At 40.9% G+C, this 125,878-nt stretch overlaps 1 protein-coding gene across 1 annotated transcript; it reads right to left on the minus strand.

The window, feature by feature from the left end:
- Window positions 1-67,864: 67,864 nt before the first annotated feature.
- Window positions 67,865-117,081, minus strand: SIM1 (SIM bHLH transcription factor 1). The gene is made up of 11 exons (XM_068936446.1): window positions 116,907-117,081; window positions 106,211-106,293; window positions 105,077-105,166; window positions 104,836-104,944; window positions 104,635-104,720; window positions 103,137-103,336; window positions 102,921-103,027; window positions 101,960-102,107; window positions 79,950-80,115; window positions 72,203-72,608; window positions 67,865-68,762 (listed from the first exon to the last, which is right to left on the minus strand). The coding sequence occupies exons 1-11, from the start codon at window positions 117,079-117,081 to the stop codon at window positions 68,032-68,034; spliced, it is 2,301 nt and encodes a 766-aa protein (XP_068792547.1). The 3' UTR covers window positions 67,865-68,031.
- Between the last annotated feature and the right edge of the window lie 8,797 nt (window positions 117,082-125,878).

Genomic DNA, 125,878 nt, shown 5'->3' on the forward strand with positions numbered 1-125,878 from the left:
TTGCTTTTGTTGCCTAGTAAGCTCATGTATTGAAAGTTAAATGTAACCAATGTTTCTGTTGTGTATTTCCACTAAAACCAATACTGGGATAATTTAGGATTTTTTTTCCTTCAATAAATCAAAACCTTTTGTTTTCATCATAAGAAATGGCAACATGACACACAGCAGGTAACAATTTAAAATAGGGGAAAATCAGATATTTAAAATGTTGTGAGCAGCACAAATATCTGCTCTACAATAACTTTTTTTTTGTTTCTTTAAGCCCTGTTTTTCATTAGTTTCATTCTCATTTTCTGTTGAACTTCAAGTCAAAGAAAGCCAAAAGAGACTGACTCAAGCCAATAGCTCACTCTGGCTTCTTGCTCCTCGACTTCATGTAGAAATTTGAGAAAACTTTGATGCCAACTTTGCTCAAATGATGGAAAGACTGACAGCAGCTCCTTTCCCTTGTAAAAACCCTCAGCCAGCATGAAGCCTACTTAGTACAATAAACAACACAGTGTGAACTATTTTTGCAGGTGAGATATCCTGCTGGTGGCCCACCCATAAATCAAGGACACTGGCTAACAGCAAGGGAAACAGCCAGAGCTAAAAGAAGGGGAAATGAAGTGTTGCACATAACCCCCTACTGATTGAAGGTCACAGACCCGTTGAGACTGACAATTTATTATAATTTATTAGTGTTGCATTTCTTCTTTAAACCAGCAGGAGCATCAGAATCCAAGCATATCTATGCTGAAAACCTGAAGAAGAATAAAAGGCCTTTAGACGATGTGCAGTAGATGTATGAAGAAAAGGGGAATAGGGTAAAGGAGCCAATTTGCCAAAAATCAGCCCATTTGCTTTTGACAAAAGTCAAGTTTGAATGATGGGTGCAAAACAATATTAGTAAACATCACAAGAGGGCCATAAAATATGCCTAAAATATGACAGAGATTATTAGCCACATAGTGATTAATAGAAATGTGCCAAAATGTGCCTCTCAGCGATGCCTGGTGCTTTGTCCAACCTTTATAAAAGATCTACTGGAATTTTTACCGTAAGCAGTAATTAAATCAAACCACCCTCTTGTTGCTATTAGGCAAGAGATTAACTCCATATGAGGTCAGCAGCAGCTACATTTTTAAAAGGCTGTTTGGACCTGATTCTGAAGACCTTCATCAGGGAAGGGCTTGAAATCCAGAAATGACTGAACTTCTCTGATCACTTAGATTTCAGCTGATCACATCAGATTTCAGCTGATGTAAGTTTGCATAGCTCCACAGAAACGGTTCACCTACTGCACAAGGAGCTATCTTATGAGCCTCAGGGCATAAACATTGTTTCTGTAATAGACGAGTGGAAAAAAATATATTAGCTTTTATATATGAAAAAAAAGTTCCTAATGCAAAAAGGAAACTGTTTTCCTTCTTTCTTTCTTTCTTTCTTTCTTTCTTTCTTTCTTTCTTTCTTTCTTTCTTTCTTTCTCTTACATTAACTAGTAAGAACTGCTGCACATGTGGCATTTAAAAGTATGAATTGCCACATTTCTGACCCAAAAATTTTAACTGAGTGACTTTTGCAGTTAAGGTAGATTCTGTGTAGTCACAGAATTATTCCAAATAAATTAACAAAATTAGCCAAGTGAAAATTCACTAGCTTCATGGAGCTGGACTGATAAATCCTAAAGATTTCCTGGGAAAGAAAGATGAATATCAAAGTCATGTGTTGGGGAGCATTTTTTTAATCAGTCATACTGTTTAAAAAACTCCTAAACCAGAACAATACACTGCCCCTCAGGAAAAAGAATGATCAAAAGAACAAACCCCTCTGGCAGATATAAATCACCCCGCTTAACGCATTATTGGATGTTTCTTATATTAGGGTGATGAGGGCAGTTTAAAAATGCAGTTTGACCATATGGTACAGTGTCTCATAATTTGAATGCCAAGATGCCAGCTTGGTTTCTTTGACTGCAAATCCCAAATTCAGTTTGTTCCCCCTCCCACCAAGGGTCAAATGACCTTTTGTTCTAACTTAAATGGCTTAGGGAGTGAACTGCCACTTTCTATCTCTCTGCTCTGTCCTACTGAAATTTGGATCAGCATCAGCTCTTTCCCTGTTATGTTTTTATCAAGTGCTCTCTTACCCTACTTTTTTCCCACTTCAGGTGATCAGTTCTGAACTTGGAAATGCCATTTCTTACAGCATGCTGGTGAAAGCATGCTCCTTTAAGAACCAGACACAGATGGCAAGTCCATCAGCTAAGTTCAAACCAGAGGTCAAGAGAGGAAAAGGAAATTACCCCTAGTACTCATCTCAGATTCTGCCCTCTTCCACTGTCTCCTCTGACTGCTGGTAGATTTAGCTCATCATTCCCCCGACCGGCACCCAGCTTAGTCGGTGACAGTGGGGAATCAATATATCCACCACATTTGACCTCGTAACCTTTAAGCCAATATCTTACAAATCACTCAGGATAAACAGTTGTGATCACAGAGTTAGTAGGGAGGTCACCCAGTCTAAAGGCAGAATCAGCTATAACTAAACCATTCCTGACAGATGTTTGTGTAATGTTTTCTTAAAAACTTCCAGCATTTGCGACTCCTTAGCTCCCCGCAGAAATCTCTGCCACTGTGTAATTATCCTTACTGATAGAAAATCTTTTCTCGTGTCTAGCCTAAATCTTCCTTGCTGCATTTTAGCATGTTATTTCTTGCCCTGAAGATCGATGTCCTAAATAACGCCTGGAGAACATTTTGTAAATCTCTTCTTTGCAGCAGTCTCTTACATATTTGAAGACCTACCACTCAGTTTTCCTTTCCTTGTACCTCACCATTGCAATTCTTTCTTTAAAGCCACGTTTTCCAGATTTGGGATCAATCTCCTTACTCTGCTTTGCCCTCCCTACTGTTGGTCTGCAACTTTCTGGAAGCATGGTGCCTCTAATTGGATGCAGTAACGCTCCAGCAGCAGCTGGATTACATATAATACTCATGTTTATACATCCTGATACAGCATTTGCTTTTTTAAAAATATTTTTGGCAGAAGTATAACACTGACAATTCATGCTCAGTTGGGGTCTATTCTAGTTCCATGGCTCTTCTCTGCCGTCCTGATGAAGATTCATCTTAGTGAAACTTCATTAATTCAAAAGAGCTATCCCGCCTGTGAGAGGGGACTGTGGTGTGAGGAAATGCTGGGCTGGTTTGACAATTTATGTTAGTTGTTACTTAACAGCTTGTTATAGGTGCTCACAAGCAACCTGTGTGATTCTTTGTTCTCTGGGAACTGAAGTTATGCCAGCTCTTCAATAACTCTTTCCTCTAGCTAAAAGAAGACAGAATTAGTTTCTTTGCCAGTCCTACGCTAGGACTGTTTTATGCCTTATGTGGGCATGTCTCTTTCGTAAAAACAAAAGAAAAACCAAAAACACAACTTAACTTTAGGATGGAAGATAATTACCTTTCTCTCGCAACTAGACACAGAGGAAGGTATTTTCAGAAAGAGATCTAGGTGGCTTAGGAAATCAGGTCCTACTAATTATTTCTCACAGGGCCCAGCAGTAAGTCCTTGTCCAAGTAACCTCACCAATTTCAACCAGTTTTCGGGTAGAACTGAAGCAAGAGGCCCAGAGATGTTTTATATGTAAATAATATACAGTCTGCCATGGTAATCTAAAAAAAAAATACTCGGGGATGTCCCCAAACAGAAACAAATTTTGAAGCTGTTTCTGATGAACCAAGAAGAGTTTTAACTTTTAGATACACGAAGGAATGTTGTTTTATTGTTTTCATAGTTTACACATAGTTTACAGCATCGGGGACAATAACAAACCCCATGCATAGCATGCAGAGCACAGAAAACAAAGAAAAAACACACAGTTTCACAGCTGAGCTATGGAGCACCTGCATTTACACAGAACTCTGCCTTCAAATGCTTTTCTACTTCATATTCTGGTACTTGGACCCGTCTTCATCCTGTCCAGCTTTTAGTCATTCAAATTGACCTGTTCAAATTAGGTACTTATACCCTAAATTCCTTCTAGGGTCGACACAGATGTGGCAAAAGAACTATTCAACGTCTCTGGGATCTAAATCAAGCCTTGGAGGTATCAATCTCTATTAATAATGCAGGTAGCTTATGAATTAGCAGTCTTTGTGCTACAGATCTCACTGATCTGTTAGTATTGGCTTTCCCAATTCTCAGGGATCTCAAGTGTAGATAGGTAGGTAAATATCAGAATGTACAAAATGTGAAAAACAACTTATTATGGATGAAAAAACAACAGGCTTTTCCCCCAAATTTGACCCAGCAGCTAAATTTCTTTCCTCACGAAAGTTGTGCGTGGTAACAGAAAAGAAAAAGCTATCACATAGCTCCCTAATAGCTCCTCGGTTTTAGTAGCCGACTGCATTCCCCATGTGACAGCTACTAGGCTGTGCCAATAGAGTTACTTTCTTATAAATCTCATGCTACAGTGACTAGGAAAGTAAGGGAGTTCTGCCCCATCCAAATGTCCCTGTGTCAGCAGGTCAGGAATGTTATAACTACACAACATTTTTGGAGGTTAAAAAACGTTAATCAAACTATTTTGATCAGATGGGCAATTCTTTTGAATCAGATAGTTTTGCAGAAAAAAAGATGGGTTTGACTTGATTTAAGTTTTGAAGTTGCCAAAAAGTTTCCTTTTACAGATATCTAAATAAAAGCTTTGCTTTTCATATGGAAAACTCTCTCGTATTGAAGTATCAAGGCATATTTTAAAGGATTTTAATGCTTAGATTGTATTAGATTTCTCTCTTTTTCTAATCAGTTTACAGAAGTTTTAAAGCTTGGTATATATTTCATCAAGATTCAAAAATGGGAAGGTCTGAGTATTGTCATAAGGATTTTAAAAAGTCACAAATCCTACCCAGACTTGCTTCTGAGCACTTCTGATAAGTTTATTTTATATTCTTATGTCCATTTGTATTGTTTTATACTTCTTTTCTGATACCAGCTTATTTTTACAGAACTTACTTCCATTATTTCAGCATGTCCATTCAGTACTTCAACAGCAATAAATATTGCTTTGAGGGTACTATTAAATCAGGAACATGGCTTAATTAGCAAATGGGGAGAAGGTCCTTAGCGCAATTTGCACCACTCATCAGTGTTTAACACCTAGTGAACTCCCATAATAAAATTCTCAGGCATTCAGCATTGGTCTGCTTTTTTTACCACTAATTCAAGGATGAGCATAGCTAGCACAGCACTGAGTGTTTTTGAGAATTATCCTTACCAGAAATGTTTCCAGTAAAATGCATTGTACTCTGCAGTCTTAGGCAGCCAATGGAAATGGAAATATTTACATTTATGCTTGGCCCCAATTCAGGGAAAGACAATTATGAGTAAATTACTCATATTCACTTCTGTATTTGTGAGGCTCTAACCTTACAAACCCACAGAAACGGGGATACTTTCAGATAAATTCAACCTCCCTGAAAATGTCACTCAGAAATAGGAACAAGTCTGTTTGACTCCCAGTGTGAAAATCCAACCAGCAAACGTTCAGTGCAGTAAACTTAGTTTTCGTTCATACCACAGCAAACAAACCATGTATTGTAATGACTTTTGATCCCATAATCCACACAAGAGCTCAGAGGTGAGCTAGCAATTTGCAGAGCTTTCTCTCTGAGCCTTGCTGGAACTTTTCTGCTATTCAAGTATACACTGCTTTGGTGGCTGATCCAAATTACAGACACGGTAGAAAGCAAATGAAACAAAGAGACTCTCTAAAAAGTACAGAGCATACTGACTCTGAAGACTTCCATCAGTATAATTTTTCACCAATTTTGTTAACTTATTTTTTTCTCCTCAGGTAAATTTCTCATCTGACTTGGAAAATTGTCATATGCTTCAGCATTATATTATGCCTATCAACAAAACAGCATAAAAGCAGAACAAAAAAGCAGGACAGAGTCCAAATTTTTATCTATCTGAAAAGCACCTCTTTCACATGCCTTTTTTACTTCATTTCACAAAAAGCAGTTTCTTTTCTTCTAGTAGAATCTCCAGTTTCCAAAATCTCGGCATCTTCATTATAACACAAGACAAAACAAACTCTTAAATTACAGCAAATCTGAACATGTGCTTTTATATAAATCTATTTTCAGGCATTTGTTTACAATATTCATTAAAAGCTTCAATATTATTTGCTTTTCATATTTTCCTTAAGTTGGTTACAATAAGAAAGTATCTATTACGAAAACTTAATTTTTAAAGAGAGCATTTTTGCTCTGATTGATTTCCTGGCTTTACTGCAAAAGAATCCCTAAAAAGTGGATTAAGATTTGAAACAAGAAGAATCCTGTCAAAGATGCTAAATGCAGGAGGGAAAACATGATCCCTCAGAGAGGCTTATGAAAGTTCCTGCTTGGATTATCCAGCACAATTGAAAATAAAAATAAAAGTCATTGGGAATATGGTGAGAGGGTTAAAAAAAAAAAGCTGAAATTATCCAGATTAGTTAACAATTTGCCTGAAATAGAAGGAAAAAAATACTCATTACATATTCCTTTCCTATAAGACTATTCTGAGTCCAGTTGATGGTATTTGGAAAATGAGATTAAAAGTAACATAGGACAAAGCGTTTCATATTTCCCGGAATCATGGAGCAAGTTACTTAACAATTAGGAAAGTTACATTCGGGTGCTAAGCCTAAGCTACCTGCTACGAAGCTAAATCTAGTGGGCAGGGCAGCAGATGAGAACACAGGAGACCTTTGCTCAGTCACAGAAAGCAAATGACTTGTTTTACTTTTTGTCTCAGTCCCTTGCGAGTGGAATAAGAAATAATATTCCTTCAATTCCCTATAGTGTACATGAATCCTGTATATCTGGTAATTCAGAGTAGTATAGGCTTTCCTTTCCAAGGGAAAAAAATAATAACCTCCTGCCCTACAGACACACACTCCCACTGTCCGAGAGTTTTGGAGAGGTATCGAAAATGACATTACAAAATTTGTAGATGAGAAGGGTAAAGCTTTACAAAGGATTTTTGATCCTCCATTCTGCATGCCACTGTGGCAAAGATGATGACTTGATACCTGTTTGGAAACAAAATTAGCAGGAGTATGTGGCACCCAGTTTCCAAGAAAAATAAGCCACTACTGTCTGTGCCATTAATGCCTGTGCGCTTTTTCTGTGCTGTTATGCCTTGTATTCTCACAGAATGGTTGAGGTTGGAAGGGACCTCTGAAGATCATCTAGTCCAACTCCCCTGCTCAACCAGGGTCCTCTAGAGCACATTGCACAGGATCGCGTCCAGGCGGGTTTTGAATATCTCCAGCGAAGGAGACTCCACTACCTCTCTGGGCAACCTGTGCCAGTGCTCTCTCACCCTCACAAGAAAGACGTTTTTCCTCATGTTCAGATGCCTGTGTTTCAGGTTGTGCCCGTTGCCTCTTGTCCTGTCCCTGGGCACCAGTGAGAAGAGTCTGGCCTCATCCTCTTGACACCCTCCCTTCCGATACTCGTACACACTGATGAGATCGCCTCTCAGTCTTCTCTTCTCCAGGCTGAACAGGCCCAGCTCTCGCAGCCTTTCCTCATAGGAGAGATGTTCCAGCCCTTTAATTAGCTCAGGAGCCCTTTGCTGATGTTGCTCCAGGAGCTCCCTGTCTCTCTTGTACTGTGGAGCCCCGAACTGGACCCAGCGCTCCAGATGTGGTCTCACCAGGGCTGAGTGGAAGGGAAGGATCACCTCCCTCCACCTGCTGCCAGCACTCTTCCAGCGCACCCCAGGAGACCATTGGCCTTCTTGGCCACCAGGGCACATTGCTGGCTCATGCTTAACTTGTTGTCCCAGGTCCCCAGGACACCCAGGTCCTTCTCTGCAGAACTTCTTTCCAACAGGTCAAACCCCTTTCTCCATGTGAATTTAGACACAAATCAGGCATACATAGAGACTATCCTCAAAATGTGTCAAAATTTTAAAATATCATATTGGACAGTGCCATTAAGAGTATAATCCTCATTTAGGAATGTAGAAATTGTGACTGGGTTAATTTTAAGATTCAGTATCCCAATTCAACTGTGATCAGTGCCAGTTATTCCACAGAAAGACAAAAGATGTTTTCAAGTGTGCAAAAAAGGGTTAATAAAAGGAGAAAATACCTCTTAACTGTTTAGATACATTCCAACACAGAATTCTCATACTTGATCTCAGTCTCTTTTCTTTAGTTCTATTTCTTATTGTCCAAATAAATATAAACCTCTTAAAAATTATACTGTGATCTTGCAAGCAAAGGTATTTTGTAGTAATTAATCCCAGAAAGAGATCATATATTTTATAATGTTTTTATTTTCCTTTTAATTTTTCTACCTTTAAAAATTTGTAAATAATCCCTCCTCTAATAAACAGAAACATGTAATTTATATTCTTTATTTTCTCAATTTTGTGTTCACTAGTCTCTTCAAAGTCTCACCATTCCTTTAATAATTTTCTTTCTCCAACTACCAAAATTGTGATATATGTATCAAAACATTTGATATATATTAGAAATATTTTTAATAGGATCTCATATCCCAAATGGAACGCATATGAGGGCACACTGCCAGTTGCTGCTTTTGGCACTGCCATAACATTGCGACATTTTCAGTATCCCATTCTTTTTTGCAACATTTTGTTTACTGTTTTCACTGTTACAGCACACTGAGATGAGATTTTCATTAAGACAGCCTCAGTAATGCCAAGGTTTACTTTCCTGAATGCCAGCACTGAATTTAAAATGCTATAAATTAGCAGAAGTTGTTCAGACTGTTCATTCCTAGCAATTAGAAACATTTAAATCAGCACTGTGCTATCCTTTCCCTATACTTTATACAATTCGGATCTAATCTTAGTTAATCTCATTCAATTTTTTCTATTAGCCTGAGGTGGGTCACTAGCCACCTGCTTGGGATTAAAAAAAAAAAAAAAAAAAGGAAAACTCACAGATAAGGGGGGATAAGGAGGGAATGGAACCAGAACAGATTCCATACATAAGACAGTCACTTATGCAGCCTTGTCACTGTTGCCCTTCGGTCTACCTAGTGCCTGTCCCCAGAGTTCTAGTTCTGAGATGCAGCAGGGTTTTACATCCTGGTGCAAATGCAGGCACACTCGTTACACCACTTCTTCATGAGAAGTGCTAGGTACGCGTGCTAGGTACAGGTTCTTGCCTGTAGCATTTTTCGCTTCCCAGAATATCAGTTTGCTTGCCCTTTGATCACTTTTCAAGTGCAGGAATACATGAACATTATACAGGGAATCATCACAAATGTTTAGGTTTCTGTTGGGACTGTCCCCACCAGAGTTAGATTCCAGGGCTTCCTGAAGCAGATCCTAGACATGCAATGATGAAAGATATTCTAGTGAGATGGTGGCTCTCAATCTATCTGAACTCCACTCATTCTGACTTTATCCAGAAAACACCTTCAAGCACCAGTCCAAATCCAAATGACTACACAAGAAACCTGCATGGCCTCTTAGTCATATCCTGGACTCCTACTTTCCCACAGGGGGATTTGCATCTCTCAGGTTCACCCCAGAAGCCCTTTTTCCACTGAGGGAGGGCTACCCCAACTGCCTCATCCTTCCTGGATCTGAACTACAGTGAACTGTGCTACGTGGAAAAGCTAGGAGTTGGAGCAAGTCAATACACTGGCAACAGATACTTTGTTGTGGTAGGGACCACCAAAGTGAGCAAGTCATCGGGGAAAAAGAGAAGAATGATGAGTTTCCTGTGGGGTCCGTAGCCCTTAGAGTTGGCAAGGACTTGCTAGAATAACCCTGTCTGCTCTGAAGCGGTTCAAGATGCGTGTTTCCTGACCAAACTGTATGAGCCCTGGACACCTCTCCAGCCGCAGAGCATGGAACAGAGAAATGGGCAAGTTGAGATGGGTTCATTACTGCAAATACCTTTTTTTTTTTTAACCACAAATAAAGCTTTTATCTGTTTTCCTGCCTGTTCGCATGCATTAGAGAAGGAAAGCATTGGTGCCTATTGAAAATGATTTTACTAGCTGTTGCAGGGAGGAACTAGTATTCCACTGCAGGGAAGGCAATGGCCAGGATATCAAGGGACACAATTCTTATTAAGTAGCTTGTGATTAGCTCATGTCATGCAGATATATGATGCAGATTTGGAAAGTATAATCTGTGCATACCAACAGGCCTAGGGAGAGTACCCGAGCAGGGGAGTATTTTAGGATACCTGAAACAGCATGGGCTTTGTGGTGAGCCCACATTTCTCATTTTTCAAATGAGAAATTTGAGGTGGGAGAGAGGGTGAGTCTGCATGAAGTTGCATGTAGGAGGGTGCTGCAAGGCCAGATCTGAGGTTCCCACCTTCCCAGGATTCCCAACACCCTACCCGTAAGACACATGGGTCAAAGCCATGACAGAAGGCCAGGGATCCTGCCCCTGAGGAGACCATGTGGGGCTTATTAACAAGACAATGTAGATGCAGGCTAGAAGAAAAGAGCAAGAGGCATCACCATTGCAGTACTTGTGAGTGTTATGGGGGAGCACACACAACATATTGATCCCTTATGGATGGTTTGGGAACACTTAGCTGACGAAGCCCCTCAGGAATGAATGCTGTGAATCACAGTGGGGTTTGGCTAGGAATGAAGCTCCAAGCTGCTCAGTGCTATTGAGACTACGATACTTCAAGGTCCGCAGAGAAACAAAACATGAGGGCCTACAAAACTCTAAAAGCACAGCCTCATTTTCATTTTACACTGCCTCCCACATTGGGCAGTGGTTGAATAGGAGTTTTGCTCTCCATGGTGGTAATCAAGCAGCCAAATTTTCTGTGCCTTTGTAGATTTTTTAATGGCTTTTGAATAATATCATCTGGTTCCACTAAAAAGCCAGCCTATGAAACATCACAACGTTCTAGCACCTTTTTGTGTTTCAGCCTTTTTTAAAAAGTCTTTACTTTTCTTTTATTATTATTAAAAGAATCGTCTGATGTTCTTTGCATCCCTACACCAGAAGAAGAAAACAGGACCTGTGAGTGTACTCTTGGCTATGTCCAGCACTTTCTTCAGTGGGAGTGATCAGAAATCAGAGGAACCCAGAAGAAAGGAAAAGGCCTTGAAACACGTTTCTGAGCAATGACATAAAAAGTCAGTAACTCTGGAGCCAATTTTAATTCTGAGCACTGAACATTTTCTCATGCTACTCCCACATCCCTAAAACTAGAGCAAGCAGTTTGCAGACTCTACAGGCTTACTCGAGAAGCCAAACCTTCTTATCCAAATGTTGCAATATTTTATTGGGATCTCTGTTAGCTAGGAGCAGAGCAGACATAACGTTTGAACGTCAGACATAACACTGCATCATCAATAACTGCCATGCTCGTTTTGCCAGAGATGGTGTCTTCAGAAAGGTAAATGGGATCAGATCCCCAATACTGCTTAATGGGAATCTTAAAAAAGAAAGTTTTTCCATTTGAATTTCTGGGCTTTTTATGTTCTCTCTTACTGATATGTCTTGTATTACTGGCCTGCGCTGTTAACTGGATAATTTCATTCCTAATGCTAATTGCTCAGTTATTTATTTAAAATCAAGTTTGTGACATCTACACTAAGTTTTGAACCAAACCTTCCCAGCACTTTTATGGTGCTTGGTATTCAGTTGAAATTCCCCTAACTTTATTTTGTCTACTACTGTAACACTTCATAAATCAAGTCCCATTTTTCCTTCCTCATTGAGGGCTCAGGAAAAGTAATATTTTTGTCTCTGAGAGGATTTCTAAGCGCACATCATACTTTCTATCTTAAGAATGCCAGATGAAATATTATAAAACTAATCCTAATAACTGACATTTTGCCAATCTTATTTTGTTGCTTTTGAAACAGGAAAATATAAAATAGAATAACAGGAATACAGTAACCAATACTATAAATGCTTTTTAATCAACAAATAAAGTATAAAAATAGATAGCTGATTTTGTATGTTCAGTTTGCTCTATTGCAAACTGCAGCAGCATGCTCCAATAAACTATTATTCCAGTCAGGTCTTTTGTAATATTAATTGGCTATATTTCTATAGCTTTAAATCAATAAACTGATTGAAGTTAGCTGGATTAGCTTTCAAACTTTTATTCACCTAGTAACTCCTCATCAACAATATCACTACTGTCAATAACACTAAGGCTTTTAACGAAGATAAGCCCCAGCCATAACAGATTGCTAAAGAAGTTTGGGTGTGAATGCCGGAACTGGACCCTCTTAAACCAGAGTCTGCCTTGGAATAAATATGATGATTTTTAACTTAAATTGCAGACAATTTTTTCTTTAGACCTTGAAACACTTCAAGACCTTAATTCTCACTTACTGCTGGAGCAACATAAAATGGTTTGAGCAGGAATGAGAATCAGGTCCTTAGCTATTTCTGTATTTGCTACCTTATAGCTATAGTTTTCTTAAAATAAGTCAAAATGTGAAATCAAATCTCCATTTTGGACAGTGCTTTTTTTTCCATACCAAAATGTTTTTATGTATGCTGTAAAAATCATCAACTCAAAGCTTTAGTCCAGCTAGTTCTAGACAGACTTTGTAAGGAAATAAATCTTTTCATATTTTCACAGAAAAAAAATCATATGCCGTTGACAGACCATTGCTAGAAAAAGTAACATACACATTTTTGTGTTTACATTAAAAGGATTTCTGCTAAAAAAATCAGTCCTTTGTGTAATATTAAACCAGTGAGAGTCATATTGATTTTCATATTTTTCCTATGCTGTCAACCTGCCATTCCCATTGTTGCTTGTAGTACTCTTATAATAGAAAATATCCAAGAAGTGCTGCATTGCTGTGCTGAATCCATATGTTTAAAGCACACCAGCAACTGCTGGTATTGTTCTTGTGTTTCTTTGCTAAAGCTCCCGTATCTATTACTCTTATTTCAGAGCCAGCATTTGCTGCAGGAAAGGAAGTGGAAATACTTACTGCATACTAGATCTGTGAGCTGAACGTTCAAAAAGATAATTGATATTACTCCAAAATGGGAACTACTTATAGGTTAGAGCCTTTTTTCCTTTTAAATATTTATGACTTTTACTTCGTGAACGTTGCCATTTACCTAAGAGTGCCAGTTCATCTAATGGAGTTAGGGTTTGCGCCTGACCCCCTTCTAATACACATTAGAAGACTTCCTGACATGCCAAAACATATGGAGGTCGAACAGCAGTTGCACAGCGTTCAATTTATTGTCAGCTCTCGCATACATACACGCGTCCTAAAGGAGCTCACACAGCTACAGAACGAGGTGAAACAAGCTTTGCTGCTCGCAGTTCTGCAGCCATCACATTATTAATGCTCGGGCTGCTGCTCGGAAAGGTTCATTTCCACAGTTCACAAGATCACCGTCTGGTGAAATTACTCTTCCGTGTGCTATTCTAGTAGCTCATACGCTGGCCCTAATGGGGCAAAGTTAAAAAGTCATACAAGGCTTCCCCTTGTAAACACCTGTGTGTGGGGAAGTGAGTACGTGCAGGGAAGTGGGGTAGCGAGGGAGGGAGAGTCATCCTGAGTCTTACCTACTCACATCTGTCTGCAAGGCGTGTGACTTCTCAGGGCGGAAGACCTGAGCCCCACGATTGGTAAAAGCTAAAGAAGCCACCCTAATAACTGCCAGGAAAAAATAGCTAGCAAGAAAATAGATGGCTGTACGTAAGAGTTTTCTCCCAAAAGTTCTACTTTAAGGCTTTTTGTTTTGTTTTGTTTTCATAGCAAAATGGAAAAATGTGAATGCATACAGAAAAAGGCTCAGATTTATTTGCTGATTTTGGTCACAATATTCTATAAAAATGAAAACCTTACGGATCTGGAAACCATCTTACTGTCACAGAGCTAATTTCAACAAAGGACTTTAGACTCTAAAATGACTGTGCAATTTCCCACAAATGCGTCCGTGTGCGCAAACTGTAAGATTTTACGGGAACTCCATTTACTTGTGCAAAATCATGTGGTTACCTAGTGATGCATATTTGTAGGCAGGAAATAAAATCATAACTTCTGCATATAGAAAGCAGTTGCAAAAACTCCGTATAGACACTAGCTACAGTTTGACGCAGGGCTTCTAAAGCATCTCCTGAATAAAAATAACAAAAAAAAATTTTTTAAATTCAAGTTAGTGGAAAAAATGTCCCAGTCCACATTCACAGATATGTAACCATTGGCTTACTGACCACAAACCATACAGAGTGCACGGTTCAGGGAAATTACTTATATAGTATAATACCTCTGTACTGGTTAGTTTCTCTTCATCCTGCGCCGACATAAGGCAAACGTGGTGTGTGACAACTGCCCTGAGCTGGGGGAAGGGAGCGAGCAGGGAACTTAAAACTGACATGATTAATACAGCTGCCTCAATTTGTTTACCAGAAAGACTTTGATGAACGTGTACTTCTTAAAGACTGTGAGTTCACTGCCATTTGTCTGTTGATTCACATTAAGGGTAAAATCAGGCCACCAAACTGTCTGAAAAAAATCCCACCCTAGCAAGCTCGCTGGGGCAGCCAAAGATATTACAGAAATATTCACATGCTCAGCGATCGCTGTGTGGTGTGTTTGAGTAATCTTGGTATGCAAAAATATGGGCAAAACACTTTGTGGGACGCTTTTCTACACTTCTATAAAATGACCTGTACATTCACAAATAATATCCCCCATTGATAAAGATGAAATGGAGTGAAAAGAGTTGTTTAAATAAAGCAGACACTGCCCTTCCATAGTAATTAAAAATGTTAATAATAAAATAAGCTGGAATCAAGCACCTCAGTCTGAGTATTCTAAACTTTTGTACAGACCGGAAAAAATCTAAATTAAGATACTTCTGTGCTTCTAGTCATACTGTTGCCTTTCTTTGATCTGAGTGGCTAGTCAAATTTAAGAGATTGCAGCTTGCTGTGATGGAAGGAGACACTACTTTTGCTGGGTGTTTCTTAGATAAAATCCTGTTTATTTGCACAGAATATCTGAAGTCCCGGAACTCAAATAGAAGACAGCTGATTTGCCCCTAGAGCTAAGCCTTTTTTCAGATGACATTTGACCCTAAAATTACATCTGAGCTTTTCTCAAAATCACAGTACCAGAGCTTCTCTACTCTTTCCTTGTATATAACCTTCATGTTCCTATCACTTCTCTGCAATCCGTGATCCCACGGTAGCCTCTCTAGCCCCTCAGTTAATCCTACTGAGGAGCTTTACACACAGTTCAGGTTTCAGATGAAATTACAGACAAAACAGCTAGCTCCACAAAGAGATTTGTTTCTTCCACCTGAATAGAATAATAACTATTGTTCCAAGAACATTTCTACCAACCCTCTCAATAACGATGCATCGTTTACTGGTCTAAAATCTTCCATGTAACTAAAGTTATGTCAAGTCCCTAGATTTACAAAATGGGGAGGGAAGGATTAGTGTTAATATCTCTTTCTGGTACATAATATAAGCTTACATAAACTAACAGCTCAATAAGCTGAATTTGTAACTGCTTTCACCCCCACTATCTCCACTTGGATTTTTCATTAAATCATCAACCAGGAGAAATGTAGGCAAGACATCAACTATTTCCATGTTTCTCTGGTTGGCTTTACCTCAGCATCTCATCAAATCTGTGAACTTCATAGTGATCAAAATGATCCCCGTGTAGTCCACAGGTCTTTATCATCTCTCAAACAATGAATTTAAGTGTCTAGAATAAGGCATCCGAATGGGGAAGATCTACTCATACTTTTAAAATATGAGACTTCTCTTTCTCTAGACTACACTGTTGGCCACATTCTCAACTCTTGTAGATGGGAAGGTGAAGAAAAAATAAAGCAAAAGCTCGTGAACTGATGAAATAGAAAAGAGAAAGAAAATCAGAATCTGCTATATTAAAGATCAAAGTGATCAGTGTCTCTTAAAATGTTAGAGACTGAAAATCACAATTTATGGCTTCAGTCTCACAGCTACCTCAGCTGTTGCATGCACCTGGACTCATGTGCAGCCTTGCTGAGTCTTTCAGTCCTTTGGCACTGTCACCGAGCTAAAACAGGCACAGAAGCAGTTTTGTAGAACTGATTCTTTATATGGAATAGTCTGAGAGTGAGCCTTCATATTAGCTGCTAAAATATGAGTCATGGAATACTTTTAATTTACCATATGCACTTAGCTGCTATAATTAGACCATGAATTCACATTTTATTTGAAAGATTTTTTTGACCAACTTGGTAGTGCATTTTTAGGAGGCTATTTGGTCAGAGATACACATGTTGCACTCATATATAAAATAATACTATTAGAAATGTATTGGTAAAAACACAAGCTATTGCATAAATAGTAGAATTAGTAAAATAATCAGCTGAATGCGCCTTGTGCATAAAATTACTTTGACATGTTTTATTAAATGCAGAGACCATAACATAATTCATTGATACAGATTATAGTTCATAAAACGGTCCTCCTCTAACACAGCCTGCATTAACTCAAAATCTTGGCATTATCTTTCTCAAACAAAAACACAGGGTTCATTTTCTAATTGTGAGTGCTGCACTTCTGGAATCAAACTGGAAAATTTTTTATAACTTTCTCAATATAGAATCACTTTAAAAATTGCTTGATATCAGAATTCATCTAGTTAGACTCTTTTCCCTTCACAAGCCTTGAAACGTTATCAGCATTGAAAGATTCCCTTTACAAGAGGATCGAACTGAAGTCACACCCAGTCTCTTTTTATATATTCAAAGTTACCATAAAAGAATGTGAAAATAAGTACTCCAGTTCAAAATTTTATAGAACATCGTTTACATTGGATGGAATTTTAGAGCCCTTGAAGGTTGGGGCAAATGGGAGCATTTATTTTTAGCCTTCAAGGAAAAGGAATTTTGATGTGATTTTTACTTGCTCCCTTTTTTTTTTTGCTGAGTGCTGTTGCTCATGAGAATATACAGGTACATTTGAAAATGGGAAAAAGTATAAGCCTCTTCTCAAACTGTGATCTTACAGTGCCAGATCACCATATCACAATGGTATAGATAACTATATAGCTATTTTTTTCTACTATGCAATAATAGACAGTGGTATATAAAACACTCTTCTGCAGAATCTTCACAAAAAGTCTATTTAGATTTTTTTCCCCATTTGAATGCCAAAAAGGCTTCAAACTGCACAATGCAATCTCACAGCTTCATCCAGTAAGAAACATACATTCTTTAAGATATGAGGAAATATAATCACTGTATTTTAAAAACAGAAGACTGCATATACCAATTAAGTCTTTCTTCTCAGTTCCAAACTAAACAAACAGGAACCCAAGGGAACATTTAACCAATATTTGTTGCTGTCTGAATATTTGGGATAAAGGAGCAATGTATTATCCATAGAAGAACTCTTACACTACAAACACACTGAAGACCTATGCACAAAATGCCAACTCAGAGAAAATTCAGTCTTTGGGGAATACTATGCTCTCAGGAGCGACTTCATCCCATAAACGCATAAAGAGAAATTTTCCTGTATGAATGTAAATGGAAAAAATGAGTCACCAGTTCTTCCTATCTTCATTGCATGAGCTATAATCCTTATAAACAACTAGAATATTTTATATGCACAGAAACAGAACAAACTGTGCATTACATATAGCAATGTGAAAATCCAGCAGAGTAATACATCAAATTAAATATATTTTAAAACGGTGTAGCTAAAGAAACAGAAAAGTAAGCCATAAAATTATAATTTAAATCAATATAAATAATGTAAAATATTAAAACTCAAAATAACTGGACATAAACACTTTACAAAATACTGCCTAAAATAAGAAAGGTTACTAGAGTCTGTTAAAATAATTGTTTTTCAATTTTTTCTCTGCTTTGCAAAGTAAATCATAAATGACCCTCTAAAGGTTAGTTAAGAAGCCATGTGTAGTGATTCTAAATATATCACTAGCAGGCCACTTCCTAGTACAACATTTGGACTCCCTTCTTGTACCAAATGGGGTACCTTCCGTCATTTAACTTGTTAAGAATACATTTTCTTACAATAAATATTAATAAGTATCATATTGTCTTCACTTCAAATCCAAAAGATCTCCTTATCATTCTGCGCTCAGGAATTCTAATAAGATTAAATATGATAGTTAAGTTAAAATCAGATCTTTTTTTGTCAAAGATGGCACAAGTGCAGTTACCAGTGGGGTGTTAGTTGGGATTGTCATACTGAGACTTTCCACATGTTATCTAGTTGTGGCAGGGAGAGAAGGTGGGCGTTAAGGTACATTTTATGGCACTATATGTTGATCTCACATGGAATAAAGATCTGTTAGTAAAGAGGTATGAACAAATCTAGCATTCTGTTCAACTTCCTTAAAACCCCCCCAGCTATTCCTACCTTTCAATAATTCAATCTTTAAAAGATATAGTAAATAACCAAATGACAAAAACACTGCAAAAAGAGAAAGCCCCTTACTGTAGCTAAGTGATCTAATTGTTCTAATATTCTGTCTCTCTCAAACTCTTGTATCCAATGGTAGAGAAACCCAAATGAAACACATCTGCAGAGCAGAGACACTGCTACCCACATCCTTCTTCTCTGTGCAGCAGAATTACACTATACTATTGCTTACAAAGTTTTCCAGAAACAGTAAGTCTGAATAATGTCTCCATTTTAATATTTTACTTTAGACCAGTGGGTTGAAGATCAAATCAAGAACCATGTTCAAGCTACAGTGTTTAAAAATCTTAGAGGTGGGTAAGAAACATGGAAAATTCTTACAAAACATTTGTAAGAATTTAGTCACATTGGTCATGTCTTTTTTCTTCTAATACTCATCTCTCCATCAGCACATCTCAAGAAAAATTCTGTTTATAAGAATTTTCACAAAAAGAATTTCAGGCAAGAGGAAGATTACTGTTCAATAAAGTCTTTGGACTGTTCCCATGACCAAAACAGGAACAGAAATGGTATTATATAACTCAGAGGATCAAGCATACCGGGTAACTCAAATCTTTGCATCAAATAACTAAATTAATACCCAATTTTTACATTGACCATATAAAGAAATGTATTCAAATAAAGTGCTATTCCACCAAATTATGATTAAACTATTTGTATTTTTTTCCTGTATTAGGTAGCACTTCACCTAGAAACAGCCAGCTCTTTACATAGACAAATTCAAGTCAGAGCTAGAAAAGATAAATTACCCCAAACTGTATTAATTAGCAGGATACTGTCTTTGAACTGCCTTCCTTACACTCAAAGAAAAGCATTAAGAAGCACCAAGACTTTTTCTCACAAGCCATAGTTTAAATGAGATGTGAAAGCTAAGATGTAGATTTGTGTTAGAAGAGCGATCTTATGCATGCAGCAGTACTGCAGAAAGTGTCCAGGAGAAATTAAAAATATTCAGTTCTAAATTTATGGCCAGCACCTTTAGCTCTAGAACTGAAGACCTTCAGAGCATGGGAGAGGAATATCACCAGAAGACTAATTTTTCCTTCCATGCATTATTGCAACTTTCTATAATTGCAGTGTGAGTTATCAAAAGCTTTTGTGGTAAACATAATGGAATACTGAATTGACCAAAAGGACAATACTCTCTTCTCGAATAACTACCTTATAGCTGAGTTTAACTAGAGCTTTAATCACTCATGAAAGGACATAATTTAGCTCCAAAAAAAGGGAAAACACTTATAGCTGCCTGATGATTCACACATAAGTATATTTTCATTAGATTCCTTGTAAAGCTCCTCATCACCATGTTTTCACATGCAACTGAATAGCCTTTATTTTGTCTCTCTGGTCAGCCATCAGTACTATGCTCCAGTTTAATTCTTCCTAGAGTTTGCTCTGCCTTTATATCCAGTTTGAAAAGTTTGTTGATTAGTGAGAGAGCCCATTTTTCTTCTGTAATAATTCCAACAGAAACTTTCATCTTCTTATCCATCAGGAGATATCCAGAAATGCTTCTGCAACACCATATCCCCAAAGCTTCAATTTTCTTTTGTTAGTATCATTGATTTCCCAAAATTCACACTCATCCAATTCTGCGATGAATAAATTACATCCCTTTAAAATACATCACAAAGGAAATCTTACGAATTGGTGGGGACTCAAACAGAAATGTTGTTTTCCTTATTTAGCAATTGTTGTTCAAGTATATTGTATTTGTTATTTTTCAGGTTACAAATCCTGCTATGCAAGTTGGCATGTAGCTCACAGAGTGCCTCTACTTCTTCCCCATTTATTTTCTATTTCGGTTTTTAAAGTTTCAAATGCAAAAGTCAAGCCAGCAAATGATCTGGTATGCTTCTTCACAATAACACTATGCTGTAACCAAATTGAAAAGCAGGCTACTTTTAAGAATTCTAATAGCACAACGCATACTTCATACATTACCTCTATTTTCCTCTTGCCCTTTTCACCTTGTTTGTAGTTCTGCATAATTTGCAGTCTGCTCAGGAGGGTGAGATAATTGCCTGGTTAAAGTGGAGAATATCAAGGCAGGGCTTGAGCCTGAAAATCCTTTCTTGAGTAAGCAGTCCTTACTAAAATAGGTATTAGTCACTGAATTGAAGAGGAGATTTTACATAAATGTATTTTGCAAGTTTCTGGTCTGGGAGGATGTAGAACACAATGTTTCTGGTTTCCCTACAGAAATGGATATCAGCTATGTTTTTATTTTCCATTATTCAGGACAACTGGAAAAGAATTAGCTCATTAGACCACAATGGATCTTCCTGTACTTAGTTAGCTTTTTAAGTTACTGTAAATTTTTGAGGCCACATAAAACAGTGCATCTCCAGAGACTTCAGCAGAATTGTACTGTTATTTGCTGAAAAACTTCCACTGCCATTTTATAATAAGTCCTATGATAATTTCCTAGTAGTATTGTATTCAACAGAAAACACGGAAACAAAAAGAAGCGTAATAAAATTTTATAAATCACTGCAGAGACCAAGAGTTCAAAAGGAAGGTATAGAATTGTAAACCATAATAATACTTAATAATTTTGTTTTATTAGATTAATTAGGATTAGATTAGATTAATCGGGAAAAGAAAAATATACAGAACAAATATTTCTTAAATTCAGATTATTTTGATATAGTCTTTAAAAATGGAAGTAGGCAAGGAAAAGAGGATGTTTAGCAAATTACAAGCTAGCTACATGCCACTTATTTTCCTTGAATCAATGGAAAATGTTTGCATTTCTTTTCTAAAGGGAAAGGAGGGAAGAGGTTTTAATTAGTATTCCATAAACAACTCCAATACTTTCAGTAGAGGACAATAAACAAATGACAAAGAATGTGGATCTTCAAAAGTGGCAAAGCATTTGGAGAGAATCTGTAGAAACAGTGGGAACAAAAATAAAAAAGGGCCTAATAGATGAAGTATAATCTCTATAAGAAGGACAAGATGCACAGAGGGTAGGCAAGAGCATAGGTTAGTTGGGGTTGTTGGAACTGACACATCTAATCCAAAAAGTAAACTAAACACAGAACCTTTGTATTTCAAAACCATCTTAGGTAGCAGACTTCTGTGTGCCGTCTACCTTTCTAATTGAGAAAGGAAAGTTTAAAAAACCCACCAACCTTTTCATGGAGAGTAAATGGCATACTTTAGAATCTCACTAAATCAAAATTCCTGGGCTGTTTGGTTAGGAATGCATTTGAGAGTCTGGACACTTTCTTTCAAACGTGTTTGCTTTTCCTCCTCCCTGCTTCTCTTCACTCGACATAGTCTGCCTGTGGTGCCTAGATTTTAGAACATTCTTTACCCTTTAAATTGTCGCTGTCAAAGACAACAATAAAAGGGAGATTCATAATAAGAAGAGTATTCTACCAAGACACTTCTCCAATATATATTGCCATTATGTATCTTGACAGACCTTTGTGATTAATATTGTCATTCTAAGCCAATGAAATTGATCCTGTCATCACCTTTAGAAAAGAAGACAACCAAAAGAAAAAGTTCATTTCTAGGGTTTACACAGGAGATGAAAAAAACTTAAAAGTGGGTCAAAAGCAGCCATCAAGCAAAAAGCAAATTGATTCCTCATATGTGTTCACCACAGACTTCTGCCAATCATGCCTACTTACAAAACAAAACACCTTGGAATTTATCACTATCTAAATCTAGTGTCCCTGATATACTTTCATTAGTTGCATTGTCCAGCAACACAGAGTAATTTCACACAACCTGGAATGAACCATATGTTGCTGGCAATTTATCAACCTTGTCTGAAATTCTTCTGCTCCTATAGACACACAGTAAAATTCTCAGGCCAAATAAAAACTGTCAGGGAACAACACAAATCAATCTTACAAACAGGTAATGGAACAATTTAATTGATCAAAAAATATTTACAATGAAAGCAATAAAGACATAAACACTGCACCTTTGTCAAATTTCTTTTTTTTTCCTCACCTTTTTTTGTACCACATTTTGTACCACATTTTTGTACCACAGTACATAAATGTCCAGAGAAACTATATTTCTTTGGGTGTGGATGATCTTTTTGATAATAACTTGCTGCTTCCTTTCTTTTCTTTCTTTTGCTGCTTGAGTGACAAATTCCCCTGCAAAACTGCATTTTTGGCTGAATTGATTGCCTGAACCTTTAATTCTAACATTTCAATACATTGACTCCTGGAGCTAATATATGTGTCTTGTATTTCATAGACTTTTAGTTGTGATAATTTAGGCTTAGATTGCTGATAATGTTAGGCTATTAGACAATATATAATCTGACAGCAGTCATAAAACAGGCATTTGTTACTACATTGTGTTTTATGTTGCTTAATGGTGTGTCCACAAATGTTTGCAAAACATAAAAGATACCAATATTTTAATGATGCAATAAGGCTGAATCAAATAAAAAGCCATATCTTTGTGACAAGAAAATTTACTCCAAAACAATGACAGCAGAATTTAAATGAAAAGTTTTACAGAAAGGAATAGTACGTTTGTCAGAACTTTATATATGTATGTATTTATTGGTGTGCTAAATTGGTTATATACAGTAAATGGCATTGCCGCGATTACACAGCATTTTGATCATTTCCATATGCTCTAGGCTTTTATTTTGACTTTGGAATTATGAATGTATAATCACAGCTATTCAAGTAGGTTACATTTTGCAGGGAGAAGAAGTGATCGATGGAGTAAGAAAATAACTCATGAACACAGGGAAGCTTAGGCACTATAGTGACGATACACAAAATCAAAGTGCTGACTACTTACAGGGATTAAAATATATGCTACTTTTCACAAAAAGCAGTGTATTAATATGAATTTTATCAGGAGCCAAGGCCTGGTACACAGCCTGTGGCAATGAATCTGAAGTTGCTTGGATTTTAAAATAACGTGTATATAGAGACAATGATCTTTTTTTGTTATATCACCATTATACAGATCATAAACCGAGATAGATAATGGATTAAGACCAAATTAAAAAGTTTCATACTTAAATTCTGCCTACTTAAAATGATGTTTCCAATAACAGCAAAATACCGCTTCCTGTTTCTGCCCTAAACTGGTACAGAAGGGATAGACAGAGCTGCGGAGTTCTGCCATAGGAGATTTGCCAGTCTGTGCTGGATAAAACTGTATCCTCAACTTTTGAAGGAGTTTCCCCATACATAAACCCTGGAGTCTGTTGCCCTCTTGAGCAGGGAGGTCTCTAATCTTGCCAAGAAGCAGCAAAGCAGCTCACACGGTGACTCGGAGCTCCAAATCAAGCGTAGCTCCATCCAGAGCGTGCAAGTAAGGGAAATGACTTGGGTTTATATGATACAATAGCTGGCATCAGTGCTGGTCCAAACTGCAGCTGTGTTGCAAAGCGGAGGTAATGGGATCCCCCTGCAACGGTAGGGAGAATTGCAGTGGAAGTGCCTAAAGTGAAGAAGCCCTCTCTTTCAAGCTCAGACATGAAACAAAGGGAACAGTCCACAACATGGGGCAGGTAAGTGGTGAAGTCAGAGACAGAAAAATGGCTCCTATCTTGTAGAGGAGGCATTGCCTAACATAGCACAGTATTGTGGACCGTGCTCCAAAGGCATGGGTAGCAGGCAGAGGCCAACAACATAGCCAATGAACTCCAGGGAAGACCGCTCTCTCCCCTCACCTGTAGTCCAGAGTAAGAGAGGCATCAGTCTCCCTTCCTCTCTTGCAAGAAGGACTGTTGCAATGAAGTTAGAGAATTTCAGCCAGAGAGGTCTCATATTCATCACCCCCAGGGAGTCAGTGGGAGTCCTTGGCCAGTAGAGGATGACTAGAAAGACCACGCCTGTTCCCTTTGCTGTTCAGCAGTAACCTTTTGCTGAAGAAATGAGTGGCGTGACACCCAGGTAGCACCAGAGCTGTACTACCGCAGAATCAAGGACAAACTGGTGGAGATGCACAAGGAAAATCAACAGCTGAGACAGTATTAAGATAGACGAGCATAAGAGATATGGCTGCTTATCTTCTACCTAGTTCACATCCTCCAGATGTTTTTTCTGAATTCAGCCTATCCTTTTACCTCCTTAATGGAGGCAGTTATCACCGTATTACTTATGCCAGTACTTTAGTCACAGCTAAATTTGGCTTTGTTGTTTATAAAATAATTCCAAGACTTTTAGACCAATAACTTTCTCAGTATTTGGCATGACTATACTTTGAAATCATTTTGTTACATGTGCTTCTACAACTCCTCAGAGACTCTTAATTGGTTATGAATAGTTTCTTGAGGATTTTTGCTGAGATGGTGTGTAAGCACGTTTTATTTTCACATTAAAGAACGAGTAACATATGCTGCTTTCAAAGATGGAACTATTTCTGGTGGGCTTTTAAAAGTCCTACTATATAGCCATTTGTCGTTTTCTAATTCACAGGTTGTTTTCAGTGTCAAAACTCACCTTCATCCAAGCAAGGTTTCTTTATTTTGCAATATATTTTCCCACAAAGTACTACTGTTTCTCCGCACATGATGTGCTGGTGATAGGAGGTAAGCAATGCCAGAAAGGAGCTTGGCTAATGGAAAATCATTCAGGCAGCACATTTCATCTGCAGAGACTTGGACAGACGTGGGAGATTTTGGTGACTGGTATTTCTCTGACTCCAAATTATGTAACTGCCAGAGGAATGCACATGATACATAGAAATTAGCTGCTTACAACTTTTAAGAGGGCTATTACATTCATTAAAACAATAAGAAACCAACTGCATACTTTAGATCATATCTCTAAAAAGTGGAAAAACAGTCCTCTGTTTCTAATTAAAATTGTCTGAAAGAGTAATGGTACTTGACATTCTGAAAAACATAAAAATACTTTATAAATTTATAATTAAATTAGCACATAAAATCCTGGTTGTTCCAGAAATTGCTGTTAATCTGATTTGTATAAAGGGAGGAGAAGGCAGAGAAACTTCTCTAAAAGCAGCAACAGTATTTGTGTTACCTGGGGATAGGATGGCACATCCTTGGTTCATAGATCAGTCTCAGTAAGCTGATAGTGAAGAGAGGGAAAGGTTTTAGACTATTTTATGCCAACGCAGCTCATACTTGATGGAAGTCAGATAGAGCAGTGAAAACAATCCATAGGTTCTATTTCATATTAAGAGTCTGATTGTAAGATTTTTTTAAAAAATTGAAACTTTGGTGGACTTGGAATTGAATCCTAAGAGAAATATGGTGATTTCAGAACTTGCTGTGGTTTACATCACCACCTCGAGAAAGCTTTTGAGTGGAAGCAGTGGCCTGCTTTGGCCACTTCAGATATCCAGGAAACTGATAGAAAACTATCCTCACTTGTATTACTACTATCTCCCACAGCCTAACAATGGGTCTGGGGTAAATCTTTCAAGATAAAGTAGTTATAGCCTTAAATAGAAGAGATACCACAAAACTACCCTTATAGGTTACTGTCAGTAGAGCAAATTAGATCTGCCTATAGCCAAATTTTTCAAAAATTTTCATATGTTTTTATTCAAGAACATACAATCTTCATTCATTTAGGTTTCTTTTCATTCATTTAGGTTTTGCTCCAGCTATTTCCAGCTTGTTTGCCAGCCTGTGGTTGTCATGGGTGACATGTTAGTAAATACCAGTTTTATGCAAGTTACCACTAAGGAGGCATACTTTTTTCCACTGAATTTGCACTAAATTTAAGCTTATGTAGGGAAATAGTGTACAATAAAGTAGGGCCTTTAGGTTCAGCAAAACAACTGTAGCTCTACTAAAACAGAAACCATCAGGTACCCACTACTGCCATAAGATTGCTATACATGTAGTTGGCTTGGCTGTCAAATAACAATGCCATTGACAACAATAACCCTGCAAAAGCACAACTACAGGTCTGCAGCTGCTTGCAAAAATTCACAGTTCAATTTTAATGTCTTCTCTATTCAACGGCAGTTCTCCTGTTCCCAGTTTGAAAAAACAGCTGCAGTGTCAACATGCACGTTATGTAAAAATAAGCTGTTTGGTAAGTGGATGAAGAAAAATGCTCTTTGATCAGCAGAATATACAGACGTCCACAAGTGCAAGGGGCACTGGAGGAATTCCTAAGAAGTAAGTTCCAGCAAGGGTGAATTTGTTGGGAGGTACTTTTGCTTTCAAAAGTCTCCCAAAAGCCTAAAAATAGATCATGGGGAGATGAATCAAAAAACTAACTTGCAGACAGAATACGCAATCCTTTGATGTTTGGAAACCATTGAATATCAGTCTCTTTCAAAATATCACTGCTTGAAATTTATCTTTCTTCCCTCTTATTTCAGTGAAGTTGGCAACTAGGGTAAACTTTGGGGCTAGTATGACACTTTCAGGCATCAAAACAAAAATAGAAGGAAAGTCCATGGTTCTGTGTAGATAATAGATTTCCATGTGCTGCAAAACCCACAGTAAGTCCTACTCCAGCAGGGTATACCTGTGGTTAAACAAACACCTTTAGGGTTTTCCAAGATTATATTTTGTTCAGCCTCTAGTTAAAGGTCAGCTCTTGTAAGCAATTAATTTTTAGTTTTCCCTTTGATGGTCAACTAACAAGTTTCCACGTATACTTCAGAAAAATAAAACATTTGAGGTTTTATTCTATAAGCTACTTTTAACAGAAAGTGAAAGCTTTTAAAATGCCTTCCCTTTCATAAACTTTTCGTGCCAAGAAGTTAGGCTATGCTTAAAATGATGAAATGTGATGGTCAGTATTTTCTGTGCTAATCTGAAGGCAGAACTTTGGGCATATTCATAGTACTTGCTGGCAAAATCTGACAACTGGCACTATGTTTAATGCTTTGTTGCTATGCTGATGCTTTCCTTTTGTATTAGTGGATTTGAAATAAGCAGTTCATTAAGCCAATCAAGCAGTAAAAAATTTAGTGAACTACTTTTCTGCTCTTTCTTACTTTTTTGGTATATTTTAATTCTGTAAAAAGAATCCAAACAATTTATCAGAAGATCAACTTACTGGCAAAATCCCAGTTTGCTAGTTTAAAATTTAGCAATTACTGAGGATGCCAGACTTCACTGAGTTCGGCGAATCCAACACCTGCAGAGTGATAACAGAGGAACCTAGGACTATTTCAGAAACACCAACAGTATCACAGTAACAGCTAGATAAATATCACATGACAAGAAGCGATAACAAACATACTGCCATAACCTCAGGAAGATCTAAGTTCACAAAGATTAAGGGGGAAAACATGAGGAAATGCAGTTAAACAAAGCCTAAATGATACTTCTACCCCACATCAGCTGGGGAAAAATCAATAGAAAAATACAAAGAATGAACTCACTGTCATGAGATCCTTATAAAAATAACCCAGAGCAAATGCAAGCAAGCTGGAAAATCAGGCCCATGTTATTGGTTGTTAAAGTGCTACCAGGAGGATTTAAGCCCTTAGATGAGCTGACTTTCAGATGCATGCAGTTTCTTTACAGGGAGTGCGTGCTGGATAGAACATGTCAGCTTCTATTAACTGGTGACAAAATGCAAGGCACACATGCAACTATTCAGGTTAACCCAGCTGATGCAATGTCATACAACAGAATCACAGACTCGCAGAATCACAGAATGGCCAAGATGATCTCTCTGGAGGTCATCTACTCCGACTCCCCTGCTCAAGCACATTGTACAGGATCACGTCCAAACGGGTTTTGAATATCTCCAGCGAAGGAGACTCCACTACCTCTCTGGGCAACCTGTGCCAGTGCTCTCTCACCCTCACAAGAAAGATGTTTTTCCTCATGTTCAGATGCCTGTGTTTCAGGTTGTGCCCGTTGCCTCTTGTCCTGTCCCTGGGCACCAGTGAGAAGAGTCTGGCCCCATCCTCTTGACACCCTCCCTTCCGATACTCGTACACACTGATGAGATCGCCTCTCAGTCTTCTCTTCTCCAGGCTGAACAGGCCCAGCTCTCGCAGCCTTTCCTCATAGGAGAGATGTTCCAGCCCTTTAATTAGCTCAGGAGCCCTTTGCTGATGTTGCTCCAGGAGCTCCCTGTCTCTCTTGTACTGTGGAGCCCCGAACTGGACCCAGCGCTCCAGATGTGGTCTCACCAGGGCTGAGTGGAAGGGAAGGATCACCTCCCTCCACCTGCTGTCAGCATTCTTCCAGCGCACCCCAGGAGACCATTGGCCTTCTTGGCCACCAGGGCACATTGCTGGCTCATGCTTAACTTGTTGTCCACCAGGACACCCAGGTCCTTCTCTGCAGAGCTACTTTCCAGCAGATCAACCTGCAACCTGTAAAATGACATAACCTCCAGCTCCTGATTTCAGAACCAATGCTGAGATAAATGATGCTGCTTTTGCCAAATCATGCTGTCTTGACTCTTCAGGAATCTTCTCAGAACTGTACCTCCAACTTTGGAATAATATTGAACCACCACTTCTGAACAAATTGGATATCATAAATATTCAGAAAGAGTCAAAATGAATATGGTCAAAACATTAAAATGGTGAAAATTTGAGGTATAATTTACTTCACTTTTTTTTACCCAGTTCAGTTTTTGTATTATATCTTAAGGCTTAGCTATATTTTTCCCACAAAAATAATTCTAGTTTAGAGATAATAATCCTTACTATCATTACGGGATGAAATAGTAATGATTTATTTGTCATACATGATGAAAAATTTATAAAGGTGGACCATCATTCTGAAAATAATGGAATTTTATTTTAGTTTGTATATAACAAATACGGGGAAAAAATTAGTAATGGTTGCTGTTTCATTCTGCTTAACAAATATGAGCCTGTATAGCTACTGACGATATAATCCCACACTCATGTAAGATGACACAATGTCTTGCAAATTCTGATGAGTGTGAACATGTAAGCAGCCGTAAGTAATTTATGAGGCCTTTCCTGATTTCTTCCCAGACAAATGAAATAAAAGAAGATTTCTGAATGAAAGCTTTTTCATAGGTGCAATCATGGGCCTGTCGCAAAGCAGAAGCAGCTGAGGGAGTACTTCCTTCTCACCTCAGTGTCAGGAGAGCAGCCATGGGATCTCCTGTGTGCTCTCTCTCCGGAGAGGAAGGTGTTGTTAGCAGCTATAGTGCTACTGGCTCCAATTCCGTCCTTCTAGTAAAACTGAGTACACATCCTCAGCGTTTCTTCTTCTCCCTATTCAGACCAAGAATGCCTATTATAGGCCAAGGAAAGGCAGTTATTAACCTGTTCTAGCAGACTAGGCTTCAGAGGGATATTCAATATGGTTGCCTATCTTGTATGCAGCGTTTCCCTTTCTCTTGTGTTTCAAAGGCCGGCCATGAAGTAAAAAGGTGTTTTACTAACAGGCTTCAAGCTTGTTATAGCATCTGGGGATCAGCCATAACACCAAAACAGGGTTAGCTAAAGAGCTTTAAAGTTTTTCTCTTAATGATGCTTTCAGTTGGGCAATGCAAATCTAATGCAAGTTAAAAAAAAAAAAAACAGGACACAAAAACGTTGTGTACTATTCCAGTAGAATGATGTTTGTTATTTAAGGTATCTTTTTCTGCAAGTTATTAACATAGATTCAAGTGTCACTGAAAAAATAACCCAGCTAAAAACAGTGCCAAAAGCTGCTGGGGGTAAAAAATATATTCTAGTATTTATATTTTCTAATTGATGAAGCGATTTTGAATTCATTTCTTACATGTTCATGCAGAATGTCCCTGTTAACGCTCAGGTGCCCTTTGTCCCTGACGTCATCGAAGTACTCAGAAGTTTTATGACTGGTCTGCTACAATCTTCTGGCAGGAAGTTAGACACAAACTGCAGTTCAGGCATGTGAATCATCCTGTTGAAGTCAACAGCACATTGCAAGTTTATATCATGTGTCTGCAGGAGCACAGTTCCTCAGCATCTTCATGCTTCTCGATTAAAGAAGGCTAGTAATTGGAGACAGCTTCCAGTAGTACTTGCAACGCTTCCTTTTGCAGCTCTGAGGATCTGGGGTAGGGCAGCTCCTGTAGCAGAAAGGGAAGAAAAGGACAGAGCCCTAGAGAGCCAGACTTGCCATTGCTGGAAAAGGCTACCCTGAGCACCTCAGATCCCAGTGGCCCATCCAGGACTCCAACTCAGGCAAAGTAAGGGCTGTGGACACTTGCTGTCCACAACAGCCTGCTGCCCCGGCAGCTGCTTACTTTTCTGCTTTTTCTGGAGCTGGCTGTGATAGCCGTTGTGCTCGACCTTTTCATACGGACTGTTGTGAGCACAGATTCGAGTAAGGAGAGCCAAAAATAACTTGTCACTTTACACAATGAAAGGAACCCAGGCGTACCGAGCCTCATGCTGAAGAAACAGACGTTTCAGACTTCTGCTCTGGAGACAAAAGTGGTTTAACATCTTTGAGGTCTCATGAGAGTCCGCTTTTCAGGGCCGCTTTTGCACTTCTGTATATGAGGCATAACCTCTAGCATATTTTCATCCCAATTCAAACACTGAAAAACTAACAGAAGCTAACATTAAGGGAGAAAAAGGTGGTGAAAACTCCTGACTACTTGGAAGACAAAATTAGAGAAAGTCCAGATATTTGTCATAAATGAGCGGTTGAGGCCACCAGCTACCTCTATGAAGAGAAATGCTACATTTGCCCCATTATCAGTAGTAAGGACATTTGGACTGCATTAAACTGTAGAGTGGGAGGGGATTTAAAACAAAGCTTCCCTTGCCAAAGACTGCGTGTAAGGCTGCTTTTAAAAAAAACGTGATTGCCATAGAGCTTAATGTTATGATGTTTTCAATTAGTATAAAAGCTTTTTTTATTGATCATTTTTATTACAGTTGGTCAGTTATTTTGTAATTTTTATTTGGCATAAGTCTCAGTTTATTTAAAACATTTTGAAAAATTACATCACTTTTTAAAGTATTTTAAGTACTGCATAGAGCAAGGGTTAGTCTACCTGCTTTCGAGCTTCAGTGACTACTTGTGATTTGATGTCCCAAAAGGTTCATGTTGTGTTTATTTTGCATTCATTGGCCTGATTTCATAAGGCTTTGTGTGAGGTTTAGCTTCAGTTCTGTTTGAGGGTGCTAAGCACCTTGAGGATTTTAGCTATCATTTTTTAACCCATATTCAACAAATTCAGATACTCATGATTCAAGTGGATTTGTGTACAAGTTAAATTTGATGTGAGGATCTCTTTCATCAATGAATTATTTCACATGACTGTATTTTTGCTCTTTTAATTCGTGCAATGCATTTTTTTCCATTTACATTTAATTATTTCAATTTTTGCTGAATGTTATTGTTCTGACTCAAGTCTAGGTTCTGCCTGTCTTGTTACTTTGGTATTAATGAATTTAAAATTCTAGAACTCAACTGATATGTTAAAAAAAGTAGCTCAGAAGTACTTGGATGATATCCACACCGTATGCACTTTTGAGATACAAACATAAGAAGTAAGATACAGTGCAACTTCTATACTGAAGATTTACTGTGACTGAAGATTTAGTATTAATTAGGTATAAATGGCTATAACAGAATTATCCTGAGTAAGTAGTTTGAGCTATTAAATATAAGTAACTTGATCTATTTTTAAACCAATTATAACCTGCATGAAGTGTGGGGTAGAGGAAGAAGATGATGTAGGAGAAGTGCAGAAGGAGGAAGAGAGGGGAGAAAAGGAATAGTCTGGAGACCATCAGATAGTTTGCTTGAAGCGAAATATAGCTATAATGCTACCTATATGAACAAAGAACACATGACAGCCTATCATCTGCTATTTTTGCTAATAATTTATAGACCCAAGATTACTTGTAAAACTTGCCATAAAATATGTTTTTTGAAAAGTATAAGCAACACTAAAAGGTTACTTCAATGATTCTACCAATAGCTTTGCTTCCTGAAAAGAAATGGGAGAGATAAGCTGATTTTCCTTCAACATATAACTAGATGAATGGGATATTTCATTCGTAAAACTGATACCATGTTCTTTTTTTCCCCTTCTGTCACAACAATCCTTCCGCTGCATAACCAACCCCAAATGCTAGCCAACATATCCTACAACTATAAACAAGCACCACACCATAGAAGAATATATCACAGAGCAACCTCAGTGCACAGCTGTTGTTACTAGGCTGTTCTTAATCAATCTAGCAGAAAGGCTAGATCAGTTTACGCAGGTGTCCAATAATGTAACACTTATTCAGGTGTATGACTTTTCCTCTATAAGGCTTTCTTTCTTCACTGTAGGCATTGTGAAATACTCTCTCCTCTACCATTACCTGGTGTTGGCTTCTTGATGTTATTCCTGTTTGAAATATTTTGACAGATGGCAGTCCCAAGGCATATTCCCCTTTCCAAACAGAATTCAGGGGAAAAAAGGTTGCCAGTGTTTTTCCTTTCTGAACAAATAGACTTGGCTTAAATCCCCAGAAAAGCAGAAGAGGAGAAATAGGGCTGTAACAGGAAAGTAGAATCAACTATTTAAATGTGTTTTAAATTGCAAAAGCTGCATTTTACTCTGAACGTTTTGCTGAAACCCAACATAGCAGCAGTATGGGAAAGGATGCTACAGTGAGAAAAGGGGAATTGCCTATGCCCATTTATGATAACGTTTTATTAATATGGAAAACTTGTCATGAGCCAAAATGTTTGATGGAAGACTACAAACTTAGAAAAGAGACTTAAAATTTTTGCAGGGTGCTTCCTACAACTCAGTAGTTTTTCATCTGCAGGTTAAAAAAGTGGAAATAGAATTCCAGAGGAGCAGGATTGGCCTAAAAAATCAAATTTGACAAGATGGAAAGACAAAAATTTCAGCAGCACTCATTTTGAAGCAAAAAAGCTAAGCTTTTCACTTCAGACAGTCCCTATTTCTGATTAAATTCTTTAGCACTCTGATTTCCTTTCCCAGAATATGAAATCAGATCACAGAAAGGGGGGGAAAAAGACCCCAGAGAGGAGACCATTACTGACGGAAGCCATGTGTCATTAATTCAGTTATAAATTATTAGCTGAAAGCAGGCTCTCAGCATTTGTATTTGATGAACAAAAATTGATTGCTTCAAGGGCATTTCAATCCTTTTGATGTTACCATCTTTTAGTCTGCCACAAATCTGAATCCTTAACAGAATGATTATAGCATTATAGTAATCCTAAGAGCCAATACTAAAGGATTTGGAAGAGCAACGGAGATCAATAGTTTGAAAAAAGAATGTCTTTTTGAGTTGACAGAGCTGCCTAGCCTGATAGTGAACCTGAAAAAAATAAGTGGGGACTAAGTACACAAGCAATCGTGCAGACTGAGCTGAACTGAGATGATGAGCTATTTTTCTGAATTGTTGAATACACCAGGAAGCTCTGAATATTTCCACAGGATTTAAGCAAAGCTAATGGCAACCAAGGGATATTTTGCCAACAGTAAAAAAGAAGTTTCAGAAATATGTTTGCGAGTGTTTTCAGAGCTTTGTGAACTACTCTGGAGGTTGGGAAGTTCTGTGAGGTCAACATTTGTGTTTTGCATAAACTTTGAGATTATTTGAACTGGGATTTGAGGGAACATTGTCTTAATGATTGTCTTCCTTTTAGTTGCTTTGAAATCTAGAATCTGGGCCATATTCCAACATAGAGATGAAAGTTCAGTCCTCTCAACAACTGAATTGTGAGATATACAGTAGACAGAAGGACCATGCATCCTTACTGTGTAACGTCTACCAAATTTAAAAAAATATATTTAAACTACGGAGGCAATAGGTAATGTCTGTGCAAAGTTCAGGTTGTGCCAGGTCATAAGTAACAAAGTTTTCCGAGAGCAGCGAATCAGAAAATGAGCTGAAAGCTAATGCCCTCGTCAACAGCTCAAGGATTAGCATAAAATTATACTTTGAAGGAAGAAAAAAAGCAGCATTGCAACAGTGGGGTATTGTTAAGAATCACTGAAATGGAGAGAGGGGAGAAAGAGAAGAAAAAATTCTTACACCAGAACACTGCAAACCAATATAATGTTTAGCAGACATTTAACAATTCTTTTGGTGTGCTAAACAACAGATTAACTTTGTAGCACTCGAGTGAAAATTCAGAGAAATTCAGATGCAACACATCTGGAGAGCATCCCATAGCAAATGGTGAATGGCTAAGTAATCTATTTCAATAGCAAGACATGTAGTGATAATTTATTGTTTGTAACAAGGGCTGTGAACCTACCATTAATTCTAATGCAAAAAATTCTAAAAATTATTTGAAGGGCAAGTGCAAGACTTCCAGCAATCACATTTCTGCAATGAGATGTATGTCATTCATACATACTATTATTAAAAGATATAGTCATAAAAGTCATTTGAAAGTGGAGGGCTTTTTTCTATTCTGTATGATCTTGCATATGAAGGCCGTTGGAAAAAAGCGCAGCATGTACCTTTTATGCTACTGCAGATGATTTTCTTTATGGGCCGTAGCTTTTTAACTTGGTTCATGTTTTCACATTTCTTACATCTGAAAGAGTGGCACAAATTAAATGCACATTAAAGGCACGATTTTTGAACATTGTGTTGGAGCAGGTTTAACCCATTATTTTGAAGCTATGCGTGATAACATGTGATCTTTAAGCTTAACCTTTATCTCAAGCTGTTTAAAATGTTTTGTAGCTGTTCTTGTCTAAACGAATAAAGAGGATGATAAGCAGGGACTAGCATAAATAATAGCTGCTTTAAAATGGGTAGAGAAATTGATAGTTCTACAAATGGTAGCCACCTGTATCAGGAAAATAAAGAAAGATGGAGTATTCAGTGGAGAAGAATCGGTGGAGACCTGACAGCAAAGAACAGAAATGGCAAAGGGAGAGAAGTCTTTTGAAAATACTCTGTCCTCTAAACATGCAGTGCCACCTTCGAGCTATGACTATAGTTTTACAACATCATTGGTTGTCTTCTGACTTTATTCAGCCACCGCAGCCCTAATTTTGGTCAGTTAGAAGATTTCATCAATGTCAGAAGCTGGCTTGTGTGATGAATACATCAGCCTTCATTTTTGCTTTTTATGGGCAGAGACTGTATTTTTGGGCCACGGTCTATATTCCTCCCACCACATCACACACTCTCTCGAGCAGAACCAGAGATTGCTAGCATAAGGGGACAAGACTCCTCCTATGTCACAGTAAGATATAATTGAAAAACCTGGAGAAATTGATAGTTCTCCGCACAAGTTCACCAAAGCAGAAGTGATTAGCAAAGTAATAGCTGATTGACAAAAGACAATGATTCAATTCATGAACAAGAGCTGATGATCAAGGAAGAGAAGACGACCTTGTGAGGCCTGGGACAGAGTCTGGACCAACAGTTTCAGCAGTGAGAGACAGAGCAAGATATTTATGTATTACAGTTTGCATATTACAGTTACTGGAAGACTGTAACATCCTATTTGGAAGGCTAAGTCCTCGGAAATCATCACACCTTATTCCTTCTGTGTGACTCACGTTCACACAAACAGAAGTACTTTGTGAGCTTCTGCAATAGGACCAGGGCTTTAGCTGTCCTGAAAAGATACAGAACCTCTCCCTCTCTGACTATATGGCATAAAACCCGTACTTAGCTCCCAGGCAGGCAAAATTCTTGCCTTCTTCAGTGAAGCTTTTCTTTGTTTTGGCCCATGTAATTATCTTCCTTTTCACAATTTAGAAAGAGTAGTAGTTACATCAGTTAGCTGTGGCATGAAACTACCGTAGAATTGCATACTCCTAACTTGTTATTTTTGCTTTTCCTTGGACAGACAGAAAATGTGTGTTACTAGCTTGACCCTAACCCTTCAGAAAAAGAGATACACATCGCTGTAGCAGAAAAAGATCTGCATTTTCCCTTTTTAAGGTCTGACAGGTTCTTCTCACCCCACACTTCTGTAAGAGTGTTATAGGAAGTTCCATCTGAACCTGAGAAAAAACTTCTTCACTGTGAGGGTGACAGAGCATTGGAACAGGTTGCCCAGAGAGGTAGTGGAGTCTCCTTCGCTGGAGATATTCAAAAGCCGTCTGGATGTGATCCTGGGCAATATGCTCTAGGTGACCCTGCTTGAACAGGGAGGTTGGACTAGATGATCTCCAGAGGTCCCTTCCAACCTAAACGATTCTGTGAAGAAACTCGTAGGGAAATTTCTGTAGCATATTACTGGCGTGAATTTGAAATCTGTAGAGATTGCATGCACCCTTCTCAAACTATTGATATAAGTCTTGGCAGTGGACTTGTCAAATATAAATTTGATAACAAGGTTAGCATTCGAACCAACATAGTTTCGTTTGCCAAAACAAAAGAGCCAACCAATAAACACAAATCTTTATATCCTTTCTATCTGTCTATACAGCTTCCAGCACAAATGGAAATCTTCCTACAAATGGAAGTTTCCATACAAACTTCCTATTAACATCAGTGACAGTTTATATGTTTGTTTTACATGTGATTGTAAATTAACTAAAAATAAGAAAAAGTTACTGACAACATCAAAAGTTTTGTAAACATTTGAGAGTATTTGAAACTCATTAAGAAAATACTTAGAGCTTACACAGATGCATTTAGAGAGTGTCTGATAAAAAAAATCATAGACTCTTAAAAGGATCTCAGCTGGAAGGGACCTGGGGAAATCATGTGGTCCAAACCCCTCTCTCCTTGCCCAGGGCAGGGCCACCTTTCATCAAGACCAACTTGATTCTACCATATTTATCAGTGAATAACTCATTAAACACAATGTTGTTCATCTCTGAAAAGAAAAGACGTGGTCTCATGATATATGAGCTTTTAAAGATATTACCTCTTAAAGTGTCTGAAAGAATAACTTCCTCAGGAATATTCTCCTTCTTGAGGTTGTCCCATCCCACCTTCTCAGTCCTTTTTAGCTCACTATAGCTCTCTTCCTTTGTTACAAGCTCTTACAAGTTGCCTACTTGTACCCAAAGTACAAGTATTCGGGGTACACAGCTTACTTCCCACTGTGTTCATATAGGCAGTGAACCGTCAGTGAACTCTGATGGATGACTTTCTCTGTATTACTCATGTCTACTCTCAGATGTATTTCAGAGGTATTATATGTATATTAGTTTCTTTATTAATGAGGATTGCTTGACAAACAGGTCATAATTTATGTTAAAAAATGTTAAGCATTATTATCCAATTTGCATTACAGAGCAATTAAAGTTGTATAACATGGACTCCCAAAAGAGTCCTTCATTTTAAGAAATATGTATCAGGCCTCCTGAGGGCTTCCTATATGGTTTTGGTGAGTTGAGGGAGAATCACAAATATATATCCAGGACAAGAAGACCATTTAGTCATTAAATTTTGGTTAATAGGGGTGAAAACCAATAAAGTTTAAAAAAATAAAACTGTAGTGGTTGATTCACTAATAAACAAACTAAAAGTTTTCTGTAAGATGGGAAAAGTTCTGAAGTCTGGAAGGGAGACAAATCATCGCTATGAAAAGTAAAATGTTTCAGCTGTGCGATACTGGATTGTTGCCAGTCCTGATAGGTAGTACGAATCCGTAGGGAGATGACTCATGATTTCTGAATCAAGACTTAAAAATAAAATAGAATAATTCTACATCACACTCTTTTTTAGTACTTTCTGGCAGGTATCTGATGCGGGGTCAATTCAAGGATTTTGGAGAATATGTTCTGGTAGTGTTTTGTTTTTTCAGAAAAAGGCAAAATTCTGGGCACAATACATACTTCATGACGATCAGTTGTACCATATGTCTATCAGTATTTCCATTTCAGCATTGCCACAGTCCTTATATCCATTATTTAAGAAAAGCTGAATCAAACACACATGTTTTTCATGACTACAACATATTGCATATACAAACTGCATAAAGAAGGCTTCAGGATTGGAAAAGACCTCTATCACTCAGCCTAGTCATCTGCTATTGCAAGCAGTCGTACAGCTACTCACAAGTTACAGTATCTTTTAACTCCTTTTTGTCTTTACTCTCTTTGTTCTAGAACATCACTGTCTTCTACATTCAAAATTGTCTTTAATTTTCAGTCCACATCTTTTCAAGGTTATCTTCTACCCACTTATTCTTGAGTTAAGATTGTGCTTTCACTCAAATAATTATTTTCCTCCCTTAATGGTCACTTCCACTGAACAGCTCTTGTTTTGCTGTGCTAGCCAAAGCTAGCTCCTCAAGTTTATTCACAAGTTTATTGTGCTCCTCAAGCACATTAGTGCTGCCTCTTTTGATCATCCCATTCTCCTCACTTTGGATTCTCATTTGAATTCTAGGTTTCTAGAACGTGGATAACCAGATTCATGCACAATATTCTGGACAGTATCTTGGATGAGGGAAAAATTAATCCCCTAATGCTGTTGAAAATGCTTTGCATAATAAATTCAGTGGTTACGCTTGCCTTTTCCATGACTGTATCCCACTTGTGGATTGCAGCCATCTTATAATTAATTAATGCAAAGTCTTTTCCTTCCTCTACCGATCGCCTTTGAATTTTGTTAATCCTTGAAGGTATGAATTTGTGTTTCTCACTTTTCAGTGTCATTTTATTGCAGTTGTTATTCAGGTTGATTATTCAAGATGTTTATATTTTAATATTTTTAGTCTATATCTTCAGGAATACTACAAACAGCTTCCTTTCACCCCAACACTTATCCTTTAGTGCTAGTTCATCATCTAGTGATGAGTTCTTCCGCTTACGCTAGCCAGTAATTTCTTACAAAGCACAATATCAATTTATTCAAGGTCATTTAGATTATATCTACTCCATGTAACTCGGCCACCAAAAAAAAAAAAGAAAAAGCAATTGGATACTTTCTTCACACTTTTTCTAAAATACAACGTACTGAAGAAACAGAATGGCTCTGTGGCAAACGGAATCTTTCCTCCTTCCTAAATATGTATCCTATATGTGCTGTTCCACAGCCATATGGTAACACTGGGTAGTTTTATTTTAAATTATCTTGCCACCAATCTTGCAATTTCATATGCTAGCCCTCTCAGATTTCTGGAACGGACATGAAGTTCAGAGTTTTGTTCCTACACAAACATAGTAATTTCAATCTCTTTATTCCCTGTAGCTAGCTATCTTACCCCTTCTTATCTGTATTTCATAGCACTCTTACTCAAAATTGAAGCAAAGTGTTAATTTAGTAGTGGGACAACCTTCCATTCATTCCTCCTCCTACCAACTGCAGAGTAGTCTCCCTTCTCCTCTCACTTTCATTTTATTTATAAGACTAAAGAACCTTTCTTCTTTGTTTTGAATTCATTTGTGATGTCTAACTTGGCTCAGCTCCTGCTATTCTTAAAAGTTTTAGCTATTTCCCCTATACTTCATGAACTCTAGAATGCCATTTGCTCTGCAGTTCTTCTTTTCACCTATATCACCTTATTCATACCTTAAACCCAATACTTTTTCTCTTTGTTTTTCTCTTGTTTTAAAGATGGTTATTTCTTCAGCACGGATTAGAGCCTGAATCTCAGCTTTGAACACAGTTCCAACAAGTTTTTGCTCCTTTGGCTTAAAGAAAATACAAATCTTGCCTCTAGTCTGCCCTCATAGTTTCTTAGTGCAAATGACACCACTGATTTAATTCACCTAGTTTAGTAAGCTCATTAAAGTTTCTAAGTTAAGCAATCAGAATTCAGAAGATGCCAGATATAAAGTTTCTTATGCAATTTTAATTCAAAATCTTTGTGCATATGCATATGAACCACATATTACTATTTCATTCAGCAAACAAGAAGGACAGTATTTGTTGGATACACAATCTTTCACAATCTTTATTTTTAACCTTATTGTTCACTAGGGTGCTACCAAGAGTATTTAATGTTTCGTATCCAAACCCTTCACAGAACACAGACACATTTGCTTGCATCTCTGCTTTTTGTTGTGTTCATCACCTGATTTAACTTAGCAACATGCAGCTTATGACTCTATGAAGTCATATGTCCATTTTACAGGGTGGAAAGGGAAAAAGAAGGTCAGATTCAATGACAAAACTGTTACAGTTCCCCCCTAGAAGATTTTCTGACCAAATTTTTTGCCTTCATTTTCCATAAGTGATAGTGATTTTTGTAACTTAAATTCCAAGGCCTTACACTGGGACCGGCAAAACACCATTAAAAACACACACACACACATCCACATACGTGAAAATGTTTGTAATCAAACATGTTTAATGGATTTAACTGATTGCGTAAGTTCACAAAGGAACTCTCCCACAAGCGCATGGATAGGAGAAAGTTTTCTGTGGTAACATTTAGCTCATTTAATTAACACTGCCTCTCCTACATGCACCTCTGCATCTTTTCTCTTTGTTCTGAGCATAAAAAATTTAGCTTTTGTGGCCAGTTCCAGGAGTGAATATGGAAATAAATGCCAAATAGAAGAAAAAAGCTAACTCCTAGAAACAGATTATTTAACATTAATGATTTCCATTAATTTTCCATTAATTATCCATTTCCATTCCATTCCCTGATGGAACGGGAGGTTTCTTTCTCAGTTCACTAGGCCCCATTCTTAGACGCCAAATTTCAGGCCATGGTTTCCACTAGGCAACAGAGTACCCAGGAGTTAGATGTAGCTATGCTGAAGTAGAAGCCCCATGTGGCTCTATTTCCTGGTCTTTAAGGAAAGAACATCAGTTCATTCCAATATGAAAGAAGCAGAAATGTGGATTCACTTGTCTAAAAACTACTCTGATTTACAGAGAGTTGTGAGTTATGCAGGAATTTACTTACTTTTAAGTGGTAAAATCTGCAAGTTCCCAATTGCAACGTTTGCAACAAATCATTCTATTGTGAGGACTATGTTAACTGTACCCACCAACAGTTTAGAGGGACAAAACAATGTGATCAAATATTCCCAGAGGGAACATAAGAACTCCATGGAATATATGGGGGCATAATACAGTCCTCAGGCAGCTGGGAACTGACATCTATGCAAATATCGTCTAGCTCTACAGACATTATGACAACAGTTGGTGCTGCGGAGACTGAAACTACAGAGCAACAGAAACATGGAAGGCCCAGGAGTCTGCAAAAGTTAAGGCTGTCATTTTTTATGCTTTGTGCTAAATAGCAGCAAGCAAAACCGCAAAGGGGAAAGATGCTGTGTCCCATTTGCCTCCTGCTGCCATTCAGCTATTACTTTAACTAACTTTGATGTTGAAGGGATTGCAACAAGGCACAGGTTCCCTGCTTTGACCCAAGCATAAGTTCTATCAAAAGCAAGAGATATATAAAACATAAGTAGGCATCTCAAAACACTGCAAAACCAAGAGCAAAACCATATGCCCACTAAGCTTCTGTGTTAAATGATGGCCCTATTCTCTTCATAGGACTGAAAAGAGATGTCCTTTCTTGAATTTTCTTACCAGTATTTCCCTTCCACTTAGGTGAAATGGGGCTAGTATTAGGTAAGGCAATCCAGTAAAAGAAGATCCTCATAGTGCAGCTTTTTTGTTTGAGATCAGTCATTAGTGACTGACATAATGAAGTCATCAGCTATTTAGCATTTATGTCTGGATTTTAGTTGATCCAAATCTTATTTATATTTTAAAGAATTATTATGTCACAAGAAAAGTATGAGGATCTGATAGTAATTGAGCCCAATACAGCCAGCCAATTCCATGTAACGCTAGGGCAGTATGCCACAGCTTATTTCATTGGAAACTCTGGCTTAGTCCCACAAATGGGAGGCAGGTCAAGAGGAAAGATGCCAACAAAGAAACATAGGATCCTAGAAATACTACCATGACTGTGAGCAAAATTATTGTATAACATAAAATAGTGTTTCAGAGGATGCTTTTAAAAAATAGTTTAAATGCAGTAGAACAGCTCCAGTAGGAGCAATAAAGAAAGGACCACCTTAAACTTTCAATATCTTCTCTATTACTTGGTATACCCCATGGGAGGTTGGCCTTTTGCCACACCATTCATGAGGTTAAAATTCACTTTATGCTTACCCCTCAGAGGAACCATCCTAACAAGTTGCCCATCGGGAAACATTCATGTGAATCTCCTCCTTTTTCGCTTTACATAAAATAAACAGTTCCTAAGACAGAACAATTTGCTCTCCAGGCTGGTGGTTAAGATAGTTCTTTCAGAGCCCTACAGCCTGCTGACTTCAGCATTCTCTTTGTTTGCACGGGTTCTCAGAGAGAGAGAAGGGAATAAGAACATGAAGACTGAACCCGGGTTTCCTGCCCCTTTCCTGAGTACTCTGCTATTCCCTGTATATGAATTGACAGCTAACAGAGTCCAAGGGACCAGGTCTCATTAAAGAAAAAAAGGTTATTAAAGGACTTTTCTGAAAATAATAATTACAAAATTCAGCAAACAATCAAGACTAATGTAATATAAAAAAATCCTGAAAAAATACAGGGTAAGATTTTTAAAATGAAATTAACAGAAATAAAAGAATCCTAATTCTGAAATTATTGTAAGTTTTAAGATGTTAGACAACACTCACACGTGGCCAGTCTGTTAGGGATAAATCTTGCCTAAGCCTTAGATGTTAAGCTGCAAAGAAATGGAGGTCTCATTGCTTTCACAGATGGGAACTTGGGCATGAATATGAGTTCAATGTCAGATGAAGGCTGCCTCATGGCAAAGTCTTATTTTATTACCTAATCACTAACATGAAGCTGCACTAGTACAAATATGGCAAATGAATGCAATTAATGACGCTGGGTAGACTGGATCTGACTTTTAGCTTAATGGTTATACTTCATTGTTATCTAAAACAAGTGTGATTTCTGTGGTCACTTCTGGCAGCGAATGTGAACAGTTAACTCAAAGACCACTTTTGATTCTTGTTCCCTGAAATCTGTTTCTGACCCAGGTTTGACTGGATGCCTTAAATTATAAAGCTTAGGTCTTTAGCATTCTAGGTGTATACTTACTGTTTATTCTTGGAAACAGTTTTGTTACTCTGTTTACACACCCCAAGACTGCTAAAAGGTTTGCAGCTGAAAAATACTTTTCAGAATTTTCCAAATCTAGCTCCCTATTTTCTTCATAAAGTTTATCTTTTATTTGTTTTATGTCAAAGAACAGCAATTTCGGAGGGTTAGCTTTGGCAACCAAAGAATATTTTTTCCCAGTATTTTGCTTTATCTGCATCCCTGAAAAGAGTAAACATGTTAGTTATATCCAACTTACAGACATAGAAAGGCTGCATATTAGGTGCTCTAAAAGACAGACTATTGACAAAGGTCCATAAATTATTTGAGTTTCAGTGAGAAATTAGAGGAAGTGAAGAGTTTGTGAGTGAAGAGAGGAAGAGGTTGGGGGCTGATGTCTTCATCAAAGAATGTAAAGAAACAAACAAACCAACCAGTGGACTCTCAAGTAGTGTTTCCAAATAATCCTTTGAGGGAGCAGACGCTGATGACATATTCCCGTAGATGGTATGGGACAATGGGGCAGGATGCACCCTCAGCAAGTTTGCTGAGGATGCAAAACTGGGAGGAGTGGCTGATGCACAAGAGGGCTGTGCTGCCATTCAGAAGGACCTCAACAGGCTGGAGAAATGGACAGGGAGGAACCTCATGAGGTTCAACAAAGAGAAAGGCAAAGTCATGCACCTGGCGAAAAACAACTCCTTGCATTAGTACAGGCTGGGGGCCAACTGGCTGGAAAGCTGCTTTGCAGAGAAGGACCTGGGGATCCTGATAGACACCAAGTTGAACACAAGCCAGGATTGCATCCTTACAGCAAAGAAGGTCAAGGAACCTCGAGGGCTGCCTCAGGAAGAGTGTTGCCAGCAAGTCGAGGGAGATGATCCTCCCCCTCTCCTCAGCACTAAGAGATGTCTAAAGTGCTGGGTACAAGTTAAGGCTCCCCAGTACAAGAGAGACATGGGCATATTGGAACAAGTCTAGTGAAGGATCACAAAGATGATAAAGGCATTGGAGCATCAGTCATACAAGGAGAGGCTGAGAGAGCTGGGACAGTTATCTTTGAGAAGAGAAGGCTCAGGGGGGCCTTATCAATGTGTATAAATATCTGATGGGGCGGCAGGGAGAAAAGAAGACAGGGCCAGATTCTTCTCAGTGATAGCCAGTGACAGGACAAAAGGTAAAAGGCACAAACTGAAACACAGGAAATTCCATCTGAACATTTAAAAAAAAAAAAAAAACTCAGCTGAGCACAGCCCTGAGCAACCTGCTCTTGGCTGACTCTGCTTTGAGCATGAGGGTGAACTAAATGTTCTCCAGAGGTCCCTCCCACCTCAACCATTCTGTGTTTCTGTGATACCATATTACCATTGCCACATGAGAAGCAACCTTATTTACTAAGCAACTCTAATACAGTGTTTCAACACTGCATTCAAAACTTGCATCTTGTGCTTTCAACACTTCTCTTTGAATGATCAAGGCCAGAATTAACTGTGGAGGAAATCCTGTCTTTCCTCAGTTCATTGGAAATCTTTTTTCATATTTCATCCAAAACAGGCTATCTTTCCATATTTCTGATGATACTAAATCCAAAGAGACTGCATTAGATATAGTAACATCTGTATTATCTGCCACTTTTATAAGTCACTAGAACGCTACAAATTCTTGCAGGATTTGGGGAGGATCTTCCCACCCCATTATGCTACTAGTGGATGTGGTGATTTCCACCAGCCAGTGGAAAAGGTTATTTTCCTGGATACAGTTATTTCCATATTTCCATATAACATATTTCAATAAAATTGTCTATCATTAGTTTCCAAACCAGTATCCTTAAAATGGCTGGAGTGCCCAGAAAATGACTGTGCACAAATTATTTGATACTTAACAAAGTGTTCCTTGTACTTCTACAGACGGAAACTCATTCTTTGTTCTTCTGCATTCAGGGGTTAGCTCAGCGGAATTGAGAGGTAAAAGAAAGGGCATTCTAGGCTTCCTCATATGTCCTAAAAGGATCATTTAAGTTCTATGTATGTGTCAAATCATTAATGCTGATCATGAACAATATCAAAAAAAAAAAAAAAGCCTTGCTGGCAAGAGTTACAGGTAAGTATGGAAAGCTGAACATTTGTGTTGCCAAAATCATCTAGACATAATTAAAAAAAAAAGTCTAAATAGGGGCTTAAACAATTTTAAGACTGTAATTTTATCTTTGGTTACGGTCAACTTGTACTAAATCACCTGTATTGCCCTTTTCAGAGAGACCGTGAGTGCTACTATGATTTAATAAGAAACTAATCCTTTGTACTAACATACTTTTAGGAGGTTTGCCACAGAAAAGAATTTAACTTTTCATCAGATCTTCAGATCTGGAAACTGCTTGTTTCCTTACACTATCTTTATACTTCCTGCAAAGGAATTATCTAGACAACAAATTCATTTAAATTCACGGCCCCATCAGCTGGATGACATCATCCCAAACTCATTAGCCCCACAAATAATTGTTCTTTTGTCTCAGACAAAATCTAGAAGCACTTGAAGATGTCACAATGCTTGTACAATGGCAGGTGTTAATTTGTGTGCATATAAAGGAACTTAATCTGAACCTGTGGTTCACAAAGCAATTCATGAAGAAATATATCTTTCTTTATCAGTATTATTTCTTTAATAATGCTGCTAATGATGACAATCTCTGTCCAAGGTGCTTGCTCCTCCGCATGCCATCCTCTCTGCCTTGTGCCGGTGCAGCTGAGGGGAACACTGAACCAGACCAAGGTGCTGATCCAGCAGAAATACAGCTTTCTCAGATAGCTAATTTTCCAGCTGTACCACAGTTCTAATTCTAAACTACACATTTCTAAACTACACAAGTAGTTTGGCAAAGCCTCAGTAGTGTAGTGAGCTAACTGTTTATCCCCTGGACAAACGATCACTGCAGGCAGTTACTTTTAGGGACACCAGCATTATGACAGGTTGAGGCTGACAATGGTCAGGAAAAAAATGGGAAAATTCGTTCTTGATTAATTCCACTACTGAAATCTGAGGTGGGAGAAAAGAGGAAAAAAGGGAATTTAAATTAATGGCCTTCCAAGGGCAGCTTGGATTGTAAAAGCTGGTTTCTAGACTAGATCTTTTCTCATAAGTGCAAATTAAGGATATGAGGCTGAAAAAAAGGAGGGAATCTCAGGCTGTGGTTATCTAGTGTTTCATCAGCAAGAGCATGAAAGGAGTCTTTGGCAATAATGTGCTACATGGCTGTATCAGTAGTTTTGTTTTCAAATTTATTCACCTATTTCCATGAAATTTTCAAACTCTCTAGAGGACCTGCTAGTGACAGAAGGGATGAAAAGAAATTCTGTATTAGTTTTATGAAAACATTCTACTGTTCATTACCAGTTTCTTCAGTGAACTGAGTAATGAGTGGCTGAAATGAAGTAAATTTTAAGAAAAGACATGCAATTCCATTTTAGAGATTCGCGCTCCTTCTGTAATGAGAAGCTTTTAAAATTGAAGTTAAAGATCTCCATTGATACAAGGGGATATATGCACTGGACAGATATACAAATTATGATATGAGCAAGTTATCAACATTTTTTTAACAGAAAATAGAGAGAACATATTACATATTATCTCAAGATGAAAATGAATAATTGATCTACATCAGGACACTGTGAGAAGATGTTCAATCAGTGAAACAATCATTGAAGAGTTCTGCACAAAAAAACATACTATCATCACAAACACACATTTAAATCTTTGTTTTCCTTTAAGATACAAGGTCTCTGAAATACCTGAGTCACACAGACTAAATTGTTTTGACTTCTTATGAAAAGTTTGCATGCGATCATTTGCCATACTCTTCTTGACATATACCAAGTGGCCCAGTTTTAAGACTTCTTAGAGCATTTCCCACCACAGTTTTTCAGAAATACTTGGTCAGATTCTCCATTGCTTAGTACTTACACTGTACCTACAGAGTACATTGTAAAAAGGAGTTGTGGAACCATAGGACGGTTTATAGCCTTATACAGAAGGCTGGACTAGATCATGGCCTTAAGAGGGGGAAAAAAGTGTCGGAATCTCATCTAGGCTGTTGGAATTCCCTTTTACACACATGAGCTGAATACCCATGCACTAGTTCTCAAAACTATTATCCCTTACTTCAGGGAGGCGGGGAAATTTGAAACAAATGCAGAAACTGTAATTGGAAAAAATATATATACTAGCCGGCTAGAAAGGAAATATGAAGCATCCCTCTATCCAGAACGTCCTACGACTACTTCTTTCCCTGGATTAAAAACAAAGCAAACAGAACAAAGAACGTTAGCAAAGTCAAACTAGCATTAGCAAGTGCATTGGTGACAATCTATTTGAAAAGAAAACATATCCTTGCAAGGGGGCTGAAAAAAGATCATTTTGATGTCTAAACCCGGGATGCTTAATGAGAAAAAAAAAAAAAAAGAAGAAGAAAATAGTTTATTTCAAACTTCCATTTATTTATCTTTTCTTGACTATCCACACCACTAAATTTCCAGGAAACAAATTTAAAAAGACTGAATTATTTTTCATTGGAATTGTGAAATATGCTGAATATGATTAGTAGCCATAATAAAGATCCAGTGTGACCTGTAGCATCAACATATATAAGATACAGATTTTATTTCATGCTACTGTCCTGAAATGGCTAGATATGAGCCATTTGTCCTTTACCTTTACGTAAATGGAGCTTCCCTTTATACCTAAGAGGCTGACACCATACATTTCAGAACACACTTTGCAACAGGCAGAATCCCCCATCAGCATCTTATCCTGAACTTGGCGCTTAATGATCATTGTAGTCCAACAATGCGAGTTTTTTATTTTTCTTTTCAGGAGTCTTAAATTTAATTACTGCACCGTAAATGTAACTGTTACCCATATGAGAAGACAGTTCCTCTTTTAACCTTGCCAAATTGTTCTTCACTATCACTTCCTGAGCACAAATCTCTGTGCTCCTACCTCAGCTATAGCTTCTCTCCCAGTCACTCATATTATATATTCCACAGAGACACACAAATCTCCCTGAAGCAGAAGTCAGGGTACTTCCTTGACAAAGACATGCAGCAGTTTGCACAGCTATTTGGAAGCAAGTGAAATTTATCTGACATATATACCAATATATTTAATTATGGTTTGATATGAAAACCATGGGTGAAGCTCTTCACTGGATATAAGATGAAGCTAATTAAACACAGAATTTAGGAAAAAAAGAAAAAAGTAGCCCAAGGCAAGCCTATCTGAAGATTTATCATGCTCTCAGCCTACAGAAAATGCAATGGAGCATTGCCCTCTTGCAAAGCAGCTCATTCATTGCTGATCTCAAGACCATATCCACAGACAGTAATCCCTGTGTAACCAGCTTCTAACACAGCTCAGCTCACCCAGGTAGTTTTTTCAAGGATCCTGTCTCATGAGGGCCTTCAAGCAACTGCAACAGATTATCCCAGCTGGAGATTCACTTCTCAGGATATTTTTTTTTCTTTAGAAGATAGGAAAAACTAAAGATTGCACTCGGCAGCTTACATGTGCTCAGAACGTTTTGCACTATGAGCTTTCAAGGGAGGATGCTCCAGTTGCTAGTCCGCTTTTGGGAAACATCAAAACAATGCTTTCCTAAATTTTCTTCACATAGTCAGCTTTAAAAAGGGGGTTCCTTTCCGCTTTTAACCAGTGAGAATTTTCTCTTTTTTTCTAAAGTAACATCAGGCCTGTTGGTGTGGAGAATCAGTTTCGGGAGTGTGAATGCTGCTGTTGCAAGCAGTCCATGGTGCTGATGGAGAGATTTATATTTGAATATGGTCAGTGTCCTCAGCCTGCAGCTGGAACGGATTATTTCCAACATTTTTTGAAAGGTCAGTTGGTGCGTTTCTGTGTCAGCATTGTCAAGGATTTATGGACAGCAAGAAAAGGTCAATAATGCACACAAAATGGCCTGCCAAAATGAGTTGTGATCTACCAGTGGGTTGTAGCCCTACAAAGTTCCACTAAACTGGAGATAACATACTGAAAACCCACTTGCTAGTTTACCATGCTGTCTGGCAATTGTTTAGCATAGCTCAGGTTTCCTGCTGAGCTATGAAAAGAAGTAGTATTAAAAGTCACAATAGGAAAAAAATGAGTATATATCTTCTTCATGATACATTTTTATTTCATGTGCCTCCCTAAAATAATTTAGTGTTCACTGGATTTTTATGAGTGTCCAGGGAGTGCAAACTAAGAACTGCTGATCATATTCAGCTGATCATATTTGCCATTTTACATTACTTTACTATGGATTCTTAATTGTGCAATATTTTCATAAATGTGAGGCTGCTGCTTATCTTTTATTAAATTAAGAAAGGAAGAAGATTGGCATGAGATTCTTTTTTACCCGCTAATGAAAAGGGCTATACTATGTTGTCACATTTTACAACAGCAGTCAGCAATGGCTGCACATGAGCACATAGACAGATAATCTTCCTCTCATCCCCACCATCCAAATTGCATCCAGACCATCCAGAGTATTAGCAACTAACTGACCTATCCTTCCTCGTTTTGGACCCATTTAGCTTTTGGCTCATAGTCAGAATCTATAGCGCTAGTAAATACAGAAGAGGAGGACTGTCAAAGTCATCTATCAACACCAACTGAGCTCAAATCGAGCACAGCAGCCTTTGTCACACATTGCTATTTCTGCCACAGTAGTGATAGCCCCATTCTCACCAGTAAAGTTAAAAAAATCAGACCCCCAAAGTGTGACAAGCACTGAGCTGTTCCCAGGATGAGGGCTCACTAAGCCTTGGCACATGTACCTCCTCCAGAGTTGTCACTTCCTTCTATGCAGAGAGACGAAACCCAGACTCATCTTCTGTACTCCAGTCAGAGTATCCTGCAGCAAGGAACAGAGTATTGTTCCTTCTAAAATACTTCATTATTTCACTAGGCATTTCACTATCTTCCTCCTCAGATTTTTTATGCTGTTGTCTCTGAACGACCACAAACAGTGACCTGCTCTGACATCTCGTTTGGGTCCAGGCGGAGCTGTCTGAGGAGCTGTTTCTGCTTGGTAACATGGTCACAGCTGCAGGGCCCCCTTGTCACAAGGTCCGACTGCAAACCCTTTTGGGGCATGCTGTGTTGGGTGTTTGTGCCCTCTCCCACCCACAAATATGCTGAAGTCAGCACAGCTAGAACGTTTTGTATCAGATGAAGGTCTGTCCCTTGAACTGCTTCTAGTTTATTGCAGTTATTAGTTAAATTATGGAATTACATTGAAGAGCGACTGAAACAGAATTAGCTTTTTTTTTTCTTTCACATCAACCATTTATTGTTATCTGCTTCTGTATCCTGCAGCCCTTTCAAGGAAGTCAGTTAAACTTGGTATAAGCAGTTGGTATAAGCCTATTCAGCTTTCACACTTCATTTAGCTATTGTTTGTACTGAACTTCTAGCATGTCCAAAGATGACAAAGAACCTTGAAGAAAGTTACATGGCGTATAGGCACTATTTACCAAAAGTAGTCTATCATGATTCCTCTAGATTTTAAGAAAGCAATTCTGAAGCCTTTCTGAAGCTTTTTGGCCTAAATAAGTGACCAAACACATTATTCTGAAAGTTTAGAAAAGAAGTAATTCAGGTCATATTGTCCATTAACTAGTATGTTTTAACTAACATTTGAAACGCAGCAAGCTGGTTTGCTGTGCTATTCTGATAGTTTTATATCAGGCAGCAACAAAATGAAGAGAGGCGTCTCCAAAAATAAACATGGAGGGAAGCTACTTTAAAATCTCAGAATAGTACTTCATTTTGAGTTTTGTTCATTGTTGGGATTCATTCCAGTTTTGATGAAATAGAATTTCTCAGTCATATTTCCACATTATGTTTCTATCTTTCATTAAAGTGGAGCCAGAAAAGCACTTAAGCACATGCTTAAAACTTCAAAATACATTCTGAATGTATTGCCTAATTCCTGTGATATTTTTGTTCACTGGGGGTCTTCACAAGTTCAGACTAGTACTGGAAATTGGCTTTGATTTAGATAAAAGCATTCTTGTCCTAAACGAGGTCAAACACAACAAGGCCAAAACCTGAAACTTTCACATATGCTAGAAAAGGCAGACACTATCATTCTTCTTTCCATTCATGCAGTTAAAACATTGGCCAGTTAGATGCAATATGAAGAGAAATAACTAACCTCTCTAGGTTTTTTTTGCTGCAGACAGCTGTCCCATTTGCTGGTCTATGAGCTTGGCCAGCACCATGGGGGATGACTACTTTCAGCATGGTTATTAGTCGAGTACAGTACTATCCAAAATGAGGTTTAAAAGACTATAAAAGTGGTGGCATAGCAATTTTCCTATTCAGTTTTTAGGACAGTCCTAAGCCTGAATTGCTACCATTGGCTTTTTTTTTTTGTCAAAGAAAAGGTATTTTGTACTATAGGATGTTCTCTCAGCCATTTGCCCCCTTAGGAACCTCATGTCTTCTCATAAAATTTTGGGATTTCCTTTGCAGCTCACAAACCACAGGTCAAATTCTTAATCCAGTTTCAAATTAGTATTTTCTTCAGTAGTCTTCATAGGATAGGTTCAGCTCCCAAAACACAGGAGCAGGCTATTTTAATATCAAGTAACTCAGACCTCTAAAGGGATTCAACCTGCTCTTTTATATTTTCCAGAAAGCTTTGCTCTGAATCACATGTTCCCAGCGTCTGCTCCCTATTCTCACCTATTCTCTTTCTTTCACCTGGGGAGTTAGGTAATGTCTGGCCTGAGTACAATGAGGCCCCCACCTCCTTCAAGGCCTATCTTATTCTAGAACAACATTGTTTATAGATTCCATATGGTGTATCATTAGTGTTGTCCTTGATTCTCTGCCTCTCACTTTCCTCCTGTGCAATAAAAGAGATGAAGTAACACATTGTAAAAGAATGTGTTTGCAAGATGCAATAGACATCTGCCTCTCTCCTTCGGAGGCCGCTGTGAGAATACCGTTGCTACCTATTTTGCCAATTTGACCCCAACATGTCTAGGGCCTCTCAAAGCAATTGTGCGTGAACACATCAATCTGTTCACAACCAATAGCTCCGTGTCTGGGATGGCTATTGATTCTATGTTTTTGCATTGTAATTGGCATACACAGTACAAAAACAGTGCAAAGTATCGTTGGTACTGCTACAAAAGATGTTAAGCTTCTTACGAGGATGATGTGAACTAATCTTTTGAAACATTTAAAAAAATGTTTTCTTTCTTCTTTTAAAGCAAATATCATTCTTCCTTTGAGCCATCAAGCCCTGCACACCCAGGCAAAGCCAGGAAGAAGCTATATTTCCATTTTCAGAACTGGAGGCAAAATGCTTTGCACATTTCTAAGAAAAAATAATCCACTCCAACTCACTTAACTTGCCTCAGATCTGCCTATGACAGCTTAAAAATTAGTAAGGATAATTTTATCAATGAAAAACACCTGCTGTTTGACTTACAATGACTTTACAACATCTAGGAATGGGGGAGCACAGTGGATATTGTTGTCAAAAAGGCTTGCTTTGCTGTCTCTTTCTCTTCTACATCAGTTTAAATCAGGAATATCTTTGGTCAATTTGCTGTAATTAAGCTGCTGTAAAACTGTCCGGAGGTGGACAGCTTCTGATTGTCATGGAGGCAGCTGCCCCCTACACGAGTGCAGCTGAGATGAAAAACCTAACCACACACTTAGTTCCTTGTCAAACTTAACAGGATTTGGAAGTCTGTTTGTATGTCTCATTTTCTTGTCTGCTAACCATAAGGCCATTGTCTAGAAATAAAACTGTAAGTATGTCTTCTCTTATCATTGTGTGGAAAAGGATATGAAAATATAAATAACCCAACAGCATCTGGTTTTCTGGGTAAACTGAGAATAACCTTGTCCTAATGAAGATATAAAAGAGTGACTTTCATAGAACCTGCAACACACACACTGACTGAAAGAAAAAATAGTATTTCCCTAGTTAATCAGACTTGAAGGCAAATCTTCTTTTGTTTCTTCTCAGACATAGACAAAGACTATTTAAAAAATATTGAATATATTCTTTCCTCTTTGCTGAAGACCTGATTTCACTACTTAGGCAGGGACAATTAATGTTGGGGTTGATGAGATATTTTTGGAGTGAGGAATGTGGAACTGGGCATACTTATTATAGGGCTAAAATTATTTTTCTCGTGCAAAAGATAACCAGTCAACCAACACAAACAAACAACAGTGTCCTAGGCGTCAGCAAGGCCCCTGAATCTTTCTTTTTAAAGTTCAAAGATGCTTAAATACCTGCCTGCCTTCCTACTTACTTTCATGGTCTTATGCATATCCTTTTTCTACACATTTCAGTCAATTTCCAGCAGAAATGATAATTACTTGTGCCTGCCTCTTTTTCTCCTTGTATAACTGAATGGCTTTTACCTTAGTCATTTTGCTCTCCAGCTTCTGAAATCTCTATAATCTGAATATATCTATTTGATTAAAACCAAACCAAATGAAAATCTGTGCAATATATGGCAGAACCAAGAACTTCCTTCACATAGTCTCACGGTTTAGGAAGTAAGACTGGCCAGGACAGTGACTTTAATCCCTCACAGTTGCAGCAGCCAAAAAATAGATATCTGCTTCCCAAGGGGATGAAGGAGTACAGAGCAAAACCATTTCCCTTAACCAGAAGAGGAAGCCCCTAAGAAGAAGGCAGAGAGAATGCATGTGGAATACAGTACAGTGAGAGGGACGCTAACGATCTTAACTTTAGATACAGCCATACAACCATTGCAAAACCTCATACCACCTCAGGTGCTTACTATTAGTTTAATATTACTGTCTCTGACTGACAGCGGAAGTAAATTGAAAGAGGTGTTTGATACCTCATATTTACACTGCACTAACATCAAAGTATAGTTGAACCTCTGTACTTGTCAGGGTCTGCTCACCATTAGTCTGGGACTGATTTTTCCGTACTGCTTTTAACATTGTTTCATTTGAACTAGATCTTGGTAAAGATTTCTTTTTCCTAGCATACTCAGTGCAATGTAATTTATATTATCATGCAGATGCTGAAGAGTTTGTATCTCCATTCTGTTGCAAATAATTCACATCGTCTGGAGCAAATGAAAAGATAAGTGCAATCCATATTGCAAATGCATCATACCATGGTGAATTTCATACTTTCTCCTTGTTCTTCTTCCCTTCATGGAACTTATGTGGTCTTTGACTTCACAGTGAATATCCTTTTATCAGTTATGTTTGGATTTTAAAACTATCTGTTTCTACATACATCAGTATAGCAGTCTTCATTATAATCCTACATAATTCCCAAGCTACAGAAAAAAATCTATTGAACAGAAGCCTTATAGCAAAAGTAAGGCCACTGATGCAACATACATGTATAACATTTTCTCTTACTTAATTCATGTTCAAGAAAGCAGTCCTAAGTCAGATAAGTTTTTTTAATTAAATCAGTTTACAGTTTCTCACACAAACAGTTTTACATTTTCACATAACATCAGCACCATAGGGGACAATTTAGAGTTTATGCAGAGCCAAATTCTCAGGTTTATTCTCAAAATTTGGAAGACTAAAGCATCTCAAATGATCTTTCAAGAAATTTCATCATGTCAGTGAAAGTTTCCCTGACATAGAAGGCCATCTAACCTTTCCAAGGCTCAGACGCACAAAATGATCTTCCAGATACACTTGAATGGATAATATCAAAATACCTTTAAAAATAAGCATACACAGTTCTGTGAGGAAATGACCCAATTATCCTTGGTCCCTATGGCTGTGGCTGAGTCTCCATGCTCTGGTGAAGCATGGAAAAGATGAAAGCTCATGTTTCACTCTTACTTGAGTGGCAGCATGGAGGGTCTCTCACTTCTCTGTTGCAACCTATTTTCACAAAATTTGTGAGAATTTAGTATATTTTATACTCCTACCCTTTTGGAAACTTGGCTGAATTTGGCTGAAGAGTTCCAAATATATTAAGGATACATTGACAACCAGACACCAGGACAGTGGGGCTGCATGAGCTTATTCTCCTAGGAAACCAAGCTAACTAGAAAGAGAGGTTTGGAGATCTTAAGTTGGAGTAAGATGAAACAGTGTCACTGGTCTCAGTGAGGCAGAGTGACCTGCTGAGACTTTAAGAATTCCAAGAACAGATAAGAATTAAAATGGAAACACAGGTAGAGCCCACTGGATGGGAAAACTCTACCTGAAAGCTCCCTCTGTTTGGACCTTCTTATAATACAGCATAATTGAATTTGAATGAATTCATCACATACTTATAAAGTAATATATTTTTAAGTGAGCATCAAAACAACTACTTTAAATTAGCTACTGTAAAAGTGCCTTGTAATCAAAATATGGCATATCCATTTTGGCACAATGAAAAGTTCCCTTCTTACTCTTGATTTTTTTTGACAGGAAAACTAATTCCACTAAAAAAATTGGAATATGCATTATACACTTACTTATTTTCTAAACAATTTTCTATCTCCTGACAAACTAGCAGGAAATGTTTAAAGCAATCTCTAGCTCTATCTGAGTAGCTATATTTCACTACGCTTTGTGAAACCATCACTTAATCTAGTGCTGCATAATAAAACAAATAAAAGAATACCAAGACACGATCCATTACTGCCATGTGAAAATGAAGATATTATCCAGGGCCCACTTTAAAAGACTTCCATGTGATAAATTGTAACATGTTAAAAAGTCAGGTGAACGGATGTGTTTAAAAAAAAGAAGGAGAAAAGAGAGAGCTTCAATTCCTTTAAATTTATCTCCATAAAAAATTGACCTCTTCAATTGTTTGGTATAGTACACTAATCAAGCATTGATTAATGTATAGAATCTGTGACAGGCTAATGTGGATGATAAGGGACCTCAGCGTCTCCGTTACTAGATGTTTAAACTACTGAACTCTTTAAAAACTTCCCTCCCCCCAACTGCGCAATCGCAGGTAGAATTGCTAAGTGTATGCTCAGCCACCAGCTACTAGAAGTCACTTAAGCAAACAGTGAAGCACCCTGGCGAAGGCAATTGCAGTCTGAATACTATCAACTGAGACTTCTGTTCAGTGACCCTCTCAGGTCTCAGAAATGGTCTTTTCGGATTCCAGGTCTTGTTCTATCGATTTCAATCAGCAGCTTTTCCTAAGAGCCTCCCTTTGAAATAGCTCAGTTAGAATTTCTACTGTCTATCCAAAGTTTTATCCTAAGGTTTTTAATTCTTATTTAACATTGTTCAGCTAAATGACAAGAGAGGATTTTGTATATGTACTTGTTTCCCTACCAGCATTTTTTACAATTATGTTTGCTTTGAACATGAGTAAATGTGTCTGTTTACATATACTTTCACTCACTCCACGGAGGGAGGTGCATTGAGCCACCTCAAGTAGTATTTTTGAAATATGTTTACCTTTTTGGGCAAGCTTTAGCAGGACCAAAGCATTTCTGCCATTAACTTCATAAATGCCAGGCTTTTATCCCTTGGTTTTTAAATACTACAGAAGACTTATCGTTCAAAATTCCCACACTAACCATTTAATCACGCAAGGGGGGGCCGAAACAGGCACCACCATCACCTTGTGGGCAGCAACCTGCTGCCCTGCACCTCTGAAGGCACAGTGCTAAGCCTGCAAGGGAGGCAGAGAGAGGGCAAAGTCATTTAAGCCCTGTTGGTACCTCCTGACTTCTGCAGCACTTGGCATGAACGAGAGCCGCCTAAAGGGCTTTTGGCAGCTGAGTGTGCAGGGGAGGGGGGAAAAAGGATAGTTTCGCACAGCAAAAAAGTTTCAAAGATTTTCCTCTTTTGGTATTTTTTGTTGTTTCTTTTTTTAAATAAAGCAAGCTATCAGGAAATCCTAAGCAGAAACTGAGAATGGTTTCCTGATGGCTGGACCGATTTTGCCAAAATCCATTTTAAGGTTTACTTTGAGTAAGCTCAAATCAGGCTGCCATATGGAATTACTCCATGCAGCAGCCTGACCTAGAGCAAAACTGAACAAAGCTTAGATTATTTACTAAACTCCTCAACCACTGGCTGTTTTGCATCTCTCCCACACTGGATCTAATTCCATAAGTAAATAAGCACATATTAAGTTATAAAGCCTGGCAACAAATAGGCCACATAGTTGTATACAAGGTAAGCTGTTTTGACGACACACAAAGCAGAACCATGGTGCAGCACTCATGCTCAGACTGTCTCAAAGCTTGCTGGCACCTGCAGTTTAGCATATTTACTGCTGTAGCCAAGAAGATTGATCACAGGAAGCCAAAGCTGTTCAGTTAAAAAAAATAAGAATCAGCTGTTCTCTATGAGCAGCCTGTCAGATAACCAACCTAATGAAACTGTGGGCATTTCTCTTGAGCTCAAGAAACATTCATGTGAGAGAGGATACTGGAGTCATTCTAATACTTTGCAGTTGTCTTGGAGTTTAAATACAAAGCAGCACATAAAAACAGCTCTGCTTTTGTGATTAAAGAAAAGACAGAAACTTAACATCAAAATGAACAGTTTTACCCTTGATTAAAATAGACATAACAGTAATGCTATATTTTTCACCTTGGGCTGATGAGCTCCAAATTAAAAACACGAAGGAGGTCTTTCATTGGTATTCTTAAACAGAAAAGAAAAGACACAGAGCACCCAGACAGACAAGACAAGGTTCCGTTTTTGTAAAAATAATTCATGAAATGTCTTGTGTCGGAATCAGAAATAGGAAGTGTCAGGTGAAAAATGGATTTGACTCCTGTTAGAACTGCATAAGCTGCTTTTCAGTCTCCCTGTCCCAGGCACCAAACAAATGCAAAGTTAAAGCAAAGCAGCAAAAAGCTCAGAACACAGAGATCTGTGTGTCCTTTGACTGGATGTGTCATCAACGCAGAAAACACCGACATTCATGCACGGCCTTTTGGCTAACTTGTGCATACAAATATGGCCTTTGCCAGCTGCCTCCCTGTCAGTGAAAAAGGGCAATTCCAGAAAAGTTACCTTATCTGATTGTAGGTGGGACTCCAGTGAAAATGCACTTATTCTCCTGTGACAGGAATATTTTTCTTGATATTCATTCAGTTTTGCTGGGTAGTGAGAGAGACCGTTTCCCATCTTCCTTTCACTCCTACCATTTCAGAGTTGTGAAGCTGATAGTACAGGAGAAAGTAGCAATGCAACTTGTTTTACCCCACAAAACAGATGATACTGCTGTACGAAAACATTTTTTTTTTTAGCAATTATTTTTAAATGGTGGTGATATACTCACCACTATTTCAGCCCTCTTGCACTTCTAAACTCTCATTCAAGCCAGAGGAACATGGTATTTCATATATGATGATGGACGTGTAGAGAAACATGGTAGATGCCATAAATCAGTGCAGCCTCAAGGCTGCTCTAACCTATCCCATGAGACTAACCAGCTCCTAACTACCTCAAGCTTCAAGGGAGATTAAAAAAAAAGTCATATAAAGATTGCATGTACCCTTCCAAAGTGAATCAAATGAAACTGGAGGCATCCAATTTTAAGAAGAACCTTAAGCTTTCTTCCCCCATTTTACCTTGCTTTTCCTTGCAATAAATTAAAAATAAAAACAAATAAACAGCACATTAGATAATATACAAATTTATCTGACTGTATCACAGGTTTGGTATAATATCCAATTGTATCATGCTAACTCTTCCTAGGAATACTGCTAGAAGTGAAAGATGGCTCTCATATGGCATGTACCACCTGATAAGCTGGATAATCAATAATGGGTTTAGTCAATTGAAAGCTTGGAATATAGTGATACTTTCTACTTTTTATTTACTGGGCCTCATTTCATGCTTTCCATTGTATATTCATATTATTTTTATTATAGGATTTTTTATCTATAGATGAAAAAGTATAGATAACAAATACAGGTGACAGAGATAACAGGTGATAAGGAAAACAAAGGTGGTGACAGCTCATGTGATAATAACGAACAAATGACTAATGATAAGATGAACAATAATAATGAACATTTAATTATTTGCATGCAATTAAATATATGCAAAATTTTCAAGTTTTCATCTCAGGTATATCTCATAGCAGCTTTTGTTGTTATTTTCCAACACAGGCGTATATCTTTGGATTTCAGTTTTCACTATTGTGTTCTCCCTGCAGGCCAAGAATGACTCTATTTTGCAATGCAGCTGAAGTAATAAGCATATTTTGGCATACTGCAGGCATCTATCGTCTTTTGTCTGCTGCTTTTCTAAATAGCTCATCACCTCCACTCTCCCAACGAGTAACTTTCTTGAAGCAGAACTAATGCCTGTGCGGAAAAGATTGCAGGGTCCTCAGCATGGAGTTTACACCAGCTACATAAGGGAGACAAAGGGAGAGGTGAGTACAGGTGATGGAAGTTTTTGCCAGATAGCCATTTTCCTCGTGAAAAGGAAATTTGATTTTCAGGATCAAAAGAGAACCCTTGCTGGGAAAGCTAGGTCATAGGATTTGGGAAAACACATGCAAGCTTAGTGCTTGGGGCAGGAAGGAGGAAAGGGAAATGGAAGGAACAATGCCAAAGGAGCCAAAAAATCAGAGGATGGTTGTCCGATGGAGAAGGGGAATGACTGTCTGTGGGCCGAGGGAAAGAGCAGTCTGTGAGGGTGACCAGTGCTTGATGCTGATCAGGCCCGCTGTTTTACTGTATTGGTTGCAATGCACCTGGCTTCTAGACCATACAGGCACACGTATGTCCTATAGACTACACTTCATTCAGGGGAGCCAAGCATGCTTGCTACATTGGCAATAAGCTAGGACTCAGGCATCCTTTGATGTCTTATTCTACCCTACCCTGATGAAATGGCTTCCTACTGGTGTTTTGGAGATGGTGAAACATGCAGCAAGCTGCAAAAGAGTGCATGCAGTATTCACTTCAACTCCATTCTCTTGCAGTTAACTCTCCTCAGCACCTCAAGAGGTAAGGGCCAGCTGAAAGTCCACTGATCCTCCAAGAGACAGTGCTAATGTTTCTCTGTGCAATAAAGCCGAAATATTAGAAGATGCAAGTATCCTGTGCATGCTTACTGAAACTCTTGTTAACATCCACAAAGAGACGAGGTAATCTGTCAGACATTGTACTGTGGAGGATAGTTCTTTTTTTTCGCATGCTCACAGGCACAGTGGGCGGCATAGCAGCAGGCTATCTGTGACCTTCTGATAGTCAGAAAAGCTGTATCAAATGAAGCGACTGATGCCAAAGCCTCTGATGGACACCATATGGGGATAGAGGAAGTTCCTGTTGGTATCACACACTTTTATTACAATGGCCATGACAGCAGATTTCCTCAAAACAGAGCAATTTGCCAATGAGCGCAGGAGTCGAAAGTGAGTAGACAGCAGTGGACAGTGGGTTCTTTTCTAAGCACTAGAAGAGAGGCTGAAGAGCAAGCATTGTTGTTGCAGGACTTTCAGCATACTGTGTCCAAGATGATGCTGAAATTTGTGTGCACAGCCAAGCCTGGAGCGCATAGGACTAGACTTGTCCTATGGAGGACAATGTGGTCCCACCAGTGCCTGTCGATCTCAGTGTCCCAATATCAGCATGGGCTTCAAAGGCAGCAGAGACAGGTCAGTAAAAGGCATTTCTGAAAACCCTCACCCAGACACTAAAAAAAAAAAAGAAAAGAAAAGAAATAAACCCAACACTTTTTGCACAGCTAAACAGCATCGTTGGGGAACAGATGACACCATTTCCTGCCTCTGCACTGAGAACCAGGGCCAAATCTAGGCCAAGGAGAGAGGAACTGTGTAAATTAACCAATACAAAATGCTAAAAGCATGAATGCAGTTAAAACATCTGACTCTGGGCTGCAAAGACTTCCCTAATCCCAGGAGTGCCTAGGCCTGTGCAGGAGTGAGGGGCCAGTGACACAACTGCATCTCCTTTGTGCAGTTAATTTATTTGGGACTCGACGCTGACTCTTCTGTGTCTTGTATCCTATCGCTCACCCGCCTCCCCCCTAAACACACACTGGTTATGTATTTTATTTTGTGTCTTGTGAATGGAAAATATGTGAATAACGGCTGGCACAAAAAGTGGAATCCGGGAATCCCTTTTCCTGGAGAGCTGCTTTCTCACCTGGCTGCAGAATCAGTCACTGATTACCCCCTGACACCATTAATCTGGCATTTGCTCACTTGCAGAGAAGAGCTTCAACAAGAGCTATCAAGAGGCTATTGTTTGACAGCTTGGAGACTGGTCCAGAAAGTGAGACCTGTGACCCTGAAAACTCTCAAGCTAAGAAGGACCTAAACCTCCGACCTCCTGGTTCCTAACGAAGGATTACAGTGGCCACGCTGCTGTGCAATGCATTATTATGTTTATAAGCCCAAGTCATAGCTATTTCTGAGATCTGAATGCAATTTAGGAGCCTTCTCATCTATTTCTTTGTCACCGTCCTGCACTTTGTCTGAGTACAGGATTTTAAGCACCTAAGTGGCATCATGCTCCAAGTCAGTAAGCTGATTTATCTCAGGGATAGGGTGGTATATGGCTTCAGGCAACATGGCAGAACATCCCACAAAGTGGACAATTAATCTTAATTTAACCACCATGTCAGCAAATGAGATAGCAATATTTTGTTGGTGTCCTGTCATATTTTGCTAAACTTTATTCAAGTTTCTAAAGCACTTAGCATTCACAGGAATCCAGCTAAATGCCTTCTCCCATCTCCCCTCCCAATTCTGAGAAATAGCCTTCTTAATTAAAATTAATTCCTGAAAATAAATCCTGCACAGGACAACCCTTAGTTTAAAAACTTAGAAAACCAGACAAAAATTGCATATTGGTAACTATATTTTAAACCAAAAAAATCTTCACATAATAAATACATCTTATGCACATTAACTTCAAATTTACTTCAGAAAGCTATTTACAATATAAATAATTATAAATGGGAACACTTTGCAAGATATTGTTGACATAGCTAAATTGTTTTTCCTACATTACATTCCAAAGGAAAAGTTCAAATTACAGATGTTCTGCTATAATGTCACTAGACCCTACACATTGCAAGGCATGGTATTTGAAATGCTGGCAGTTGGTGTCTTTTTTCCATAAATATAATCCATTGGTTTAAAGCAAATACAAAATGTTTCATTATTTCTCAAGCGCTGTTTTTCCTAGATTAATATATTCTATGCATTTAAATATTTACTTGGGGAAAAAGTTGTAATGTCTTAAAAGAACTTTTCCTGATACACTTTATTTCTTTAGAAATGTAAAGGTATCAATGTTTGATAATGTGTTAGTGAGATTATTTATTGTATTCAAACTTTCCACTGAATTAGTGTCTGAAAAAAATCATATGCAATCAAAATTGCAATAAATAAAAACGTTTAAAAACTGTATTTTAAATCCTAGAACAACAGGAAAACCTGGGAACTCCATGTGAGAGGAGAGTTAAATAGTGAACAAAAGCAGGCAAAAAGCTTTTTTTTTGGCCTATATTTGAGCTTTTCTTCTGAATATAGCTTCATAGATGGAATTGCTTCATAATTACCTTTTTTCAGAAAGGAATGTATTCTTACCAACTTAAAGCCAGATTTGTCTACATAACTCTTATACACCTGAGGTAAACACCCCAGTGACGTTTAACCTCATATAATTTTTTCATTAATAAATGCTCTAAAGAAAAGTGAAATGGAGTTGCACTGGTACTCACCATTCTGAACAGGTAACTACTTAATTTTTTTGTCTTCAAAATAGTAACTCAGTAAAAATACTTCGCCAAACCCTCAGCTATGCCTCTAGTGGGCTTTACTAACACCAAGCTGAAGGGTTACAGAAACACAGTGTCGGGCTTTTTGTTTTGTTTTGTTTCTCAGTGCATACAGTCAGGATTTTTAACCGTCGATACTAACTGCAAATAACATAAAATAGGGTATTTATTCAAATACCACAGTGTGGAGGCTTCTGGAGCTAATCCAAGATACCTACAAGAAAACAAGATCATCCACCATTGCTCGTAATGACAAAGCTCATAGTGCCTTCAGACTCTTACTTTTTGTAAGTACATTTGCAACTCATGGGAAAAAAAAGAATCAGAATCTATTTGCTGCCAGACATTAACAATAGCTACATTAAAATAGACATTGTTAGGCCTTATCTTGGAACCACGTGCTGTAATTCCCCTATACAGAGCTTTGCATGCAAAAGGTGTGAAACTCATATGTTTGCCATAGCTTTGTTCCTTGACTGAAAGGCCAACTGGCCTTTTCAAGAGCCAGTCAGATTTTCTGCTGTGGCTGTACCTTTTCCAGAACTACTATACAAGCATGTTTTTTTTTCTCAACTCATTCAGAATGTGCACATAGATGAACATATGGTGGTTAACGTACTTAGGGAAACTGTAAAATAAATATTGCATGTCCAAAGATAAAAATGAGATTCAGATAAGTGATTAAAAGGGTTTGAATAAGCAGGATTTCACTATGTAACCCATGGCAGTATTGCAGGCACATCATCAAAAGCCATGGAAAGTTTAAGAAATACTTCTGAGTCTCTTCAGTGCAGTGAGGTACGCTCATTTTTCCAAAGCATGTATAAATAATCTCTGTTATTAAAATACCACCTCCGCAGTCATTGCCTTTCATAGTTTGCATACTCACATCTTGAGATTCAAAAAAAGATACAAACAAACCCCATACCTACCGCCAATTCACTACAAGTCAACTTCTTTTGCCCTTAGACATATTAAGTAGTACCTTACTCCACAAATATTTCCATAGGAGTCAATGGGGCACATTGCTGAGTAAGGGTCTTACTCTAATTAGGAATTGCTACGCAAATTCATGCACAGTGACAAACTCCATGCCCCCTGGGGTGCAATTTTGTATTAAGAAGAGAGAATTTTTTGGGCCTCTTAAAAGGGAAGCAACAAAACCATAGCACACCCTCCACTGAGCTCCGTAAGAAATGGTTTGAAAGAGCTGTTGTCATTCTCTATTCAGAGTAGCTACAAAATTAATTTGGTGTTAATATGTGACTGTAAAACACTATTAAGTTAGAGAATGATGCAACACCTCAATTTATATTGTTCCTGTACTAAAACACAACCTGTAGATCTGTTTTAAAGTGATAGCTTTTAACTTACGTGATATATTTGAAATGTATTCTGTACAAATGCCTTGCATTTTCCAATTTTCCAAAATCTCTTATCTCATCTGATTTAGAAAAGGAAGAAAAAGGAAAAAGAAGAAGAAGAAGAAAAAGAAGAAGAAGAAGAAGAAGAAGGAGGAGGAGGAGGAGGTATCCCTGAAGGATGCTAAATGAAAATTTGAATTAAATAAATATGTAATGGAAAAGATATACTTTATACCATATTGAAAAGCACATGTTATATGAGCTGTAATGATATTATATGCTATAATTACCATTGCAAACTTGCTTTCATGTAGCGTATAGCATGCAGGCTCTATGTTTACAACATCCAGTGCTCTCTGTCAATTAAAAAGAAATTCCTGACTACCTAAAAAAGCAGGATGGCAAATTATTTGACAAAAGCATCTACCTCCAGCAGATTGTGCTGAAGGGCTAAGAAGGAGCAACAGTTGCTGGAATCCTAGGGGTGAGAAAGTAGTACAATGTGGCAGCAGCTACAGGCCCTTCTACATCTCCAGTGATATATTAGGGATTCTATTTATTACAGTGCATCTTTTTGCATTTGTCATTGTAGTGGACGGGATCTGCTGAAAATAACTACAATTTGGAAAGTTTTATTTTGGGATTACAGTGAATAACAACAGGGATTTTTTTATTGCATAACACACTGGCTTTTTTCCTAGGTGATATAATATAGAATATAAGCATCCTATACCGTGCCTGTTCATTTTACAAGTCTTCTATTTTTCAAAAGTGCCTGTCAGACTGCAAATACAACAGTCCCCAGACAGCGGTTTCCCTGACGACCTGTGGTCTATTAGACCAAAGCCAGGGAATTGCAACTGGTCTGTGGAACTCCATTGCCTTCTAATTAAAAGTTTGATAAAAAGAGTGCTTGGTGGCCCCAAGAAACCTGGGTGCTAACAAAATCCCACTCACGCAACCAGTTTAGGAAACTCTGCTGTAATACAAAATAATACTGACAGTTAGATTCATTTTTATATGTACTAGTAGGGATAATATGATACCGTGTACCTCTACTCTAATTCGCTTTGCAAACTGTATTTTAATACTGTACAGTGAGACACCAAATACAAATTTACTCATATTATTCATGGGAATAAGTGAAATAAATATGTATCCAGAACAAGATTTATCAAAAATACTTTCTCATTCCTCTGCTTTATGAACATATACAATTGTTGGGCTGAAAGAAGTCCATCCATTCCATTTGAGTTAACAGCTGTCAGTGTTTTTCTTCCCTTCAATTATTTGCCTTGTTTTTATCTTAAAACAAACAAACAAAAATCTGTAGCTGCTTCTCTTTATGACCTTTGTTATTCATTTGGCAGTTTGTCAAATGAACTTCTTGCCAAATCATTTTGTTCTCATTTTGCCTTGGCTATCATTCAATGCCCTGTCTCTCATATCTGCCACTAGTTCAAATAGTTTTAGACCATTATTTCTCTCTCCTCTGTGCAGAGCTTGGTGCACACCAGTGACATTCCCTCTTACTCTTTTCCCTTACAAAGATGACAGACCCAGTTTATTTAAAGTTTTTATTAGATCTTTCAGTCTGTTTATCTTTTTGCTGAGCTCTGCTCCACCTTTTCTGTTATGAACTTCAGATAATAAAGACCAGACTATGTTGCTCTTCCTTGTATTCAAAGTACATTTAACCATGAGTGATCACACTGCAGTCAACAGAGATTGCTTATGGAGTAAGGTACTACACAACTCAAGATTCACAATCTGCCTTGGAGTGATCAGAACTATACACAATATTCCAAGTTCAGAGAGGTAATTTCCTCTGCTTTCAAGTACATCTCTTACGTGGCTTATATTGTTATTATTTAGCTTTTGCTTCTGATTAGTTTTATTTGAAAACAGATATTTTTAACCCACCCCTAGTATGATGGTTTATATTTAGTCCCACTGATGACTCAATCCCATATGCCTAGCTTCTTAATGTTACAAATGAAGCTAGACTGCAGTGCTAATCTCATTTTAGTAACCACCTCAGACCTCCTTTCCTCCAGGTTCAGATGATCAGAGACTTCATATAAATGCCATACAAAGAAGGAAGGATCCAGTAATTCTGACTACAAATGCTCTATTTTACTTTTAAGCATATGTTTTATATTGACTCTTTTCCAATTAATTAATGGCTCTTTGTTCATGAGATTATTAAAAATTGTAAAAAGTTCCTCTGCCTCCTTTGATGTCTTCCACAGTCTTAACTTGGTCTTAATAATAGTTAAATTGCTTGGGAACCTGGTTTTCCAGAATATTTTTTCGTGTACATATGACTGATTTTGAGATTTCTAATATTTTCTGATATCTCTTACATTTTCTGCTGCAAATAAGACAAGAATGCGTATTTCTTTTTCAATGTCATATCTATTACTTTAAGCTGTATGTGAGACTTTGAGTCCTTACAATCTTCTACGCTTTCTTAATTTATCCTCAATCTTTCCCAAAATTAGGAAGAACCACCACAGAGTTTCTCTCTATCCTTGCCTCTCACATTTTTACATTTACAGAATCGTATTTTACAACAAAATCTCCATTATTCTGTTGAGTTCCTGTTGCATTTTAAAATAATTCTTAATTACTTGGCCACTTAGACACACTTTTCTTTATGCTGTATTTGTTATTAAATGGCATGCATAGCCATGGGGTTAAATGTTTTTATCTTGGACCATTTTCTATTCCAGCCCCTTCTCTCTGTTTCTGCCCACTGATTTTCTTCTGTTCCACTCTACTACTCACCTTGTGCGATCTTTCAAAAGTATGAGGACTAGCTCCCATCTCTAACCAAGACAACCAAGACCTATGTATTTCTCAAAACTACACTGAGAAAGGCTTTCTTTCTTTTAAATATAGTAGAAGTAAATATTTGATCTTATTAATCATGAAGATACTGCTCATTTTACTCCTTTCGAAACAAGCATATGTAAATAACTATGCATGTGAGTATACAAGGAAATAACAATTCTGAGGAGTTCTCTCTTCTTTCTCCCCTTTTTGCTTTTGGATTGGTTAGCTATGGACGCTTTAGACCATGGAGCAGCATAATACACCTGGCCTTTAGGAAATAGACAGATCACCAGAAGTACACATTTCAATGTGTATTTCAAAGGAACGCATTCCAACTTTCTATGTAAAAAGAGTGCATAGCAGTTTTGTTGGCTGGGACCTGTGGGGCGCATGCAGTTCAGGAGATCTGCGCTTGGCAGCATTTACAAACAACCACCTCTTACACAATGTGCATAAATTGCTCTCCTAGCCTGCCCCAGGTGCTTCCTGCCTAGACCTCTTCCATCCCTTCTACCTAGCATGGCACCAAGTTTGAGTTTAGCTCCATTCACTATAACTCTGCATGCCAGCACATTTTTGTTTTTTTAAAGTAATATATGTTAACTAACTTATCCCCCAAAACCTTAGGTTAGTCTCTCTAGTGCACTGCGGTATATCAAATGCTGGTAACAACAAGGGCATGAAAACACAGAATATCTTCCAATTATGTCTCAAAGATTATTTTTTAAAGCACAAAATTTTTTGGAAAAAGTGTCAGCTTCCGTTGGTTATTATAACAGATGTCCCCTTGTGTCCTTGTGCTGGATCTTGCTGCATCCTTAAGTGAGAAGTTACATCAAAGTGTGATCCATTACAACCTAGTGAATAGTTTCTAATGGTTTCAGTGTCATAGAGATGCTCCAGCGCATATCCAGTTAATGTATAAGCATGCTTATCAAAGTACTGCCTGTGGGAGCTGTAATAATTTGGAGAAGCTGCTGAGTGGTCCCCTGGCGTTTGATGAGGGGACATATCTGAATGCATGTAGTCTTTACCTAGCACCAAACTAGATTTAGATATTCGGTCAGAATTGGGGCTGTTTATCCTAGACAGCGCTGTGGGGCTGTTGTCATAGTCATTCTCATGTGGGCTCATAATCTTTCCGTCTCGTTGCTGGATGTGTTCACAGGGAGGAGTGTTGGCCACTGTAGGGACGCGGCAGACATCCCCTGACAACTGCTGCTGAGGATAGTTTGCAAAACAGATAGCATGCTTTTTCCCTGTGCCATTAACGGACACCAGAGGATCAGGGGTTGTTTTCCGTAGCTGTAGTCTGTTTTCTTCCTCTTTAATCATTTGTTGGGTGGCTCTTATTAGAGTTTCAATTTTGCTGGGTTCGTGTGGACTGCTCTGATACTGCTCAGTGCGGTATCGGTCACCTGATTCACTGGCAGAGCCAGGATCAGGAGAACTAACGACACTGTCCTCATCCCAGTGTCCTCTCCCTAGGAAAGAGAGAAAGAGGACAAGCATTGAGGTTGAAGGAGGCAAACAATCTTAAGGAACAAGTGCTCTGAACCTTATTTTGCAGACTGAAAAACAAGACAGAGGCAAGTGACTGGTAACAAAGTCACCAAAAATGACCATGGGGTCTACACCCCTCGCTTTTTGGTAACAGCCTCTCGTTTCCAGTGTCATTTGGCACATGAAACAAGTAACAAATACAGCTTACAATATACAAGCAAGAGATCTAAGCACCTAAACACAGACATCCAGTGCCATTTAAGACACTCTAGGGCAAGCGAGGAGTCTGCACAGGCCCAGCATGCATGGCACAGACTCTACAGGAGCTCTGTGTCTTCTGCAGAAGCTAGAGACCAGGCAGGATACCCTAGGGCAAGTCAAATTGCATTTAATACTCATATTTCTGCCCTGTCTCCCAATGTCTCACTATCTCTTTGCATCAACAAAGTCTGAGTGAATTGAGAAGATGGTGAAGACAAAGATCTCAAAGAATTGCAAGCATGCATCATTCCAGTGTGTCTTCTTAGCCCCTTCTAAGATCTAAAACATAGAGAAAGCACTGTGGAATAGTTTGTAGTCCCATAGTGCCATTATGTAGGCTCTATGACTATAAGCAAGCTGAAGTCATGAAATAGTTACACTTCATTAGATGCATAAAAACCCATAAGAACCTTACATTTAGACAGGGTTACTGAAAACATATGATATTGTTTTCCAATTTATAAATACTTGCTGTATAAAACTTTTAGAATGGGAAAATGTAACTAGTCTTATCTCTCTTTAAATAATAAAGCCAAGCCCATAGACATATCAGAGGTGTTCAGCTTGCATGTTGCTGAAAGGACAGAATCAGACCTGTCAGTCCTCCCTAGGAAGAAAGTGAGTGATCCCCACACCTGAAGCACCAGCTGAGCAGATACTTAATAAAAAGTTTGATAAAGGATTTGCTAAGATACATGCCCACAGGAGGGAGGTGTTGGACTTGCACAAATTACTTAATGATGCTTTGCACGCTCCATTATAGGAGTGAGGCCTGAGGATAAGACTGCTCAAAGGAAAAATATTTTCAGATTAGCCTTGGTTGCTCCTCCTGCTCTGTACTGGATTATCTATTTGAGTGGCAGACTGACACCACTGTGTTGCTGCGTTCATGACAAAATCAGTAATGGGTTTTATAATAAAAAATACCTTCCCCTTCGTAGGTTGAGGCACTACACTGCGGAGTGTCTCACAAGTGAGAATTTATCCTTCACATCAAAGACCTTGGCCTAGAGTTTGAAAGGAAGCTCTAAGGGCCAGAGTGCAGCAGGTGCAGCACATGGTATGTCACATATACCACATATAAAGACAGCGCTCTAGACTCCCTGAGGGTGACTCAAAATGCATGGGCTCCCATTAGAGCCTCCCATAATCTTCAATTAGTTCTCATCATTGTAAGGTGACTAGAAGCCAGAATTACCAAAGGATACTTTAGAAGAACAGAAAATGAGAAAAAGAAACTGCCCAAAGAAGCTGCTCTGATAGCAAATTGTCAAAAATGGTTTCATTTGTGAAAGATTAAGGTTTGAAATGGGTATATTTGTACGTTTTCAAGGGAAACTGAGATGTTCCTCTCCTGAATAGAGACAAACATGTCAAGTTCTGCCCCCAAAGCTACATGCAGACCGAAGGCCCAACAAAACAACATGATACTTGTGATACAACAAAGAGTATAACTGCAGCACCTGGAATAACAGTCAAGCCAAAGAACAAACTAAAATCAAATTACGTTATCAGTTTGGAATAATTACTTTGATAAAAGTATAGAATAAATGTTTACACTACATTTGTTTCTCAATATACTATGTCTATATTACTGTCTTACTATGTTTAGCAAGAATTATCACGCATGTAACTTAACGTCTGTAAAGTTACCATACTCTGCTCAGTTCTCCTTTTGAAACACAAGTATTACAGAAGTAAAGAACAGACACAAGGAAGGACGGTGTGTTTTAACAAGAAAAGCAGAGAACAGCACTGATCAACAAAATTAAGGGCTTCTCTTTCCTTTCCTCACTTTTTCTCTAACTGTATTTCCTAGACCTTGCTACTTAAGCATTTTTCTACTCTTGACAAAATTTTCCTTAGATTGGAACTTTTCTTCCTGGCCTCTAAGGGCTTCATTCTACAAGTCAATTGAGGTGTGCCAATTTAAATAGCCCTAGACCATGCACTCTTCTGAGTTCTGCAGATACCACCTATGTTTGACAAAAACATTTGAATGAAAAACATTTGGATTTTTCAAGCAGCATCTATCCTTACAACCTATACCCTTGTTTTTGGGTCAGTTTCAATGTCTCAGCTCTCAGCCTACACTCTAAACCTAAGGACCTTTGAGTTTACCCAAACCTAAGTTCAACCTTTCCCTGTGAATTTTCGACCAACATCAGTCTCTGAAGATGTGCTATACAACCTGCCAGACACCTAGCAAGGCTGCAGGCTTGGTGCTGAAAATGCAGCGGCTTAAGCTGACTAAAAATTGTAGCTGAGAATAACTGTTAGAAACCAAAAATAAGCATTTATTTGAATTGCCAATTTTAAATAAAAATAAATAGCAAATCTTACATGATCTAGAAATAACCAGCGCAGAAAAAAAGTTCTTTTTTCTCCCCTAAACATGCAACCACCTAAACTGATCCAAGTTTGTTGGAATGCATCTCACCAGATCATTTCTACTAGTTTTTCTATGAAACTAGGCAGTCCCTACTAAATTGTAAGAGATAATCCTAAAGTTCTTTTGAACTCGTTTGAATAAGTACCCAGTCATACGAGTAAGTATGTGAACTTTATCTAACTATCCTGAACCTGAAGAAATGAGTTTAATACTTTCCCTCTCAGTCTGGCTAAAACTATTCAGAGAACAAGTTTCTTAACGTTTTTCTGCACATACTCTTCTAGTCCAAGACATGACCAGCAAATAGTCCTAATATTTAGAAAATTAAAATAAGAAAATAATTTCGCTAAACCCTTTAAAGATTTTTTTAAATATCCAGATGGATTTAATTCTAACTGAAATTTTGTATTATGTACATTTATCCAGGCTAGTTAGGTTTTAAGTCAAAGAAACAACACACTTCTAATAAGTGTGTCATTTTGTTCACATTTTTAAGATCTTCCTTAAGATCTCAACAATCAGATATTCCTACCTTAATTTCACAGTTTGAAAAATATAGAACAAATTACTGTATTTAAACCAGACTGTCATACTCAACTTGAACTGGAGGTACTCCTCATTTCCATATAAACAGCCTCTGAGAGAAGGCCACACATCAAGAGTCTCTCTCTTTATCTCACATGCACTTAAGCAGCTGTATCTCTGTGTCATGACTTTGCTGCTGTATCTGAGGTGGTGCTGCTTCTGCAAATCCGTGTCATTTCTTACCATGAATCCTGTGCACGGACGTGATGTGGGGCATACTGTTTTCATACGCTTCCCTGCTTTCAGGGGATGACTTTGTGAGGGGCAACGCTGAGCGGGAACCCCACCAGCTCTCCCTTCCAGGCTGCGGCGTGCCGAGGAAGTATCTGCCAGCTTCGCACCTGCCTCCTTCGCAGGCCTGCGTATGGAAATGTCTGTCGTCAGTCAGCCGGGAGTGGTCGAGCGCGAAGCCGTAGCAGAGCGCGCTGCGGTCCGAGTACTGCCGGTAGGCGCAGGAGACATCGTGGTGCTGGGAGCTCGGCCTGTCCGCAGGCTCCAGGAGCTGCGGAGAAGCAGTGTCGGTCAGGGGGCTCCCACCCCACTGGCTCTCGTGGTCAGATTCAGATCGCTCCGTGTGAAAGCCAGAATACTGCAAAACAAAAGCAGAAGCAGGGAAATTACTAAGCCTAGGTGAAATCAGCAACTGAAAAGACAGAAAAGGAAGCATGTGGGGGGAGGGTGTTTTTTGCAAGTGTGCTTACACATCTTTACCTTCTCATTGGACTGCTCATCCTCTCATGTATATGTAATGAGCTCGCAGATGACAGGACAGACATCACGAAAGTCTAAAACATCCCATGTCAACCCGTAATAGCCCTATCTCCTTTATGATGTGCAATACTAGGCTCGCCAACATCAATGTAGTAATTCAAAATTTTTAAAATATGTCCAGGTTTTTCCTGCTTTGAAAGCTAGTGCTTATGTTCAGCAGTGGTGCTCCATTGCTCGACTGCAAAGCACTTTTTAACGGGATTGAAATAACATTCCCGGTACATTCTCTCACGTCAAATTGAAACTGAATATATTTGCAAGTTCTTTTTCTAAGGGTCCCCACTCTCTTCCATGTGCTTTTCTCTCTTACCTGGGATGGTATCTTGGAACTTCTTTCCTCCTATTAGTAGGGAAAAGAAAGCTTCCTGTAGATCCCGGGACTCCCAGCACTACTACAGAGTAAAGCTCCAAAGTGATGGCAGGTCAGTAGGAAGCTGAAATCACAGCTCTGTTGCAATGTGGGAAGAAGCAAAATCCAGAAACTATTTGCCAGAAAAGGGGACCACTAGCCAAAGCAGGAGGAGTGGGCATTTAGGCACCCTCCCCGCACAGAAGAAAGCTAGCAGGCAGTTGGAAAAGCAGACAGAATAGAAGCATGAGCATTTGTAAGGGTTAAGCCAAATTTCATAAATTTCTAGATGTTCATAATAAGTGTTTCAGACTTTTGGATAGTTTCTGGAAAAAAAGAATGCTTATAAAACCTCCTAGGATTTAGCTATCTCATTTTTTAATCTTTTTATTTATTGGTGCTGTCAAAATTCATGGAGCGTTTTTAAATCAATTTCACCCATGATTATGGATTGGGATGAGACCAAAAGCTGTGCATGCTCACCTCTTCAGTACTGCGTATTCATATCACAAATCAGTGTATTATAACATATAAATTCGGAATTCTCCCATTCTATCACTTACCTTCCAGATGCCCACTCTGCCCTTTCTTTTAATAGGTATTAGGCCTCTCTCCTGCAAACATAAGCTTACCTTCCTTTTCGTTAGATTGAGTTGCTATGAAACTCTTTATTATCAACCAGGATCAAGGTTTTGTGCACTTACCCATCGAAAGTACTGACCATATGTTTGATTTACAGAAACTTAAACCATCTGTGCAACGTCAGTAGTGGAACTACTTGGTTTTTGGCACTTAATTGGGTATTTCTTCAGTATTCCAGTTTATATTTGTGAATACTGTTTGTTAACAAGATAAGTAATTTAAAGAAAAGCAAGAAAGGACAGCGGCTTTGCAGCTCTAAAATTATATTTTGTTACGGTTCTCAAAAAAACCCACTACGCAAAAAGCCTACAGGGAGATACAGAGGAGATAAGCAAGCTAGTACCACTCAATTCATCTCAAGATCTTAGAGATGAAAGGATAAATCTGATTTTGGATGGAGGTAAGATAGTTAGAGTCACAGAAAAGTTCTTCTAAATGTCATTAATTCGGTGTAAGTTAACTAGGAACTCTATTCAACTGTCGTAGTGTTGTGTGACCAACTAGACAAATAACTTTTCTATTGTCTTGTCAGAACTAACATCTTCAAACTACTTAATCACAAAGATAGCTTTATAAATACTGAATAAATTATTGTAAATCTTCTGACAAAAATATATAGACAAAATTAGGGTTTCAATTAAAAAATTTAGAAACGATCAACAAAGCTCTAACTATTCAACTACATTTTTAAAAAATTCACAAAAGTAAAAATTATTTTTGTATCTCCTCTTACATTTAAAATTATTTAGTTATTTATTATTTAGTTATTTATTAGTTATTTAGTTATTTATATTTAAAATTATTTTTCAGATTTGATTTTTATAAAAAAGTTTTTTTAATTTAAAAAGTTACTTAAATTGAAATATAAGATAATATAACATAAAGTTTAAAATTACTTTTTTGTATTAGAAACAAAATTGATAGTGTGTATTTCTTTCATGAGGCAGACAAAAAAAATAATTTCCAATAATATTATTTTGAAATTTCTTTTTTTTTGATCATCTATGATGATAATAAATGTCAAAGAGTCTTTCAAATTGAAAATTCTGAATTTCATGAGTCTAGTAGGTATTCTTCTACCAGCTTTCAGTCCCAAAGGATACTTCAAGGTCCAGTTTAGCTTTCTTGGAAAGGAACATCTTCATATAACTGAAAAATGGCTCTCTCTTTTTTTCTTTTTTTTGTCTTAGACCTAACCACAAAGGATTCAATTGTATAGGGCCTTCATACACTTTTCTTAAAGAACGGGAAACCATTTCATAGGATACATATTCAATGTATCAGAAATGCACCATGTAATGTCATATAACCATGTAGTCAAGACCAACAATACTTCATGCATATTCTTTGCACTTGATGTAAAAGATGATTACTTGAGATCTGACCCATAGCAGCTGCCAGGCCATGGGCAGAAATAAATTAACGCTGAGATGCCTGTGGCACACGTTGTCTACTGAGGTTTGATATAACTGCTTATTCTTAGAGAAGAAGACAAGCAAGCATAGGCCAGAAATATGTCTAATTCCTTAAAGCTAATCACATCTCAATTTGGCATCATCAGGCTTCCTCTACTGCTACTGTCCTACCACTGCCTCCTCTGGGAACCTGACGTTGACAGGTGGCGGGTACATATATGGGCATGTATGACATGCTGACGGGGGGAGAAACGAAAGGATGATCAAAGATAGTCCTCTGCTGAAATGGGAGCAGAAACCCTATCTCTCAAGTCAGAATTAGGCTGCCATATGTCAAGTGATGAAAGACCACAGGAACAGAATTAGATTTAATGAAAATTCTGGCCAATCAGAGTTAGTGAAAGTGTTGGGTTTTTGTAAGAAGTCCAATCCTGCCTCACCAGAAGTGTTTTCCTTTCTGCTAATTTTTGATCTCTGACTCCTCTCTGGTAAAATGTATTTTTCTTTTCTTTGGTAAAGCCTAATTTAACCAGCAGACAGAAGTTAAAACAAGATGAAGAACTTCTTCAGACAGGCAACGCCTGAAATCACTTCAGGTGATTTTGAATCATCTTCCAGCATAAACAGCAACAGCAAAGAAATTAAATGATCTCCAGCTCGTTCCTGCAAACTGAATTGGCACCTCCAGATACTAGAAACGTCTTCCAAAGTGCTAATTCAGTGTACCATCCCAGTGAGATCGGACCAGCAGGATTAGCACTGACACAGGAAGGGGTTATTGACCATCACTGATGCTCCTTTTACTCCAAGAAAAACTTCGGAAGGGCTGAAGGGGGCAAGGAAACAGGAAAATATCAATTACATGGCTAAGAAAATCCTGCTTTAAGAGAGGCCATAAAAATGTGTTAGGCCAGTAGACAATTGTAATATTTCTCGAGTGATTTTCTTTTACCTGATCTTTCATTCCTACAGGTGTCTCGCTGGCCTGAGCACTCGTCCTGTTATATACAGCGATGCCAGATGTTCAAACAATAGACGTCATAGTTATCTAATTTTCTAGCAGCCTTCTCAGGTTTTTATCATTATAAACATTAAATATATAGTGAAACCCTCTCAGAGTAGAGTCCTCTTTTCCATGACAAACTTTCACTACATCAGCATTAGCAGCTTTCCTCTTGATTTGTGTCTTAAGCATGAGAAAAAGCATCACAGATGCGGGCTGCATTGTACTAGGAACATATGCATGCTTTTAAATCACTTTTATCTTACTTTTTACTAATGTAATCCTGAAATGTAAAATATGTTCTTTTTGCATTCACTATTATAGGCAGAACAGATGGTGAAAGGCTTAGATTAAAGTAATACAGCATGTCCATTAAAATAACCCCCACTGCTGGTGACTCTTCAGCAGATCAGGAGTTAAGTTATGTTTACTATAAAAAGAGGGTTTTTGCTTTGCTCTTGAATGCATTGGAAGTTGCCAAAGCTTTAGGCTACAGCAAGAAGCAATAAACAAAAGAAAAGCTGACTACAATTCAGCCTATTTCTGGTATCTTTACCCAGTTCTTTAAAATAGTAGGTGATATGTTTGGGTCAGGGTAGACTGCAGAATTAATCCAGATTATTTTTTAAAGTAGCTATAAAATCAATGCACATATTTACCTCCAATGTCAGTTGTGTGGTGAATTAGCAATTATTAATACACACCTCCTAAAAAACATTGTTACTTCCAAAGATAAATGCATGCTGTAACAAACACCAAACCCCCACCCAAAAGACATTGAATATATCCTTAATTGTATGTGTGCATGCATATTATATACATATTTTTATCCAAGAACTAAGATGAGATATGGAGCAATAAAAATTTATCCAGATCTGACCATAAAACATTCCCATTAGAGGCAGACAACAGACAATTTTAAATATTTTTTTAAATGATCATCATTAACGGGAGATTAAACTCCAAAGCAGTTGTTCAGATGATCACAATTAAAATGTTTTTCCAATCTTGTTGCTATTTCCTGTGTACAGAATAAATGAGGTCCAGGGCTAGCTTTTAGGAACATAAAATAAATGAGGTCCAGGGCTAGATTTTGGGAGCCCCTCACGGTGATTATTACTATGGAGGAAGATTACAGACCTCTTTTAACCAACTCTTTTAACCAACATATCCCTATCACGTCCTCATCTCTCCCATTTTTTTCACCTCTGCTTTCAACCCTCCACCTCTCTGGTAAAACAGCACTAGAAGACCAACCTTCCATGTGTTCAGGCATATCCTAGAGTTGTGTGATTAATTCTGAGTTGGTCTCCTCTCTGCTCACCCTTTCTGTGCCTGGGACAGGTTGTGAACCCACAAGCCAACTGTGCTAAAGTCAGTTAGCGTTAATTAGACTCTAACCAGCACCTCCAATTTAACGAACTCAATTTTGATTATAGAGTCTACAAATGCTATATAATGGTAAGTCTGTTCGAGCGTACAATTTGAGAAAAAAACATTACTACTGTGTTAGGTGACCAAGACATCCGCCTTTTGCCCTGGTAGGCAACATTCAGCTGAAATTTGTTAACTCTGTTTTTCTTACAGTTCACATCTCATGTAGCTATCCTAGGGGCACACAGCTGTCAAGGGAGTGGATTCTCAGACATCACCCAATAAAGCATATGATTCCCTTTTCTCCTCAAGAGTGAAGAAGCAAAGTAAATGCTAAGGGGGAAAGAGAAAAAAAAGGAAGAAAGTGCATAAATTTATAATCTCCTAGGTGCCCTTAAATTTGAGAAATTCCTCTGCCTACTGTCATTATTTTACTCATCAACCTCCTGCTTCCTTCCCTCACTAAAACCAAGCTTGTATGTAAGCCAAAACCCATGCCCTCACTTTCCAGCCATGGCTTTTGAGTCACACTAATTCTCCACAACTGACTGGCAAATTATATGGGCTGGAGGCTGAGGAACACAGGCAATACCACCTGCTGTATTTTCTTTACAACAGCTTTTCTTAGTCTTTCAACAGCTTATTCAGTGGTTGAGAAGGATGAGAGAGATGCAAAGCCAAGCTGCCAGCGTTGCTTGTGGTGATGTGCTACAATGAACGGTATGACCATTTTTCAAGATATTGGCAACTAGCACTGCTGCCTCTTTATGAATGACGAAATCTGTGACTTTACTACCAGGCAACTGGTAATGAGGATGCAAAATGAAACTGGAGACTAAACATCAGAAGCAACAACCCCTGACAAACCAACAGCCTCCACACTACTCTTTTAAAGATGCCAGTTCAAGAGTTTTTCTGGTGGTAGAGAGAATAAGGTGACACTAACGAAAGATAGTTTCAGAAAGTGATTTATGTAGGTCAATAACAGGTCTTCAGGTGGGATTGTCCTGCTAGCAAATGAGGACTTTTAAATGGGAAATAAATGATAATTTCAAAAACTCAAGGACAGTCATCTTATAAATACAATTTAGAATTAAGTGTTGGTATCTTTCCTAATTCTTTAAAGTGGTTTTAGTACAATTTTTTGCTGTGGAACATTCAAGAGGGAAGGCTATTTTTTAACAACCCACAGAAATGTATGTAAATAAATGATGAAACAACAGTTGCCATAACAATCTCTGGCAAAATTAGATTCTTAAAATTAAGAAACTGAGTGCGTCTAGGTGCTCAGTTAAATATTCTCACTGTTAAAAGCAGATGTCATTTAAAAGAAATTTTTATCCTTGGTGCTTTTGGGGGGAAAAACAAAGAAACAAGGAAATGATTTAGGTGCTTCAGTACGGGCTCACATTCCACACTTTAAGAAGTCAGTTCAGCACATAGCGTGCCTGCAGAGAAACTGTAGTCATTAAGGTGATTATAGGCCAAATATTGACCTGGAGTCTTAAAAATATTTTGGTCTTCAATGTTACATTATGAACGCATACAATTATGTCCACTATGTTGTGGAATTGTTCCATTGAGCTATGACTCTAAAACTTGGATCATTATTTGGTAAACAGAGTGGTTAGTTACAAACCAGATTTTTTTGAGCAAAACAGTAATGCAATGTAAGTATGCAAATGCTGTGGCACTGTCTGCAGAAATCAGCTGTCTAAACAAATTGCATAAGCTCCAGTTTAGACATTCAATCAAGTCTGGTTCATTCTACAAGCAGGGACATGTTCATAAAAGGTTAGGCATAAATATGAAATCTGGGAAATTAAAGTCTGCTAATATCAATGGCCACCTACTAGTGTTTTCTCCCATTCACATCTTTGTACATGGAAGAGCTTTCTTGTTCCCATTCAGCAAGCTAACTCGCCCTTATCCTCCTCAAAATTCACTCCTTGTGACCAGTGTTTTAGCATTATTCTGCTGTCAAACATCTGGCAACTTTCTAGATAAGACAGACTTATTAAAGAGTAAGGAAAAACAAGAATTTACTCAAATGGTAAAACTCACAGTCCTCTCAAATCAAGTAAGTATTTCAAAACGAAAATTTTCACTTGTCCTTCTGTCCACTCCTCATAAACTCAGAGCCCTGCGCTGTTATTGTTGCTGATGATGATTTATTATGCATGCTGAAACATAAATGTTTCCAGCTTTTAAGAAACAGGTTAAAGAAACATATTCCTGTCTCAAGATCTTATAACCTGTCATCCTTTATTCCCTTTGAGTAACAAGTTCTTTGGCCCATTCTAATTACTTGGTTGAAATATCAGTCAAAATCAAGATATTCAAAAAGACTTAGTTTTGTTTTTCAAAGACAACTACCTGTGGGTATGGTGATGTCCTTGATTTTGACTTTGTGCTCGAGAGGCGAGATTTGCTTCCCTTTCTATTATCCGTTATGGTCGGAGTTGAATTTGCGTATGAGAATGCCGGCTTGGTAGCTGTGACCTGATCCAAGGAGAGTTGTAGTCCTTTATATTCAGTATCCCTATGTAAAAGGCAAAAGTGAAAAACAAACTCACTTCATATCTTAATGGGAAACATACCTCCTCTCTTAGTGGGGGGTGGAAACAAAAGATGTTTTACGAAAAAAAGGATAAAACCATCCAGGGCAAGCCAGTATATCACCCTAATACATTTAAGTAGTATAGCTTACTAAACAATAGCACTATTTTTACACTGAAAATATGATCATTTTTTGCATCCAACTGTCATCATCCTGAGCTACTTTATTCAGTAATGAAAAACAATGGGATGGGAATTTCTAGGTATTATATTACAGTTTTGCATTGGTTGCACAGCTAAGCAGTAAATAGGATACATTTTCCTGAAAACTCTTTAACTGCACAACTACAAACTTACCGTGTGTGCATGTGTGTGGGTGTGTGTGTATATATAAATCAGCTCATATGTACAGATGACTGAATAAACTGGAAGAAATATTTTTTTATGGAAAGCACTTAATTTTTAAGGTTATATTTTTCACTATTTGCAAGTTGTTCAGGAAACTGGTGCAAATCTTTATTCTTATATCAGTCTTGTGAGCCTTTATTCTTTTATTGGAGAATAGAAAAATTATTAATTAATTCTTCTTTTATATTGAAAGAGCTTTCCAGTGAGAGAAAACACATAAATAAATAAAAATCCCATAATTTAAGTGGTTAATCACACATTCACAAAATACTTAGGAAGAGCTAGGAATAGCAGCAGTTCGTAAAGATCATCGTTACTTTCTTTACAATCTCTAATAATACATAACAGTAAGAAAAACTGGCATTATTCACAATGTCTTACTAACCAAAACAAGGGCATATGCATTGGCCTGCACCCTTCCGCACACATCTGCACATCTGCTGATGCTCAGGGGAGTAAGAAATGAGCGCTGCAGCTTTCATGTACTCATACGGAACTTATTCTGACAATGATTTATTCAAAGAGAGCAAAGCGAGAGTTACTCCCTGACCTACCTACCTGGAAGAAAGGGAGAAGGATTCATGGCTTTTCTCTTCCTTTGTGCTAATCAGCAGAGACATAGGAGAGCATAGGGAACAAAAATGCTTCACTGATGCATGTATGCAGTCAAAGAGGCAATGTATTCATTCACACATTTCTCCACTCTATCTTCATCTAAAGACTCATTCTAGTCCTTAATGAACTATATTAATAATAAATTGTTTAGCCAGCTCTAGCAATCGAATCTTGCTCTATAATCACACATGTAGTGAGGTAAGCCATGCCAGTTTAACAATTTTTTACAGAGGCACTGCACCACAATCTGAGCATATCACAGCTTAGTACACTGAAGCTCTTTCAGATAAATACCAGGGCCACAAGAATAAACTTGATAAGTGACTGAAACAAAATGAAACAAGATGAATCTTTGGGCACCTACACAAATAAATATGCAGAATAGACAAATCAACTTATGCCAATTCCACACTAGAATTTGTTTGGACCTGATAAGCAACAAATCTGTTGGGAGAACAGATTCTCTGTTGCAGGCTTAGTTTTTCAGGCAATGCAGGCAATGTATATATACTCATATGTATACAACACATGAAAATGAATCACTGTTTTTAGAACTGGGCTGACTACATTGCTTCCAGGCTGTAGTAGACAGAGATTTGCTAAATACAATTAATGCTTTGTAATACAAAATTACTTCTTAATAAGGTTGTTTCTTCAAATGTTGGCTTGTATAGAAGTGGGCCGTTGCTATCATATTTGCATTTCAAATATCCTACCGGCAGTAAAAGCATCAGGATACAGATATGTGGCTTGGCCTATTCTACAGATAAGGCTCATCCACGCATTTTGAAAGCATTAATCTTTCTAGTGCTTACCCTCAAGAGTTTTGGTCCAGACCCCCGTTCACTTGACAAGCAAAGCATCTTTCTCCACAACTAAGTGCTACCAGACTGTCATTATATAATATGAAATATCAGAAGTGAAGAATGTCAATTAATCTTTATGTTTAACTACTAAAGTAACATGAAGTATTATCAATAGTCCTGAAAAAAGTATAAGTCTCATCCTGAGTTACACATTCCTCGTGACAATCTAGTTATAAGCGGAACTAACACTGAGCCAAAACTAAGTAGACAAATGCTCACTACCTCATAGAAACGAGGAGATTTTGCGTTTTGTTTGTCTGTTTTTATCCTACTGACTCTTTTGCCTTCCTTTCTGCTGGATAATCCATAGTATTGCATCCCTGCCGTTACCTACTTATCTCAGGTGCATACCAGTTGTAACAGTCTGCTGCTTTCTCATGTTAGTGAAAGAATTTAAAAAAAAAAACTGGAAGAATTTTTTACACCACCTCCATGTTCAGACCACCGACTGCTACTTCGACATTGTATGTCCACTGTTAGTACCTGTTTAAGGGCTAGGCATTCCAGTTTTGTAGACTATACTGTGCATGGCTTTTAAGTCATCGGAATTTAAAGTTAGGGTTAGGGATAATTTAAATTAAATTAAGATTAGGGTTGAGGGAATTGCTGTTAGGTGCTACCTTTCTAAATCCTTGGTATCACTAGGTGTTACTTTCCCAGAACACCACGCATTAGAATAAACACTAAAAGCTGTTATTTTCAGCTAGTTGCTTAAGTAGTAACATCACTAAATAAAGAATAAAAAGAAAACAATGTGAATTTCTCGCTGTTGAATGCAAAGCTTTACCTAAGAAAAATCCCATCTGTAGTATCCTTTCAACTGAAACACCTGAACTTTTTTGCATCACTGAGGCATGATTCAATACCATTTCAACCTTATTCTAGCACAGCTACCCCTCAGAAGAGCCAAGATAGATACCAGAACACCACACTAACAGGCCAAGATAAATACCAGCAGTATTTAAAAAAGTGGAAAAGAGCAAAGAAAATGTGAAGGAAGGGTCTTGTGGTCTCAGTTAGATGCAGAAGATGTTCCATCCAGAAATGAAATCGTTTGAGTATATCCATATGTATGGTGAGGCAAAGTACTGGAGGAACCAGGGCTCCTAGTAGTACACAATCTACAGATGGAAATTCTGTCAACTTCCTGGAGGAATTTATAAAGCTCCTGTCAGCCGCAGTACTATAATCTCCCCATTCCTGTTCTCAGACACCTGAATCTTCTATTTCACACCATCAGTGACACAGTAGTACTGGATCTCATGTCCTATATGTAATTCAAACAGAGGTGGTGGATACGAGCCCCTTCCATCAAGCTCCTCACCTTCAGGATCCCACAGGGATCCATATAATCTACATCTATCTACATGAGACTGCTGAGAGAGAGAGTGATATGGCTTGTGTTCAATTACTAACAGTATGTTGCTGACAATCTACTATTTATCTCATTTTCTGATGCAACTATCATCACTACAAAACATCAGAATGACTACAGGAAATTAGCTCTTAAATGAAGAACAGATGGATCAAACTGAATCCAGACAAGACCAAAGTGATGCTTCTTTGCAAAGGGAAACGCATTGAAGACCTCCATCTTTTTATGATGGGAAACAGCCATTCTTTCCTCAGTTGTATGGAAATTTGAGGTCCTCTTTGACTCCTCAAAAAACTTGGATGCATATGCTTTTGGCAGCATATGCTTCCAAATACGTATTATTTCTCCACTAGCTTGCCCCTTTCCCCCGACCAGAATCTGGCCAGCATGGTCAATGTATTAGGCACCTACAGATGGCATTATCATATTTCATTGTAAATGTAAAGAAAGTAGAAGATAAAGCGCAAACTTTAGCTGCTACAAAATCCCCTTTTCTTCTCAGATCCAACTTCTGGAAGCATAGCTACTCTGTGCCCTCTCTCTGGCTCTTCCAGTGCCCGTTACAAATCCAAAAGATAGCATGTGAAACACAGTGGCCACAGTCAGTCTAATGAAATTTTCAGGAAGAGATAAAGGTTGATTAACAGGTAGTCCACGAAAAAAAAAATGAAGGAGCCCCAGAATACCACAAATCCTGAACTTTCGGCAAACAACAGAAGCTTGCACAAACATACCAGTTGAGCCTGTGAATAGAACTCACCATTAAACAGAGAAAATGACACAGGTTTTATACTGCCTTGCTGGAGGAAAAAAGATGAGGAGAGAGTGAGTCATTCATGCTAGTTGGGGACACTGGAATAAGTGACAGAGGTTGTTGACACACAGTATGGCCAAAACAACTAAAACTGTAGAGATGTGCTGGGCTTTTTGCCGTTGTGTTTGCTGGAGTGCTGGGGGGCCGTTTGGGATCGCTTGAATCAAAATCTAGAAACTAAAGCAAGGGCATTACAGAGCTAATGGTACAAATAGTTTTGAAGATATTAAGATTACCTATTTAGAGATAGTATTGGCTATGGAACAGAAGAGAACTTAAGCCTTGAAAAATGCTTTCAAATAGCAAGAGCAGCTGAACAGGATGTATCCAGAGGAAGGAGTAAAATAATGATATCCATTAATGAAGAATAAATATCCAGGTTCAACCAAAAAAGCCTAAGAAGGTTAACAGACAAACTCAAGAATAGTTATTCATATATATATATGTGATCATTAGCAGCATAGGCAGCAGCCTTGGAAAAAAAAAAAGCAAAAAATCTTCAGCCCATGGAAAACTCTGCAAAAGGCCTAAAAAAAGTACGTTTTTACCTCTCAATGCCACAAGATGCCAGAAGGAAGAGTAAGCTGCACATGCGGTGACTGAGAATATACAGATACTCAATGAAGAGAGAGATATTTATAGCGTATTTCGTTGCATCAAAAGATACGAAATTTAGACACCTTAAAGACGACTCACAGAAATTCGATTTTCATGCATGGAGTTATGGCATTAGATTAGTAACATACTGCAGTTCAGTCTCTCCAGCAGCAATCAGAACATCAGTATACGATGGGAAATAGAACTTTTATTCTCAGATCCCTCTCAATTGATAGTCTGAATAATATGTAATGATCATATTGCTACCGGGAAATCATAGCAAATAAAAGATAAAAAGGCATCAGGTGGACATCTAGTGCTGACAAACACTGGATAACCTATGCCTATGTCATTCATTACACATATTAAGGTATCTATTAATGTAGCACAAGTTGAATGTAAAAGTATTAGATAATCTAAATGCAACAGATTTCTACATCTTAAGTACAATCGTTCACACAACTGACGAAAATTGGAAAGCATTTATCCCTGCAAAAGAAAGCAAGGTGTAATTTTTATCAGTTACACTATTATTTCTGTTGAACTAATAATATATGCTCATCATTTCCTCTAGTTCAACATGAAAAAAATTTGAAAGGGGAGTTCTTAATGCTTTCTGATTTTATTTTGGCTAACAATCAAAAAATCACTTTGGTTAGATTTTCTGAAAGTCTGTAAAGGCTAATGAATAGAAATCATGAAATTAAACTCAAGGTATTGCTGTCATTAATGTTCAGTCTGTTTTGCTGAGTGCCTCCAATTTAGTTAAAATCAGCCGTGAAGGTAGTAAAAGTTTGACACTTCCTCATGCATGTCAGACCACAATACTGTAATATATCATTCCTCTACTTTTAAACAATGCCTGCAACTTTTAACATTTCCACACTCCAGCTCATGCAATGCTAACAGAGCTCATTCAGCAGATGAATGAAAAGAGAACAGATTCTGGCTGTTTGTCATCTTCATGACTTTCTAAATCAGCAGATGGTACAACAAAACAGACAATTTCCTCATCTGCTGTGTCCTCTGCTCACGTACAATGTGGCTCAGAAATGTTTACAGAGGCTCGGTTTGCTCACGAGACTTGTCAGGAGGAGCGTAAGCAAACCCCTTAGCGTATTCCAGAACTGGTCACAGTGAGGAGATTTCCCTTAGCTTATACAAGAAGCTAAATGTCAGGACACTAGCTTGAAGTGAAAAAAAAAAAAAACGTTAAACTTCACTACTTGTTCTGAAACTGTGCTAACATCCAGTTGTGTGATCTCAGAGATACTCTGTGTCTCAGTTTTTCCATCGGTAATTGGGATGATGATAGTGATCCTCTTTCTGGAAATTTTGAGTGAAAAGTCCCATATAGCCTGACCTGCTGCTCACCAAAGTAATTAGAAAGACTCTCCAGAAAGTGTTTATTTATCCATAACACTCTTAATGTTAACCAATCCATCTAGTTGGAGAGCTATGAGATCTGCGCAGTGGATCCCTTCACTGAGTTCTGGGCACCTATTTATCCCCATAAATAGCACAAGCAATAGTAGCTGTTTACATCTTGTTGAGTCAAAGTTTACAATTCCTCTAGCAGTGAGATCCACAAACATGATGTCATGTTGCTGTATTTGCTTTTAAAAATAGAGCAATTCAAACCAGAAAGCTTAATTAAATGATTTGATACATTCAGGAAAATTGAAGCATGAAGTTTCCTATACAGATCATTTACCATAAATGTCTGAGGACATTTTCTAACAGCTACTGTCGAAGAAATTTTATACATTCCCTGATTGGTTTCTTGTCTGAGACTGCAGTCATTTAACTGTCGGCTGGAGTTAAATGAAACATTCTGGCCTCTAGATAATCATGATGCAGCAGAGTTTTCAGCAGTCTGAAGGTACGGTTTGTCATTCCCAACCGCATGTCTAACCATTCCTGGGGTCCTATGGTTCCCTGCATTTGCCTTTATTTACTAGATTTGCTTGACTAAAATGTGCACTAGAGATTTATTACTCTTTGTAAATAAAATGCCTAAGATATCCTAGGCTAATTATAAAGATAATGATCATCTTTAGTTACGTATAGTACTGAGAAAAATGCTTTAAATAAACTAAATAAAATATGATGACCTGAGTTTAATCCTGTAACATACATTTATACAGCGTATACTTTATTTTAAATATAAGGTGCCTGGGAAGACAACTCACTAAAAGTCATATCTGGTATAAATTCAGTGATTGCCAAGCTAAATGGAACAATGTATTTGACAGTAGTTCATAAAGGTTTGTATGTATTAGAATATATCTGAAAATGAGAAATTAGGATGAGAGGGATATAGCCTGAAACGCCTTTTTTTTTTTTTTTTTTTTTAAGTATTCAGAGTATTCTAACATGTATTTGGGTGGCCACAATAAGAAAGAAGAGTAGTGCAATGTTTTTTCTGAGAGCAAGTTTAACGTCGCAGAAGAACTCCATGTCTCAAGTCCACAGTGCCAGCCTTGATTAAACAATTATGTTGATCACTTTGTAATCATTCTGGGTTTTTCACTACTTTAAATTTGTATACATATACACAATAAAATTTCTGAATAAACCACAGAGGCTTTAAATGAGACTTTTAAAAATCTAATTTTTTCCTTTCTTAAAATTACTCCTTTTCAACCATTCCATGAAATATAATCTCACCTCAGTGCATCTGTATATTTATGTACACAGTACCCCTTTTAGAATTAATGCCATACAAACGTAAGTTCTCACATATTCACATAAGACTATATCCATTTCACAGCCAGCCAGGCTGGCAACAGTGGAACAGCCTACTGTTATACAGGGTAGGGTTTTCTATCTCATTCTTCTTAACATTATTATATGTTAAAAAATAATATCTTGAATACCACAGACACCTTTAAGACACTGACCTAGTAGCCTCGTGGTCTGGATTCAGTTCTCAGCTCTCCCACAGGTTGTTGTCACATTGGGCAAATCATGTATCATGGGGTTTTTGGTACATGAAACTCAGCATTTGCCTGAGTTCACCCTCAAGGCAGCCAATTGGACTTTTAGTTTGTATACTGTCAAACTTAGCTTAGCACTGATCGCTTCTGAGAATCCCTAGCTTAATCTTTCTAAATTTCAACTCTAAAAAATGAGGATAATAATGTTTTCTCATAGGAACACTTCTTTCATGGAGCATTTTTGCCCATCTCAGCTATTAAACTTAAGCTTTTCCTAAAAAGGGACAATCTCCCACTATCAATGCGTATGGTGGCTAATGTTCCTAAGCTATATCTCAGACGCAGCCGCTAGCTACATCTCTGCCACAAATAAAAAGAAATATATTTCCAGAGACCAGCAGTCATGTCACTACTGATGTAAAGCATGTTGTGTAATATTTCAGAATATTAAACCTAAATGTTGTTATCTATGTCCTATACCATTTATCCTTGATTAAACCTCTTGTAGATAGTTAATCATTAATGATTTCTTTACAGTTGCTGTGCAAACAGTTCATTCATGTCTACGAAATATCAAATTTCACAGATGTGTTCTTTAATTGGATTCATTTATTTCTAATCTGCTTAAGCCTTCAGTACTGTAATGCTTGACTAACACTACATTAAAGTCACTTATTTAAACTGCTAAAATAAATATGAGATGTGTTCTATGAATAAAAAAACTTGACTGAATACATGTAATACCATTGTTCTTGTGTACCTAACCGGGCAGAAACTATTAGAAGTAACGCACTAGATGATAAGTATATACTACGCTTGGATAAAAAGATTCGGGGGTGGTTGCTTCTGACTTTTTGGCAGAGATTATCAATAACAAGGTGGACTCAGGAAACTACAGACCAGTCAGCCTCACCTCCATCCCTGGAAAGGTGGTGGACCAGCTCATCCTGGATGCCATCTCTAAGCACGTGAAGGATAGGGAGGTGATCAGGAGTAGTCAGCATGGATTCACAAAGGGGAAATCCTGTTTAACCAATCTGATAGCCCTCTATGATGGAATGACTGGCTGGGTAGATGAGGGCAGAACAGTGGATGTTTTCTTCAGTAAGTTATGAGACAGTGTCTCCCATCGCATCCTCATAGACAAGCTCAGGAAGTGTAGGTTGGATGGGTGGACAGTGAGGTGGATTGAGAACTGGCTGGATAGCAGAGCTCAGAAGGTTGTGATCAGCAGTGAAGAGTCTAGTTGGAGGCCTATAAGCTAGTGGTGTCCCCCAGGGATCAATACTGGGTCCAGTATTGTTTAACTTATTCATCAATGACTTGGATGAAGGGAAGGAATGCACCCTCAGAAAGTTTGGTGATGATATAAAACCAGAAGGAGTGGCTGATACACCAGAGGTGTGCTGCCATTCAGAGGGACCTGGACAGGCTGGAGAGATAGGCAGAGATCATCATCATGAAGTTCAACAAAGGCAAGTGCAGAGTCCTGCCCCTGGGGAGCAATAACCTCAGGGACCAGTCCAGGCTGGTGGCTGACCTTCTGGGAAGTAGCTCTGTGGAGAAGTACCTGGGAGTTGTGGTGGACAACAAGTTAAGCGCGAGCCAGCAACGTGCCCCTGTGGCCAAGAAGGCCAATGGTCTCCTGGGGTGCATTAGGCAGAGTGTTGCCAGTGGGTCGAAGGAGGTGATCCTGCCCCTCTCCTCAGCCCTGGTGAGGCCACATCTGGAGTGCTGGGTCCAATTCTGGGCTCCCTAGTACAATTGAGACATGGCGCTACTGGAGAGAGTCCAGCGGAGGGCTACCAAGATGATGAGGGGACTGGAGCATCTCTCCTATGAAGAAAGGCTGAGAGAACTGGGACTGTTCAGCCTGCAGAAGAGAAGGCTGAGAGGCGATCAGTGTGTAGAAGTATGCGAAGGGAGGTTGTCAAGAGGATGGGGCCAGTCTCTTCCCAGTGCTGCCCAGTCATAGGACAAGAAGCAATGGGCACAAACGGAAACACAGGAAGTTCCATCTGAATATGAAGAAAAACTTCTTTACTATGACTGAGCACTGGCACAGGTTACCCAGAGAGGTTGTGGAGTTTCCATCCTTGGAGATATTCAAAAGCCTGGACACAATCCTGGGCAACGTGCTCCAGGGGACCCTGCTTGAGCAGGGTTGGACTAGATGATCTCCAGAGGTCCCTTACAACCTCAACCATCCTGTGATTCTGTAAACAACAGATTGCTGAATCCTAAAGTTTCCCACTGCACATTCAGATATGTAATAAGGAGCACCAAAAGGAACTCCTCGTGATTTCCATGAAGGATGTTAGCTCTTTTTACTTTAAAATACAGGCATTTCTTTAGGGATGAGAGCCTCATTCCAGCTCTGTCCTTTCATTGCAAGTAAAAGGGCTGAAATGGCCAAGCAGGTGTAAAGAGGATTTGATTATTTCATCTTTTGTATGTAGGTAACAGTAACTGGAAACATGCCACAAACTGGTTAATGGTCACAGTTCTGGGTCTTTAGCAGCTACAAAATACAATTATGTAGCCACGGGCTTTGAGTTATTAGGGACACATATGACGCTTTCCTCCATGGTACTTCAGTATTGTCTTTAAAACCGAATTTCAGTTTCCTGTTTCAACCAGTTAGCATTTTTAAACTCCATTTTGGTGAAGAATTCTCTAATTTATGTTTCATGTTTACCACTGAGAAATTTCACAAAAGAAAGGTGCATCACACTGCAGATAGGTCACTAATAACACAGACTGGCCTGTGTATAAGAAAGTGCACATCCCCATACCCCTGCACTAACCCCTTCTACACTAAAACCTCAGATGTTGTATGCTCTGATCCTCCCATCTGAAAACCTGAAGAAGCTCAGAGTGGGACAGCAAGGGTGGTGGGCTTGGAAGAGCTTCTCTGTGAGGAAGAGGTTAGTAGACTCCTTAGGCTGAAAAATAAATGACTAGGGGAACAAAATACAGTCTGTAAATTATGAGTGGCATAGAGAAAGTGAGCAGGAAACAATTATTCACCTGTTTCTTCTAACAGAATAAGTTATTAAAGAAAGGGCTATTAAAGAAACTAAAAGGTCATAGGTTTATAACAAACAAAAGGAAGCCTTTCTTACCTTATTTACTTAAGCTACTCCTTGCTAAAAACTTGCATGGTTTCAAAAAGTAGTCAGAAGAATTCATGGAGAAGAAAAACAGTGAACATTTCCAGCTAATAAATTCAACGATCTCACCTATAGCTAGGAAGTCCTTTGAACTTCTTGAAGACCAGAATAATGTGCTGGGGAAGCGCTATTGCATATTTGTTCTATTTTTAAACTCTTTCCAAAGTATTTGCTATGATCACTACCCATATGTGTCTGATTCCGTATGGCTAGTCTTATGTTACACAATACACCACAGCAGTTTAGCAATTTCATGCTTGAGTTCTTTTAAAACAGTGCAGTTAATAGTCATTCTGACAATCTGTTGTTTTTAATTTTAACAACTTGTTGTAAAAATTATGTTACTGATACTTTAGATTTGATCAGATCCTCTATGTGCTCCATAATTAAAGGTTTTGTTGTGAGAACCTTACTAACATCCTAAGGTGAAAACTTACTTTAAAAAAATATTTAGCTTTTCTGTGATGATTTCGTCTTCTTTGAGAAGGATTATATCTCAGTTGACCCTACAGACTCTCCGATAAGCTACCTGAGCTGAGAATAGTTTTCCTGAGAGAAATTATGTTCTTGAAAAATGGTTATTATTAGTTCCATTACTTCCTCCCTGGCAAATTTCCTTTATTCTAAGTTTCTCCAATTTCTAGCGACTCTAAATTCCTCTTCCCAGCTGTATTTTCTGATCTACACATCGAGACTTCTCTTTTCTATCTTCCATCTAACTGCTCGAGTTTTGCTTCTAGAACCTCACTCCCATCCATCTTTATGTCTGTGTATGTGCACCGCAGGCACCAGTTTCTCTCCAGCATACTCCAAGAAACTCTAGACACCATGCGAAGCCCACACCTTTATATCCAGTAGTTAAAGTCACCATGTAGTCCTCACCAACCCAGCCATCTGTATGCCTCATAACTTACTTGTCCTTCATTCTAGCCTGCTTTTTCTAATCAGCTGGACCCTATGGTAGAGGCATGTTGAGTCCAAGGATTCATGACTTCTGTCTGGTAAAGGGGTCCCGTTTACAGTAGATCACTTTTGTTTTCATCAGATTACTCCTTTCTTGTCATAAGACTTTTACCTTCTCCAGTTAAAGCTAGATTTTTATACAATATACCTGCAAAATTTTTCAATTAACTTGTCTAGAGTTCCTCTGCTTTAGCCAAGGACAGTACTTTGTCCCTGAGAGACATTATCTGCCATTTGCCCACAAGGCAAGCAACCACTATATGATATGTAACAAACACTTTTCAGCTGAATGTTGTTTTCCTTGATTTTTAGAGGAGGTAAGAAAAGAGGGAGAGGAAAGGGAAGAAAGAAGAGCAAAGACTTGCATCCTTTTTTTGTCATTTGGTGAGAATGGTTTTGAGGTTTTTTACAAATTAATCTATTCTGGTTTCTCATTTCATTATTTGTACCTGGGTTAGAGTACCTGCCAGCTTTCTCCATCCACAGCCAAACCTCTACTGCAACCTAATCCCATTCATATGATGGGCCTGGGTCTAGGGCTTTTTTCACAACACACTCAAGCTCAGTCATCAAGCTGTGATAGACGTATAATGTATAAAGTGTGTATATTGAGAAAATACAAGTCACAAATAAGGAGAAAAGTAAAGATCATGAGGCTATAAGATAGAGGGTAAGACTCCATTTTATGTGATATTTTGATACCTAGACACACTGGGCCTCAGCATAACTTAAACCATCATACCAAAACACTACAATAGCTGACCCTACACCTTCTATTAAACACAAAAAAATAAAATGCTTTAACGGTTGTTAGTGCTACTTGACAATGCTCCTAACAACAGCTCGTAATATATAGCACGTATACAGTTCCAGAAATTCATGCCTATGTTAAAAGCCAGTTTATGTAAGTCTCCAGCAGGGGTGAATGGTTATAGGTAGTGAAACTCTATTTAGGCACATCTAAAATTTCTCTCCAAGTAAATAAAAATCATTTAATAAAAACATAACAACATCTAGCTACAATCTCGCTGTGCTAAATAAATCTATCATCTGACTAGTACCTTAATCCACTTGGTCCTTGCTTCAGCTAGGACAGACAGGGACTTTGACTGGCTTTAGCCAGCCAGCCTGTTATCACTACTTCACATGCACATTTATCAAGGGTTTCTGAATCCCTAAAGATGTCTCTGACCAGGCTGCTCGATGTCCCAATGAAACTGGCCACGGCATACACACAGATCAGCTCTACTGCCAACCTACAGTTGTAGCTGGACTAACACTACAGTAATCTGCAGCCGAACTAACCATAGGTGTGATTTGGGTTTGTGCAACAAGTCCAGTATATCACAACCCGTAAGACTCACCATGCTCATGGGGACCGGTTCTATAGCACATCGGCAGCAAATCCAGTATAACACACCGGTACAAATGGTGCACCTTCTCTCCTACTGTTGCCTTAACTTCACTAGACATCTTCATGGAAGCCCTAATCACATATTTCACATGTGAAGTTACATGGTTGTAGTCACATCGATGTGCAGCTTCCCTTGGACTGAAATCACATCTGCGCTCCAGCCCCTTCCTGGTTTTCATAGACTAGAAAGCGCTAAGGAGGATGGTTATCTTGAAGAAGATAAGATTTTTTCTTTAACTCTCCTGTGCCTCACTTATGATGAAATTTTTTTGAGGAACACTGTTCATTAGTTTGGCTGCAAGTAGGAGGAGGCTATTAGGATCTTTTCCCCCAGATCCAGCCCCTTTTTGAGCAAAAATCATCCTGGGAAATGCCTCATGAAATGGTCATTAAAGATTACTATTTTGTTCTGTGTATAAAACAGTCTTTGGAAATAGCGAAGTAAAAATAGTGTGCAATTCCTTTGGGTGGATTTCTGTTAACCAGGGCCTGAGTCAGAAGCAGAGAGAGCTTTCTTTAGCAGCAGCCTAAGGTACCATCTGCCAGGCATAGTACAGAGATGATAGAAAGCCACAGACCAACAGGCTGCTTGTGAACAGACTGCCTTCCGCACAGTCTGTGCATGTATGCTTCCTAACCAAAGCACAGATGCAAGAGTGTTGAATTTTGGATGGTTTTAAAGATCTTGACTCTAGGTTATGTCAAAATATCCACACAATGCTAGGGGATATAGCCAAACTTTCATTAACCAGGCATTTGAGTTTCCATAGTTGCACTGAAACTTCAGCAGATAATAGCTGTTATTTTCAACATTGCCGCCCCCAAGATTTACGCACAGTGGTTTGTAGCTGAAAAACTACGGCTGTTCTTTATTAGGTCCCAATTCAACACAGTAACGAACACGTCCTTCAAGCCATCTCTATTCGGCAAAGCCAAGGAATATTCTTATTTCTAAGCATGTACCTAAGGATTTTTTATTTCAAAACTGAGTTCACTAGGATATAATCATGCACTGAGAGTTATGTCTAAGGCCTTTTAGAGCCAGCCATGTGCTCAAGTGCTTTAGTAAATCAGGACTTCTGTGATTTGATTGCTCTAAGTGGATGATAGCAAAAGACAACAACAGGAATAAATCGTACAACTATGTTTAAGATCATGTGATTAACTCCAGACTTTAGCCATCGTAAGCCTTCAGACAGGTCAGATTCTATACCCTTGTTCACACAGAGCAATGCCTGCCTCCATAAATAGTGTCATCAAAGTGAATGGGGCTGCCTCTGAAGTAACCTATTGAGTATGAACATGTGTGCTGGAGCCTGGCCCACACTATAAAGTACAAAAGAGAGGTGAGGGAAGGAGAATTATATTTTAAACAGATACTTGCCACTGTTGAATGGACAAAGGAGATTTATTTGTTAACACTTAATTTAGGCCATGTCTGAATGCCACATTTGCGCACGTATGAATAAGAACTAGCAAGAACACCATAACACAGAGGGAAGGGCTGAGTTAAGAAGTAGCTTAGTAACTTATCACACCTGTTGTATCTGAAGTGACACATGATAGTTGCAGTGAAAAAACATAGCAATCACAGAAGTACCAAGAGGCACCACGGAGTGAAGAGAGTAAGCATGCAACAGATTAAGGAAACAAAATTGTAAGCCTGCTTAAGGAACACACTCTTGCTGTTAGCAGAGCAGGAGCCGGTTCAGCAGGCAGTTTCGCACAGAATATTGAGAGGACGATAGCATGGAAGGGAATCCTTTGGTAGCAGTTCAGCTGCTTGGCCTGCCTTTTCTGTGCAGCCACTAATACAATCTGCAGACAAGATGTAGATGTACTGCGGTAAAACCAGGGGACACACTTCCAACTGCCTGGCTTGTTTTCAGCTCCCTGAACTACCACAGAGTAAGGAAGAGTAGCCCATAACTCCATGGTCTATGGTCTCTTCTTCTCTGCCATGTAGGAGGACCACTGGGGCTGATCTCCAAAGGGACTGAAGTATCCAACTGCTATAGTAGCTTTCACAAGCCTCATTTGTGCCATTAAAAGCGCTGAAGGGCAAAGTAAGGATAAAGTGCTAACTACCCCTCTAGGAGGAACAGCTGTGCTACAGCGTATAGTCCAATGCCTCCACGTAAGTGAAGTCTGTGCCAGTTTACCTTAAACTATAAACCGTGACATTTTAGGGGTGTTTGAAGTCCCTGTAGTGGGCCCTATAACTTCCATCAGTGGAGTGAGGCAGACAGCTGGAGATAGCAATTGCTTCACCCACTGCAACTAAATCAGCTGTAGAACATGGCTCAGTCCCAGACAATCGTTTTACAAGATCCATAACTTAGCATTTGGAAAGAGCAAGTTTCCAAAGACCCGTAACAGCCAGCACACTGAATGGGAGAATGATGAAGTGGAAAACATTTGAAGTCACATTTGTTTCTTGGAATACAGACACTTATCTGCAATCCTGAATTTCACGCCATGTGAGACATCAGTATGCATACATTTAAACTAATGACTGGGTAATTCTGTGGATCTAAGCTGCAGTACTTTAATCCTTACTCTAGCAAATAAAACTTTCTTCATATGAGCAATGATTGTAGACTCTGGCCAACAGTTTTAGTGCCTTGGCCATTATAGTCACCTGGTTTAAATACAAGCATAGAGATTTGGAATGAATTAAAAAAATGGTAGCTAAGAAAGCCTCTATATGAACAAAGAAGAACTGGAGAAGCCTATTGTGGACACCTGGAAAGTCCTGTCTCCTATTTGCAAGAAATATATAAACAATGTTGTAAACAATTGTTGTAAACAATTACACACATCTGTAATAAAAACTAGTGGTGAACAAACAGAATACTGCACTGAGGAGCTCAAGAGGAATCCTTTTATACTTTTTTACTTTGAGGCATATGTTTCCAAAGGGTTGTGATTGACCAAAATGATTCCATTATATATTTATATCCGTAACGAAATCATGGGAATGATGGAAGGCTTTTCAATCTTAGGGAAAGTACACTATAGACTGAACAGGCCCGTGCGTAGTTAAACAAGTGGCAGAACTCCCAGTTAATACAGAGAAATATAAAGGAAAAGCAGCAGTGCAATTTTTTTTTCTGTCATTTCTAATTATTTAAGGGAAAATATAATGTCTAATTAAAGTCTCTAAACCTGATTTCAAGCATTAGAGTTGGATAACTAAGCTTACTCATACAAGTAGCTCCATTAATAATGTGAGTAAGGTTATGCAGAATTATTTCTGCAAGTAATAACTTTCCCAATGTATTCCCTATCCTACACACTCCGTGACACACTTGAGAGATACAAGAGAACGTGTATGTACCTCCTACCGAGGAAAGGACTCTGCAGCTATTCCACATAGATCAAGTTGAGAGAAACACTTAAGAAAGCTGGGCCTATAGGTATGGAAGGCTAGTTTCATCTCTTATTAACTAGGAAGAAAAAGAGGTGGGACCTGGTCATCCACAGACAGACCGGAAAGAGGGTGTATATAAAGAGCTCTGGAAATATTTCATTGTGTCTGTCCAAAGTACTGGGGAGAGCTTGGTTTTCACCTGACACATAACTTCCCCTAAAGCCTGCTTATTATGCCAGTGGGGGAGTATTTCCAAAGTCTGACTCATCACTCAGAGTGATATCACATTAGTTATACCGTTATTTTAAATCTAGTAGTACATAAATGCTATAAATAGTAATAAAGTTAAAAATGAAGTGTGCAGATGCAATTAATGGTTAATTTATTCTAAATTACATTTACTACATCATTAAGCAAAACATTTGTCAATATGCCAGTTCTTTATGAAATAATCTTTTCAACAAATTGCATACTTCAATTTGTGCTTCTAATCAGCCACTTACATAATACAGTGTGAAGAGGGCAACTGGAACTTTTATGTACTATGTCATCAGAACAGATATTAGTCACAATTAAGTATTTAATCTATCTTATCTGACTACGTTACCATTATTGCTATTCTTTTAAATGATAAAGAAAAATTAAATGTATATAGAAAAGCTTCCCTTGCTTTCTCTGGGGATAACTACTGTAATATTTGCTTATGCTCAAAAAGTCAAAGGATGTGCACTTTGTGTTGTCCATTTGTTTAAAGGGAGATTGTTTGCGATCTAAATATAAACGTAAGTTCAGCAGTTGCATTCTCTAATAATTGACTCATACTTGAGTCTCTCTATGTGAAAAACACGAACAGCTAATAATCAATAATATGGCAGCAGTGTGTACAGAACAAATAAGAAAAGAAACAAATATTCGATGTCTGTACTCACATAATGCCAAGCAGAATACAAAAGAAGAGAAAAACTGTGTGCTTTAAAGCTGCAATCCTTAGAGGTCATTCACATTAATTTTTGACACACTGCCATTACACAAAAAATAACCTTGCTTAAACGCCCTTGCCACTGTACTCTATTTAGTTCAGTATTTATACTTTTTAAAAACATTTGTTCTCAATTTTGGAGTTCACCTTCTCAAAGCTTGAGATTTATGGATGGTGGAAATAATGGCCTCCTTTATATATATATGTGTGTGTGTGTGTGTGTGTGTGTGTGTGTATACACAAACACTCATATAAACTTTATAATGCACACACACACATACATATATATATTCTTAATGGAGTGGATAGTTATTTTCCCTTCTGAATAAACCGTTTCTTATTATTTCCATTTTTTCTCACCTATACTTGCTCGGGGGATTGGGCAGCTACAAGGCAAGGGTTTTCCTGCTCAACTCGCACTGACGCTGGCCCACCAGGCTAGGCAGACCCTTGTGCCACTTGGTACCTCTCCTTTCTAAAATATCAGAACTCACTCCGATTCTTCCAAATACTGAGAAAAAGCCCCTTATTCCACAAGCAAACCGAAAAGCTTCCTGAGATTTTCCCTGGGAGAAGTAGTACTGTGAGAAGTGGCCAGGGGCCCACCTTTTTAGCTCTCTCAAAAACCTGTGCAATATCTTCCAAATATCTTGTTGTTTTCACCTAAAGTTAGCGAAAAAGACTGGCATTGGCTGTGTTCACAGGAACCTTTAACGAGAGGCATTCCACCTCTCAGGCTCCACCCCAGACACGGCTCTCTGTTATTTCAGACGTCAAAACAGTAGTTTGCACCTCCCCTGCTTTTTCGGTGGAAGTCAAAAGACTTCCAAACACAAGAGTCGCTATTCAAAGACCAAGAAGTGTCCGTCTTTGCTTTTTAGAAGTACGTTTTTCATTTTTCCTAGCTCAGTTCATAGCACGACTTCACGATAACGGCAAACCTGCGTCTCTGCCAAGAACTGCATCTGCACAAGTGGCTCCTCCATATATCAGATGCTGTATAAAGTATGGAAGGAGCCCACAGCCTACACACACACACACATCTCAGCTGTTCCTAGTTTAGTAAAAATAATCCAATGTCATCCTTGAGGAACTTTAGTAGTTGCAGGATTTATATTGGAATAAAGTATATTTGCAAACTTCGAGTGCTACAGGAACTTTATTCAGCTTTCCCGGAGGGGAGCTTTGCTCGTAACAGAGGCAAACACCAAGTTCCCACAAGCTTTCCTTTTCCCCTACATTTTTGCCACCTACTTCCTCATCTGAGTGATAAAGTGTTGACCCTGAGTAGGTCATTTAAGACAACTAACCCCACTCCGACAACGCGGAGCTGAGCATCCCCCGCCCGGCTCCCCTAAGGGGAACCACTCTCTCCCTTGCAACAGCTTTCCTCCCCCTCAGGTTATCGGTTTCGGGCGCTGGCTAGATCTCGCTTTTAAAAGCCAGCCATTTATCCATTTTCCAAATCCCCGAAACACGGCAGAGCCCGTTCGTCTCATTTATTTTCTGAACGGCAGGCTAGCTGTAGGTTAAAATATGATAAAAACCAAGGGGCAGCAGAGGCTACGCCGGCCCCTTGGCTCGGCGCGGCTATTAACTGGTGGTAGCGCTGCCGCAGGAGAAAGCGGGACGCGACCTGTTGCTCTGCAGCGCGCTAACGAAGACATTCAGGCTGGATTAGACCTCGAGGACCTGAACCTAGCGCAACGAGATTTTAGGGTAGCCGCGGTGCCTCCGCAGCCTGCATTTCAGCCGCCTGCAGCACACGATAGCTACAGCAGCTAATAACAGACCTCGCAGCGTTTACCGTCCGCCTTTTACCCCCGCGGGCTCCTGCCGTGCCCTCTGCCCGTGCTCTAGGCAATTAAGCAAAGAGCGGGAGCGGAGTCTCACACCGACCCACAGCAGAGTCGCTCCGTTAGGGTAACCTGCTCCTCTAAGGAAAATCTTGGAAGAACAGATACAGCTCTCCTACATGCCAGTCTGCCTGAAAACCGACCTAAATGCAAGCTTATTTTTAAACTCTATATAAATGCACGAAAACGTAGATAAGCTGTCCCCAGTAAAAACACAGGTAAGCAGCAGAGATAGCAGGAAGAATCGTGCTAGTTGTGCACCCATGCCCGCTCCTGAGACGCAGGGGGCCCCCCGCAGCCTTGTTGCGGCAGGAGCCGGCCCGGGCCGTGCGGGGCCGGGGAGCCCCGCCGCCGAGGGGACACCACCGTGGCCCGGGCACCCTCCTCCGCAACGTCCCCTGCGTGTTCCCGGCGCCCTGAGCCACTCAGTGCCCGGTAGCCACCTCGCGCCGCGTTAATAGTCACCGAGGCAATTGCTTGCAGCCTGAGGTTGCGCGTAACCCGCCTCGCTGCTGGAACAGCCCCGAGGGTTTTGTCCGACTGGCTCTAGCAGGAGCAGGACCCGCTCTCCTTGCTTTGCTCGCGAAGCAGCGAGCTATTCGGGCCCCGAGAGCTGCTGCTGTGGTGGTCACCCCGGCCAGCAGAGGATAGGCCGAGCTGGATCCCCAGCTGACATTGAACTGATCCGCCGGGAGGTTTCATTCCCAGTCGGGTCATTTAAGGTGCGGTTCCGTGGTTAACGTTCACTGTTTTAGCATTAAAGGAGGGGAGAAGTGACGGCTAATCTCAGACGCTCACAGAAAAACAAGCAGAGTTTTTGACGGAAAACCACTCTGCCATGCTGGTTGCTTCTGGGTTCCTTTTTCTTAGCGTTACGTCATACTGATTATACTATTCCGTCACTGCAGTTCCTTTTCACTTTAGGCAAGTGCTTGCACTTAACTGAGAAGGTAAAACCGAGAAATACCCAAAGGGATGTATAGAGGAAATAGGCATGTATGGAATAGCTGGAATAGAGGCGATGGGTCCCTTCCTCTGCTAATCCCAGGCTTGCAGCTGCTGGGTGAATGCCAGAGTATTCCCCCCACTCCCGCACCACTTTTTAAGGTGAATCAAAAGGATTTTCTTTCCAAGCGAATCAGGGTTCACTCTCTACACAGGAGTGCTGACCGAAGTGTATGCTTTTTATGTGGGTGCAGTAACACCTTTCTGCTCATCTATTAGCACCACGCCTGCTAGCCCTTTCACGTACTACTCATGATCACCTAGTAATGCAGGTGCTGTGATCCGCATCGCTTTTCCCACCTCATCAGCGCTCCAGCACACATGACCCAGAGAGGACCAGAGCCTTTGCCTCCGCAAAGAGCCACTTCAGTTTGGGAAGCCCACCTCACACTCAGCTACCCAAACTACAGCCACCTGTGCATGCATTAGACCAGCAGAGGCAAAACTGTTGTTCCCCTGTAGCAGTAGTTTTGGGACAGGGGAGGAAGTGTCTCTCAAACGTTTCTAATAGCTACTCCGGAATCAAAAATGAACCGCGGAATACTCAGCCAGTACTCACTATACTAGGTATAGTGAGGTACAGCCAACCGAACAGGTCTTACGATGCTAATGAAGTATCACGGCTGCCGCCAACAGCTGACGATATGGCCAGAGAGAATGCTAATAATCACAGTAATAAATACTTCAAAACAGTCTGACCAAGGTTTCCCTTCCTCACGGGGCCTGTGTGTTTCGGTTCAAGCAGCATAGCTAGAGCACAACCTAGCAATCCCGGAATACGAGGGGACGCATTAAGATATACAGTGTTTGAGCATTCACTCTGATTTGTTCTTTTAATTCTATTTTATTTTATTTTATCTTTTTTTTTAAGTTTAGTTGACCCTTCTGGTCACCAACTTTCTTTGTGGTTCACTGTAAGGATCGCTCTCCAAGAACAAAAAAGAAATCTCGGAGCTTTGATAGAGACTCTGGATGAAATTAAGAACTTCAAACCCCAGATTTTTGAAAAGAAAAACAGATGTCCTGTTTGTTGAGTATAAATAACTCCGTACGTGGAAACCTTTTTTTTACGCTGCGTTAAATTTTATTTAATGCTGGGTGCATTTAAACTATAAAAAAGGGGGGGAAGGCAGCAAAGTATGTGGGTGACAAACCTCTAAATCTTTCCCCCTCGCGAAAGAGAAAGAAACAGGCGGACGGGAAACCCTTCATCTAGATGAAAGTGTTCAATGTGTTTCCTAGCAGACCTGGCGAGCCTGCCCTGCTCAGCGCGGCAGCGAGCGGGCTCAGCAGCCTTGCTCGGTCGAAGCGGGGGAGAGGAGGGGAGACGAGCTCAGCCCTCGGCTCCCGAGCGCGGCGCGCAGCGCTCCGCGGGGGCGCCCGGGCAGGTGGCCGCCGCCGGGCGCTCGGGCTCCGCGCAACTGAGAGCGGTCCCCGGCGGCTCACTTACGTGAGGACATAGTTGACGCTGACGATGCAGTGGGGGCGCGACGACCGGCTGTTGTGCACGATGGTGGCGTAGCTCTGCACCCACACCCAGCCGCCGTGCTTGGCCAGGAAGCGGTAGTACTTGGTGGTCACTTGCCCTTTCACCAGCACTGCGGAGATAAAGCGGGGCAGAGCCTCAGCGGGGTTGGCAGCCCGCTCGCGGCAGCGTGGACCCAACCCCCCGTGGGCAAGGGTGGCGGGGACCGAGTACGGAGAGCCCCGGAGAGGGGGGCTGCTCGTTAACAAAGGCTATTCAGGGAGATTAGTGGAATACGGTAAAAACACTGGCGGGCTGCATTCCCCCCAGGCCCCACCCCGACATACGGTCATCGAGGTTTAACTCTATAAATCTGGCTGTGGGTTTTATTTCTTCTCGCTACATTTTCCGTAAGGAAATTTACCGGAAATTAATATCGTTTTTATTCATCTGTCCATGTATTAATGTCATCATGATATCAAAATAGAATAAGGAACAGCTCTCCGAATCGGGCTCACTATTGCAGTCAAAATTAGATACATAGATAAGATTTGTGAGAGCTGGTGGAAGTAGAGCAAAAGTTTTTGAATTTTGCTGGCATGGCTTTTTGGAGCAAGAAAAAAGGATTTTTCCTAACCGGAATTTGAAGTGAATTGAATGCCTGAGATTCGTGCAGGGCAGTTCTTGTTCTACGACTAGAAGCTGTGGAGGAAAAAAAACCCTTTTTATTCCAGTGCCGAGCTTCTCCATCTCTCTCCTTCCTCCAACTCCGAGTTCAGTCTCTAAACACTTGTCTCATTAAAACCTGCTGGGGGTTTTGCTCATTCTCCCCTCCACTGAGCTAGCTTTTCCCGTTTCAACCTAAAGGTAAACCCTGACAAAACCAAAGTCTATCTGTAGAGGGAGAAGGAGAGGAGCAGGTGGGGGCACAAGAACAACTCCTTACACAAGTGATGCGCGCATCGCAGATGAAAGGTGTCACAGCCGTGGACGTGGTGGTAAAGGGTCTTCTCTATCAAGTCCTGGGGCTCATAGCCTGTTAGCTCAGCTACCCTGAGAGAGACACAAGCAACAAATACAAGTAATTTAGAGAACAGAGGAACAGGCCTGGGGGAAGGACAAGGGAAGGGCTAAATAGATTTGAAAATAACCCCAAATCTACCTGGAATCTAAGAATATGAGCTTCATATCTAGGCTGGCCCGGAACATGAACATATTGCTGTGAAGCTTGATTTCCGTGACGGCACTGGGTGGCAGCGAGTGGCCCACGGCGACCAAGCCAACATTTTGGTAGCAGCCATCGAAGGGGGACATGTCCAGGCTGTACTGGCGGATCTTCAGGTACCCGCTGCAGTGGATGACCTGCCGGAGACACACGAAAGCTCAGGGCCCGCCTGGCACAGGGAGACGGTTTGCTGCTAACGGCATCCCCGCACTCCTGGCGGGGGGACCCAGGACAGGCTCCTCCATTGCCTCCAGGTAGTGTAGCTGGAGCAGGGGGCAGGCTTCTGCCCTGCCGTAGTTGCCCTGGACTGAGAACAGGCAAAACAGTGCAAACAGCCACTGCCTGTGGGATTTCTTCTTCTCTCTCTCTCTTTTTTTGGTTTTGTTTTATGAGAGTTCAGCATTGATCTAAGGCCCATTCAAGTCGTAGAGATTTTTTTTTTCCACTGACTTAAGTGGTTTTGGACCACCTCCTAACTATGCTTTTACTGTTCTTCTAAAGAGGAAAGAGGTGGAAGTGCCGAGCCAGTGAGGAAAGAGGTGGAAGTGCCAAGCCAGTTACAACTTTGCAGTGAAGAGTGCACGCGTGTGAGAGAAAGTTTACATGTGTGCCTATGTTACATGTGCAAGATATGTCTATTATATAGGTAGAGCAGATGCATAGCCGGAATATATCTTTGGATGCAGATTTAGGTATGTCACCTAAACTTATCCTTGCATATCATTGCTGTGATTTAGGTATGTCTCCTAAATGAATGCTTGCATATCTCTGCAGTGTACTTCCGACCTTACTTCTCTGTTACAGTGTTTCTTCCCGGAGGTACTTCAGCAGATGTTGTGATACTACGGTAGGTATATCGTGGCCCAACATCTCTGTGGGATATAGGTAACCACAGTTCTCCCATTATTATGCAGCTGGCGCAAATGTGCAGATGACACAAAAGCCCGGAGAAGGTAACGGGGGGGAGGTGGGGGGTGTCCCGACGGGGACAGGGCAGCCCTGAGCAGAACTGCGTGAAGCACCCGAGCAAAACCCTAGACCTCTGGAGCTGTCAAGCCTTACCCAATAAAGCAATGAATAAGTACAAGGTTTGCCCTGTGTCACCTTACAGTTTCCCCAGACACCTCGGGAACCTCAGTGGTTATGCGAAGTGCGTTTTAAAAGGCAAAATCAATCAATCAATCAAACAAACAAACAAACAAAAACACGAGGAACTTGACGGTCGCTCGGTTTTGTGGTTTGCGCTCGTTAACATGAAACTCCCCAGAAGAATTCTGGGTCTGAACCACATGAAAGAGCGCCGGGCTGGGGCAGCCTGCGCGGGCAGCCCCCCGGTTGCAGCGCACGCCCTGCGTGCTCGGCGCTGCAGGGGGGGTCAGGGCGCGCGGAGGCTGCGCGGCTCTGCGCGCACGGCCGCGGCTTCCCGAGCACGCACCTTGTAGCCGCCGCAGGTCAGGCCCGCGTTCCTCTTGGCTAAAACACACTTCATCCGCAGGAAAAAAGATCGCTCGATCTCGTACTCTGCGAGGAGGCAAGGGCAGAAGGGGAGGTGAGCCGCGGGCACCGCCGCCCGTGCGCACTCCCGTCCGCACCCGCGCAGGCCAAGCAGGGTGAGGGAGAGCGGGCTATACTTTACCCTGCACAAAGTGAGAGTGATAGGGCTGGTGGGCCGTGAGCACCGCGGTCATCTCATCGTGGTCGGCGGGGTGGATGTATTCGTAAATGCTATTGCCGGTCAGCTCTACCTGCGATGGAGGAGGAAGAGGAGGAGGAGGAGGGGGATCACGGCCGCCGCCCGCCCTCCCGCCCGCAGCCCGCCGCCGCTCCCCTGCCGGCCTCGCCGCCGCACGCCGTCACCGGCCGCCCCTTCGACGTACCTGCGACAAGCCCAGGTGCACCGAAGCCGTCTCCGAGATGTACATGATCTTGCCATCCGGAGCCACAACGAATATGAAACCGTCCAACGTCTAGAGCAAAGGGTGGGGAGAGAGAGGAGGGGAAGATATATATGCATGGATCCATGAACTACCTGTCCTCCAGGCTTATTTTGGCAGATGGGTATTCCGGTTCAGGCTGCGGTTATTCAAACAATTGGAAGGAAATCCTCTAAAGAACCTGGACAGGGATACAACCCACTTCTCGGAGGGGCCCAGCTCAAAAGGCTCTGGTAACACGAAGTGCCCAGGAAGCACCTAAGAACAGCGTCTCCAAAGCTCCTAGCTTCTCTGTGATGAATACGTCCGTACGAGAAATGCTGAGCACTTCTATCCCATTTTAAATGGCAGCGGGGCTTTTCACTCTTGCCTATTTGCTAAGGAGACTTTAAGCGAGCAAGGGCGATCTAAAACTCTCCGCAGTGTAAATAAAGGTCTGAAAGCGACGAGACTATTTACCAGGCACGTTTCAGCAGGTGTTAATGGGACTCACCGAGAGTGCAATAGGGCCCAATCTATTAAAGGCGGGTGCTAAAGGCCACACAACCCCACCAAAAAAAAATGTGATTACGGTAATCGCTAATACTCTTCAATCTTTGGGACAGCAGCGAGTTTTCCCGTGTCCTATCTGGTTTGTCTTTATGTTCATTTTCGTGACTATTCAGCCTTTCTGTCCAGGATAGCTTTCTCCAATCTGCCCTCACAGAGCATCTCCTCATTGCTACTGTACCCTGAGGTCCAGCACGTTGCCGGGACTTGTTAACTTGTTAATAAGTTTTGGGAAAGTCATCCTTCTGGTCCCTAGTTGCAGAAAGCACACTAGGATACTCTTTGAACACCTCGCTCCAGACCCGGTGGTGGGCAGTGATAGGGTAAAAGATGCACAGGGACCAAACCACAGTACTGATAAAAACCTTGACATTACGGCACGACAGTTTGTGTTTCTGGAGTTTCCCCCTTTTTTTGACTAAACACATGAACAGTTAAAAATTAGCCAAGGTGGCAATTAAAAATACAGAAAAGAGAACGATTTATTTAATCATTAATACCAAATGGCTGTCGTTTCCAGACCAGTACCTGCAAAAGATGGGATCCCAGTTCCCGTCCAACATTATCCAACGGGCTGGTTCGACTAGAATGGCCCCAGGCTTCTCCAAGTCCTGTTTATTTAAGACACAGAAAAAGTAACATGAGGAGATGAAAATTTGACTCGCATTGGCCTGCTGGGGAGGAACTTTCTTCTCAAATTTCTATCCGTATTCACTTCATATATAATATGAAGTGAATATATATATAAAAATTCACTATATATGTAATATAATATCTATAATCTTTTTATATAATCTTTGGAAAACTAAACATGATTTCGTTGCACAGAAGAATCTCCCCTACGGATTGTTTTTTTTTTTTTAGGATCTAATTCCCGTAAGAGGAAAATGTCTATTTTGGCGTTACCAAGAGAGTTCACTTATCAGACCTATGTGAATTAGTGTGCCAGCTAACACGGCTGTTTAGCGCAGTCCTTGGCTACGAGGAGCTGCCTCCCGGAGCTTCAGGGAAAGCGCTTTTCCTCCAAAGTCACCGAAGGGTTCCTGGCCAACGCTGAGAGCTCCTTAAAATGAAACACAGGGGTGTGCTGGGGGAAGCCTTTGATGTCAGGAGAAGGATGCGGTTAACGTGGTACGAGAGAGAAACTCTGTGAAGGCTGCCAGGCCAGTGATGTGCATCACGACGAGTCATGAGGACACGGTGACCTTGGATCTTGCCAGCGCCTGAGCATTATCGGCCCGAGTTTCCTCCCCCGGCAGAAAGGCAAGCTTGGTCACAGCCAAGCAATCAGCCAGCAGGCTTTGGCTAGGGTGCATTTAAGGATGGGCTCATCTCCCTGCTCGCCAAAGATCGCGTCCCAGCTTGATCTGTGACCTCCCGTCTCTTCGGGGCCATCATCCCTCCACTTCGATGGAAGATTTGTATTTATTTATTTGGGGAGGGAGCGAGGAGGCACCAGATGCCGCTCCTCTGGCTCTTCGTGAGTCCCGCATTAAAACGCATCCCTTGTTAGTATATTCCCATTCAAGCGCACTAAAGGTAAACTGCCTTTCTCAAAACCTAGTGCAGTCTCACGACGGCGCCGAAGCGCCCCAGGCAGTGTATAAACGCACTCCTGGGTCGGACGGAATGGGCCATCTCCCCTCCTCCCCCATAAGCCCTATTCTCCGCATTTTACGCCCTCCCCACCCTTTTGCCTCCCCCCTTCTCTCTCACAGCGGAACGAGTCTCTCCGCAGGAATGAACGACCTGCCTCCAAGCAGCCCGCGTGGACTCCACAAAATTAATCTCTCCGGACCTGTCTAATGTTTCAGACGCCGCTTGTTTTCTCGTATGCAAAGTGGAGAGGAATAAAAGCCAGATGGAAATTACTCTGCCGGAGTAAAACTATTTATGGGTAATGCCTTTTAACAATGCTATTGCTGAAATAATTTAAGCGGGGCAGTTAAAACCTTTTATGCTTACGCCATTAAACAAGGCTTAACCCGACACGCTCAGACTTCAAGATTAAGTAAAAATGAGGGAAAAATAAAAAATCCTGATTGATGGTTGGAGTGCAGATCGCCCGGAGGAGGAGCGAGCCGAGTCGGAGAGGTCTCCCTCCCGCAGCGTGGGCTCGGGGAAGGCAAGACCCCGTTTTCCGGGTATTTCGACGCAAAGAGGCGAGGTGGCGACGGCAAAGGCAGCATGGGCAGCCCTCGGTATTGACCGGCTTCACCTAGGTGTTTGCCAGTTTGAACAAGGCTAACGATTTCCTCCACTTGGTCAGGGCAGGGTGTCCCACGGCGGTCCTCGCCGCCCCACCCGCGAAGAGCAGAGCGATGCTCCTCTCACATCCCTGCCTTTCCCTCTCTTCTCTGCCCTTCCTTGTACACCTCCTCATGCAATCTTATATCTTCCCTGCTGCTCCCTTCTCTCCAAAGGCATATTCCTTCTCTCGTTAATTTGCCAGCCCTCCAAAGCCAGGCGCTTCTCATCTAGCAGCCCCACACGCGTGTACCCAGCGCCAAATGCCAGCCGGAAACAGGATCCTTTCCATTAAATCCTCCCTGCCCATTAACAGGCCCCTGGTGACTTTTTTTCCCGACTCCTCGGACTTCACCTTGCCCCTTGCGGTCCTCATCGCGCCGCCCTCCGAAGCGAGGCGGCCAGCGGAGGATGCGCGGGGCTCCGCAGGCAGCTCCTGAACCCCCCAGGAGAGCCTGCCATGCCCCCTCCCCACCGAAATCCTGGCAAATCTTGCACAGCTCCCAGGAAAAGAAAGGGAGAGAGAAGACAAAAAAAAAAAAACCCTATATGCTTGGCTTTTCTTAAGCATCTTGGCGGTGTCTCTGCGGGGGAGCCAGGACAGCCCCGTCAGAGCAGAGGCAGCCAAGGGCCGCTCCTTACGAGATTCCCCCACCTGGAGGGAAATCTGAATGGGAGATTTCTATATTCAGGGCTAAACCTGAGTTCCTCGCCTATGATTTAAGTTGCTTATTAATCTAAGTTTACGGCTCTAATTATTCTTCCTCTAAAAGGGAAAATAACCCGACCTCTGTGGGTTAATAAATAGCTCATCGACATTACAGGTTAACTTCTTTCAGGAACGCAGTTTTTCACGGAGCACTGAACTCTTCTTTATGTTTCAGGTGGAAACCTCGCGCTGTTCGGCTGTCTGTTAATGTTTTATAACTAAACGTTTTCACTTGTCTACCTGAATCGGCTTTTCGAAATCCTAGCACAGGAGACAATTCTTCATATTTCACAGATGTTTCAGTACTTTCACGTCGGAGATTATTTTTTTTTCTTTGCCAAGTCCAGCCTTTCCCAAATCTACGGGCTCTCGTGATGCCCTTTAAACTCTTTTTTTTTTAATTTATAGGAGAAAAGCTCTCCATTAATATTCCTTTTTTTTTCTGTTCATTCACTTTAACATCCAATTTCCTTTTATCAAGGGGGCAAACTGTGATTTCTTGCACTTGACCTACCGCAGAAAATTCTGCAAATCCTTTGATTCTCTATTTAAAACAAAACAAGGAAATCAGCTCTCCCTTTTGCTTCAGGATTACGCTGGAAACAAGATCTAAAGATTCTCTTGTAATTTGGAGAGCCAACAGAATAATAGGTTTGGAATAGAAACAAGCAGCTTTGTGAAGGGAAGGATAACTAAATCGTTTTTAGGCAAAGGATTTTCCCAGCTAAAGTGGCCGAAGACAAAGCAAAACATAATCTATTTTGGAAGATTTCCAAGATATGCCACATTAACCTCAGTAGATAAAATTTGCTTTCTTCACTGAGTCCCCTCCCCCACCAAATTCTAGTTTATCATATTTACATAAGCAGTCTTAGAAGGGATGTATCTGTTATGGATCCAAGGAGCTGGTGAGCTCACATTTCATTTGAAAACAGAAGCGAAGCTTTACTGTTTCTTAATACTTGATGCATTGTAGAACCATTTCCATTTAAATACCCCCGACCCATGGATTACCTCAATGGACTGGCTGCATGGGCTTTGTAATTTCCTGAAAATGAGATTTCGATTTATAAAACAAGAAACCAATTAGTAACCAAATGAGGCGAAGTAGATCCACTAAAATTGACCTAATCCCACAGGCACCATTTAGGCCAGTTCTTGGCGAATGAATGATGAGCCACCGTCTAGTGTAAGCTCAAGGCATCATCCAGCTGTGTTATTGCAAGCAGCAAAAATAAATGGATCGAGCTTTTCTTTCGGGATGAATTTGATACTCTTGACAAAATACAGATTATAGGCTTCTACATAACAATCTCTTCCACTCGATGATTTTTTTTCCTAGGAAGGTAAACAATTCGGGTCATAAGAAAGTGTTCACCGTTAAGAGAGAGAGAGGAAAAAAAAGACCTGGTGGCTCTAGCTTGGTTTGCTAACAGTCTCGTTCCCAGCAGCGTGCGCTGAGCAGCGCCCATCCTGCTCAGGACCAGCGTGCTGACTCATCGCTTCTTCATACAACTTCTCAATGGAAAAATCATTGCGCTTTCCACATTTTAGAAGTGTTAAAGCTTGCAGAAAGCATCTCTCTCGGTTTCGTGGGCTAACTACTCTGGCAAGATCGTGTGAAACGTTTTATTTCCCTCCGTGCCCTTCCTCAGCACTAGGCAAGCCAGTTCCCGTTAAGAGACTACCCCCTAAGCCAGACAAAAATTCATGACCAACGCTGCAAAGCTCGGCTGCTTTGGCACTGTCCTTCCCCTCACCATTTGATTGATCCGAGCCCTGATGCCAGCAGCCAATGGAGGAATTGGGTGGATAAATCGTCCCTACCCAGTGGCGGTACTGTTGCAAGAAGCGCCTCTGTCCCAAGGAAAGGAGGAAGAGATTCCTCGATCGTTTCTAATTTGATCTAGGCAAAGAGAGAGGAAGGCGGAGGAAAACGAGGCTCCAAGCGGCCCGGCCAGCTCCTTGGCCCTGGCTGATCTCCGGGTTAGCTGTCCCTCGACGAGCATCTGCAGCGCAGAGCCAGCGCCGACCCCTTCCTTTGTCTGGCAATAGCAAACGGGGCGGGGGGTGGGGTGGGGGGGACACGGGGGTGGGGTGGCCAGAAGACACAAGCCCTTATCTACTTCGTGGTGATTTGCTGCCTTTTAAAAGTGGTCACAGCGGTTTCCCCAACGGACTCTCCGTCACGAAAGCTCAGCGCAATCCCGACTCCCGGCAGCGAGAACAACAACAGAGCGACCGAGTGGACGTCCCCGTTCAAAAAAATCACTTAGTGCCTCGCCCGGCCTGAGCTCCGCACACGCTTGTTTGGGGGCGGGGGGGGGGGCAGTCTCGGTGCCAGCTACCGGCCGGGCGCGGGTTGGGGGTCGCCCCCCCCCCCGGCCCGAGGACGGGCCCCCGCAGCCTGGCCGCGGCCGGCCCAGGCGTAAGGGCCCGCGGAAGCCAGGCGGAGGGATGCCGTGTGTGCTGGGGGACGGGACCCTACCGGCAGGGAAGTTTCTGCTCGTGCTGAGATTTTTCCAGAGGGAGACTCCCCCCCCCCCCCCACTCCGATGCTGCTGCTTAACAGGCGCTGGACGCCGAGCCGCCGGCAGAGCCGCGGGGACCCTCACCCAAAGCAGCTTAACCAAACCTCCGTTTCGCTGCGTTAGATTTTGCCTTTTGACCAGCCGCTCGCTGCTTGTTAGAGATGGAGGAGAGGCAGCTGGCGGGGCACGAGCCGCGGGGATGGGCGCTGAGCCGGGCAGAGGGTGCGGATCTCCCGCGGCTCCGGGCGGCCTCCGCGGAGCCTCTCGCCTCCCCGCCCGGCTCCTTCCGCCGCCGCGCAGCCGCCGCGCCCCGCCCTCGCCCTTGGCCGCACCGCCTCCGCGGCCGCGGGGAGCCGCGGAGGCCCGGCCGCCCCCACAGGCCGCCGTCGCGCAACCTGCTCGGAGGAGGCGCGCAAAGCAGCACCTTTCGTCTTCCCCGGCGCTGCCACGGCCAATTTCTGGTGTCTTTTTACAGTAGCTGCTTGGGGGAGAAGCGGGGGGTTTGGGGAAGCAGGACAGCTCGGTCCCGATTTTAAAGGCGGTCAGTTCCCATCGCTGCCAAAGTGGGGGAAAAAAACAAGTAAACCCCTACACACATATACACAAAACCCCAAATGAAGTAACAGCAGCCAGAACAAAAAGCCACCCGCGCTAATGCCCGAAAAGCAAAAAGGCAAATGGCTGTTGTATCAGGGAATTAGATTGATTCGATTAACCATTTAATTAAATAGTCTACTATCAACGCTCTGTTCTGCCACCTCCTAGCATCTAGCGTACTGCCTGACAGGGCTGATTTCGCAGTTAATTTAACAGGCAGCGGTTAATGATAACTTAAAGTCTCGGCCAAATGAAGCTTCTGTGAAGTAGTGGGTCGCCGTCGGAGGGTTCAGATGAAATGGATTAAACTATGCTGACAAAAATGCTGTTCATTTCCAAATGCCTGCGGATGCCATTAGCAACGTTTTGTAAAGATTTATTATCTTGGTAAATTATATGTATTCATTCGAAGCAAACATAAGTTAGCATCCCACTTTCCTTATAAAATAATAATAAAGGAGGGAGGGAGTCCCACTGACGAAACAAACATCCCTATCAAGAAAACGGTAGTGGAAATAATGCCGAGACTGACTGAATCTAGAAAGAAATACCAACATTTTGGCACACACGAGGTAATGAAATTGCGCTCTGAAAGGCAAATAAACGGAATCATGCCCAAACTTTTTTTTTTAAAAAAAAAAATCAGACAGCCTTTTCAAATACGAAGTACTTATTCTGCTCTATACAAAGATGCAAATTCAAACTTCCCTTTTTCAGAAGAAGCTGGGGGGAAGTGTTCGCACCAGCAGCACATTTGCGAAAATACGCTATTCATACGCAAGCTGAAAACGATCCTCCAACATTAAAAACAGTCGTATTTTACTAAGAAGGGAGAGGAGGTTTCTAAAGAAAATATGATTTTATCCACTCATCTCATGTATGCTTTCTAACACATAAATCTGCTTTTTCAACTATCATGCTAGAAGTTTAGTTCTGCACTTCACATTTTAAGTCCACATCAAACCTGGAATTAAATACAGAGAAAGAGCGTGGAGAGTAAACTGCAGCTTAAATGAGAAAAACTTCTGTAAGAAAATAAACACTGAAACCTAATGCTCAATCATTTCCCTCAGCAGCAAGAAAAACAGCATTAAATCACCTATCCACGTGGGAAACGGATTTTTTTTTTCCGCTGGTCTCTTCCCCCCTTACAATATAACAAGATTAAGGATTTCAATATTGAAATGTTAACCATCATGATTCGACGAAAGTTTATCTAAACAGAGCCTGTACTTTTGTCTGGAAAATCAAACGCCTCTCTGCGCAGAAAAGATCTATCTTTAATAGGATAGAAATTGCAAAAGTCCGTTTCCCTAGCAAAGCAAGAAAGAGAAGAGCACCCTTAAACTATTTCCAACTTAAAAAAAAATTATCGCTATTATTTTTTATTTGTTTTTGATTATTTGCTCCCTTCACTTTCGAAACTGGCACAGTAAAGATTTACTCAGCTAGTTACAACGACCGGTCTTTTTTTTGAAGGAAAATTGTTTTAGTCGTTTGCCGGCCTGATGCCCTTTTCCGCAGTTTTATGAGGCTGCGTTAGTTACCATTAGCCGTTTAATGTTAAATTGTAATTTTGGGACTATTTTGTGCCACCGGGTTTTTTGAGAATGCTACCTCCCGGCTGAATTCATCAGGAAGTTCTGCTTAAAAACAAATCCTCTATATAATCCTTCGCCATTTAGCAGATCTTCAGTTTTTCCAAAAGCTAACTGAACACTGAAAACTACTCGTAGGCTCTAGAGAGAAGACAGTTTTAGATCTGAAAGGATGCAAGCTACCCAAGCCTCTGGTTCCATTTATATAATATATATTTACATACGTAGAAGGCTTTTGGCTTTTGACAGTTTTAGTCTGCTGGAGATATATTACAGTGAAATTATGGGTAGAGGGAACAAATCAAGCGTTTTAATAGCTCGTGAGAATTATATAGCTATTATGAGAGAAAGATGCACCTCATTCAACATCTCTTCTCGGTATACGTCCTAACTTCATATACCTTCACCAAATCTATTCAATGTAAGCGGTTTGCATTTAGATTTCCGAGAGCAAGACGGAAACTGCATCCCGATTACTATGTGTGTGACTCTCCTGGTGTTTTCCTCACAGAAAACTCCCTTATTTCAATAATAAATCCGAAACCTACCTATATTCTGTGCATAGGAACCTTTCAGACGTAAAAATATGCGGACAAACGCACACCGATTATTTCAGCCTGTTCCCAGCCCCGCGTGTGCGCGCCGATGAGGGGTGTATATCTTTCTGTACGTGGTTATTTACAATCAGGCCCTATGCAAGCACTCCCCAGGCAGATGGCAATTCGCTCTTCTGCCGGCGAGACCGTTTGGCGAGTTACACTGGAAGCGCAGCTCGCTCTCAGGGAGGCAGCTCCTCGCCATCCTGACTCCGCCAAGACCTCCTTCAATCTGTGACACATTTCACCGTGCTCCAGAGCCTCCTGCTACCTGCCTCTAGTATTTTAGACGACTCACTGGGTCTGTCCCAGGGCTTGCATCTCTTCCCCCAAGGGAAAAATAAGCAAGTGCCCCCCCTCCTTAGTAAATCTATCCAACAGCCATGTCCTTCCTCCCTCTTTCAGAAAAGCTTTTGCTTTGGGTGCATAATTTTCCTGTCTGCCTCTACCTGTCCTCCCTTCGCAACGAAATAATGACTTTTTTTTTTTGCTGTCCGGGGGCACCGGGGGACAAAGATCGCCCCCTCCTCCCCGCCTGCCCCCTGCAGCCGGCCGAGCTGCACAAGCACCCCCGCGGAGGCAGCGCGAAACTCCCACGGGTCCTCCCACTCCTGCCTTTTCCTCGCCTTAACGCGCGGCCGGGACCCCCCACGGCCGCCCAAACCCCTTTGGAGGTGGGGGGAGAAGGAGGGAAACCCCCCCGGCCCCGCTGCTCGCCCCAGAGAGCGCGGCCGCCGCTCTGGCCGCTGGCCGGGGCCCGGCGGCGGCAGGAGGCAGCAGGGAGCCGGCCCGGGCCCGGCCGCCTCGGGAGTCGGGGGGCCCCGCCGCTCTCCCCCCCGGGCTCGCGGGGGCGGGCGGCAGCGGCGTGGGGGCCGGGGCCGCCCGGCCGCGGCTGCGGGCGGGCACCGTGGGGAGCCCCCCGCCTTCGGCGAGCCCTGCGGGGGCTGCTCCCTCTCTGCCTTTCGCCTCGCCGTTTCCCTTGAGTCAGGCTCCGAAAGTTGCGCTGCCTCGAAGGCCCCGTTTAGCCGCCTCCCGCGGCTCTTGGCTGGCGGGAGCAGGGGCCGTGGCCCGCAGCGGGCCACTCAATCCCCCCGGGCACCCCGCCATCCTGCGCCGCCGCGGGCCGCCGAGCAGCTATTCTCCTCTGCCCCTCATTACTCACAGCCTACAAGCAACACCATATGCTGCTTCTGATCACACAGCCCGCTACATGGGCACCCCTAATTGACGAGACCTGCTCGAAATCACGCAGAAAGGTTGCCTGCTGAGACTGCAGGAGTTGGCAAATCACGGCTAATAATCCTTTTAGGAACATCGCGGGCATCCGAGTTTGCCATAGCTTTATTTTTATAAAGTATGCGTTGACAGTATAAAGGACAGCTCGGTCTCTTTTTAAACAGAGGACTGCTCCGCATAATGATCTTCAAGACGGCAGATCACGCATAATAGGAACGTACATTGATGGAGTTTTTAATTTTTTTTTTTTTTTTTTAAGACCTCAGGTGTTACAGCTTTGGCTTATTCCCCTTTTTTAGCCCTAAGCTATTCGGAGATACGGAATATTTTTTAAGAAACTATTGCAAGCTGTACTAAACTGAAAATTACTGCTATGGACTTTAGAAACATATTGGTTCATATATCACAGCGGGGGGTATCTTCCCCAGTCCATATCACTGCCAGAATACATATTTACCTTTTAAAAGTAGAATTAATACTAATGCGTCACAGGCTTGTTCAGACAAAACAAAAGAAACAAACAAAAAATCCAGACATATACCCACTCCTTGTTTGTGGGACACGATAGACAGATGGACAGGCAAACAGACTGACAGATTCGAGATATAGCTGGAGAAAACATAGGACCACATGGACTAGATGATCTAGAGGCACCTTCCAACCTCAACCATTCTGAGATTATCGTATTTCTTACGTATAGACACATTTAAACGAGAGAAAGTAGTGAATGTTGTTATTAGGTCAGAAGAAAGCTCTCAGTATTTTTTCTTTCATGCAGACAATATCTCAATTGGGTTGACCTAAATAGGAGATTCGTGAAGCATTTTTTCAAATTTTTTTTCTACTCCTTATAAAAGCATTAGACTGAGAATACAGGCGAACTTTATTCCGACCTTCTTAATTTTGTATGCTGTTTGTTTTTCTTAGAAGCCCCAAGATGGTCGCTTTAAATCCTAATTCTACGTAAAAGCAAGGCATACTCAAAATAGACCGGCACGCTTAAGTCTGATATTGCTAGACAGGCGGGACTGTTGCTCCTCTGGTGGAAGTCAATGTTTATCATTGCCTGACTGTCGACGAGAATCAGACCCACGCTCTGATCCGATGTTTGCATTGTTAAGGGGAATCTCAGTATGTCTGAGCATAAAACTTCTATTAAAAATTTCCGAGGTCGATTAACACCCTCGAACTGTGCTAATGATCTGCAGAGCGAGACACACCACATTCATAATGCAATTCAGCGAGCGTGGCTTATTTATTTAGGTTGTGTGTGCGCTAAGCACGGTACCTGTAAAGCGTACCTTTGCTCGATGCTTGAACTAAGGCTTTAGGACTTTGCATAGACTTATGTAAATATTTACCCATATATTAACTTCCCCCATAGTATAGCTATAAATATGGGTGAATCGTCCCCTCTTTTGCAATGCACGTGCTTCGCAGGGGATGCAGATCCCACAGACTGGGGAAAAAGAAACTCATGTTTGCTTTAGTAAAATAGGCAGCAGAGCTCAGTGTCTTGAAGTGTTGACAAAAGCACTGTAAGTCCCCAACCAAACCTGTCATATGAACTGAAGTGAAAGTATTTACGACAGACAAAAGTGACAGTGGAGAGCACCCTGCCTCCGAGCACACGACCCTATGCAATTTACTTGAAAGCAAGCGATACCTGGATTGGAATGGAAATACAGGCGAATAGTCATTCCCACCTACCTTCCGGAAAAACCACCCTCATTTTTAAATAGCTGGTGGTGAGTCTGATTATGGATGCTTTGTCCAGCTGAGAGGTGATAGCTGAGGGCAAGGGCAGTAATTTAGCCAGTTCATAAAATTCACTGTTTTCTTTCTCCCGCCTAGTCCGGGCAGCATTTTTGGACTTCTCTTTCATCGTGTTCTTTTCCCCCCTTCCTTCCTATAATTTAAGCTCCACAGATTCATCCAAAGGTGGAAGGGAAACTTTCAGCTGCAATTCATCTCTCCGAAGCATCAGGCAGTGACTTTGAGCGCAGCCATTACTCTGCGAAATCGGTCTGCTGCGTAAAAATTGAAGCAAGTATTGAGGACCAGAGAGATGTTCTTAAGAAATATTCGCTGAAAAAAAGAGTCAATCGGATGGGAAAGGCATTTATCCAGTGCAGCGCAGAGACTCCAGGCAACTGCAGGAAAAAAAAAAAAAAAGCTAAAAGCCTGAGGCACCACACAGCAACCAAATGAGGTATTTCTGGCCTTTTTTCCTACTCGTCGCAGTTAGCATAGCTCCTCTGAACAGGGTCATAGTAATCCCGTGTCTTCCCGTGATCCGCTGTCAATCCGAGGCCTGAAACGCCCGGCCTTAGGCTGCCTCCGAGGGCGCTGGGTGACTTCCCGGGAGCCTCTGTGAAGACAACAGCAGTCCTGGGATGAGAGATCCGTTACACGGTGCTGCCGCGGAGCCCTGCTCATTACAGCCTCGAGAAATAATAATGAACAAATAGCCTCCGACGGGTGTAGTATTTTCTCCCACCAGAGGGGAGGGGAAAAAAAAAAAGGTATGTTTTCACATCTAGCGCGCCCAAGGAGCAACCTTCGCCGCGCTCTCCTCCCACACCCCTCACCTTTCCCAGCCCAGGTGTGCACTTCGTGACCAAAACGAAAACAAACCGCAGACAAAACGCCGGCGGCAGCAGCCACAGGCTGAGGAGTTACCGGCTGTTCTCGACGCTAGCCCGGCTACACCGTCCCCGTCGCACTCCCTCGGGGTGGCAGCGGGGACACAAACACTCCCCACTCACTGCCAGCTCTCGAAGCACGGGCAAACATTTCCGATCTCAGAGTATTTCTGATTTGTTTTTTTTTTGGGGGGGGAGGGGGGTTTGTTTTTTCTTTCCTTGGGTGCTGTTATAGTGGGGACGGCGGGTTTGTGTCCCGCTGGCCCGAGCTGCCCGCGGGCCGGGAGAGGATGCCCGGCCCTGCCCACGCCAGGAGCACATTTTCCAAGCACATTTTTCCAACCGAGATTTTTTTTTTTCCTTTCTCCCCCCCCCCCAGCGTGGGAAAGCGCCCACGAGGGCTCGGCCCCGGCGTGGGAGTCCCGCGCGCCGCCGCCGCTCCTGCCTGAGGCTGCCGCCCGGCGCGGGCTGCCAGGTCTTCCTTCACCTACCTTGAGTCCCTGAGCTGAGCAGCCTGCAGCGAGCTTTCCCGGGGCGAGGAGCCCAACTCTTTAATTGGATCATTAATAGCGGGGGGGGGGGGGAAGGTGGTGGTTGGGGGGGGGAGTTTGCGCCTGTCCCCGCTGCTCACACCGGCGGGCGGACGGACATCGCCGCCGCCGCCCCGCACCCTTTATCTGTTCCCAGACTCTTCCTCGTACATAATGGGGGGGGGGGGGGGAGGAATGAGGAACGGGGACGAGGCCGCTGTTAATGAAGGATCCCTAATTTGAGGCTGAGAAACGCCTAATAACTTCTTTATCGCTAAAAGCCCTTTTAGCACAACTTCGTTTCTCGCCCCGCCGCAGCCCGGCCCTCCCTTAACGCCACTCACGGACCCGCCTCGCCTCCCATTGGCCGCCGCCGCCCCGCGCCCGGCCTCCCACTGGCGGAGGCGCCGCCTGACGTCACCGCGCCGCGGGCACTCCCCCCGCCCCCCCCGCCTCCCGCCCGCCCTCTGACCCCGCCGCCGCCGCCGCCCGCGGACGGACGGACGGACGGACGGACGGACCCACCCGGGGGGCGGAGGAGGCGCCCCGCCCCCTTCCCTCCCCGCGCGTACCTGCCGGCAGCCGGCACCGCGCCGCGCTTCTGCGGGCCGCGGCGCCGTGACGGGGCTGTGCTGGGGGGGGGGGGGGGGAGGGAGAAGCTGCTTTTTCAGTTTGTTGTTAAATTATTATCTATTATTTTCGCTATTATTTTCCGCGGCTCCGCAGCAGCCGCGGGTGCCTCAGTATTGCGCGTTGTGACAGTCGGCGGTGCCGTCCCGCCGCCCTGCCCGGCGGCCGGCCGCGCCGGAGAGGGAGGGAGAGGGCAGCGGCAGCCGCGTCCGCTGGCCCCAAGCGCGATACGGCTGAGCCCGGGGCCGCCGCGCCACTCGGGGGGGCGGGGAGCGCCGAGGAGGGCGATTTTACAAATCTTCTTGGTGCACGCTGCGAGGGGGGGAGAGGGGGGAACAAAAAACAAACAAGCAAAATAGACAGAAAGCTCCTGCATCACGAGGCAGCGGCACTTTAAAACTCCCAGCAAGTAAGTGTCGACCGAAGAGGTTTCTTTCCCAGGGAGTGAGGGTCTCCCTAAGCTCGCTGGTCCCCTGGAAAAAGGCAGAGGCAGCTTTAACTGCTCACTCCTAAAAAAGAGTAGATAGAGCAGAAAGACCCTGGGTGAAAGAAGGGTCGTACAGTCTTCCTTAAAACCGTAAGGGACGCTAAAAAACCTGATAAAATTCCCAAAAGAGTTGGCGTAAGCGTTCCGTGAAAAGACTTATTTAAAATTAAATTGCACCGGTAAATCCACCCTCCAAATATTTCAAGCAAGAATAAACGTTATTGGTTTTCGAAAGAACAAAAATGTCTACAAATAGCCTTTGAAACACGCCGTCCTTTTTGCTTCACGGAGTGGTACAACTCGAAGCTCAGGCTTCCAGTACCGGCAGCCTGTTCACTGCTTATCACCTTAAATCTCGCTTTGGTTAAAAGATTTCCCTACGCTCATCGGGGTAAATAAAGAAACGATAGAAGGAAAAGAACTCAAGAACTCCTCTGGGTGTCCAGACGTCTACAAGCACCAGAGAAATGTATCCACAGAGTCTCAAATGTTCTTTTGATTGTCTTGTTTACCGAAGCCCCCCGTTGTTAAACAAACGCGAACGCAAGTCATTTAGTGAAGGTATGGATTAAACAAAAAAAAAAAAAAGACTCCCCCCCACAGCCACGTCTTAAAGCGATCGTTGCTATGGAGGAAGGTGATACCGGCTCTAAAAAAAAAAAAAAACCCTTTCCTGTGTTACTGCCGTCAGGTGTAGAGTGTTTTCTGAGCGGGGAGAAAACCTATCTTCCTTCTGGTTTTCATTTGAGGCAATTCTCTCGCTAAACGGCACTGACGTCTCTTAGGGGATATTTAGACATCTGGGCAACAACTGGACTAACACTGTCAGGTAGCTCACGAATTATTTGTCAACACGAGCTGCGGAAAGTGCCTTTTATAACACCCTTAGTTTGGGAAAAATAAATAAATCAGTCAGATACACTTCTGCTAATTTATGCCAGGAAGACGTGAGCAGCCACCTTACTGAATTCCCCATAATCTCAGGGTGGACAGCAGTTTACAGAGAGGCTGGTTTCCCAGTGTCCCCAGGAGCTTCTTCTCTACAACGCAGTGTGGGTCGGTACCAAAAGTCGCCGTGGTTCGTCCTGTGGCACTTTGAGGAGAGCCCAGAGACGCGGATTCGGCGAGCCAAGCTGTCCGTTCATATTTAGATTTTTAATGTATAAATGCTCCGGTAGATAAAGTACAAGATACGAAAGGAGCAACATATAAAAGGCAATTATTCAGCTTTCAAAGTTATACTAAGCATAGATAAAATCATCGTGTTACAAAATTATTAACACCGCGGTCAGTATGCTAACATTTCCCAGCAGATTTCAAGAGGCAGTTTCTGAACGATCGGAGAATTAGGCTGTTTCGGAGACATTAGGCTTGTTTTTCTTTGACAAAATATGTGCCTTTTGAAGGCGGATATCAGAGCTAGCACTGCCCCGTTCAATGCACACAGAGAAACTGAGTCTACTGCAGCAAAATTAGCATGGGGGTTTTCATATCAATCACGAGCCCGATGTCATTCATGGTGGGCTAAGCAAGGCTGATGTCGTGTCCCAACGAAGCTCATTTATCCAAGAATGCGGTAGATTATGTTGTTTAATAAATAGAGCGAATGCACCGCTCCGAGATGACTGTACGAGAGGCGATCCTCAGCGCACGAGCCCCCGGAGCGGAGGTTACAAAGCCGAGCGCATTAACCCCGCGGAAGGGGCACCTGCGAGTGGCAGGGCTGAGCCTTTCCCAGAGGAAAGGGGGGAACGGCATTTCCTACCCCTCGCCTGCTTTCTGCGCCTCGCTGTCTGCCCCTGCCGCCACTGAAACGGGGAAAACGGAGTAACTGGGCGCTGGGCTGCTGTAGTTTGCCTTCCGGTACTGCGAGGCAGCAAAAATAGGGAGCGGGTCCGAAAAGGGAACCTCTGGCTGCCTAAAAACCATATAGATGTGCTCAGACGAATTTACTCCCCGATGCGAATATAGTCTGGAAAATAGAGAATATTGGAAAGTTGAATAATCAATCAGGTACTGGAAGGCAATTTGCTTTAAAAATAAGCTTTATAAAATGGGATAACTGAAGAAAGGCTGCGTGAAAACAAAGAGCATTTCACAGGCAGGTTTCCGAATCCGTGTAGTGGAAAACTTGTGTAGCCAGACACAAGATGCAGTGTATACTGCAGTGTGTGCGTGTGCACGCGTGTGTGTGCGGGCAGAGAAGGAGCGAGCGAGAGAGCTATGCAAATCAAAATTCGGGAAAAAATCTTACTGGGTCATTGCCCTACGGGACAAGTCTGATCCAGTTCCTTTTCCAGCACAGTCTGGCGTACTTTGATATATTTATTGGTTTATCGGTTTGGATGCGTTTTACTAGCCCCCCCTAAAGAATAAGGTTGCCATTTCTTATGCAGGGAAAACCTTCCAAAGGATAACAGATTCTTACACGTTCCTTTCTTGCTAGGGTCTTACAAGGTAAGTTTAGCGAAATAAACCATGCAGGTCAATCCCACGATCGCTTAAAAAATAACGGCCTTGTATTTCTAATGGGCAGATTTTGACATGGCAAACCTCCCTCCACTTGTATTTGCAAAGAACGCAGGATCCGACCTTGTATGGACCTACATGGCTAAAGACACTACATTAAACCTACAATATCTTTAAATAAGTTTCCTTTCCTGAGATGCATAACCTCGGGGATGCTTATATTAGTGTGCGTGCCTGAAAATTGAGACTATTTTTATGAGACCGGTAACTTTAGATACGTGCACTTAGGTACCCTGGTGAATTAGAGTGTGATGTGAATTTTTATCCTTGCCCTAATCAAAGCTTTACTGACATAAATATACACAGTAAATGCACTTTGAGACCATTCAGAAGCAATTAATACGTTTAAACTGATCTAGATTTTAACCTCTAAGATTCAAGCCAGGCTCTAGGTACTTTATTCCTCCTCTTTTGCTAATGTTATTAGGATGTTCAGGGAAGTCGGACAATGGGAAAGCAGATTCTCTAACAAAACACAGGAAATAGTTAACAGGCACTTGAATAACAGTCTTCAGATATAAGCGATTCCGAATGTATCTCTCGAAAATAATTGCAGAAATATTGCAAAATTACAGTAAACGGCCATCAGTGTGATTCGGAATATTTTTATTTTATTTTTTGGTAACCCTTCTGAATAATTTTGGGCTATATAGCCATATTCTTTTCAGGCGGTGCTTTTTGGGGCACTTTTCTTGACTACGCACTCCTTTCAATTTTATTGTTGGGGGTATAAATGTAACAAGATGATTTATATTCATTTTTTTTCCAGTGGAGTCAGAGGTCAGTACCTTTTAGCCCTTACATTATTGAATACACTCTTGCTAATGATCGGAAGTCAAGCTATCTTACTGTTACATGGAGCAGCGAAAGAAAACAAATTAAATATAAAGAAATAGGAAAAAATATATACTTTACGGTCAGTAACAACTACCCTCAGGCACGTTTTCTTGCCTGATATATTTTCAAAGAAGTCTGGTGCACTGAACATCAGAATCGCGCTGGAGTGCCCTTATAAAGGATAAGGGCTTCGGGAAGGACTCTGGAAAAGAACGCTGAAGAAATTACAAACTTTTTGAAAAGTGTTTCCTGCCCTCGCTTACGTCTTCACAGGCATCTTGTTTAGCTTCGATTTTCCTTTTCTGGAGTAATACCGTTTCTTTCCCCCGCCGCCGCCCCCAGACGAGCAGCAGCAGCAGCTGAGGAGATGCGCGGGGCACGGCAGGGCCACTCCGGCGGCGCCTCGCCGTGCCCGGGCTGCGTCCGCGCCGCGCTGCCGCCTCTCCCCTCACCTCTGCCGGCCTCCCTCAGCCGCAGCCGGCGATGCGACACCCCCGGCGTGGCCAGGCGGCTCCGAGCCCCCCCCTCGCCAGCACCTCCCTGCCCCCCAGGCAGGGCGCGCTCCCGTTATTTCGGTGGCGAGTGACCTCCCTCCCCACCAGGCCGCCGCGGCGCTGTTCCTCCCGCTCTCCCTCCTGCGGAGCGGGGCCGGCGGCACTTGATGCCGCTCCGCCGGTGGCGACCGCGGCGAGGGCGCTGCGAGCCGGCCGCCTTTGGCTTTAGCCGCCTTTCCCCGCCCGAGGAGGGGGGGGGCGCAGCGGCCCGAAGCGAGCGGCACAGCCCCGTGCCGTCGCCTTACTCGCGCCAAACGGCCCCACGACTGGAGCGCGCGGCGGCGGCGGCGGCCCCTTCCCCCCCGCCAACGGCGGCGGCCCCCTCTCCCCGCTCAACGGCCGCGGCATCCGCAGCGCCGCACCGGCCGTTGGGCTGGAGGGCGGCTGTGCGCGGGAAGCCGCGCCTCACGGCATGCCCCTCCCCCACCGCCTCCACCTCCTCACAGAGAGAGAGAGACACGCACACACATATACACATGACACATATACACGTCGCGCTCTGTTTACCAAACTCCGTCTTGCTGTCCCAATTAGCGTCCCCCCTCACCTGCAGCGCGGGCTCCGGGGAGGCTAATGAGATGGCAAGAGGAGCCCGCACGAAACGGGCCGTCGGTGCTTGCACCTTCTGCAGAGTGGGATCCTTATCTTTTATTATTATTATTATTCCATTATTTTTGGTGTTAGTTAGCCGGCAGCAAAGGGAGAAACTGTGGCAGACCCACTAGGGCTTGCGGCACGGCACGCAGGGGAGCGGACGGGACCCCGCATTTCACTTAGGAGGAGAAAGGGGAGCAAAAAGCATACAGAGTAAACACGATAATTGCTGCTGAGGTGACACCTGATTGATGTTAATAGTAGTTTTAGGAAGCGCAGAAGCAAAATATTTTGCTGCTTTAATCAGACGCAAAAAACGTTGGGATACCTGCAGCAGAGGAAGGATTCACATGCCACACGAGTTGCCCGAGGTCGGAGGGGGTCTTTCGTGAGGAAAGGCAGCGCGCGCCTGGAGGGTTTGGGACACAGCACTGGAGAACAGGCAGTTCTGTGGGGAAAGGAGAAACACCGACCGCCTTCTTTGCAGACAGCAGGGCTTTCGAGGCTTTCCTGTGAGCAGATGTATGACTACTCATCTTTCCCTTTACGCTTTTCCTAATTCCAGAGTTTGGGGGCATGGGTGAGATGTGGGAGCCCACCTCCCTTCTGGTTTTGTACAGAAAGCTCTTCTATCTGTCGCTGGATTTGTCCTCCTCACCTCTAAACGTGAGAGGGTCTGACCTTTGGGAGGGGCAATAGAAAGGGAGCTTTTCTTTTATTTGTGTCTGGCTGCTAGGTTGGATTTTACCCTTCCTGCCTCAAACCGAAAGAAAAGAGACCATCCTTACAGGGACTTTGCTCTGGTGCGGGTCAGTTACAGGGAGGCCAAACACACCACTTCACTGCAGGGAGAACTTCCTTAGAGGGATCCTCTCCTCTAGGTCTCAGACACAGCGTTAACGACTGCATTTCATTCACATCTGCTGCTGGAACTGTAGCTACGTCAGGCTTCCCTCAGCTTTTTGCTATCACTGAAATCTCCTTTCCCAAGGCCTGGCTTTCATTAACAAAGAAGTTTTTTCATTAGCTGGGGGAAAATCTGTCAGCAGAAGTCTGTTTAAATTTCAGCACCCCAAAGAATAATGTTCAAAATAGTGGGATCGGTTCCACACTCCGTTCTTACGATCAACCTGGTAATTAAGAGGTCACAGATAGACTTAGTATCACTGCTTCATTTGAGTGGAGAAAAGCAGCTTAACCTGTGTTGAGGACACACCTTGCTTCCAAGTAGCATATGCTATTTCAGATTAAATCAACTGCAAGAGGAACCTCTGCCATACTAAAATTCAGTCTTCTGCCCCTCATCAACTCAGAGAATAGACTTAATCAGACCAAAAAGGTGGGAAGCAGAGGTGTAAGACTGCATAACAGCTCTAGAGCTGATTGATACCTGTTGCACTTGGTATGTTTTAGCATCATTAAGATGTTTACGGTTTTGCTACAAGGCAAGGCAGGAAGTATTCTCTGCATGGATTTTAATAAAAGCTTTACTTGTTTTGGTGTCATATCTGTGATTACAATTCTAGTTAAGTTTATGTCTATGAGCACAAGTGAGATAGGAGCCACTCCTCTGCTGTTTAATAGTTTCTGAATTCTTTGGGTGCTCTGCAAGCCTGTTGCTACTCTCCTCTGCTTTCCCCACAGTGGTGAATAGATGCCTTATTGCAACTCCAGGATAAACAGAGTTCATAACTGTTTTCTTCAGAAGTGATGGAGAGGGGAGGAGAGTTAATGTCTAAAGAAAACACCGTGGGATCAGTTGCTTATGTCGGAAGGAGGTGCAGCCAAACACCACCAAACTTGTAAGCTTGAACCCAGCCTTAAACTATTTCAGATTATGTTAAATTGATCACTGGGAGGTGGGGCTGTACCTGAA

Source organism: Struthio camelus, chromosome 3, assembly GCF_040807025.1.
Source record: "Struthio camelus isolate bStrCam1 chromosome 3, bStrCam1.hap1, whole genome shotgun sequence".
Classification (NCBI taxonomy): domain Eukaryota; kingdom Metazoa; phylum Chordata; class Aves; order Struthioniformes; family Struthionidae; genus Struthio; species Struthio camelus.

Bases quoted from the DNA above. Each gene is read 5' to 3' on its own strand.
- SIM1 (XM_068936446.1), bottom strand. From the start codon at position 117,081: ATGAAAGAGAAGTCCAAAAATGCTGCCCGGACTAGGCGGGAGAAAGAA. The intron at 104,945-105,076 runs GTACGTCGAAGG...CCTCCATCGCAG, and splicing joins TGCACCTGGGCTTGTCGCAG to GTAGAGCTGACCGGCAATAG. The intron at 104,721-104,835 runs GTAAAGTATAGC...GCCTCCTCGCAG, and splicing joins TCACTCTCACTTTGTGCAGG to AGTACGAGATCGAGCGATCT.